The sequence below is a fragment of the Leiobunum rupestre genome, chromosome 2 (assembly GCF_980474605.1).
Source record: "Leiobunum rupestre chromosome 2, qqLeiRupe1.1.hap1, whole genome shotgun sequence".
In the NCBI taxonomy this organism is placed as follows: Eukaryota; Metazoa; Arthropoda; class Arachnida; order Opiliones; family Sclerosomatidae; genus Leiobunum; species Leiobunum rupestre.
The window spans coordinates 46,985,409-47,129,587 of NC_143385.1; the positions used below are offsets into that span (position 1 = coordinate 46,985,409).

At 36.0% G+C, this 144,179-nt stretch overlaps 7 protein-coding genes across 9 annotated transcripts; 5 read left to right on the top strand and 2 right to left on the bottom strand.

Annotated features, from left to right (window-relative positions):
- Positions 1–10,166: 10,166 nt before the first annotated feature.
- LOC149957655 (uncharacterized) lies at positions 10,167–16,361 on the bottom strand. Of its 2 annotated transcripts, XM_090165669.1 has the most exons (4): positions 16,276–16,361; positions 15,913–16,157; positions 15,279–15,850; positions 10,167–14,585 (listed from the first exon to the last, which is right to left on the bottom strand). In XM_090165669.1, the coding sequence occupies exons 3-4, from the start codon at positions 15,813–15,815 to the stop codon at positions 10,188–10,190; spliced, it is 4,935 nt and encodes a 1,644-aa protein (XP_090021795.1). In that variant the 5' UTR covers positions 15,816–15,850; positions 15,913–16,157; positions 16,276–16,361; the 3' UTR covers positions 10,167–10,187. The 2 variants fall into 2 exon arrangements, with proteins under 2 accessions (XP_090021795.1, XP_090021794.1); XM_090165668.1 differs by lacking the exon at positions 16,276–16,361 and having other exon boundaries at positions 15,913–16,185.
- A 1,204-nt stretch (positions 16,362–17,565) lies between these two features.
- LOC149957656 (uncharacterized) lies at positions 17,566–19,650 on the top strand. The gene is made up of 2 exons (XM_090164870.1): positions 17,566–17,668; positions 18,431–19,650. Exon 2 carries the CDS (start codon positions 18,449–18,451, stop codon positions 19,481–19,483), a length of 1,035 nt encoding a protein of 344 aa, XP_090020996.1. The 5' UTR covers positions 17,566–17,668; positions 18,431–18,448; the 3' UTR covers positions 19,484–19,650.
- A 6,230-nt stretch (positions 19,651–25,880) lies between these two features.
- LOC149957657 (uncharacterized) lies at positions 25,881–28,317 on the top strand. The gene is made up of 3 exons (XM_090164871.1): positions 25,881–26,261; positions 26,333–27,541; positions 27,883–28,317. Exons 2-3 carry the CDS (start codon positions 26,449–26,451, stop codon positions 27,969–27,971), a joined length of 1,182 nt encoding a protein of 393 aa, XP_090020997.1. The 5' UTR covers positions 25,881–26,261; positions 26,333–26,448; the 3' UTR covers positions 27,972–28,317.
- Positions 28,318–28,875: 558 nt separating this feature from the next.
- On the top strand, positions 28,876–33,643 carry LOC149957658 (uncharacterized). Its single transcript, XM_090165674.1, has 3 exons — positions 28,876–29,004; positions 31,956–32,839; positions 32,906–33,643. Exons 2-3 carry the CDS (start codon positions 31,958–31,960, stop codon positions 32,915–32,917), a joined length of 894 nt encoding a protein of 297 aa, XP_090021800.1. The 5' UTR covers positions 28,876–29,004; positions 31,956–31,957; the 3' UTR covers positions 32,918–33,643.
- Positions 33,644–45,474: 11,831 nt separating this feature from the next.
- LOC149957659 (uncharacterized) lies at positions 45,475–48,751 on the top strand. The gene is made up of 2 exons (XM_090164873.1): positions 45,475–45,540; positions 46,262–48,751. The coding sequence occupies exon 2, from the start codon at positions 46,290–46,292 to the stop codon at positions 47,709–47,711; it is 1,422 nt and encodes a 473-aa protein (XP_090020999.1). The 5' UTR covers positions 45,475–45,540; positions 46,262–46,289; the 3' UTR covers positions 47,712–48,751.
- Positions 48,752–54,053: 5,302 nt separating this feature from the next.
- Positions 54,054–55,201, top strand: LOC149957660 (uncharacterized). Its single transcript, XM_090164874.1, has 2 exons — positions 54,054–54,242; positions 54,310–55,201. Exon 2 carries the CDS (start codon positions 54,380–54,382, stop codon positions 54,911–54,913), a length of 534 nt encoding a protein of 177 aa, XP_090021000.1. The 5' UTR covers positions 54,054–54,242; positions 54,310–54,379; the 3' UTR covers positions 54,914–55,201.
- A 1,955-nt stretch (positions 55,202–57,156) lies between these two features.
- Positions 57,157–92,785, bottom strand: LOC149957661 (SEC14-like protein 2). Of its 2 annotated transcripts, XM_090165675.1 has the most exons (13): positions 81,311–81,693; positions 80,990–81,249; positions 72,923–73,057; positions 65,857–65,926; positions 65,748–65,791; positions 64,034–64,096; positions 63,395–63,583; positions 61,814–61,892; positions 61,451–61,531; positions 60,219–60,305; positions 60,044–60,153; positions 57,989–58,301; positions 57,157–57,530 (listed from the first exon to the last, which is right to left on the bottom strand). In XM_090165675.1, the coding sequence occupies exons 3-13, from the start codon at positions 73,037–73,039 to the stop codon at positions 57,421–57,423; spliced, it is 1,263 nt and encodes a 420-aa protein (XP_090021801.1). In that variant the 5' UTR covers positions 73,040–73,057; positions 80,990–81,249; positions 81,311–81,693; the 3' UTR covers positions 57,157–57,420. The 2 variants fall into 2 exon arrangements, with proteins under 2 accessions (XP_090021801.1, XP_090021802.1); XM_090165676.1 differs by lacking the exons at positions 80,990–81,249; positions 81,311–81,693 and adding an exon at positions 92,679–92,785.
- Positions 92,786–144,179: the final 51,394 nt, after the last annotated feature.

The window sequence follows — 144,179 nt, forward strand, 5'->3', positions numbered from 1 at the left end:
AACTGATAGATAAAAGGGGACATAAGTTATGTGATAAAAAAGTTTATAATTTCGGGTTTTTTTTCAATACTTCCCCTACAAATGTTGCTCGCTGTGACCATACCCATCATTGACCGGATTTTTTGTAATTGACCAGACGGACGAATTTTTGCGAGTATGTCCACCACTTGTTCTCGAACGGGGACGTGACCAATCTGATTTCCCCCAGCTTGATATCGCCCTTACACTGTTAAAAAAAATTGTTCTAATTTCAACAAATCGCCGTTCAGAAGGTTGTCCCTGTAACAGAACGTCATTTTGTTCTAAAATGAACAAAAAATATTCGTTCGATAAAGAACGATGGTTTATGGTTCAATATTGAACTTAGATGTTCTATATTGAACAAACTTTCTTTGTTCAAATTAGAACGTTTTGTCGTTCGCGGTGGGACGCTTTGTCGTTCGACGTGGATCATTTTCTCGTTCGCCGCGGAACACTTTGTCGTTCGCGTTAGAACGCTTTATTGTTCGACTTGGAATGCTTTATCGTTATCCAATACAAAGAGTACATTAAGTTATCGCTTTCAAAACATAACACATGGCCTACCGAAAAGGAAAACCCGGCCTAAAACTAGATTATTTGAATTTAGTTCCAACCTCAACTACAACCATCTTATTAAGCTTAAAATATCTACCATGAAAGTGATATGCGTAAAATAAATAAAGCCTTTTCATAGCGCAAAAGATATAACATTCTATTCCCAGCCGTAAGGCCGAGAACTAGTAACAGACGATTTTATAATTTATTTCTATGCTGAAAACGTCAAACCACATTGCAGTATATTACGAAATGTTTTCTGTAAATTTTAATTCTGGAACTTGGGCAATTACATTTCCGAACGAATTTCGTCTACCTTGCCAATCGAATAAAAGTATACTTAAAAAAAACGGTGCGTGTCCTATAAATTTGGACCTTTCACAACCCTTTTTCGTTTTCCACTTCGTTAGGACACGGAGGTTATTTATATCGTTATTTGTGTGAAGATTCTTTTCAATAGGTGGGGTAGTTTCTGAGAAACAGCGTTACAGACCCAACGCCATTTGAGTCGCTAGTGAAGGAGCTACGCTCCAACAATGAAATTGAATCTTCAGTAAATTTCCAAACACACTGTACTACAAAAACAACTTCCTTACAACATGTTCTTACTCAACCTGTAAATAAATTACTACGAGTATTAGTTTAATCAACCAGTACACTAACTTAAAACAACATAATAATATAGGAAAAAACTACCTATAACAAAGTGCACTATAAACCACTCATTTATTACTTTATGGATGTTATACTTGTTTGTTACTTTTGGCCATACGAAGTTTTCCGCAAAATAGTGTCACACTTCTTTGTTACTTTTGGTCATACGTTGAAAGTGTCACGCTTGTATGTTAGTACATGTACATGAAACCAATACAAAGAAATCCATATAGGATTGTGTGTAAAACCTGTTCTAAGGGGAACGAATCTATTCTATTGTTTAGTTTACAAGACTTCCTCCAGAGGGCGAAAGAGCATTCGTTCTTATTTGAACGAAATAAAATATCTTGAACACACCGTTCTTTGTTACATACCTTTAGAACGCTATCGTTCATTTCTGAACAGACTGTTCTAAGTTGAACGTCTTCTGAACGAATTTTTTTAACAGTGTATATAAAATGACATCGTACGTCGATATGCTTGGTGCGCTGATGAAATTGGTATTTTTTTTCAGTGTGATAGCGCTGATGTTATCAATCTGCAGAACTGGTACATCTTTGAGTGGTGCGATCTTTTTGAGCCAGATGACTTCTGTGACCGCTTCGCTTGCCATCATATACTCGGACTCAGTAGAAAATAGTGCGACCGATCGCTGTCAAACCACTGACGGATCAACGCACATTGTAATCACTGTATCTTCTTAGTGTATGATTCTTGATTAAAAGAGAGATCCATCGGGATCGTTTGATCTGAGTGGGAAGATAGTTGTCGGCTGTGAGAACAGTGGCTTTGAATTGAACTGGTTCATTACCGCTTCATGGCGCACAGATCCAAGACCGTCATCCACGTACATGGCTATAATTAGCTCACCCGTTTTGTTGAAAAATAGACATGGGTCAGCATCGCTCACCCGCTGCTTCCTCTGTGTCTTCATAGTCCACAGGTACTGCTCATCTGGAGAAACAAGTTCTTTCCGGCTCAAATACGACATTGCGACTGAGGACAAGCTTGTTAGTCTATTGAATCCAAATTCTGAAACCTTGAACGTGTTCGTTGTAACCGACAAAAAACCCTCTTATGCCTTTTGGGTCCCACTTTCATCTTCGTTCGTTGGGTGCCTTTACATAGCAGATGGTGCAAATTATCTTGAAGTCTTGGATTCTCGGTTGTTTACCATGTAACAGTTCATAGGGCGACTGTCCTTCAAAGTGACTAGTGCCAACTTGATTTAAGATGAAGGCTGCCATGTTAACAGCTTCCTCCCATAAGCTCTTGGGTAATTGTTTAGCTTGAAACACCGTTCTCAAAATGTCTAAGGTAGTGCGATTCGTACGCTCAGCACGACCGTTCTGCTGTGGCTACAGTGGCTTGTATGGATTCGAATTTCGGAATTAGCTTCCGATCAGCGACAGAATCTCCGCAATGTCTTTATTTTCGAACTCTCCTCCGCCGTCCGACAGAATAGACTTGATCTGACACCCGCTCTGCTTCTCAATGAAATGAACGACGTCTTCCACGACTTTTCAAACTTGCTATTTTTCGTTCAAGAAGAAAGTCATCCGAAATCTCGCGAAATCGTCAGTGAAGCATACGAAATATTTGGCCCCGTCAAAGGATGGTACTTAAACGTCAGCGTGTATGAGTTCTCCAATTCTGGTCGCTCTCTGGGACCTCGCAATGAATGGGCTCTGTTTTCCCTCGATGCACGCTCCACGGAACTCTTCGCTTGGCTGGAAGGAGACGTTCATTCATCCGAGACCATATTTGACCTGCTGTTTGTTAATATGACAGAACCTTTCCTGCCACAACTGCAGGGTGTCATCTATTGCTCCGTTTATTTCATGAACCCGGACACGGGCATTGAGAGTGTAGAAGACGCCATTGTAATTCGCCAAGAGTTTCACGGATTTTTCTCGAATGAAAAGCATTTGTGGTCCGACATCACCGAAACTAAGACCCCTGTACAGGTTACGCTTCAGCTTCGGATTATATAAGACAACAGTGATTTTAGAGAAGTGAAGTTTTCCAGCTATTATCCAAGTGCCTGAATTTGATCACCATTTGCAAGTGTGATAGGGATCGGCGTTTTAAACGTCTGATACTCTGTGAACCAGGAAAACTTCCACGACATGTGATTGGTAGTTGCCATGTCCACAATTAATTTTTCTGTAGGATCAACGACTGCTTCTCCGACCATTAATTCGGCGGTGCTGACGGACTCTTTCTGATTAGTATCACGTTCTTTCTTTTTTCTGGATCTACACGCGCTTTTATAATGGCCTCTCTTTCCACTGTTGAAACACCGGACGTTCTTCTTAGGATGCTTTTGCTCAGTGAAAGAACTACTATCTTCGATATTACTCTTGTCCGACGTTTTCTGAAAGTAATCGTTTCGGATTGAAGACTTTCTGGATTTAGCGTAGAGAACGTTTTGACCAGTTACGGTTTCTTCTGGTCGCTGGGCTGTCCTCAGGATATGTCTTTTCTCAGCTGCCACTAATGTAGACGTGGGAGTGACGAGCGTACGATCTGCTGCTGGCTTGTTGAACCAGAGTTCACTTTTCGTATCGTACTCTGCATGGAGTCCGTTGAGAATCTTTACCTGGATGCTAGCTTAGTTGAATACATCAATCATTCAGTCTCGTGATGTACTTCGCAATAGGTTCTTCGGGAATCTTCAAGTAGGGTTTAGACCACTCTAACTACAAATTTAGTGCCTCTTGCTCAGTCTTCGGTTCGTACGTATTGTGCAGGCCCAACCAAATATCTCGGAAAATCGCTCGAGTCCACCATCTTAGCGATGATGACCTTGGTAGCTCGATACCCTTTTTTACAAGTGGCCATCTTCTTTGCGTGATCTGATTGTTCTAAAGGGGTTGCTTGCGTAGACTGAGGAACAGTCATGGCTATCTGCCCTTTGAAGACCTAATAAGCCCCAGGCTTATCCATCAACAGGATCTCGACCCCAAACTTCCAATTGCTCCAATTCTTCAATCTTTGCAGTCTCTGGAACCCAGCAATGTCTTGCTCCACCATCATAAACACAAACAAACTGATGATCAGACAGTTACTGACAACTTGACTTCGATGATTACAACGAACCAGAAACCAAAACTACTGGTTGTTGTTAGCCTATCTAAATGAATCCAACTGTGCTCGACAAGTAAAAGCAAATCAAGTTAATTTATTCAATAACAATAAATGGTATTTTTACAATTGATAAAAACTTATATTAGTATTTCCAAGAATCCATTTAGGTACCATAAGAATATGGGAGGACCGCGATTCAATACCCGTCCTCGCAAACTTTGTAGCGAAAGTTCGTCTGCTTCGATATTTGGAGTAACTCACTCCTGCCATCTATGATAAACCCGCGCTACTACACGACCTTGACATATTAATTTTTGAGTAATTGAAAATGGAGCTGACCAAAAAAATAACTACGCGTAGAAATGTTAAAAAGAAAACGAAATCAAAAGCTATTATTGAAGCAAATACTATTTATTAGAGAAAAACTACCTTCGGAATTATTATTTAATAACAAACTAGTATTAAGATCTTTCAACCCATTGTCGTTAATAAAATTATTTACACTAATTTCCGCCCAGGAATAGAGAATAAATCCGATTTAAACCCATTTGGGCAGATATTTGCTTTTTCCGCCATTTTAACGAAATGAAAAAAAATTAAAACGCCAGATTCTAACGCCTGAGTGCGCTGTGTACGTGGTGTGAAAATTGCAGACGAACTTTCGTTACAAAGTTTGCGAGGACGATACCAGAGGCTAAAGCTATGCTCCCATATTCTTATGGTACCTAAATGGATTCTTGGTATTTAATTTACAACTGATAGATAAAAGGGGAGATAAGAAATGTGATAAAAAATATAAGTTTACAATAGCGTTTTTCTCAATACTTTTCAGAGATGCATCTCACGGGAAAACAATCTTTTACAATGGCCATCCTCGTAGAGCTGACAAGCTCCCTAAAGGTGTGGGCTTTGGTCCTCTTAGCAGCCTGCCGTTGAGACCCTGGTGAGACTTGTTCAGAACCCCTAGGTCTCTTGTTTGAAGAATAATTGTTATCCTTTACGGATTCCTTTTCAAACTTCTTTTTTTTCAACGGCGTTCGTTCCGATTATGGTCACGAGCAGCTTTCGACTTGCTGCCTTTAGTCTGAGTTTTGTCACCCTTTCACCCTTGCACTACCTGATGTGTATTGCCGGGGGCAGACCCTAGCAATTTAGGTTGGGTACCAAGCTAAACAGATCCATGACCTGAACTGGTTGAGGGGAGGGTTGCATCCAAAGATGTACCTTTCCCCTGAGTAGAGTCGGGTACTGGTTTTTAGTTGTTGAATACATAAAGATCTCATGATTAAGGATGAAAGTATAACATCACGGTAATAATTAGTGTAGGGAGCTGTTGGCTCGCGTGGCATGCTGGGCTTGCCACCACCCTCCTACGCATTGTAACCCGGTCACCTGAATTAAAGGCTTTAGAAGTCGCTTGATGACTAAGGTGGTGCCTTGGGTATTAGCCTAGCTGATTATTATTATTATTAATCCTCTGTCCGGTTGAAAGGGAGGGGATCGTTAACGATACCGTATTTTCGCTTCATCGGTATCACTCAGTCCTCAGCACGATACCACACACTTTGGCTTAAGGAAGAAGCAGAGCCCTGATTGGCTTGAAGAGGTTCAAGGTTGCAGATTAAGGAAGGGAATAGATGGCCTTATTTGGCTTTAGTCCTCTTAAATATTTTAATGGCTCAATTTCCAAATAAGAGCACCCACATCTCGCCACTTTCCGACTCAAGCTCGCGCAGAAAAATGTTAATTTACGAAGAAAAAGTAGCCGTTTTCTGTCTAATCGTGAGTCCTTGGGTGTAACATATCTTAAAACAGAGTTTCCACGATCTTTTTAAAAGCGGATGTTTCAGTGGGATAATATTTGTTACGAAATACTAATTGCTTTATATTAGTGGCCTACAATAATTTTCACCTAACTCAACCGTTGGAATTTCTGGCTATTTTATTTTATTTTGTTTTTCACACGAAGATCTATTTGGTCCAAGTTTCGCGTCTTTTTGTTTGCTCGGAGATATCGGTACGAGCTATTTGTAAGTTTTTAAATTTCTTCAAATTTGTTTAGGGTTTAGCATTTTTATCCCTTTTCATAATGGACTAATCTACCTATTCGATAATTTTATCAAATCTAATAATATGTTTCACAGATCACTTAATTTAGCAGACTATATTTCTAGCGGAGGTCGAACAATCCTTTGGTAGTGGTCGAAGGTAACAGTGATTTCGAGTATAAATTATGGTTTAACGAATCCACACCTAAAATGGTTTAATTTTGGGCCGTAACATTCATTATTCACAAGTCGACATTTCACGTGTCAACCACACTTATTGAACGGCTTCGAAACAGGGTAAAGTAAACATGGAATTCTGAATGTTTTCTAGACCAAATTTTCACCTTTGCAAGTTTGTAAAAGAACCTAATATTAATGTGATTATATCATTTAACAGGAGCCTTGCCAAAAGTCTCCTTTTGGGGAGGGGGGTAAAATTGACCTTTCGCTAACTCGAGCTGAAAGGTAACTTCTCGGAGTTCAATTCTAAAGGTTGAGGTGCCGGCGGAACCTTGGGGAACTAGAAACTCAAGAGCGGAGCATTTAAGAGCCAGGGACTCAATAGCCTTGAAGCTGGCCGAATATTACCTAACTCTTATTTCCTCTCGTTGTAGTTTAGATTTTGCCAACTTAACTACAATTTTCCAGCTCTTAAAACTTTGGGGAGGTAGGATAGAATAATTAAATTTACATTTCAAGTTGAAATGTAAATTTAATTATTCTGACTTATATTTGCTGCGACGCGCTTTAAAGCTACTGATTGCCGGCTTAGCTTAAACATCAACAATCCTACTTTTGAAGAACTGTTGAAAATCGTAAGCGCTTTACGCCTCAACTTGAAGAGCGTCTTAGAAATTGTAAAGAAATTTGAAACATTCAACGATATCGTTCCGTAAGCGTCGTGTACAAGTTAAGGCGTTGCAGACGTGGTTCGTATGGCAGCTGCCGAAAAGGCCGGGACCTGTTGATATTTTTTTATCAACAAGTAAATAAGCCGCGCGTACAATTGAAAGGAATCTAAAAATATATATATTTTCTAAAAATATTAAAATCGAATTTATAAGTAAAAATTGTAAAAGATAAAAATCGGTATCGCAAAAAACATTATAATTTGTGTATATAAATCGTAGTCCGGTTATGAATATGTATTCTTTTTCTTGAGTTCAGCCATGTAACGTTTTATAATTGTAAATAAATATTTGTTGATTTTATACTCCTGCTGTCGTCCCTTCAAGTGACTAGAATAGTGTATTAATTTAAGTGAGTTAGTTAGCCCACAGTGACCTGTCCTTACGGAGGTGTTTCAGTCCGCCTCTACTACGTTAAACCCTTGCAAGCTCTCCCATCCTACGAGTTTTTATTCGACAGGACCCTTTTAGTAGCCTCGCGCTGTACTTGCTCCAAAATGTCTTTCTTTAATGAGATGAGGACTCTAAAAGCTAGCACAGTAATCCATATGTGGGCGAACGTATGTACGGTAAAGTTTAATAATTACCATAATCCCACACCCGACCTTAGGCCCAAGTCATCTAGCAACTTTGATTGCCTTTAATCCAGGCGGCCCGTTTAAATTTCGTAGGAGGGTGATTGCAAGCCCTTCATGCCACGTGAGCCTACGCTTACTATTACCGTTAACCTCTACAAGTGTTTATTGAAAACCCCTTCAACCAGTGGGGAGAGAACTTGCAAACTCAACGCGGAAGGAGTTGAAATGTACTTGCGACCGGGATTGTTTTTCCAATATGCATTGCAACAGATTTATCAAGATTGAAGCGCATACCATTTTCAGCACCGAGTTTTCGACACTGTTAATCACTCGGTACAGCCCCTGCGTCTGCCATTGTTCTAATGGTTTCCCACAAGTTGTTATCGTCAGTAAAAAGGCTGAGGAATGAATGGAGGATGACCCTTGGGATATCATTCATTAAAATAATTAAATGTAATGGGCCGAGGACTGATCCCTGAGGCATACCACTAGTTAGAGGGATCCATTCTGAGTATGTCTCTGTCTCCTATAGAGAGGAAAGCGGCGATCCAGCCTACAAGTGGAAGAGGGAGAATAAGCGCACGTATTATTGAAATCAGAAGGGAATACGGCACAGTGTTAACGCCTCTTGATTCTTGAACATCAAAATAAATTATATCTTCAGCAGCCCGTTCATCCATAGCTTTAGTTTTTTTTCAAATGTAACAAGTAGATTTCTAAAGCAGGAGCTGCGCATAACAAAGCCATGTTGCTCATCGCCGAAGTAACCTCTTTGCTACAAAATGGAGACAGTTAAATAGTTTGTAAAACTAACTACAGGGTTTTCCGGAAATAGATGTCACCACGCTCTATAGTAAAGTCGTTTTTTAGAAGAATCGGATAGATTCATTGCCATCTCTAATAACAAGGGCCTTATAGGTGGCAATGATAGAGCCCACTGTTGCTTTAAAATCTAGAAGGAATTTTCCAAAATCACTATCGACAAACACTGCTAGGTGAGCTAGAATGGCGGATATAGTGTTGGGCAATGGCGTCGCCCATGTTTTGCCGTTAAACGTTGGTATAATATTATTAGTGCAATACAGTTTCACAAATACCTTAGACAGTAAGAATAATATCGCTACATGTAGTCTCGATAATGCTTAAAAAAGTGAGTTATTTTAAGGGAAGCTTAATTATCTACTCTGTATATTATAATAAATCTAGTGACTGTGTATTTTTTAAACTACCCGGTCCGTGATCATAAATATAATACTATTCGAAAGAGCAAGTATTAGGTGAAGAGTTCCAAAACAAGCGAAGTCGCCATCTGGTGGAGCTCCGACAAACGAATATTGATTGGTTCGAGAATTTGGATAGATTTTAATGGAAAATATATAGTTTTCAGTTTGTTTAATATAGCTATTCTTACACTTACTAAATTAATTAATTAATTTGACTAACGACAGTATGTAAGATATATAAAAGCCAAAGTGTGCCAGAACTTTATATTTTTAACTAGGAGCTTGTTGCGAAGTAACAAGAGAGCGTAGGAGAGGGGGTAAAGAATACGTCATCAACATTATACTTTTTTCGCCAATCCAGCGCTACTAAGTGAGGCGTTTTAGAACGTATCTTTATGTGCGACTTAAGAACAGAGAAGATCGCACCAAGACAATTCCCACAGACCAAATAAAGATAATAAATTTTTGGTTGTACCTAAAGGTTAACCCCCTCAGCTACAGTATCTAGGACGACAGAGACAATATAGGATTGTCACAGATTTTACATTTAAACTTTTTCGGACTTATCCAGATTTTCCCTGACCAATTTACAAGATAAAAACGGTTTGGAGATAGTAATTAAACTATTTTACGTATTATAAGGGCAGATAAAACATCGATAAAATATAAATAATAAAAATTTGGTTACCAGGTATAGAAATATCTAAACAAAACTAAATTTCCTGATTTTTTATTATCTGCCTTTTTTTACTAATTCTTAAAATTTTCCGACTTTGCTCTGACTCTTTTAATAATTCTTAAAATTCCCCGACTTTTCTACTAATACTTTACCCGTTTTTTTACTAGTTCTTAATATTCCCTGCCTTTTTACTAATTCTTAAAATTCCTTGTCTTTTCCCTGGCCTTTTTACTAATTCTTAAAATGTACCTGATTTTTCGACCTATTTTTAAAATCCCTGACTTTTCCAGATTTTAGAGGTACTGTGGAAACGTTGTGATCAGGCCAACGTTGTCCATGGAAAGAAAACATTTTCCACTAAAAAAGCGAAGGAAATCCATATATGAAACAAAAAGAATTTATTCATTTGTTAATTTATCCCAACTTTACAATTAAACCATTTTATTGTAAGGGTTTTTTCGATTGATGGTCATAATGCGAATAACGCCGTACGGTTTATCGCGATCACGTTCGCCGAACTCGATCGGATCCTTAGTGCAGCCGATAATTTGTTGCACTTCCGGCACTGTAATCCAAGGGGCGCCGTTACTGCATCTATTGCATTGAAACTGTTCAAATTGGGGCGCGATAATTTTATTGATTACTAGCGTGTATTTGCACTCGGAGCACTGAAAAACCACAGTACCCGAACCAGGATCTTCATTTTCTGGCAAATCATTGAAGCGCGCTTGATCGTGAGTGTAATTGTCATTCTGATCGTCCTGATCGCTAGTGGAATCGTCTGAATTGCTGAAATCGCCAACGTCCTTCGGGTCAATCGTGCACAGTACAACATCGGCTTGATCGCTGGCGTAAATGGATCGTTCACCCTGATCAAACGAAGAACCTTCTCCGAAATCCAGTCTTCTCCATTTACTGGCGTTAGATTTGCCGTTCGAGTGCACCTTCTCGTGTCTTCGCAAATTGGTGCTCTTATTAGTTCCGTATTCGCAGTAAGAACATTGATAGCGCATATCACCGACATGCGCCATTTTGTGCATTTTCAATTCGTATTTACGTTTCGTAAAGTATTGGCACTGATCGTGATCGCACCTAAAGAGCTTGGTGCCGCTGTCATCGTCTTGATTACTAGCGATATCGCCAACTTCGTCTTGACTAGTATCAACGAGTATCTTCTGCCGTTTGGCTGTACTCGCGTTTAAATTAATTCGTCTCCACTTACTTGGTTCCGATTTACCAGTTACGTGTACTTTCTCGTGTCTTCTCATATTCGTGCTCTTCATGGTACCATAGGCGCAGTACGAACATTGATAGCGCATTGCACCAACATGCGCCATTTTGTGTAACTTTAATTCGTATTTACGTTTCGTGACGTAAGTACATTGGACGTAGTCGCAACTGAAAACCGTTTCGTGATCATTAGCCGAATCCCCGACATTGTCTCGATCATTCGAGCAATCACCGACAGCTTCCGGATCACTAGCGCACTGCGTAGCGTCCGCCTGTTCACTTGACGTATTCTGATCTGTAGGGTTTTCGTTTAAAGTAAAATTCTTCCACCTGGGTTTCCAATTGCTAGAATCTGGTTTGCCAGTTACGTGAGCTGTCTCGTGTTTTTGTAAATCTCCGATCTTCATGGTGCCATAGCTACAATAAGAACATCTATGGAGTGTTACGCCATCGTGAGACATTTTGTGTAACTTTAATTGGTATTTACGTTTAGCGACGTACGTACACTGGTCGTGATCACACGCGAACTCCGTGGTTCCCGACTCTTCCTCGTGATCACTTGGACAGTCATCAACACTGTCTCGATCACTATTGTAAACGGAATTGGCCGTTGGACCACTAGTATTATCAGACGTATTTTGATCGGTGGTTGCGGACGTTTCACCTAACTGCAACCATTTTCTCTTAAGAGGTTCAGCTTTACCCATGGAGTGTACTTTTTCGTGTCTTGTCAAATTTGCTTTCTTCGTGGTTCCGTAGTCACAGTAAGAACATTGATAACGCCTTTCTCCAGCATCACTCGCGTCCGTTTCAGCACTTGCTTTCTTAATATTGTCCCTTATTGGAACTAAATTAACTTTTCTACGTTTTCTAGAATTACGCTTGGAGTGTACTTTCAAGTGTCGCTGCAAATTTGAGTTTCTGGCGCTGGAATACACGCAGTAGGAACATTTAAAGAGTCTCGCTTGATTATAGGCGGTTTTTTTAAATTTAAATCCACGTTTCATTTTCGACTTATCAACGTCACCGCTAGACTGGTTGTCATCGAGGGTGGGTTCTTGAAAATTATCAGTATTTTCATGATCACTATTGTTATAGACAGCGATTGTCTGATCGTTACCGTTATCATCGTTACTTTGATCACTACCGATTTCTTCCTCATCACTGATTATCGAACCCGGAGTGGAAATGGTCTTTTTACGTTTTTTAGCTGTAACAATAGCATTCTGTTTAATCAAATCGGCCTTCCTTTTGATGGTGCATTCACTGCGTTCCGTATTGTCCACGTCATGGTGTTCATTATCACGATCATCAGAGTTATTTTGACCATCTTCGTTAACGCTATCGTTATTAGCACAATCACCATTATCGATATTCTTATCACTGTTCTGGTCACTGATACCTGAAGTATACGCGTAATTCGCCTTTCTACGCCTATTTCCTCCATCACTTGAATGAACTTTCTGATGTCTAATCCAATTTGACTTTCTTGGACTAGAGTATTCGCATTCGGTACATTTGAAAAGCTTTTCACTAGCTGCAATCACCTTTTTAGATTTTAAACCACGATTAGTAGGCGTAGACTTTGTATCCTTTCTGGTTGTATTTACATCACCCTCTTTGGATTGGCCAATAACGTCTTCAGCTATGGCGTCATCTACGTTACTGATGTCGTCATCGGAGTAATTTCCGTGATTGTCGTCGATATCAACAGTGTAGTCCTCATCCTTATCCGCGTCATCATGCGTTGAATCCACATTATGATCGCTCTGATCAATGTTCTGATTATTTACATTCTTACGAGTAGCTCTAACCTTTCTAGGTTTCTTGCCCGAGCTATTAACGTGCACTTTTTGATGTCTGAATAAATTTGCGCTCGATTTCGTACTAAACTTGCAAAAAGTACAGTTGAAAACCTTAACGGTAGTGTTCAACATTTCTTTTATATTCACCGTACAATTTCCTTTAGTACTCAGTTTTTGTTGGGTGGATTTTTTCGACTTAGTGACGTACTTCCTTTTAACAGCGCCTTTCCGCTTCGTGGCAATTTTACGCGGCTTGTGATCCCAAGAGGACTTAGCACCAGTGAAAATCAACTGACGTATTTTGGAGTCACTACTATTATTGGACTTAGCGGAGTGCTCTCCAGTCTGCTCACTGTTTTCGATAGTGTCATTTTGATCGTCGTTGACAGAGTTCTGATTGGACGACGCTTTGCCATTTGAGTGTATTTTTTGATGTCTTATTAAATTGGCGTTCTTTGGAGTACTATAGGCGCATTCGTGGCATTTCAAGAGTTTCGTGCCGTCGTGGATCTTCTTGTGCAATTTCATTTCGTTTATTTTATTAGTCCCAAAATTACAATTATCGTGCTGGCAATTAAATTTCTTAGGATCGAGACTGATATTATCGAGATCGTCGATATCAGCGCCGGTGGCGTTCGGATTAGGCACAGTGTCGACTGTCTCGTTATTGCCAGTCTTGCCATTGAAGTCGCGCTGCTGCATTGGGTGTTTTTTCTGATGTCGTCTGATGTTGTCCTTCCTCGTGCTGATGTACTTGCAATAGGAGCATTTGTAAAGAACAGCCCCGGAATGCGTTAAACCGTGCAACTTTAATTTGTTTATTCGATTGGTGCTGAAATTGCAATTTTCGTAGTTGCAAGCGAATGCCTTTGTACCAGTTTCTTCCTGATCAGTGTCTAGCGCGTGCACAGTCTCGTAATGGACGCCGTTGTCGCTGTCCGCCTGCTGGACACTTTGATCCGTATTATCGTCGTGGAAATTATCTCCGAAATCTTGATTATCGTCGCGATCAGTGTCACGATCCGACGGTTGATCGACGTGGTCGCTGGCATTAGGGTCCTTATCCGGATCGACCGGTTTGTGTTTACTGAATTTTGGATTGTAGTGAACTTTCAAGTGTCTTTGTAAATTTGCATTTCTGCAGCTCGTGTAGTCGCAATATTGGCAAGAGTAAGGTTTCATTCCGGTATGCTTCATGAAGTGCAATTTCAAAGCGTACTTTAGATTGGTAGTGAACCCGCATTGATCGTATTCGCAGGCGAAAGATTTCGTGCTGTTGTGGATAGTTTGGTGCCTGGCGAAATTCGACCGTTTAGTAGAAACGTAAGTGCAACCGCTATGAGTGCACTTGTAAGGCTGTTCCCCGGTGTGCTTAATACGGTGCAGTTTGAACACCGATTTGAACTTAGTTTGGTAGTCGCAATTGGAACACTGATACATTGTCCTGGTGGGCTCCGGATCAGGCGCTGGATGGATCCTCTTATGGCGATTAATCGAAATGTTTTCGGTTGACGTGTAACCGCATTGGGCGCAAAGATAAGGAACCTTTTCACTGTGCAATTTAAGATGTCTTTGCAGGTTACCAATTTTGGTAGCCGAGTATTTGCAATGAGTACAATGAAACGGTCTGACGCCGGCGTGGTGAATTTTGTGACGTCTCAATCCTGATAGTGTGGCGTTGACGTGGCCACATTCGTCGCAGAGAAAGACTTGTTTGCCCAGGTGGGATAACTTGTGCGCTTTCATCTCGTATTTGAACCTCGTCGAGAATTCGCAAGCTTCGCAGTGTAATAGCTACGAAATAAGAAATATTTCAATATAAATAACACCATATTTAGTGATTGCCAAATCAGACGTGGGCATACAGCAGCACGAATATCCCAATCAAGAATGAACCATATGCTTTGTTAGAAATAGAATTATAGATGAAATTAAATTATAAGGGTCGTCTAGCCTTCAATAATGGTAGCAACGAAAGTTTATTTCCAACAGCATTAGGGTAATTTTTTATTTATGGGGCAACCAAGCTCAAGAGACAGGTTAAGAAATCAAGGGCCGGATATTTTGCTAGTTTGAAATTTAACGGGCTGGTTGTTAAATTTTAAAATCTGTTGTAAAGTAGATTTTTAGTCCTGATTTAAAGATCCTAGGACTGATTTTATTTCGGGTTTTAAGATTTTCAAGAGGATTTCAACAATATATAATCTAGGAAGTTTAGTGTGGGTTAAGCCAATGTCTGACCTTCATTGGCGCTAAAGGGAATATAACCTCAGTTATTTGAAATGGAACACAAAAAACTTCATTTTTCTGTCACTCGTGCCACATACTTTTTAAGAGGATTGTATACTTTGAAATAGAATTATGGAATGCTTTTGGTGTAACTATATTTCTTCTATAATTCCGGTCGGGTTAGAAGGCAGAAATTAACTCCACCAAATTTCTCCAAGGTTATGTACCCTTTAAACTAAAATTCAAGAAAATCCCAACCCTTTCTTCAGCATGCACCCTTAGATGTCGCTTCAAATTGCCCATCTGCACAGCCGTGTAGTCGCATTTGGTGCATTTGAAGGCCTTGACACCGGAGTGGAGTACTGAATGTTTCTTCAAGCCCCATTCCCACTTTGACGTGTAGCTGCAAAGTGAACATTTGTAAGGCTTGTTCACTGAATGCGTCCTCTTGTGCTTTTTCAACTGGGCGTTGTGCGTCGCTGCGTAGTCGCAAAGGTCGCATTTCCAAGGCTTAACAGTGGCGTGAACTCGTTGGTGACTTCGAATTAAATGCTTCTTCGCGGCTCTGTACTCGCATTTTTCGCATTTAAATGGTTTTTCGACGTTAACGTCGGTAGATGCCGTTGGTTTAGCAGGAGCGTTGATCTGGCTTGAAGTAGTTGGCGTTTGATAAGGTACTGGTTGTGGTATTAGCGGTGGCATTGGCGGATGTAAGTAGTGGTTCTCTTGGATGTCCGTCTCGACGATGACATCATATAGTAGGTGCGAAAAATAGTCGTTGCCAGGATGATTCATTTTCGAAGTAAATAAAATATTTTTTCAGCGAAAACCTAATCAAACGAGATGAAATTTTATATTTTTATTTACTTAAGAATTTTTTTAAAATACTTACACAAACGCCAATCTGCGCTCAGGGATCAATAGACCATATTAAAAAACAATCACATCTTTCTACATTGGTAAATATAATGCAATTTGTCTAAAAGCCAACGAGGTTTCTTTTCGAGTCCTACTGCATTTTCCAAGTGTGTCTGTTGACTTTTTCCCTTCTGTTCCAAGCACTTGGTGAAATTGCCCAGCTTAGGCTTAACTGCTCAAGTAACTCAGTTTCCAGTGAAAGTTTTCGTAATGCATTGTCTTTTACAAATGCAAATTAATTTAATTATCAATCGTAGAACATAGTTCAACGAAAGATTGATATTTTTAAATATTTAGATAGTTAAAAAACCGTTTAAAATGTAAATTTTCAACCAACCACATATTCTTCTTGACGTTGTCGTGAGTCTGAACGAAATGAGATTCCTCGTTGGTACGTAAAAGCGAACTCGCGAGGATAAAAAGGAAACGGACTATTTGCTGTGAAAACACCAAAACCATTACAAAAATATTAATTTTGATAGGTCATCAGTGTAGTTAAGGTTATTAATTAATATAAAGTTATAACTCTGGTATTACCCACAAAATTTGATCGCTTAAAGTGTAATAAAGGTAATAATATTCCAATCTTGAAGGTGGTTCAAAATCTTGATAGTGACCACAGAATGGGCAAATTCGTGGCTTACCTCGTACATAGAATTTGACAATTGTTTAATGCAGTAGATATCATAAAGAATAGTAAAAAGACCTATAAAAGAGACATGACTAATGAATACCATTTTGTTGCGCTCACCATTCATGATTTATATGAATGTTTTACAAATTTACACAATTTTGTAAATTTACCTGCTATTTTATTACATGGTAGCACCTAGGAACAACAAACACAAGGAGAACGCAGCTAGCCTTTAAACACGCTAACGAAGGGTTGTGTACGAATTTCATTGGACGAGCGTCATGAGCCTTTACGCTGAATGTTTTACGGGCGGGGGTGGGAAGACAATTTCCGAATTTTCCCCTTCCGGCGGCAGCAGGCGCTAAAGCGTCTAGCCTATGAAAAATGCACACAAGAAAATCCACGACTTTTGACGGGTTGCGTTCTCCTTGTGTGGGGTGTTGTGTTTGTTGCTCCTAGGTAGCACCCACCAGGAGTTCGGATAAGTCGGTAAATTTATCTCTCTCCAAAGGAAATCTTGGGGAATTTCTTAAATTTATTTCCACTTCCCAATTATAGTTGAGCATTACTTGCACCTATCACAGATTTTATTAGAAACATATCGATTTTTGTTAACTTAAAAACATTCTTGCTTTTAACGTTTTCAAATAAATTATGTTTCGTACAATTATTGAAGTTAATTTGAATTAGATCGGAAATTAAATAAACAGTTAAAAAAGTATTTAGTTAACTTAATAATATAAAAATATTTAACCAATTTATAATTAATTGTTTAGATTACTAGTTATGTTTCGTCAGGATTTCAACAAAAACCACAAAATTGCGTGTTTCCGTAATTCTATATTTAAAAAGTAGAGTCCTATGGCTTTCTAAAGCATACAATTGTCGCAAAACTGTGCGTCACACGAAAAAAATAGGTTATCTTCCCCTTTTAAACGAAACGAAAACAGTTTTATCGTCTAAATAAGTATGTATAAAAAATTTGTCGCGTATCCTCCTTAATCCCAAAAATTTATTTTGATATTCCGAGAAGACGCAACCACCCGCCAAAACGCTGGTTCCTATATTTCTAAGTTATTTTCAACGGTTTTATTAGGTAATTATTTTATATTTTCAACGTGAATATTATTTCGCTTGCTGGATTTTAACTAATTAGTTAATCGTTCTTAAGTAAAAGGTTATTGAAATATTTATGTAATAATGTGGTACTTTCGTTTCGTGAGTTCATCCTTATCAACTATATGAAACCTTTAAGTGTTCAGACGCAACTAAAGAGTCACGAACGTTATTATAAATCGAATATTTGCCTGCTTATACACTTCAAAACTAACTTTGTAACCATTACATAGATTTTAATCGTATTCCGATAATTCTATAAGACATTTTTAATAAGTATGATATTTCCTATACTTCAGACACAAAATATTTTTAGTGAAAGATAGTTACAAACTCTATCGGGCTTCATCTCGTTTGTGGGTCTGCTCGCTCTCGCGTCTCAGGTAACTTTTGACAGCGCCTAGTAAAATATTTTTATAATATTAAAATAATAATATTATAGAATTATGGTTTCCATATAGAGGTCAGTGATGATGGCACAACCTTCATTAATGGGGAAAAGATTAGGCACACGTGTAATTCTAGTATATAATATCAAAGGGATATTATATTTTAAAAGAAAAACAATCAATTCATACTCAAGGAAGACTTCTACAACTGACTTTTTTTGCCGGTATTCGTGAAGTGATTTCTATAGTCGTTGCCGTAATAGGAAGTTAAATATATTACCCGAAACGGTTTACGACACCTTAATTAAGGGAATATGAAATCAAACTTATTTTCCATTTTATTACCATAACAGCCTGAATGTCATCTAAAGATGCCTAAAGCAAAGACGTCTAGCCCGAAGACATTTAGATGTGGCTCCTGTAATTTCGTTACGAACTTTAGTGGTAATTTGTCCCGTCATAAACTGATTCACTCTGAACAAAAGAGTTATCATTGCGAGTATTGCCCTTACACCTCGATTAGTAATAGCAATTTGATTGTTCACGAACGAAGTCACACTGGTCATAAGCCCTTCCGTTGCAACCTCTGTCATTATGCCACAATCCGAAAGGAAGATCTGACTCGTCACAAATTTACTCACGTTAAAGATAAACCGCTACGTTGTGACCAATGTAATTATTCCACTTGTAGAAATCACGATTTAACTCGTCACAAACTGATTCACAGAGGCGAAAATCCATTTGTATGCGACCAGTGTAGCTATTCCACAATCAGAAAGAAGGATCTCAAACGTCACCAAATTGGTCATAGCTCGGAAAAGTCATATAAATGTGACAAATGCAAATATGCCACAAGTAGGAAAGAACATATGACTCGTCATAAACTACGTCACAGTCGTAGAAAGCCTTATAAATGCGAACATTGTGACTATTCCGCTAGCCGAAAGTCACAGTTGGAAATTCACAAATTGCGACACGGTGATGAAAGCGGTAACGAAGAAGATCCTTGTCATTATGTCACACCTCGTAAATATTTGACTCGCCAAAAACATAGGAATCTGGAATGTCAGTTTTCACCGGAATCCAGAGTGTCTGTGAAAGAAGACCCTTTAATCACCGAAGAAAAAGATGAGACTGCGGCTTTTCTTTTGAAACTGGAAGTTGTAGACAGGCCAATAGAATCGTATCAAAGCGAAAATCCTATCGAATCATTTGTGAAAATAAAAGAGGAAATTCAAGCAGTGGAAAGTGATCTCGAACCAGACACCAAAGAAACATTCCATCTGAAATCACAATCTCATAAAGTAACTTTGGCATCTGAAGATTGGCTATCGAATTGCGAAACCAATGATAATCTGAAAATTGTTTATTCGTCAGATGGTTTTATGAAGCCTGAACTCGATTAAACTTCCACAGATTCAAATGACAGCGGAAATGACGCAAGAACCTACGAAACGAACACCACAATTTCTTGACGAAAACTATTATTACTCCATGACTTGCGAATTAGCAAATTTTTGTTATAACAATTTTTATAATATTGTTATTATTAAGAAGAATACTAACTCTCTGAAATTTTGTTATTTTTATGACTTTTAACAAATATTCACTAAACATTTTATGAACAGTTAGAGCACTTAAGACAATGGTTATTGGTTATGCGTAGTTTTTATATCAATATTCAAATTTACTTTGAAATGTACTTTAACAAACGTATCACAAAGTGGCCTTACATGGATTTTAACTCATTCCTTCCATATTTTTACAATTGCCATGCCCATTTTTATTCAATATTATTTCGGTCATGGAATACGGTAATAAATCAATCTGGAACGCCGCCGTTTCAAATCAACAAGCTTACTTTAAGGGTACGTGGTTGATACAAAGACATTTGGTAAAACATAATTAAAGCGCCACACTGGCATTTGAAAAATATAGAACACAATCCAGTAGTTCCTCCTCTTCATATCAGATCCGGTTAATCATATGGCATTTTTCCAGTCCTATTTCCGGAGCTCTCGCAGGAGACTTGTATAATTCAAACCCCGATGTGGCCCTTTAAAACTACATGCATATGTTAAGTATGCCACTGTACCTTTATTCCATTCAAAAATCTTCACTAACGGTTTGTTTCACCACGAACCAGTAAAAAGGTGGACTACGTTAGATTTTAACCTTTTTATAAGGCGCTTAAATAAAACATCTTCCCAGAAATTGCCAAGAAGTAATATTTCCGACAGCCAGGACTCAAAAGTAACTTTTATATAGTGCTTGTTGAAATATTAGAAAGCTGGAAACGTTTCTCGAACATAATATCGGTTTTTTGCTAAGCTTTAGCATGCCAAAAAAGTTACCTGAATAAAAGGAAACGCTTGTTGCATACCGTACTGCAAAAGTAATACGTTTAGTTCTAAAGGAATTAGTTTTCATCTTTTTCCGAAAGATAATTTTATACGAAATTAATTAACTCTGCCTCCATGAGAAGCCTTAAAGTGTTGGTTGCACGAAATTTTGGCTATGGCTAATTAATGGTTCATTAGAAAGAGCAAACATTTTATAGCAAGTACCGAAAATTTTATCAAAATCGGTTAAGGGGTCTTTGAATTATTATAAAAAGAAGTCGAAATGGTGGAAGTCGAGTTTTTCGGCGAATTTCCAGACTTCTCGGCACCCATGACGTCAGAAAATGCGAAGCGTATCATTGGCTAATTGTCTGTAATACATTTCTTTACATCTGGGATTAAAAGCAGGTTGATTTAACACCCAGGAAAAAGTCCTACGCAGTAGTAATTGAAATAGGCATACACAAGCCTACGTAGTAGAAAACGATATGAAACCGAAGGCTCCTTGTAAATACTTCTTAAAACGCCGCGTAGCGCGCGCGTAAAAAAAATATTTTTTATTTCGATAATAAGCCTAATATTATGATTAAAAACCTCTGGTTTGAAAACTTCTACAAGTAAATAGAATCCCTCCACTTCAGTTCTTTCTATTTTAGAAATAAAACTACATCTTTGCTTTGCCCCAAATTGCTCGTGCTACGGAGGAGAAAAATTCGCCGAAAATTTCAGGATTTTGGGGAGCGAAAAAGGTCAGTTTCGGACTCAAAGTTAATACATTTAGGCTTGGAAATTGGTTTCGACAATGACATTTTTGGAAAGAGAACGTCCTGGGCTTCAAAAGAAGCCCACATTCATTCGTTTTTATTACTATCGATTTTTCGTGCAACCAACACTTTAAAATTGCCCGGTAATATAAAAATATTCCGTATAATTTTAATCATTTATGCCATAAGAGGATGATAATAATAATATTATCTTCTTATATTTAGTTTTAGTAACATTATATATTTTACCTTAAAATATATTATCGAAAATTAACATTAGTCGACGCATTTCTTATCTGACGTAACATTCTCATGAGGGCAAAAACGCGTCTCCAATCGGCTTAAATATGACTTTTTGACTAGCCATTCTAACCGTTTAACCGACCGACCGGAAATAGTTCCTTCCCAGATGAATTTGGAGAGGGGAGTAAAAACAGTATCTTTTATTGAAGCGTCCATTGGCTATTAACATATTTATTTAAGCCAATGGAAAACCTCTTTATTGAGAAGGAATGTTTTGCATCGGAATTTTATAGCGTTTTCCATTTGACTGCTCTCGAGCACTCTAGATCGCTCTGATCAACATGTTCCATTAGCGCGCTCGGATCTGCTGCGATCAAGATTCGCGTGCCCAAAACCGATCTGCCGATTTCGACAGATCAACGGATCAAGATCGAGATCGGAGCAAATTTTCGCGTGTTCCTTTTAGATTTTTTGCCAAAATGGCAGACCAAGACGCGAAAATTTAAATTACTAGCAGACGAAAAACAACAAAGCGCGGGAATATGTTAATGGAATGTTCCTTTTGCGGTTTTACTCTAGTCGATTGGCGCGAGATCAACTACGTCCGAGAAAGATTCAGACCGAATCTTGAGCAATCAAATGGAAAACGCTATTAATCAGCCCAATGTAGCTTTATTGAAATTTATAAACTCGCTCGATTTGTGCGGATGAAGTTAAATAATGAGTAATTTAGAAAAATAAAAGGTTGGGGAAAATGACCAATAAGTAATCGCTTTCCGAAAATGGAACAAGTCGTCGAAGTGGGATATTCCACCAGCGTGATTAAAACCCATATCAAGCCTAGAAGAGTTAGGCCTAGGCTCAAAAGAATCTGCAAAGACTCCAACCTTGTAGATACGCCAGAAAAGCTCAACCTGAATTTCAACTATTTTTTCCAATAAACCTTCTTCTTTTATTTGACAATGCAAATTTATTTTAGAACGTGAGTCTCCGAGAACTTCATTAATTTACAAATTAATTACAGAACTTGACACTATATTGTAGTTCATTTTAGCTCCTAAGCTTTTATCAGACGTAGAGCTAATTGGGCGATGGCATTATCGGCATTTGAGATTCGATGACGTCCAATATTTCGTAGGGTACGGATGACGCAATATCTGTGAAACAAACCGTTAGTGAAGAAATAAAGCTAGTAGCATACTTATGAGTAATTATGTTACATATGCTACAAGTACAAACGTAAAGTTATCTTTCAGTAATCATCTTTCACATAAGTGTGTCTTCTGCGGTTTCTATTTCTGTAATGACCACACTCTTTTGAAAAACATTTGACCAAATTATTAAGCCTAATACGTGTTCTTTGTCTCGTCGTCATAGTGATCGCGTGCAGGGAGCCTTGTGGATTTAGAGATGCGTATAATTATTGCTAGAGCATGGCCGCTAGAGGCGCTTATCTTGATGGTTAGCTTGTCAAATCTTCGTCACTTCAGAGTAATTATCATTAATTATTTTGACAAACTATACAATAAATGACGCTGACGTTAGATAGATTCAGTGCACCTCTACTACAGTATAAAAAGGGCTTTCTAGTTCCACCATAGATAGTATATCACTAAAGGGACGAGAAAAAGAACGTATTTTTAAAGCCACACAACATTAGGTCGGCTGGCAACTCAAAGTGTTCGTACTGGTAATAAACTCCCAACGGAATAATTTACGGCCGTCCTTTACAAAGGGAGATCTCAAAATCATTCGAAGTCCTTGGTGCTTCACGTTTGTTATCCACACGATGTAGTGTGGTTTAAAGTGTTCCAAACATGGTATTTAGTTTCGTGTTACTACAAAAAATTTCGTCCCGCTAAAACTAACTTCGTAATGATCATCAGCTATTTTCCCAAACAAACACATTTTTTTTCCTTCGGACTACGCGATAACGCAAAAAAAAAAGACAAAACAACTTTGGATAGAAAGCAACTAACTTTATTGAGGTACTTCGACCGATATCTTTTCCAGGCAAAAAATTCCTATTAAGAAAGTTTTTTCTCCCTCTGTACACGAGCGCCGGCTCCAAACTAACATTGTAAGTGGCACTGCACCGTTACACTGAAGCTAGTGCCTTTGTTATTATATCACAGCACCACGAGCGGACTTACTTTGAATTAGATCATGCTACATTTTCGCCAGTTTTGTTGCCCTTTAAGCAAAACCCCATTACCTTAAGTATCACTGGATACTGGACCTTGAATAACTCATTTTTCTTCAGAAGTGCCCAAACCTGGAAAAAAGTCCTTTTTGTATTTTCGCCTAGAAAGCCTATCGACTGAAGTAAGTTTATCCTAATAAATTTGAATCCCCATCCAATTTTGATCTATTTTACTATTTAGTGTAGTTTAATGCTGAAACAATAGGTGCTTCAATAAAACATCTTCAAGTAAATCGCCCAGAAGTAATATTTCCGATAGCCAGGACCTGTTACTGTTTATATTCGCGAAAGAAAACTATAACTACGCCTCCTTTGGTTTGCCATTGAAACATAGATAAGTAGCTGCTAAAGCTGACGCTATCCGCAAGAGAAACTAAACTAGGTGGCTTAACGGCGCTAGCTTCTCCGAGGGAGCGTCTGCTACAGACAAATTTAAAAGTCATAAGAACTTTTTTTTCTTAAATACTTATCAAAATATAAACATACGATGCTAAAATTATATTAAAATGCAAGTGTCAATATTTATAAAGTCAAATTTACGAATAACGATGAGTAAAAACTAATAGCGTCTGCTTTAGCCGCTACCTATCTAGGTATAAAACTATCAAAGGCACCGTATCGATAGTTTTCGGTCGCGAATAGATGTTTCTATAAATTAACGTGGCCTTCTTGTTTTAAATTAGCTACTACGTCACTGCTTTAACTTCGGTAATATTAAGAGCGCGCGCTTAAGGCGCGAGAAACCTCGGATTTTCACGTGCGCGTGAAAACCGCGGGTGTCAAACTATTCGAATAAAGCTATGACATCATGACGTAAGAGCTACGTAAAAACACGTTCGGCAAGCGTAGATGAATTTATAGAAAGGCCAATTAGTTTTCCCCAATCGTTATTGGTAAATTTGACTTTTTAAATAATGATACTTGCATTTTAATATAATTTGTACATCGTTTGCCTATATTTTGATAAGTTTATTTATTAAAAGACGTTCTTGTGACTTTTTAATTTGGCTGTTGCAAAAACTTGCAGACTCTAGATCATATGAGCTACCTAGACTCGTTTCGGTCGCAAATAGTGCGTCTTAAAGTAATGAAAAAATTACACTTTTAACCAGGACCGTAGCTAGGGTGATAGGGTATAGGGGCGCCAAATTTGGTCCATATTATTATATTAGTGGGCGCCAAAATTGCAGCTCGCCCCTGGCGCCATTTTCTCTAGCTACGGCCCTGCTTTTAACAGAACGTCATGTTTTTCCTAAGCCTTAATATGTCAAAAAAGCTACCTGGTTAAAAGAAAACACTTGTTATATACCGTATAGGTGAAAACTTTCCATTATTTCAACAAGCACTATGGGCACTATTTAAACAGACACTTGCAGGTCCTGGCTCGCTGAAATAATAATAATCAGCTAATCTAATACCCAAGGCACCACCTTAGACCATCTAGCGACTTATAATAATGCTTTTAAACAGGTAGCCAGGTTACAATACGTAGCAAGCCCTTCATGCCAAGTGAGCCAACAGTCCCTACATTAAAGGGAGTAGAACCCTTCTTGTTTGGTAGGGTGCGCCATAGTTTCTCTCTTTTCTCGCTCATGGCGCTAGTCTAGAACGATAGTATAGAAACACCCAATTCTTCTATTAGAGGAAGCGTGCCCGACCTGAAGAGGTTTTCTCACTTGAAACCTTTATGTTTTCATATTTAGTGTGTAGTTTTTAAATACACCCTTCATTAACATATACACAATGGTATTTGAGCTATAAATTAATTGTTGTCATTATAGTTTAAGTATTTATTAAAATATAATTTCTTAATAATGAGGTACGTGGTTTTAGATTCACGAAAGGCGTTCTAGTAGATATGAGAAATTAAAGCACTACCAAATTGGGGATACTTTTAGTGGGTAATTCCACAAAAACGACTATATTTCACACTACGTATAGAAAAATGAGGGGATGGAATTATGTATCGCCCCAAGTTCCGTAAAAGGTTATACCTCTACAAGTTTTTATGGAAATATTACTACTTGGCAATTTCCTTAAAGACGTTTTATTGAAGCGCCTATTGCCCGCTGATATCAGAGATTATGACCGAGGGGCTGATCACTCCGCGTAATGGGTGTACAGAGCCGTACCTTTGACTGCACTAATGGGATTACGCGTAATCTTTGAAGTCCTTGCCTTTGGCAGTGGTAATCTAAGCGTAATCCGGTGTACAGATTTTCTAAGAGTGGTTAGCCCCTCGATTATGACCCCACAGTATAGTTCTTTGGTTTCGGAAGTTTTGTTTTCTAACTGGCTTTTCAAAATTCTTAGTCAAATTTATTTCAATTGGTTTTAGTATTTCATTCGTTTAATTATTTATATTTATTAAATTATTTTGATATATTTTCGAAATAAGTATTATTAGATTCAGTTTCTAAGATTTTGCACATGACCGACGGACGGACTAGGTGCCCGTTTCTCAACTATGTAGTCGTATGTTTTACGTGGATATATTCATTGGAATTTGGAACGAGGCCTAAATTCAAAGAAGTTATTTAAGACTAGTTATTCTGTAAAAGATATTGTTTGATAACGTTTTGGGATACAAGGAGATGAAATTCAAATTGACATTTTACAACGTGTCTGAAATGTAATATTTTCTTTTAATGTGCGATGTGGGACCTAGCCCAATTTTTAACAAAAAAACATTTCTGTTCTTAGGATTTCACGTATTATGCCGGAAAACGTATTAAGCTGGACACGCGACGAACGAGAGGTCGTTTTATTTCTATCCAATACTGAACTATCCCGCGAAATTTAAATTTATTTTACACAAAATGGCCATGCAAACTTCTTATATTAAAGAAGAAATTAAGAAATCTAACATATTATTCGAAACTAATTCTGCCGCGGTAAGAATTTTCCAATGCGAGCTATGTTCCTACCATACACTTCGAAAGTGTGACTTGAATCGACATATGAACACCACTCATATGGATATTAAATTATTTCAGTGTAACAGTTGTAGCTACAATACGGCAAGAAAGTGCGATTTAATACGTCACCGAAATGTCCACTTGGGCAACAAACCACTGAAATGCGAGATCTGCCACTTTACGACTGCCGATGTAGCTAGTTTAGAAAAACATTCGAAACTTCATACCAAGCCGAAAAAGTTCCGCTGTGATTATCCAGAGTGCGACTATGCTACAGTTTGGAAAAATCAACTGAAACTACACTTGATGAACCATGAAGGTGTTAAACCTTTCAAATGTGATCTATGTAACTATAGTACAGCGAAGAAAGGAGATTTAACTAGGCATCAGAAAATACATTCTGGTGATAAACCTTTTACCTGCGACCAATGCAGTTACTCCAGCTCTCGTAAAAGCAGTTTAATATCACATTTAATGATCCACACTGACCCAGGGCCCTTTTACTGTCCTCAATGTGTTTATTATACTACTTTTAAAAGGAATTTGACGCTCCACTTAAAGAATGAGCACTGCATTGATACCCATTTACAATTAAACCTAGATCAAAACTTCAAATATAAAGAACACTTGAAGCATTTCCACCAAAATGATAAAATACATCAGCCTTGTTATGTCAAACTTGAAAAAATAGCTTTAGAAATTTCCCAGATTGTGCCTTATGATGACGACTCTACCATGATTAACAGTGGTTTCACCACCACGCAACCCATAAAGACAAATGTAAATTTAGTTCAGACAATTGGGTTGATATCCATAAATGCATCCACACTCTTTATAAAACAAGAAGTTGATCCATCCGAACTTATTATTCCTGATATAACTGAAGATTTAAATAATTCGGCAATATCGCAACTTCAAAATGATCACGATGATTCATCAACAAATCTTATAATTCATATAAAGAAAGAGCCTGAAGATAATACTAATATATCACGTAATTGATTTAGTTACACTTGATATATATTTGTTAGCAGTCCATTGCAATTTATAGTGAAGTTTTTCACAAATTATTGCATGGCAGTCCCTAGACAGCAGACATCTTTTATTGACTTCTGTTGAAATCCAACGTTAAGATAGTTCTATCAAAAGTCATAATTTCAACCAGAGATATCAACAGTGGACTGTTGGAATCTCTGTTGGAAATTTTGACTTTTGATGTTACACTTGATATTTATAATGCACGTATGAAAAATATAAGATTATTTATTATAACTAGGATATTTAAATGTTAAATTAAGTTCTTAAATTTTATGTAATTAGGTATTTTAATTTCAGGTAGAACCACCCAGTGTAAGTTTAGTAGGTTAAGGACAAGTGGAGGCCTGGAGCTTTGCATTTCTGACAAATTCCACCAGAGTACCTAAATTAGTGTTTCATAAGAACTAACTGAACATGATTAATTTACAATATAGCGACATTTATAGAGAATGTTTCAAATTTACTATTTTTGGTGAGGGAACGTAAAAATTGCATGTTATATATGAAATATAATTGGAAATTTTCTATAAACTTTTCTCACTTAAATTGGGGTCTTGGTAACCCCTCAATCCCTGAAGAATGAGTTATTTAGAGAGTCCCACCGTGACCCCCAGGCAGCTCTTATTTACAAGTTTGTTTATTTCTGTATTTCTATCCCTGTGAAAAACTCTTTTAGGTCCTCTGCTGGAGTGGGTGGGAAAATATGAAGCGTCACCCACTATCTACTATATTGTCCCCGCTTAATACTAATGGCAATAAATTTTCATTTTGGTATTATGTTGTAGCTTCTTGATTAGCTTAATAACTATCAACTTTGATTTTCGCTACAGACTCGATAAATTGTGGTACAATACCACGTGTAAGTTTAATTCCATAATTTTTGTGAATCTTTTTGGTTTAGTTAATGTGTCTGTTGATCAATGAAAGTCTAGATTGTTATAGGTTCAGAGTGCTCACGTTTAATTCCATAACTTTTGTGAAGATTTTCGGTTCAGACTAAAAAACTTCTGTTACTTTCTTAAAATTAATAACATGTCCTAGACGTATCCCATAAAAGTGTCAGGATATCATCATGCAAGAAATTAGAAGCTCTTGAAAATTTTCAAATTAATTTTTTACTTTCATATCAAAATATATTTCCACTGAAACTGTTGTTTGTAACACAATTTAATTAAGCTACCAAATAATTTCAACTTCATTCTGGAAACCTTGGTAATGGTCTTAGCCATTAGTATTGTTTGGCTGTCGTCATGGTTCCACCGCACTAAATATTACAAATAGAATTGTCTTTTTACCTTAGATCATCAACGAATCCCCGTCTAAGATTCTGCGGAAGTTAATTTTTGCGCTTACGTATTTCAACTTACATAAATATTACTGCTTTTGCATGAACAGTCGCTGGAGTTGATGTTTAAATAAGTAAGCTTAAATTAGCCTATATTTTCTATAATTTTAATTACGGCAAAATATATGAACTTTTGTAGACAAGGCTTATGTTTGCTAAATATTTTATTTACCCAAAAGTTGTAGACGGACACCCGTCTGAAGAAATGTTTCAGACAAGCTTGTAGTCCTTAACATATGTTTCCATAGGCGTGTTAAATACGAAAATTCAACTTTTAAATTCCAAGGCCCAAGCATTCCAAGGAAGCTTCTTTCCCTATTTCCTCCCCCCCCCCCGGTTATTTTGAATCACCAGCCTATACTAGCATTTCCTGTTATGCCCGCGAGTACCGCTAGAGTGCGTCGATGTTTGTTCTTTTTACTTTTTTCCCGGGCCGGACCGTCCCTGTTGTTAATTAGTCCATGGTTAATCAAATGGCTGAAACTCGTCTTTTTAGTTTCCCGTCAAATTTATTTCGACAGGAATAACTGTTTCCCCCCCAATGTCCCTAAGGGTAGTCCTTTCTACTCAAATATACTAACATTTTACAATAAAAATATTAAGTTTATATCAAAATGGATACTTGGGGCATGCTTGGGGAACCCCTGGCACCTTACGCCTTGAAAACAGTGGCTTAGGCATATTTTAATTATCCTTTTTTACCTAGGAAGGTAATTCGCAGTCAATTATTCCTGGTTTTAGTGTACTCACAATATTGTGAGTGCTTTATCGTTTTTACTTACATTTTAGTGCATTTGCGTAAATCGTTTGGTACGGTGATTATGGGTTTATTTTAGCCTTTTCATTTATCATAGAGCCACATAGCGGCTAACCTGAGAAGCTCATGAACTTCTTGATTTTCGTCAGCTAAGCAGACGCTTTGTTTTATAATAGAAAATCGTCTGCTTAGAATAGGTATACTTCTGGCATTGGCCGCTATATGGCTCTAGCTAAACTGCTGAAATGAGTAATTAACTCCTAAACTACTGAATTTTCGTCTCCTAAGCAGAATAAAATCCAGAGTTTATGAGCTTCCTGACTTTTATGTAATCTGAAAAGGATAATTGGTCCCCTTTAGTTACAGCGCCTTATGATAATACCAAACAAATCTACGTCACTATTTAAATTTCTTAATAACTTGTACATTAGTAACATATTCATATTGTTAGCGCCCCTTAATAAGCTTGTTAAAGCGTGGGACAACTTTGGTTAAAGTCTAAGATTCCTTCGATTACGCATTTTTGATTTATTCAACCGATAATTTAGTTCCTTCATACGCCGCAAACGAATTTGGCGTTGTTTTTATTAATAATAATAATCAGCCAGGCACCACCTTAGGCCTAAGTCATCAAGCGACTTTTAAAGCCATTAATTCAGGTGGCCGGGTTAAATAGACGCTTCAATGAAACATCTTAAAGGAAATTGCCAAGAAGTAATATTTCCGAGAGCCAGGACCAGCAAGTTACTGTTTCACTTGTACGGTATGCAACAAGTGTTTACTTTAAACCAGGTAGCTTTGTTTACATGTTAAGGCTTTACAAAAACACGACGTTCGGTTTACAGGTGAAAATTTTCCATTATTTTAACAAGCACTATATAAACAATGACTTGCAGCTCCTGACTCTCGGAAATATCACTTCTTGGCGATTTCCTTGAAGATGTTTTATTGAAGCTCCTATTTCGTAGGAGGGTGGTGGCAAGCCGTTCAAGCCAGGCGAGCCAATAGCTCCCTACACTCACTATTACAAGTTTATGTGGAAAGGGAAAACCGAAGAGTTCGCGGAAAAAAACCCTTTAATCAATGGGGAGATAACTTACAAACTCAACGCAGATGGAGTGGATACGAGTTTTCACCCAGTGCCACAAGCTGGGATCGAACCCGGCTCCACTTGTGCGAGGCGAAAGTGCTAACCACTCTCTGTCGTAATATCAATTTAATATTTTTCGATATAATTAATTGTAAATCAGACATCGAAATATATCCGGCTTCTTCGGTCTAGGTTGAAGAAAGGCCGACTTCTTCTGTTTGAGATTTCAAGCGCCTTTACGATGTCTTAATAAGGTAGAAATGAGTGATTTAAGGTTGACTTTCACTAGGGCATAAAAGCCACGACGGTGAGCGTTGACGCGAAAATTTCCTGTTAGGCCTATACAATTTTTACGTCGACGCTCACTGCCGTGCCTGTGTGTTAGTGTAAGCCAGGAGCAACAAACACAAGGAGAACGCAGCTAGCCTTTAATACGCTAACGAAGGATTGTGTACCAATTTCATTGGACGAGTGTCACGAGCCTTTACGCTGAACGTTTTACGGGCGGGGGGAAGACAATTTCCGAATTTTCCCCTTCCGACGGCAGCAGGCGCTAAAGCGTCTAGCCAATGAAAAACGTACAAAAGAAAATCCATGACTTTTGACGGGTTGCGTTCTGCTTGTGTGGGGTGTTGTGTTTGTTGCTCCTAGGTTAAAGCAACCTTTTTCACTAGGACCAAAACGTCATGACAGCAAAACATTTTTAGCTAATTTTCACTGGCGTACGTCATAATGTTTTTACGGCTTTCAATTGATCAAATGAATTCAAGCCATTCAGACATAAAATATGATGAGAAACAACTTTCTAATTGGAACGAAGTTTCAAATCTAACGATTCTCGAGAGGATTTTTCAATGACCTTGAAGACATGGTTCAAGGTCATCGATGTTATCATTTTTAATTGTCCCCCAACACGTGTTAAGTGTTACAAAAAGTTTAAATTAGTACAGGAAACGGTTTTTGAGATATTAATTTTGACCAGGTTTGGGCTCAGTTTGCCCCACTGTGCGACGCTTGAAAACTGAATAAAGCAAAGTGTTCGAACATCGACTATGAAGATTTTCTCTTTGGTTATCCATACTTAAAGCGCCTTTAGATACATAGTTTAAGGCACCTTATTAATTTCCTACGACCATTTAATCAGGACGCATTTTACAACGACTTTCTTTAAAATTTAGAAATGTCCCAGACTGGTGGCAGTAGTCAAAGCGACGATGGTGATGCGGACGATCCAAACCTCGTGATCCACCCGCAAGTCAAAAGGCGTCGCGGTAGGCCTAAAGACGTCGGGCCATTCCACTGTGACGTATGTGACTACGAAAGCGCCTATAAAAACAACGTCGTCCAACATAAAAAGGCCCAGCATTTGAACGTGCGGCCATTTCAGTGTTGCCAGTGTGACTATACGGCAGCGACTAAACAAACTCTGTTGCGACACCAATTAACGCATTCACCACTCGGGAAGCCTTACAGTTGTCCGAAATGTGACTTTTCCGCCATTTTGAAAACTGATTTAAAGCGCCATCTAATGACGCACGACGGAATCAAACCGTATCGCTGTTCCCAATGCGGATTCAGTACAGCCAGAAAGAATAGTTTAACGATACACGAACGGATGCATACAGGTGAGAAACCGTTCGCTTGTACGTATTGCGAATATAGATGCGCGCAGAAAAACCATTTAACAAAACATTTAAAAGTACACGCCAAAGAATCGCAGTGTAAAATCTGCGGTCACAGAACTAAGTCGAAAATAGCTATGAAAAAACACCGCGAGGAGGTACACTCCGAAGAAAGTTTGCACAAATGCGGTACGTGTCACTACACCACCTCCAACGAACCCGATTTACAACTGCATATTCAGAAGGCTCATTCGATCCGACACCTTCCACCAGATGACGCTACTGCAGTCGAAATGGAAATTGAAGTGTCGCCGACAATAGTGCGTTCCATAGCGTCTGACGATGAAACGGAAGATTCGGAATTAACGGATGCGGCCACTCCTCCAAATCTTTACATTGTGCAAGAAATTGATTCTTCCGAGGTTATTATTCCAGATAAAGTAAATGATTTTGTGTCTGAAAAAAGGGATCAGTTAATTAATAAAAAAATATTCTTTGCGTATTAGGATGCCCATTAAAAAGAAGTTCAAGATCATTTTGAGAGTGACAGTTAAACACAATTGACTGATTTAAATGAAAGGAATCTTGAGTCTGGTTCGTCTTTGCCATTATTGGGGCTAACAGACGAGGTTGACAAAAGACCCAACTTTGGCAACCAGAGAAGAAAGGCAATGTTAAATCCACCCATTATGAGAATCTTCAAATGAATGTCACTTATTAAGGTGGAGGGTATGTGTTTTTCGAGGATATAAGATGAGTAGCGCAAATCCCAGAAGAATACATTGCTACTTTGAAGTTTCAAGTCTTCTTAAATACATGCACAATTGTTTCATAATAAAAGAATATTCTGTTTATAAAATTTTCCTCATTCCCAAAATTTGTTTTTCAATGAAACCTTAATTATATCAGAAATTTATAATAAACCTCCGTAAACGGCTCAAATAGTAGGACTTTTTACTGTGGATTTACGAATTTCATGTTTTTTCACGTGAAAAGTATGTATTTGCTTCTGTTTCTACCACCTAATGCAAAATTAGGAGGATTTTGGTAAACAACCCACTGGTTTAACGTGAAGTCCAAATATGACTGAATGTGAAATGATAATTTGAAATTAATTTACGGCAATTAAACTTACTACACCCAATTTTCAAAACACTTAATACTTCTGTTAAGGGGTTTGTTATAAACTTCTGGTTATATGAGTATTTAAGCTGTCTACGTTTCATTAGATAATATAAGCTTCGTATGGTCAAAATCTTCGGAGTTTAACTTTTACACTTTTAAATATCTTAACATCATTGGTTTTTTTTTGGTTTTGGTTCTTGTGTATAAAGAAAATTATTTGTTCCCAATTGATAATGATATTAAATATTTATTAATACGTTTTCTTAATTAGTTATTGATAACCATTTTGTATAACAAAACTTCCGACTAGTAACATAGCAACATACTTCTTATTTCATACTTCATGTGCAAAGTTCCTAGAAAATAGATGTCTATAAAGTATGAACTTATTTTCCTATTTTGCATTGGAAACGTAAAAGTGTATGTATAATGTATTTACCTCATATTAAGGAAATCAGTTGGGTGAAAATTCAATTCCGCCTATCATCGTCTGTTGTTTTAGAGAGTGGGAGAGGAAGAAATTGTTCAAATGATAGGGGGAAAGGAAATTTCAACCCCTGACTTAGGAAACTGTATTACACCCTTATACTAAAACACGTCTTGCGTGCAGTGTTTCTTTCAGGCATCCCCACCGGAGCTTCCCCTTTTTCCGACGCCAGTCACGCCACTGCCAGGCGTGCAGGGATCGCTACACGCCACTGGATACCGGCACCCCCGAATGTCTGGAATCCCCCCCCCCCCGGAGAACATTTTCTGATAGAAACACTGCTTACGTGTCATAATGTGTCGAGAATTGGATTAAAACATAAAAGTTAGAATAGTCAAATGGTCAAAGTCATTGTGACTGTGGCTCCATCTCTGGATGAAGAAATGGTACCAGCTTTTGGGAGGACTTTAATTTTTCACAATGGGCGTTATACCTATTTCCCTTTGCGGTGGTTTTCGGAAGCTTCCGTGGGGAACACGGTGAGGCTGACGCTATTTTTTCGTTATAAATTATTTATTTCACATGGAGCTAATTTTTTCTGAGTTCCGGTTATTGACAACGCTCGAGGCAGATATTTCGAATCTAAAATACGAGGTTTATATTATCTTTGACTATTTCTAGTTTATTAATTAAATTAAATTAATGTTAAGTTAGGTTAAATTTAAGTTAAGGTTATGTTAAAGTTTGGTAATAATAAAAACACTAAAGCTTTTGATTGAAAAATTACTTTGTGTTGCTAGATGTTTTTTAACCAATTAAAATTGGGAACCATTGCTACGTTTAGTCACACGATGATTTCAACACTTTAGCAATGCAACAAAATGAGCAAATAAATATATTGTCATCAAAACGTTCAAGAGGTTTTCTTTGGAACAATCATTTGCTATAGCTAAACTCAATTCTTACTTGAGAGATACCTACATAAGTTTCAAACTTAAAATTTTCTCAGTTTTCGTTTATAATAAAGTATTATTCTGTTTTCATGTCCAGCCTTAAACGCGTGATAAACATTTTTCGAACAGAATTAAGATTTGTATGTACGGGATTTTATAGTATCACCACAGCTTGGATGAATTAACCCAGTATCGTAGAAATTCCCCTCGCTGGCGGTAAATCGTGTGCTAAATGGTGCTCTATCTTGAAAGATAGGCTAACTGCGCATGCACGAAAAACCAGGCACACTTTTCTTCTACGTAATTTACGCCACCCTTTAATATATCTACTTTCAAACTGGACGTAAGAATTATTTCGAAAAATGAACGCCATGTATGATGTGTTCCTCCTTTCTGAATCTATTTCGTGCCCCGTTTTTCGCGCTTATGCAAATATTGCTTTGCATTTTCTCGCCGTTAGAGCGTCTATAGCACCGGTTTCCGTGTTTTAGCTAAACTGGAATATCCCTATGCGTTAATTAATCCAAGACCACAGTGTATGGTCTTTGTAAAGGTCGCACATTTATCCAGTAAGGGAGTAATTTACCGACGTCAATCTGCCAGAATTCTAAAAGTTGAAAAAGAGAATATTAACGGTGCGGTGGATTACCCGACGAAACAGAATTAACCTATGGTTGTAACTAAGGCGTAAGACATTAGAAACTGCTTTGAAACTTAAATAATATTACGGAAAAATTACCTAACCCACTAAAAACTTTGTTTACTATTTATAATAACCAAAAAAGCCAAAGTTATATAAAAATATGAAGAAAAACATAAATTACTTGAGCCAGTATTTGTCAAGGGCTAGTAGGATATTGAAAGGGGAAGCGAGCGGGGAAGATTTAAATAAAACTATTCTTCATTGCGGTACTTGCCACATGATGAAGGACGTCAGCGTAAAAGCCACTCAATTTTACAAAGAGAAAAGATCCTTTGGACTTTACGCGTTTAGCGTGCTTTTGAATAGCACTAATTTGGATGAATTCGAGGATAGGTTGTATATTTTAGCGGTATTATTTTTATCTGAAAAACGAAACGAATTTTACGAGAATAATCTCAATAAAATTTGCGTATTAGTTAACGTATTAGGGGACGTAAATGGATCTCAAATTCCGGAAAAAGACATTTTAACAGCCGATTATAAAGAGACTGACTTAGGGACAGAGCTTGATTCCGGTGAAGATGTTGAGGGAGAAACTGCAAAACCCCGTTACCCCAAAAACGAAGAGGAATATTGGTTAGCCGGTGGAAAAAACAAAAATTTTAAAATTTTGTGCGACACAATTATCGAGAGAGCTCACGCTGACGTTCAAGAGCATCGCGAAGCTGGAGATACCGTTGATAATACTAGCCACGGGAAAAGATTTTTCGAATATATGCGATAAAATTATTTTCCCACATTTGTTTTATGGAGCAGGGTTTTAACGGGGGATTTAAGTAGACACTTTAAGAGAGAGGTTCTGTCACTATACAATCCAAGGAAGCATTTTAAAAATGGTTTAGTTAATTACATAGACCACGAAGCACCCACACAGGGTCACATAGAGGGTTTCCATAAAGTCTTAAAGGGACACGCTCTTTGCTACAATCGGTTTCGTGTGGACGCGCTTTTAAGCGTATTAAATGGATTTAACAATGATTTATTTCTAGAATTTGTAAAAAATTCAAAAAAAATTATCCCAAATCAAAACAGAAAGAAATCATACCAAGAGTTAGTTGAAAAATTGAAGCATACGCCAGTACAAGAAAAGGGCGGATCTGGGGTATTTGGGAAAAAAATAATGGGATATCAAAATAAGCCGCGAAAACCTTTCGAGGTAATTTTAGATAATGGGATATCAAAATAAGCCGCGAAAACCTTTCGAGGTATTTTAGATAATGGGATATCAAAATAAGCCGCGAAAACCTTTCGAGGTAATTTTAGATAATGGGATATCAAAATAAGCCGCGAAAACCTTTCGAGGTAATTTTAGATAATGGGATATCAAAATAAGCCGCGAAAACCTTTCCAGGTAATTTTAGATAATGGGATATCAAAATAAGCCTCTAAAACCTTTCGAGGTAATTTTAGATAATGGGATATCAAAATAAGCCTCTAAAACCTTTCGAGGTAATTTTAGATAATGGGATATCAAAATAAGCCGCGAAAACCTTTCGAGGTAATTTTAGATAATGGGATATCAAAATAAGCCGCGAAAACCTTTCGAGGTAATTTTAGATAATGGGATATCAAAATAAGCCGCGAAAACCTTTCGAGGTAATTTTAGATAATGGGATATCAAAATAAGCCGCGAAAACCTTTCGAGGTAATTTTGGATAATGGGATATCAAAATAAGCCGCGAAAACCTTTCGAGGTAATTTTAGATAATGGGATATCAAAATAAGCCGCGAAAACCTTTCGAGGTAATTTTAGATAATGGGATATCAAAATAAGCCGCGAAAACCTTTCGAGGTAATTTTAGATAATGGGATATCAAAATAAGCCGCGAAAACCTTTCAAGGTAATTTTAGATAATGGGATATCAAAATAAGCCGCGAAAACCTTTCGAGGTAATTTTAGATAATGGGATATCAAAATAAGCCGCGAAAACCTTTCGAGGTAATTTTAGATAATGGGATATCAAAATAAGCCGCGAAAACCTTTAGAGGTAATTTTGGATAATGGGATATCAAAATAAGCCGCGAAAACCTTTAGAGGTAATTTTGGATAATGGCCCAAAAAAGGGTAGGGAAAGGAAATCTGGATTTAAAAGAAAAAATGACGAGACTCTATTTACTCCTTCCAAAAAATTAGCAACAAATATTTCAGCTAAAACATTAGTTATAGATGAAGTAGTTTCCGTGTCCGAAGATAAAATATTCGAATTACCAAATGTAAATTCCAAAGCTGAATTTGCATCTTCCGAATTGCCAGAGTTAAATTCCAAAGCTGAATTTGCATCTTCCGAATTGCCAGAGTTAAATTCCAAATCTGAATTTGCATCTTCTGAATTGCCAGAGGTAAATTCCGAATCCAATTTTGCCTCTAATGGATCCGAAGAATCGATTTGCGAAGTCGAAGAAGACATTTCTGACAATGGCGAAGAGGAAATCGAAACCTTATGTAGGCACATTTCTTCTGTTAAAAATTTAACGCGTCGGCAAAAGTTACATTTAGGTAAACGAGAATTCAACATCATCTCTAACTCTAACAAGTATTTTAATTTCTCTATGATAGACAGCTATTTTCATCTTCTTGAAAACACTTTTCCCAAAAACCAATATTTAGACACCTCATTCTATAGACGCGTTGCTTTGTTTACCGGTAGAGAAAGAAAAATTGAAGATAGTCAATTAAGGTTTTATATAGATAACTATCGGGATATGAAAATTAAAGATTTAACATTCATACCTATAAATTTAACAAGATGTCACGGACATTTGAGTACACACAATCCCACTGATGTATTAACTTAATAAACCCAAGAGGAATGTTATCGGAAAAGAATTATTCGAGTTACCTGGTTTTGGAAATAAGGTGGCGGAACGCGAACACATTCATTTAAATTAATTTGTATAAAAACCAAGCGTTTCGAGTTAACTGGTCTTGGAAATAAGGTGGCGGAACGCGAACACGTTCATTTAAATTAATTTGTATAAAAACCAAGCGTTTCGAGTTAACTGGTTTTGGAAATAAGGTGGCGAAACGCGAACACGTTAATTTAAATTAATTTTTATAAAAACCAAGTTTTCCGAGTTACCTGGTTTTGGAAATAAGGACGTGAAACGCGAACACGTTCATTTAAATTAATTTGTATAAAAACCAAGCGTTTCGAGTTAACTGGTTTTGGAAATAAGGTGGCGAAACGCGAACACGTTAATTTAAATTAATTTTTATAAAAACCAAGTTTTCCGAGTTACCTGGTTTTGGAAATAAGGTGGCGAAACGCGAACACGATCATTTAAATTAATTTGTATAAAAACCAAGTTTTCCGAGTTACCTGGTTTTGGAAATAAGGACGTGAAACGCGAACACGTTCATTTAAATTAATTTTTATAAAAACCAAGTTTTCCGAGTTACCTGGTTTTGGAAATAAGGACGTGAAACGCGAACACGTTCATTTAAATTAATTTGTATAAAAACCAAGCGTTTCGAGTTAACTGGTTTTGGAAATAAGGACGTGAAACGCGAACACGTTCATTTAAATTAATTTGTATAAAAACCAAGCGTTTCGAGTTAACTGGTTTTGGAAATAAGGTGGCGGAACGCGAACACGTTCATTTAAATTAATTTGTATAAAATCCAAGCGTTTCGAGTTAACTGGTTTTGGAAATAAGGTGGCGAAACGCGAACACGTTAATTTAAATTAATTTTTATAAAAACCAAGTTTTCCGAGTTACCTGGTTTTGGAAATAAGGTGGCGAAACGCGAACACGATCATTTAAATTAATTTGTATAAAAACCAAGCGTTTCGAGTTAACTGGTTTTGGAAATAAGGTGGCGAAACGCGAACACGTTCATTTAAATTAATTTGTATAAAAACCAAGCGTTTCGAGTTAACTGGTTTTGGAAATAAGGTGGCGAAACGCGAACACGTTCATTTAAATTTATTTTTATAAAAACCAAGTTTTTCGAGTTACCTGGTTTTGGAAATAAGGTGGCGAAACGCGAACACGTTCATTTAAATTAATTTTTATAAGAACCACGTTTTTCGAGTTACCTGGTTTTGGAAATAAGGTAGCGAAACGCGAACGAGTTAGATGACACCTGTATCAATTGGCACGAAATTCAAATATGACAATCGACCAAAAACACTAAAGGGGGCAAATGCCCCACTTCTCGGGCTCCGACCCCAAAAATTACGAAAATCCCGTCGAGGCTATAATAGTGCCTACCGATTGAGATATCAATCGCCTTTGTACCACTAACGTACCGCGAGCAATCGTGTGTACGGCAGCTGGTCAAAAAAAATATTTAGTGGCACACTTATGCTTAACTTCTGGGCATAACAAATATTTAGGGTCACACTTATTTTTTACGCGCCTGTTCATACGTTATTGTTATTGCAGGCAGGCTTTCAATGGAATGCGAATATAGCTTCAGCGCGTAAAGAATTCAGGTATGACGCGAAATGGCTAATTAACTCACTTAAAATTAACTTTTTCCAACGCGGCTGCAACCTAAGCTGGAATAGGCCTAGAAGTAACAAAACGTGCGTAAAAAGGGCGTTAAACGTGCGTAAAACGTTGGGGGTCACACTTATTGTTACTTCTGGGAACACGTTGAAAGCTCGGCGCGAACGGCCTTGAAAAATGCGAGAGGGAAACTGGCGTTTAGAACTCTATAGACACGCGGATTTACCATGTCGAGAGTTGCGGGGGTCCGCATACGCTGTCGAAAAAACCTCACTTAGAATTAAAATTAAGCAACGTAATTGCAAATCTAGGGTTAAGGGAAACCACAGCTATTCAAAAATATAACTCTCATGAAAATCGGACTTAAATTAAAGAACGTTATGTAGACTTTTAGGCGAAAATATAAAACCGCGAAAATTGGGGTCCCGTAAATTAACCAGGAAACTATACTTAAATTTAAGATTTACTGATATAACTGAAGTTGTATATCCGCTGAATCCTAACCTTACCAAAAATATTTTTTTTAACGTTATCGGACTTAATTTTAAATAAAATATCAACCACACAAAGCGAAACCACAAAAAATAGTAAATTGGGCATTTGCCCAACTTCTCGGGCTCCGATCCCAAAATTACGAAAATCCCGTCGAGGCTATAATAGTGCCTATCGATTGAGATATCAATCGCCTTTGTACCACTAACGTACAGCGAGCAATCGTGTGTACGGCAGCGGCGGCGGCGGCGGCTACACAGTGCGTGATCTTAATACACACAAATCCCTAAGGATTGTGTGTAAAAAACCATTTCTTTCTGTTTACTGTAAAAATGATCAAAAATGAACTATTTCAAATAAAGGTTTACGATTCATATTATAGCGAGGCCAGGGAGGCAATTCCTTATAAAGGAAAGCATATTCAAGAATTAAATCACCTTATTAGTTTTTTTAATCGAGTAACTAGTTATTTTAGGTTACCAAAATCAAAATGGGTGAATTTGTAACCCAAAACAACAAATACGATTGCGGGCCAGTGATTTGCTTGTATGCCAAGTGGCTAACGGTAAATTTTCCTGCTGATGTTCAAAAGGCTGCGGCTGATATTCAAAATTGTCGCCATAAATATGCATCGGAAATGGCAAATGATAAAATTTATTTAGATTAACATATTTTGGACCAATTTTACAGATTTGGAGGTAAAGAGCTATTTGTATAATGACAGAACCTTTCTAATAAATGGCTTATAGGGTGTAGCTGCATGAAGCAAAACAAATAAGATAGTATATGGTAGAAAATTAGTGGTAAAAGTACGATATATAATCTGAAGATACAGTAGCGACATGCTTCTCTCAAGATATAGGAGCGACATGCTTCTCTCAAGATACAGGAGCGACATGCTTATCTGAAGATACAGGAGCGACATGCTTCTCTCAAGATATAGGAGCGACATGCTTCTCTGAAGATACAGGAGCGACATGCTTCTCTGAAGATACAGGAGCGACATGCTTCTCTGAAGATACAGGAGCGACATGCTTCTCTGAAGATACAGGAGCGACATGCTTCTCTGAAGATACAGGAGCGACATGCTTATCTGAAGATATAGTCACTATAGACGGGTATTAGTGGGGTTGGTGGGGGTATGATATACTATCTTTCTCAAAGGAAATATATCATATCTGTAGAAATTTTTATTAAAAGAAAATTACCATTATTCAAGTTTATTTAACTTGTAACGCCAATATGTAGTTTATATATTTTTCTCAAAATTTCTACAGGCCACAACAAACCAAGCCTTTACGGGGCGTGTGCCATAAGTACCTTTTACATCTCAGTATAATTATAGTACAAACGTGTTTTACTATAATTTAAATTAATATGAAAGCGAAACTAATTGGTTTGAAAACATAGAAGAGTTAAACTTATAGCTAATATGTGTTGTTTTCCTTTCAAAATATAGTCCTAACTAATGCATTGCAAAGATGAAGAAATATATAATTTGGCCAATGAAACGCCGTTATCCCGATATTTTAGGGTTGGTTTGAACCTTTATATTCCTTCTGCTGTAGGAGGTGCATTTCTAAATTTTATAGCAATCGATGGAACACGTATTGAAGTATCATTGACGTTAATTTAAATAAGATTGACCGCGTCATAAATTAATTAATCCAAATTAAAATGTCGGACGCGGTCCGCCTTAAACGCCGTTATCCCGATATTTTAGGGTTGGTTTGAACCTTTATATTCCTTCTGCTGTAGGAGGTGCATTTCTAAATTTAATAGCAATCGATGGAACACTTATTGAAGTATCATTGACGTTAATTTAAATAAGATTGACCGCGTCATAAATTAATTAATCCAAATTAAAATGTCGGACGCGGTCCGCCTTAAACGCCGTTATCCCGATATTTTAGCGTTGGTTTGAACCTTAATATTCCTTCTGCTGTAGGAGGTGCATTTCTAAATTTTATAGCAATCGATGGAACACGTATTGAAGTATCATTTACGTTAATTTAAATAAGATTGACCGCGTCATAAATTAATTAATCCAAATTAAAATGTCGGACGCGGTCCGCCTTAAACGCCGTTATCCCGATATTTTAGGGTTGGTTTGAACCTTTATATTCCTTCTGCTGTAGGAGGTGCATTTCTTAATTTTATAGCAATTGATGGAACACGTATTGAAGTATCATTGATGTTAATTTAAATAAAATTGACCGCGTCATAATTTAATTAATCCAAATTAAAATGTCAGACGTGGCCCGCCTTAAACATTTCGTTTATATAAGAGTTGCATTTTTACATTTGTAAAATTAGACTGACTATCATAATGAATTCTGGTTAATAGATTAAATATGTTTAGTATTTATCTACCTATCTTTAAATTTGGTAAACGGTAATATTCGGTCTGCTATAATCACCCCCACCCAAATTAATTGATCGTTACCCTAATAATATTCAAATAATATTAATTTCAATCACTTTTCCTATTCATATTTGATTAAACACGTATTGTAGTGTCATCGACGTTAATTTTATTAAAATTACAATATTTCAATCACATTTCGTATGTCAAATTTGAGTCAATTAATGTAAACTTCAAAAACCGCGGTCGAAAAATATAAGACACTGGTATCGCCACCTGTTTTAGTTTTTTTTGTAATTTATGTTTTTCTTCATATTTTTATATAACTGTGGCTTTTTTGGTTATTATAAATAGTAAACAAAGTTTTTAGTGGGTTAGGTAATTTTTCCGTAATATTATTTAAGTTTAAAAGCAGTTTCTAATGTCTTACGCCTTAGCTACAACCATAGGTTAATTCTGTTTCGTCGGGTATTCCACCGCACCGTTAATATTCTCTTTTTCAACTTTTAGAATTCTGGCAGAATGGGCAGATTGACGTCGGTGAGTAATTTATCCCTTGACCATTTCAACTTTTGCTTCTGCTGTGATAGTTTCACCGCTGTTTCGTGTAAATTTTGATAAGTGTCCACTGTTCAACAGACTTGAAGGGTTTTCTTGTTATTTAGATATCAAGAAAAGGTGTGTTTTTCACATTGGATTCATTTTAAATACATTTTGAATAGCTTTATGCGTTAAAGGTGGCTGAAAATGAGTTGCGCAATGTCGTGGTAAAGTGGAACTCGTGCTGGTACCAACATTAGGCGATAATTACTCGATTCTCTGGCGCATTTAATTTGACCTCATTCCTCTGATGAATATTTCCAAAAAAAATAATATTTTGCCATAGCTAATCTAATTGGAAGCAGCAGACGAATTTATGAAGCTGACTACATCGCAAACCATTCAGACGTTTTATTTACACCGATTACTCATATTACCGTCTATGAGCAGTAGTAAAATGTGTAACGAATACACCGAAAACTTTACGGTGTAGTGTAGTTAGTGTTAAACTGAGAAGTGAATAATTTGGGAAAGTGTAAATTTTTCTTCCCGGTGTAAGCGAATAATTTTCGCCTATTATATTAACTGTAACTTCTTCAATTCGCAACTGAAACGAGTCTAGACTCTAAACTCTAGTGGCGTAACGGCGCTACCTTCTCTGTGGTAGCTCCTGTGATCTAGCGTCTGCTACAGAAAAATTAAAAAAGTCATCATCACGGTTTTTCTTAAATAAACTTATCAAAATATAAGCAAACGATGCAAAAATTATATTATAATGCAAGTTTTGAAGTTTCATTTTTTATAAAGTCAAATTTATGAATAACGATGAGGAAAAACTGAAAGCGTCTGTTTTAGCCGCTACCTATCTAGGTTTCAATGGGGAACCAAAGGGGGCGTAGCGATCTATATTGTGTTAAAATCTAGCTTAACTGATTATGCCGGCATTGTCGCTACAATGCATCCATTCGCTATTCCGCTGACACAGATATATCTTAAATCTGCACTTTTATTTAATTACTCTAATCTAATTTTATTTTTATTGGAATTATTGAAGGACTGGAAATTATCTCGACACTTACTTTATTTCGTTTTGATTTCGCATTAGGGGTGTGCAAAATATTTGGTCAGACCAAATAATTCGATCGAATACCAAATCGAATATTCGATTCGTCGAATCGAATAGCGCTTGGAAAAGTTCGCGGATAATCGAATTTTTGATCAAATAGTCGAATATTCGAAAAGATAGGGAAAAAGTATTTGGTATTTTCAAATAGTTTGCAAACTGGTCGAATAACCGCGGGTCTTTTTCTAATTTGTTGAAGTTCAAGGCCATCCCAGGAGAGCGTAGTGAAATTTCCGAACTAGTCCTTATTTCTGGCACCTCTCTTTAGGCCGCAGCGCCAAGGACCATATAAAGAGTAGATTGCACGTCCATTATCCATTCCGTTTGTATTAAAACTTCGTAGCGAAAGGCAGAAGCTGTTTATTCTGGCGGTTATTGGCCAGATTACTCGCGTGTTCTCTTTTGTTATGGAATTTCTAGAATAGCAAAGTAAAACTAAAATTGAGTCTAAAACGTAAACCAAGTCCAAAACAAAACTAAAAACCGGGAGGAAAGTTGAAGTAAGTAACTTTATGGATTTTTCTGTTTAGAATTTTTGAGTTAACTAAATTAATAATTATTGATTTAAAATTAATATAAATGCAATTTTTTAATTTGTAACAAAAGATCTGCTCCCTCGCGTTTTACATATATTTAAAAACTTGAAATTTTAATTCAGTGTTTGCAAACTATGAAGTATGTAACATGTCCTTTGATTTTAATTGTAGTTAGTAGTTACTAAAGGTTAAAAGTCAATAGAAGACTTGGTCCTGGAGTGGTACCTAGGGTATTAGCCTAGTTAATTATTATTATTATTTTGCCATGGTACCCAATTAAAATATGTAGGATAATTGATAAGTTGATATGCACTATATTTTTGTAGGTTACGATTAACTCATTTTGATCAAATCGAAAAAGTTGTTCGAAGAAAGATTGAAAATAAAGACATTTTGTACAACAATTAGAATTAATTTGAATGGTAAGTTAGAGTTTACCACAGTGGCGTAATATAAAATTATGGGCCCGCCTGCAGCCTGAGACAATGGACCCCCTTCAGTGTTTTTTATTAAGAGCCTTAGAGAAGGCTAAGTAAAATTAAAAATTTAAAAGACCATCTTTTAGGACGGGCCCGTCATTATGCCACTGATTTACCAAGCTCGTCCAGGGAACTTTGTTCTAGGCTATACTGTATTTGTTTTAATATTTTACTATTTTCAAGTAAAACGAACAGTGATTTCAATTACTTTTTTTGACAAATATGCAAACTATTTGGCTATTTGAAAACCAAATACGTCAAATAATTTGATATTTGGTATTTGATCGGTTAACTGGTCTAAATTTTTGCCCTAAAATATTCGACCAAATTATTTGACGTTATAAATATTCGATTTGGTATTTGCCGTGCTTTGAAAAAATATTTGATATTCGATTCGATCCCCAAAAAATGGTATTTGCACACCTCTATTTCGCATCAATCTTTCAGTAACGGATTTTCTAGAGTTCTACTCATGGAAAATATTTTAGCTTTTAATCTTCCTTTTTTCTGTATGCACGTGACGTCATTAACTCTACAGTAGACGGCGAGTAGTACGTCTTTTCCTTACCCTCTTCTACAGAGCCCAATGCTACACCACCGTCTACCGAGAAAGCACTTATTAATAACGATTGTCACGATTTAACACGAAACTTTTAACTTTTAGGTTTATCGATATATTCCAAATACGCCAAATGGATTTAACCGATGAGGATAAGAAGAAACCACTTGTGTTTTCGATGAAGCTGCCATCACTGAAAGAACTATCGTTAATGAGAATAGCACGCGCCGTCTGGACGTCCATGGAAGTAATTTCTGAATGTTACAGGGTGCAGAATGCTTTTGGAGAGCCGGTAAGAAGACATTGCAAGCCTGTAGAGAAGAAAGCCAGGTCTCAGACATCTCTGCTGCCATTACCTTCGATTTTGACCAAAGAAGTAACCCCGCTAATCTATTATTTCGGAAAAGTGCTCTTCCATTGGATTGAACTATTCGAAATGAGGGCTACGTTTATTAGCACTTTCGCGGAATGGCCTGATAGAGTGCATCTGGACTACATAATCGGTGACAAATTACGTTGGACGGCTTACGGAACATTGGACCATCTAAAAACTGTTCAGTTGTTACTCTACGACGAAACCATTCCCATAAAGAACCGCTTGGAAATGGCCTGCAATTTTTGCGTGGAAGACGAAATTAAGCGTTTATGGAACGAATTAACAGCCGAGGATAGTTTTAAAGACGATGATTTACGTGGTGAAGAACTGCTACATTATTGGTACAGGAAAATACAACGGCAAACTCATAATTCCCCTCCGATACACGAATTATATTACAGTCCTTTCACCGAATTTCAGAATCCATATTTTTGGCCACAACTTAGCGTGACGCAACGCCAGTATTATTTGTCTCATTTTATCGAGATGTTCGACCACTGGCCCATGCCCAATGACAATTTCTTCCTAATCAATAAGATGGATTTCGAACAACAATGTAAAGTTCTGCGTTCCGACGCTTGGGGTTTTTTGCGAAAATTTTTAAACCGACCCTGGCAGCACTTGTTCTTCTCCACCTTCAGCGTGATGAAACAATATTTGAACGCTAACGGTTTTTACGATTTCTTGCGCACGGTCAACCTGAATCAATGCGACGAGAAATTTCGAGATCGGTTCTATGCGGAACTGGGCCCCTTGATGCGTGAACCACTCAACATTCGAAATCCACGCCAACTAACTACCGCCTTGGCGTTTCAAGTCTGGGCGGAAAACGTCGATTTTGTCAAAGAAATAATGCACGGCGAACCGATTTCGCTAAAATTAGAGTTGATCGTGAAAGTGTTTGACAGGCCTCAGAACGAATCTACTGAAAATTTGGACGGGCCCTGCGAGGTTTTAGAAACGACTGAAGATTTGATTAAGGAATGGGTCCCCGCGGGAGAATGGGAGGATTTGAAATGTCGAATTAGGAGAGTTTTGGAGGGAAATGAATTATGGGCGGATTTCGAAACTAGATCGGAGAATTTCTTCGAAACTCTAGATGACTCATTTGGTAACAAAATAGATTGTGGTTTAGATGACCCGCAACCAGTGCAAGTGGCCATTGGCCATTTGATATAGGCTTCGAGCTTAAGAAAAAATACCGCCATCTAACTTAATACCCGTCAACTAAATGTGTGAGGAAATAATAATATATCTAGGCTGTAACTTTCAGCGGTTGTACAGAGATAATTTTGAATGAGCAGACAGCTTTCACACTTTCAGTATGCGGCGATACTTCTGATAAAACTACTCACGAAGCCTAAAGAATATTTCAGAAGTATTCAACGGAATAAAAAATTATAACGTGCTACATGCTAAATGTTAACAGTATTATTAACCAAAAGATTGTGCCATCTAGGAGCAAAAAACACAAGGAGAACGCAACTAGCCTTTAAACACGCTTACGCAGTGTTGTGTACAAATTTCATTGGACGAACCTTAACGCTGAACGTTTTACGGAAAAGGGGAAGATAATTTCCGAATTTTCCCCTTTCGACGGCAGCATCTAACCAATGAAAATGGTACACAAGAAAATCCACGAATTTTGACGGGTTGCGTTCTCCTTGTGTTGGTTGCTATGTTTGTTGCTCCTAGGAGCCATCAACTCAATTTATTTAAAGTTTTGAAATGTAAGATTTTTACTAGTAAGAAACCAACTAACTATTCGCGACCGAAACGAGTCTAGGTGGCGGAGAAGCTAGCGTATATGATCTAGAGTCTGCTACAGTAAATTAAAAAAGCGATAAAAACGTTTTTACCTAATTAAACTGATTAAAATAAAAAAATAATAAAAAATTATATTAAAACTAATAGCGTCTGCTTTAGCCGCTACCTATCTAGGTTTCAATGACGAACCAAAGGGGGCGTAGCGATAGTTTTCGGTCGCGGATAAAGCCAAAATTCCAAATATTTCATAAAACTATATTTACAAATCAACTTACACCGATATCATTTACAATTTTCAAAGGTATTTCATATATCTTTCTAACGCAGCGAATTCTTTTTATGTGACAGATTAATTTTTGTTTCAATTATAACTAACATGTCTCATGATAACTTCTGCTTTAAAAAAATTTAATTTTTAAAATATTTTAATTGTTATAACAGTTTAACAATTTAAAGAGGGTTTTAAGCCCCTGATAGTCATGCAAATGTAATTTACTAAGAATAAAGTGAACAAAAATCTTAACCTAAAATAAATATTTTGACATTACAATTTCAGTTCACCTTTTTTGCCCACGTTTCAGGGCTGGATTTGGGCTGGTATATGAACACATTAGGTAATTATGAAAAAATATCAGGGCCTAGTGTACATGAAAAAATTAGTTAATGTTAAATAGTTAAGTCCGATCAAAGTATTTTTGGCACTCAACGTGATTTTCGCCAATTGCCACTTTTTAATTTAATTGTATCTTTATAGTTTACAAAGCTAAATATGGTCGCAGTTTTAGTCAGACGTTATACGGGATTTACCACGGATTTTCGAAGGGCGCTGCCATTTTATGTCGGCACTCATAGGGCGACTGTGGTGCCATCTGCCACCGGTTGAAGAAACTTTATAAGATCGGTTGCTATTTTTGTTTGGGTCGTTCTTGGAGTAGATAAACTCCAAGGTTCGTTAACGAGTTAGACGTAGGGCTTTTAACACTGTAAATTAATTTACATCGTAATTATCATTAGTATATAACATGATAAATATAAATTCTGGAAGGTATTGTGCAGCTATAGGCTGTGAAAGTTCGGATTTTAAATTGAGATGTTGGAAAAGCTCCGAATTTAATTTTCATCCTGACTGGCAAGGCTTATTTGTAAATAAAAGAGATTGCCCCTGCCTAGTACCTTACAGTTTTCATGGTTTTCCTCGGGAAGAAGCTGATAGACTAAAATGGATCTGTGCCCTACAGAGGAAGGATTTTATTCCAGGGAAAAGAGCTGTGGTAATTATCAAGTTTAGTGTACACTTTGGTTTAATAAGATTTCTAATTACTTAATTTATACTTAGATTTGTTCCCTGCATTTTGTGGAAGGACGGCCAACGAAGAATTACCCATATCCAAGCCAACATCTTGGTCACGGTTATAAGTTTTCACCTGGAAGGCGAATTTTGAAAAGAAAGGCATCTACACCTCTAAATTCATCGGAAATAGAAGCTTAACTTTGCGACGTAGAATCTATCCGGAATTCAGATAGAGATCATACGTATAGTATGAGCAACGAAGAAGAATTGAGTGAAAATTCAAGTTCTGGTAAAGGAAAAAGTTTTCATTTAAATAATGAAATGCAAGTAGACATTGAAACCTGTTTTAACACAAGCACGGACAATGAAATCAGTTTTATCTCAAGCACGGACAATGAAATCAGTTTTTTATCAAGCACAGACATTGGAACTACTTTAAACTCAAGTAGCAATGTGGAAACTAGTGTTCAAGAGATAACCACCGAAACTTGTGAAATTGAAGAAAATTTACTTAACAATTCAACAGAAGCCATAGTTGTATGCGAATGCAAAAAAAGAGGGAAGTACGTAACCATTGGTACACAGTGGGAAGATCCAACTTTGTTCGATCACGGTTATTTCAAAATTAAGCCAAGTAATCATCAAATACGTAAATGCACTCAGAGTACCCAGATTGATATGCACGATTACGAAGCTCGCCTGACTATCAAGGATTGCAAATTTTTCACTGGGCTAGATTTGACTCGTTTTACTTTGTTAGTCGGTGTTTTAACTAACCTAAACTTAAAGCCACCCTGTTCTATGAACATCACTGACCAAATCCTTCTCGTGCTGATGAAACTGAGGCTCAACCTGCTATTTCAGGATTCGGGTAGAAGATTCTATATTTCTGGGTCATTGGCTGGAAGAATATTTAAATTTTGGATAAACATTATGTATGAGAACCTTGCCGATATTGTTTGTTGGTTACCAAGGGAGACTATTAAAAGTACTCTCCCTGCTGCATTTAAAACTAACTACCCGAGGACAACTTGCATCATAGATTGCACAGAAGTGTTCGTGCAAAGGCCCAGAAAACCCAGAGCTCGGGCTTTAACATACAGCAACTATAAAAGCCACAACACATTAAAATTTAGTACTATCATCGCACCTTCAGGCTATATTATGCATGTTTCTCGATGCTATGGGGGTCGTGCAAGCGATAACTTCATTACAAGAGATTCCGGTGTGCTTAGTCTACTTAGGCCTGGTGATGAGGTAATTAAACATTTCATAATACTAATTTTAGTAACTAATTATTCTATTTTTGGGGAAACATAGGTGATGGCTGATCGTGGTTTCACAATTTCAGACGACTTGGACTTCATAAAGGTAAAATTAAACATTCCTGCATTTACTCATAAAAAACAACATTTGGAAGAAGGGGAAGTTACTCGAACAAGAAGAATTGCAACGGTCAGAATAGAAGTAGAAAGAGTAATTGGTAAACTTAAAACCTTCAATATTTGAAAGTCAATCCTACCATTGCATTTCTACAAAAAAGTTGATAAAATTGTAACTGTTTGTGCGGCATTATGCAATTTACAACCAACTATTAGCAAAAAACAAGACATTTAGAATTTTAATTTAAAATTTATTACCTGTATTGTTAAGTCGTCATATTAAATGTTTTAAAATTTGTACTAAATTTATTGACAACATTTTTAACTGTTTAGGAACTTTCAGACACAACAAAATTAATATATTGCGCTATTTAGGAACTTTATTAGGGTGTGTAAATGTAATTTACCTCTAGCTTTTGAGTCAACCAGGTATGGCAACATGTGATTGGTGTAAACTTTGCGCATTTTTTTTAAATGTTCCAACATAAATGCTTCATTGTAGGGGACAATCACTCTGAGATTTTCTGTCATTGTATAAACAAAAAAATTGCATATGGTTCTTTTCGTACAATATAGCTGAATTTGGGCCTGAAGATAGTAACCATTTTTGCCAGTTGGATGTAAAATATATTCGCCATTTACATTTTTCCTTACATCGTATTTATTACCCTCAATTAATTTTCCCAATTCATTAGTCATAGGGCATTTAATTTCAATTAATTCGTCAGTTCCGATATAACCATCAGGGCTGGCGGACAGCCATGGGTCCTCCTTAGAAATTATTGTTCCAGCAAGACCAACTCTAACTCCATAAATATCTTGATAAATATTTCTAGCAAGAGGTTCTAGATCAGACCCATGCCTCGTTGCTTTATTTCCTTTAAATTTTGAAAAAACATGATTTCTCATAAAATTTTCAGGTGAAGTGGTGTTACGTTTTGGAATATTTTTGGCAGTAGATGCTGTAATACGCACTACACGACAGTCTTTCCATAAGAAACTATCACTCTGAGAAACTGTTTCTTTTTTTTCTACCAAATTAATTTTTTCTTTATCCATTTCAATGAACTTCTTGAAGAAACCTTTACAAGATTCACATTCGAGCGAGTTGGAAGTTATAGATGTATCACAATTGACAGAATGATTTCCATGCTGGATCTCTTGACTAGATTTATTTAAAAAATTGCTATTTTCACTTAAGCCAAGAACCCTAGAGGGTCGTGGGGGAGATGGTGGTAATATCTTTGCGGTTAGTGTGTTACTGATGATAGTTCCTGGCGCAAATACTAATGGTGCTAAAATTGAATTTTTAAATTTCAATTGGAAGCTTTCATGTGTTTCAAAATAAACTGGTATCTTAATAGGTGGAACTGTATCTTTTCTGGTTCAATTTTCCTTATAGTAGTATTATTCCACTCATTGGCAAGGCTAGTGCATGCTGGCCCCTTTCTCTCTTCACTCTTCCAAAATTCAACTTTGAACAAAAGGGCCGCAACGTGACTGCAGACTCTAGCTAGTCCAGCGGTGCAAGTGCAATAGCCAAAAACAATATCTCCATCAATGGTACAAACAAATAAAGCTTGATGATCTTTTTCCGAGAGAGTCTGGGATCTAGCAACTTCTCCGCGACAAGCTACCAAAACATCATCCAATTTTGCGGTATAAATGGTTCCAACCCATCCACTTTCGAAGTAATTGCCTGCTTCCATACTTTTCTGTGCGTCAGCAGCTTGATTATCGCTTGCGATGGAATCTATGAGATAGCTTTTAATTTTTGCTTTCGACACATTTGGCCAGTTAATAGTTTTGTCTTCCCACTCTTTGGCTGGTAATAAACTAGGATTTCGAAACTTCCATTCTCCTAGAAATAATTATAGACTTATAATGGAGTTGTTAGTAAGTTGATTAGCTAAAAGCATAATGGGAAATTCTAAGCCTTGTTGTTCGCTAATCAAAAAATGAAATTTATAAACTTTCTGTTATGATTTATGAAATTTTTAACTTACCGCAAGTTATAACGTCTTTATCCATTGTTTTGTCCACTTGTCCTAATCTCAGTGGCTTTTAACCATTAAGCAAGAAATTAAACTCCTCGATATATCACAGTAAAAACGATTCCCTACGGATGAAACCATTAGAAAACTAAAAATCGTCTGAATTCGTGCCGACAATCAATGTCGCTCTAAGATTTCTGTGACGTCACACCAAAAGGGGTGGGAACCTCGTAAATCGCGTATATACCCAGCTGATACATTTTACAGTAGTAACAATATTATTATGTAACTAACAACTTCATTATTAATTATAATTTTAAATTTTACTTTAAACGTTAGGTAATCGTACTATAATTTATAATCCATTTATAATTTTACAAATTAAAGGACTGCTTGCGAAATCGCCCCACTAGCGACGAAATTCTTTTCAAATCCCCATTCAAAACCAACGTTATGTTATGTTACAGCTTTAAAGCAAGTGTCGGATCGACGTTAAGTAACACTTTTTTTCCACAGATGTCGCTAGCGTCGAAATCAAAACAAGATACTTTATCTAAATTTCGATCCAAAAGACTGGACATAATAGTATCTCTCCCGATGATTGGCTCGTTTGTAAATTGACAAAAACTTAAATTGTAGTAATTTTTAACATTATATTTTATATGGGATATATAATTTAGGTGAAAGTCCACTAAATAGAGCACAAGTTTTATAACTGTTCTCGGACGACGTTATTGTTTCGCTTTTTTGAATTTTAGCTTCCTTTGCCATTAATAGATGGCACCACGCTCCCCAGTAAAGTTGTTTTTTCGAAGAATTTGATAGATTCAAGGTTCCTAGAAAAAAATTCGTTGCTTACTCTAAGAGCAAGGGTCTTATCATAATACACGTGGCAATGATAGAGCCGACAGTTACTCCAAAATTCATCGCTACGTGTCTGTTTGTAAACTGATACGGCTAATTTTAAAGAATTTCGATACATAAGCATCGTCTTTGATATTAACTTTATTCGTCGCGAGTACTGCCTTACCTATGTATTTTGAAATTCCGCTAAATACGATTTTCGAAATATCTAGGTCCATAGTTATTTTTAGAGTCTGTGTACGTCGCCTTGGAAACGGCTTTAGTCTATTGCACTGAGATTCTACAGCCCGTCGGCTGGCGGCCGGAATATTTAGAACTTCTTAGGATTAAAATTTCTTTAGTTTTAACTAAAAATGGCTTAATTTAATACTGAACGAATATTACTAAAACCTAATTTATGAAAACCAGAAAAGCAAGTATCTTTTGGAAGAATTAAACGTTTTTAACCCTAAGCCTAACGTTATAAAACTGTCAAACAGGCCAAGCAGCTGCGGTAGCAGACAAACATCTCTTAACAGTGCTAGATATAATCCTACAGAAAAATAAACCATGTCATCCCAAACAGAAAACGCAATCGAACAATTGCAACATATTCAAAATACCAAAGAACAATCTGTTGATAAAATGAGAATTGAAACTAAGGAAATTCAGGTGCAAAATATGCAACTTCATAACGATATTGAGATGTCTAAACTTAAAATAGACACAATGCTTGAAAAGGCTCGTGGGCTAGAACGAAGGAATTTAGAATTGAATAATAAAGTGAATGAGCTTGTCAGCAATATTCGAGAAGTCAAAAACAGCAGAATTCAAAACCTTACCACATTTGAAACGGAAATGAACAATTTAAAAAGCAGAATGCTAAAATTAGAATTGGATCCTCTGGATTACTCCGGTAGTACAAATTCTAATCTTGGATTAAATGAAAAGGAAACTGAGGGAAATGACATCTCAATGGAAGAAAAAGAGGCTATTTTGGAAATGTTTAAAAGAGAAAGGGCCAATCTTGCTAATATGCTTCAAGCGCTGCAAGAGAAAAAAGAACAACTCGAAGCGGAAGTACAAACACTTACCAGTCAGTAGAGACACTAATGTCACAAGACAATTTTATAAGTCAAGGTCTAGACTGTTAACTCATTACAACTAAACAGCTAGACCATATATTAAAATATTTATTTACTAGCACTAGTCAATATAATCTTAAAATTCCTAATACTTATGTTGTTCCTACGTCTTCACTTCAAAAATACTTAAACTATAACAAACTCATTTATGTTTTTAACATGCAAAAGAAGTTTTTTACCCATTTTCCAAAAGGATGTAAAGATTATGTCCATTTTCATTCCATTTTTTTTGTGTGTATTTAACTGAAATAAAATAAGCAAAGACGCTGTGGTTTTCATTTTGTCTAACCAGAAGTAAATGTACATAAGTTATTCGAATAGGATCAAAAACTGGGATGCATTTTTCTTTTAGAGAGCAAGTTTTAACGAAGCTGACGTCTTTTTTTCAATTAAAATGTAGGAGACGATAGTTGAGTTTTTGTTGCATCTTTCTAGTACCGCGCGAAATTTGAAAACGGGGATTAAAGGAGAATCAGGTAAAGGAAATGCCTAATTTTGGTAACTTTCTTCCTTGTAGTGTAACTAAACAACTACGTAGGCCTACCTTAAATGTATTACTTAACCCGTGTACTCGTTAACATTTTTGGACACCCCGTGGACCTGACCAATTGTGAATCAGTGAATGTCACACATTTATTAGAGGGTAAACATTTGAGTTACTTTTAAAGTCGATAGCTGGCGGTACTCTTGGTAACAAAGAGAGCGAGCCTAAGCTGACGTCATAGGTCACTGAGGTCATGCTCAGGTATGACGTGAAAGTACGATAATCTGCATTTCACCAATCTCCTCATACGTTCGCACATTTTTGAAAGTTAATTATTAAATATTAAAAAGTGAGAGAATGGATAATATAATTAACAACGCTTTAATATCTACAGTTTGTACACTAAATAAGGAAGTGTAGCAATAACAGTAGAGCAGTTTCGTATGTACATACATATCATGAACCCAGAAGGAGTATTTGGTATGCCTTCGTATTATACATGATTAAACAACAGGAATATAGAATATTTAGATTAAAAAGGCTTTTTATCATTTTGTATGGTCCACTCCAACTATTCAATAATTAATATTTATAAGTAACAACATTCAGAAATTATCTGGAAACATTGAATGGGTAATTAGCGACCACGTTACTCTGTTACGAACATTTTTCGATTTAATTTCAGTAAAAAAATATCGTAATTCGGATTTGGTTTTAAATTACGATGTTTTTTGTTCGAAAAATTAATTACTATCGTAACGATATTTTGTTAATGAAAATTTAAAAGTGAAAATATCGTAACTCAAACCTTTTCTATAATATCTATCTTTTAAAATTTTTTAAATGATTGGAAATTGTTCATTACTACTTTCAAACATTTAAAACATTGTGGGTGCTCCTGTTTGTAAAAAGGCTTCAAAACTTCAATGTTTATTTTTTCTAAACTTGATTTTTTAAGATACAACGTTTTAAAACTCAGGTGGTACAGTCCTACTCTCGGTTATCACACCTGGAAAAGTTTCGCCTGAATAAAGTAGTAAAATATTTTTCACAAATCAGTAACGCAACAATATAATGATTTGCAAAGTAACGAATATATATTTAAACAAAATTGATGGTTAATTATTTTTATGAATTATTGACTTTAGAAATTTCTAGCAGTAAATATAGTTTGAAATGGTCCAGAATAGTAGAGTACGTAAACATATTGCATTCTCGAATTTAATGTCTAATTATTTTTATCATATCTAAATGGGTATATAGGAAAAAGCTTTCGCCACTATTGACGTGACCGATTTAGACGTCCTCTAAGCAAAGGACGCGTTTTTATTCCACTTGTATTCTTGACGAAGCGTTTTTATTCCACTTGTAGTCTTGACGACGCGTTTTTGTTCCACTTGTAGTCTTGACGACGCGTTTTTATTCCACTGGTTGTCGTGACTACGCGTTTTTATTTCACTGGTTGTCTTGACTACGCGTTTATATTCCACTCTAGCTCGGTCACGCTCGATCACGGCATTAACGGCGAAAGTTTACATTTCAATTTTATGATTATCACGTGTGAAACCATTGGTTCTTAATAATCTAAATAATTTCTCAAAGTGTACGATGCTTAGATAATGTTTTTCCGACCACGATGAACTTCGAGTTTGCAATATATCATGTTTGAAAGAAGTCAAAGAACCATTTCTTACAGGAAAATCACAAGAACTTGAAAATAGATTACACTGCCAATAACCATTGAGGCTTTTATTTGAGCAGAGTCTATGGTGGGGTTTTGGTTATTCCTTTAAACCCCAAAACCCTCAACTCCAGAAACCCTTGCCAAAATTTGTAAAAGGCCCCCAGTGAGTCACAATCTTCGGAAGCGAATTTGAAAGGAAGAGCAATGGCGATAATAATAATAATAATAATATTAATAATAATAATAATACTTGGATGAGTATGCTAGGAATAAACACATTTAACGAATATTTTCACTATCAGTTTTCTATCACACTGTTTTTCTCTGAATCTGGTGCAATCACATTGATTTCGTAATGGATTTGCTTGCCGCGATACCAGCTAAATCTGTTGTCGAACACAATAGTATCTGAAAAAAGTTGATTAGAAAAATGTCAGAATTAAATAATATTAGCAAGGGGTCATCCGGACAGTATACATAGGAGATTCTCTGGGTACTAAATTTAAAGTTTGAATTTGGTTAAAGTATATCCAGATGGAGTAACTATGTACGTTGATAGAGCACGGCATCAATGGTTATCTTTGAAATTAAAATTTTTAACATCCGTGGATTATTTAAACACGGGGACATACAGTACCTCTTAAAAATATGTTTTTTTTTTTTGCTGTGGAGGTCTGCTCGCAATACCACTAAAACAGTATGATTTCTCTTTATTGGAGTGGTTTTCCGCCATGCGTGTTTGACCATTTCTGTGGTTCACTGATTGTAACCGATTAAGGGATGATAATAGATGTTTACGGGGTTTTATTTCTGTGGGATATTCCTGTGTCTAGTAGGAATTAAGAATTAAAATCTGAGGTTCTTACATGTCCCAGCTTCGTCGCAGATCATGTCTCCATCTTCCGGAACCATGTAACACTCGACGCGCTCAACTGGTATAACTTTCTGCGATGACTCGATGATTTTCCCATTATTGGGCTTAAAGTTGATACCGAAGCCAATGTCGTGACTGTCTGTTTGGAAAATCCAGTTCAGGGTCGAACCGGGCTGGTCGACAATAACGTCCACGTTGCACGTCGCTCCCCGCTCGATCGTCGCTGTCTTGATGCGCGCGTCGTCCGAAACCCTCGATGCCAGAGTTAAGTAGTAGGACTGGGGAATCGGGCCACCCATTGGTATCTGCAATATTAGTATTAGTTAAACCCAGCACCTGCCCTAGGGCGGTGCGAACGGTGCGACCGCACCGGGCGCCGTCATAGGTGGGGCGCCGAAACGGGATCGGGACGACGGGACCAATAAATTTGCCCGCAAGACGGCGCCACAATGAGATCTCGCACCACCAGAAAAACTTGCTGGGGCCGCTACTGGTTAAACCGTGTATTAAGATGTATTAAGAAAATTCAAAGGCGTCGCCAGTTTGTTCTGCTCTTAGTATGCTCTTTAAGTATATAAGTAGTTTATTAAATTTCACATAAGTGTGTTGCATTGTACCAAGTGTCATTTCTAGAATGACCAAACATTTTTCGTCACTAGACCAAATGCATTATTTTGCCTCGTGGTGGCATTTGTGGGGGGGGGGGGCGATTTGTTATTAAAAAATGGCGGTAAAGAGCCGACGAACTCAGGTACCGTCCAGGGTATCCAAAGCTCTTGCTACGCCACGGCAACAAGCATTATAATTGCGTTTTAAGCCTCTTTTTTCCTAGCTAGGAACGTAGATCTTTTTGCGCATGATGCCATTTTTGTGTCTAACCATAAGCCTATCATAAGGTGCCCATAAGTAAAGGTCCTATATAGGGGCCCATGTTAACGGCGTTGTCCTGGATAGAAGAAAATTAACGTACGACGATAGGGATGTAGGGACATTTTCGTTTTAAAAATTTCGACATCTAAAATATTCTCTTACTTGGTAAAGCATCACGCTCGGGTTGATAAATGCCACACAAAACACGTCTAAATCTCAAATTTGGAAAATAAATACCTTCAGAAACAAGTTCTCTTATTTCTGATGAATCATTTTGCAACGATAAGTGTTAATTTTAAGATTGAAAGTGATAAAATTGTGGATAAGCTTTGCTACGGTGCTAAAAACTGGTGGCCAGGGCCGTGCTCAGAGGTCTCGCGGCCCCGGGCGAAATGCATGGGCGAAACTGAGTGTAGCGGCCCTCCGGTATATACATCCCTATGATATCCTTTTAGCGGCCCTGGGCGACCGCCCGGCTCGCCCCTCCTAAGCACGGCCTGGTGGCGGCTTGTGGCACTGGGTGAAAAATAGGAACCAATCCTTCTGCGTTGAGTTTTCAAGTTCTCCCCCACTGGTTTAAGGGGTTTTCCCCCGAGCTCTTCGGTTTCCCTTTCCATAAAAGCTTGTTGAGGTTAACGGTAATAGTTAGAGTAGGGAGCTGTTGGCTCGCGTGGCTTGGAGGGCTTGCCACCACCCTCCTGCGCATTGTAACCAGGCCACTTGAATTAAAGGCTTCAAAAGTAGCTCGATGACTTAGGCCTAAGCTGGTGCCTTGAGTATTAGCCTAGCTGATTTTTTATCCCTCGTGGTTCTAAGTTTGTGCGCGAAATTGATTTGGAGAAATGCCTAGTTGAGAACATAACCACTAGGAGGTGCAGGTTTTGAATACCTACCTCTTAATAACGGGTATGTGATCGTCAAAAATTTGACCTTTGCTTATAGGGACCTTATGATAGGCTTATGGTCTAACTGATACACTTCTGGAATATCCTTATAGACTTATGTTATATAGCTTTTAGGCGGTTAGAGTAAATATTAGACGGGTTAAGCTAGCACCAGGAAACGTGTAGGTTGAAATTGTAGTAGGTACGTACGTCTACACTCAGCTACAATTTCCCGTTTTCAAAGGGCTGGCTTAACCAGTCTATAAGCTCAGTTTAAAAATGAGAAGAATTACGTGTGTGGAGCAATAAGGGTTTCCATCAACTTCGTCCACCAGATTGCCTCCCCAATGCTTCGGTAGTTGATTCGGGTCGATGGTCTTCACTACCGCTTCCTTCCAGCCATCTAGATTTACAATATAATAAAACTTAAGTAAAATATTTAATTTTTAATTTTGGCAATCAACCCACCTCGCCCAAATATCTGAATTTTGTTTTTGGTGTCTTCGCTGATGAAGGGTTTGACCAGGTTATAAAATATGGAAAATATCTTGGGTGCTATTCGCGATAAAATAATACAAAAGTTTCAACCATTAAAAGTTATATCAGGAGACATGACTAGGAGTTCATAGCCGGGCGCTTTTCCCAACGCGCACTGTGAACGAAAAACGTGTCTTTCCCTTCTCAAACTTTTACCCCCCCCCCCAAACCGTGGTATCTCCAGTCTCGGAGACGGACCCGAGATGAAATATTTTAGTGACGCTCTCTAGCGAGGATTGTGGGAACTACCGCTTAAGAAAAAACCAGTTCTGAAGGTGAGCCCGCGAGAAGGGGTTTTTTCTACCAGAGGGCGCAATGTTGAGACATGGACTAACAAAACGTTTTGTTAGTCCATGGTTGAGAGTAGAGTATCTCACGCCATGGAAGAGAAAATAAAGAACGGCTGAGAGAAAATTCGAGGGGTGGGTTGAAAGCGGGGGTTATTGGGAAAAACGGGTTTTTGTGTTCACGACGCCGTGGTCCATTCACCGCGGCAAACGCTGTCAACTCCTAGTCATGCCTCCTGGTTATATACGTTAATTTAAAGGAAAAGTTCAGGATGAAAAACATTTTTCGCCATTAGAAAGATCAAGAACGTATTTATTTATTTATAATTAGGGAGATCGACTCTGTGGAGTAGTTTTTTTAGCGCTAACAGTAAGCTCCTTTCCACTAAAAACATCTCTTGGGTTCACTAGAAATTGAAGCATACGACGGTGTTGTTTTTCCTTCCCCCAACCCTGAGTGCCGAGGAAAAATTGAACCATGATACCCGAGTATCGTCTCAAAATAAGTTGTTCCCCCTAAATATAATTAAATACATTATTGGATCTAGAAAAATAAACTTGCAATTTGAATTTGGTTTCTAACTCAGATTACAAAGAGTTATGATAATTTATATTTTCACTAGGCTCACCCACTGAGCAAGTTTTTCAAGGCTCAGCCGCCAACTTCGCGGAATTCCTAGCAAGTTGACAGTTGATTTGCAGGTGAATCTAGCCCGTAGGGGCCTTAAAGAAAATATAAATTACGGTAAGTCTTTCAATTCCAATTTATTTTATTAATTTTTTTATTTTTTTGGTCTTTCTAGTGGCGAAATGTTTTCTCAGTCTCAACTTTTAATTAAATTTAACATTTTTTAATAACGTAGTTATTTAACTAACCGTTGACGCCGTATGCTCTGTATAAGGATTCTGGATAACTTCCCTCGAAAATTTTCAAAAGTTGTGTAATGACGTCGAAAGCTAGAAAAAAACTTTTTTTTTAGAAAAGCCAGAAAAAACTCTTATTTTTAGAAAAAGCCAGAAACAATTTTATTTTTAGAAAAAGCCAGAAAAACATTATTTTTAGAAAAGTCCGAAAAAACTTTATTTATAGAAAAGCCAGAAATAATTTTATTTTTAGAAAAAGCTTGAAACAATTTTATTTTTAGAAAAGCCAGAAAAAAATTATTTTTAGAAAAGCCAGAAAAACATTATTTTTAGAAAAGTCCGAAAAAACTTTATTTCTAGAAAAAACAAACAGACCTGGTTTCCAGACGAATTCTTTAAATCTGAAGTTGTCCAAATCGAATATGCACGTCAGGTTCTGAACTACTTTGCCATACTAAAATAACGATGAAAACCAATTAGCTATACGAACCTGGTTACCTAATCCTAATAAAATTTAACCATGTAAACTACAACAAACTGATAGGTGAATGAAGTTACTTCTAAGTCGGTATCTGAGTATAAAAGTCAAGCAAGTCGACATACGTGACTTTTAAAATAATTTGAATTATGAACACTTGAGTATTTTTTACATTAAGCTTTAACGTTACTTTAATCATAATTTCAGTAGATTGCTATTATTCTACTATTATTGCAAATATTATAGATTTTCTTTTTAAAATGGGGTTTTCTTGACTTTAGCCTATAGATGAAGCAACTCTACCAGAGTCAAAACATACTAAAACACAGACTAAAATGACAGCCGCTAGAAATTCGTTGACAAAATAAGCTAAAATAAATGGACCTGAATTATATATCTACAATAAGAAATAGGGCCGAAAGTTAATATTATTTAAGTAAGTTACGTTTGTAGCTTTAAGTTAAGTTAAGATTGTAGCTTGAGAAACTTGTTGTGTCTTGGATGAAGCCGACACTAATGCCGTGAAAAACAAATATGGCCGCGCCGATGAAAAGTTAAAAAAATACACCCTAGTGTCACGGTCTGAAAATCAGGAGTTGTTGAACATTCGCCAAATTCAAGTACACTATTCAATAAAGATTGCAGAAATGTGGAGAACAACGAGAAACTGCCAAAATTTTGATGAAAATCGTTTCCAAAATCTCCAAATCCTCATAAAAAAACGGAAATCAACATGAAAATTTTACTGTAAAATTTGAAAGTCAGTTTCGTCTCATTTCGAAATTGAGATTCAAATTTGCGGACTCACTCATTAATCAGGCCAACACAGATGAATGTTTTTCTATGTTTCTAGATATTCTTTTTAGGCAAATTGTGGCACTAGAGCAGGGACGCGTAAATGGTATATCTTTAGTACATGGCGATGTCAACCTTGAAAATGACCATCAAGACCTTCAAAATATTTATCTAAAAAATATACTGAAACAACTTTAACAAACATGGTGATCTCGACCTTGAAAATGGTCATCTCGACCTTCAAAATGTTAATCTTGAAAATATACTGAAACAACTTTAACAAACATGGCGATCAAGACCATGAAAATGACCATCAAGACCTTCAAAATATTTATCTCAAAATATACTGAAACAACTTTAACAAACATGGTGATCTCGACCTTGAAAATGGTCATCTAGACCTTCAAAATGTTAATCTGGAAAATATACTGAAACAACTTTAACAAACATGGTGATCTCGACCTTGAAATGGTCGTCTAGACCTTCAAAATGTTAATCTTGAAAATATACTGAAACAACTTTAAGAAACATGGTGATCTCGACCTTGAAAATGGTCATCTAGACCTTCAAAATGTTAATCTTGAAAATATTCAAAAACATAACATCTATAAACGTAGCGATCTCGACCTTGAAAATGGCGATCTCTAAAGGCGCGAAGAATTAATGAAGTGAAAACAGCCAACCTGTTCCGTGAGGTGCCACTGGGCTCTTTCGTTGAGTTCTAAGGTGTAGACGAAGTACTTGATGATGTCCGATATTTTGGCCGCCTTGGCTAGTCCACGGACGTCTTGGTTTCCGACGGGGAAGATCCAAACTGGGTTTCCGATTCTGTCCTTGCCAAACAATCCCTGGGCCGTGTACTTTCGTTGTGCCTAATATCGAGATAATTCGGATAAACTGATATTTATCGATAAACTCAAGAGTGTATCGTAATATAATATAACGTAATTTAATATAATATATCGTAATTTAATATAATATAAGTCACGTAATTTAATATAACGTAATATCGTAACGTAACGTAATTTAATATAACGTAATATCGTAACGTCACCTAATTTAATATAACGTAATATCGTAACGTCACCTAATTTAATATAACGTAATATCGTAACGTAATTTAATATAACATAATATCGTAACGTCATTTAATTTAATATAACGTAATATCGTAACGTCATTTAATTTAATATAACGTAATATCGTAACGTCACCTAATTTAATATAACGTAATATCGTAACTCAGCTGATAGTGACACTGAGACACTTACGTGAAGGATAATTATAAATGTAAGTAAATACTTATAAGTCTCGGAGCTTACTTCGGAAGGCTCGAACTCTTCGTGAATGTGGTCAGTTCGGAACTCTTCCCTCCATTTCAAATTCTGACGAAAATAATTTGGTAAAATTATTTATACATTATTAACGGGAATATGAACTAGGTATTTCGAGGGTAGCTAGTTTGCAAGTTATATCCCCACTAGTTAAAGGGGGTTCCCCCACTTCTTCAGTTTCCCCCTTCCATAAAAACTTGCAGAGGATAACGGTAATAGTGAGTGTGGCACGCAGGGGTTGCCACGTCCCTCTTACGAGCTAGCCCGGCCACCTGAATTACTGGCATTAAAAGTCGCTTGATGACTTAGGCCTAAGGTGGTGCCTTGGGTATTAGCCTAGCTTATTATTATTAACTCCAAATGGACGTCTGCTATACCCAAAATCCAAGTTACCCGAGACTACAAAAGGTGGGTTGCAATTGGCCTTTGGAGTTTAAATGCTGGTTGTTTTTCAGCCCAAGTAGACGATCAATCAGAAAGTGTTTGTGTGGGCCCCTAAGTGGCTCTATGTAAGCTGAAAAGACTAATTACCACTAATTAAAATCACCCCCTGAACTTCATTATCTGATCAGCAGATGCCGTTGTTTCATCGGTGCTCTACTAAACAAGAGCACACACAGCAACGAACTGACAACGTACGAACTTTGCACACTCAAGCACGCAAAGAAAAATCGACATGCTAATCATGGTTTTCCGTTCAATCAATCATTCGTCTTTATTTACATGTTTTTTCAAACAAGATCGCCATGTTATTTTTAATATAGGAGCGGGTATTTTTACTAATGATGATCGTCGAAATAGTCACTTATTAAAAGAATAAATTTTTTAAAGTCTCTTAAAGTTCGTTGGCATTATTACGGTCGATCCATGTATATTTAACCTAGCTCTAAATTTAGTATTTCCAAGAGATAATTTTATCTAGCTGATTATATTTCCGTCGGATGTCAAAATAGCCCTGCTGATTTCGAGTATTGTGGTGTCTGGGGAATACATAGTTGGCACCGAAACTGGGAGGGGGGTCAAAAACTCAAAACATTTCGCCGATAGCTACTATAAATAGGTATCCATTTTGTTGGTTATCTCATTGAAGCGACAAAACTGACGAAAATTAGATTTATATGCTTTAAAGTTTTTAAAATAATATCGTTATGGGCCTTAAGCAAAACCAGATAAGATTTTAAACCCGGGTTATTTAAATAAATAACAAATGACGACAGGAATATCTACGAAAAGTTTATCTTATTAGGCCTTTGTGGTGATCCCTTTTACAATTACCTTCGGTATCGAATAAAATGACAATATTCGGTCTGTCTTTCTAATTGAACTAATCGAACAATTTTTAACAAGGCAGGTAACCATTTTTAACGTGAAACTAAATTCTTAATCATTTTAAAATAATTAAAATCCGCAAACAGACGATTGAAACTGTTAACCATCGCATAATAGTTAGAAATCTACACCAGCAAAATGGCGCTATTGTACGGTTCATTTTTGCTCAAATTACAAATATTACATATTTATTCTTGGTGCATATATCTATACTTGGAACTGCGTTATTGATGACGTAGGGATGCAAACTATGTATTAAAAGTTATTTTCTATATTTTTTATAAATCGAGAAGTTTGTACGCTTCACGGTTGGAAAACAGAGCTGGGCCAGGCGGTTATTTCGAATTTAGGGTACCTTTGCTCTAATACTCACCGCTCTCAACATATTTTCCGCCGCTGAGAGATCAAATTTTCTTGCTAAAACAAAAATGAAATTTTAAGAATTTATGTTTCTTGAAAGCTGACTAAACGAAGAACGTTACCTCTGAGCCATTTCAGTAAATAGTAGTCGTTGTGGTTGGGCTTCAGCACATCAGATACGCGCGCTCTTAACTGGAACGAAAATTCAAAATGCTATTTATTAAAAATGTAATGTAACTTTACTTAAAGGGGAATTGTCACCAAAACCAAAATTTACGAGGTTTTTTTACAGAATGATAGAAAATATATTAATGTTTTTGTCTCTGAAATTTTATAGTTATTGGAAAAGTATTTAAAATGTTACGCTACTTTTTCCGCAACCTACATCAAACGGCTCCAAAAATTTCAGAAATCACGGTTGAACCTACGTGCAGCGCCAAAAGAATGAAGGGGAAAAAATTTGAGAAAGGGCAGCGTGTAAGGCATTGTAAAAACACGATAAACTACAATCTACGAATATAACTCGGTTAAAAAACCAAGGAGAATGTCGTAGCAGACTACAGTTCCGACTGAAAAACGAGATGGCGCTGCGGGTAGGTTCAACCAAGCGGTTTGAGATTCTCGAGTCGGGGGGGGGGGGGATAAAACACGAAATTTGTTTACTAATAACAAATCAAATACTGGAAATATTAACATGAAATTTTTTGTATAACCATTTTCGGACGTCCTCTATCCATTTAAATGGTTTTAAACCAATTTTAGGGTGGTGACAATTCCCCTTTAAAAGGAGTGTGAACTTGATCAAAAATCGTCTGCTATTACGTTATGTTTTAACGTAACTAGCGCCAATAATATCTGCGAAACCTGGTGGCAGAAATGCCAAATTCGTTGGAAGCTCATACTTTCTTTTATTTAATGTATGTATTTATGTATTAATCATGGTCTAGTTTACCCTCGGACAGAGAGGGGGAGGGTAAAATGTAACTTCAATTGCGTCGGAACCAATGAGCTACTTGGAATGCTTATCGCGGCAGAGTTTCGTCTCGATGTGGCTGACGGTTTTTTTGACGTCACTATGTTAACTTAACAAACAACAACGTGAGAGTGGAGTGCGCGCAGAGGGGATTTTTTTTCTCTCGTAGGCGGGGCCAAAGCCGTCAGAGTGATCTTATCATACGCGATACGGCAGGATAAGCATTTCAAGTAGAGGAATGGATTCCTGAATAATAAAATAAAATATACATAAAAATAATATAATAAGAAATGCATAAAGTAATATAACTAAGAATCACAAAAATTATATAATAAAAATACATAAAATTAATATAATTATAATTATGGAACAGTGAAACTAAAATTTTAGGGAAAGGTTTAACATTAGATAATAATAATAATCAGCTAGGTTAATACCCTTGGCACCACCTTAGGCCCAAGTCATCAAGCGACTTTTAAAGCCATTATTTCACGTGGTCGGGTTACAATGCGTAAGAGGGTGGTGGAAAGACCTTCATGCCACGCGAGCCAACAGCTCCCTACATTAACCTTAGCACGTTTTTATGGAAGGGGAAATTTCCGTCTGCTACGTCGTCGGTTAAACCAAATTCGGCGTTTTAGCAGAGTAAGCAGACAGAAGGAACACTATAGTAGGATATCCTTCAATTTAATTTTTTATCAAGACCTAACATTTTTGGAATTTAATTCAGCCTATTTAGCATTTAAATCCGAATGCAAATTGAATTAGCGGATGTCGTAGCATCTATTTGACAAATGGGCCACTTGTTCTCTATTTCGCCACCTCATGTCGCCACTGTCAGCTAAACCCAAGCCACTCAGCATTGGAGACATGGATCCTTCAAAACAGAGTTGTAAATTTCTGCTCATAGCCTCGTAGTATTGTCACGGTTTATATATTTACACAGGTTAGACTACTTCGGCTCAGAGATAGACGCTTATGAGCTACTCCCGCGTTTAGATAATTTGGAAAAATCTACTTCGCGCCTACAGCGCCGGCTTGTGTAAAGTTTCTGAACTATAATCAACTATTGTTAAAATAATATTTATATTTAAAAATGGAGCGCCACCTATATTTTAAATTTAAATGAATCGTAGGTAATTAATAAATTTTAAAATACATATTATAAAATTATAAATACGGTAGCTCATTTTATAATTAAAATTTATAAAAATTTAATTTATAATAAATTAATTAGTACTGTTTATGTACATTAGAGGGCGTACTAGTAGTATAGTAGAAAACAGGGTTGCCTGTCAGAAGAACTTAAGAGGCTCAAAACGCTACACGTATGAAGGTACAAGTAGTCTAACCTGTGGAAATATATAAACCGTAGTATTGTGAAAATATTTATATTTCAAACATCATAAATTACAACTATTATCGTTTAAGACTTAAGACGATAAAAAAACGCTAAACTGCATTCTTTAATCTAATTTCTAAGAAATAACAAATCAAGCTAACGACCTTAATCCCTTCAAGCTAACAACCTTAATCCTTAGATCGTAATATTAAATGGTAAACTTCTTTCACTTTTAAAACTTAACGCGTTTCACCATAGCAAAAAGCGTGTTCGGATTACAAAATTGAATTTGAAGCGACGTAACCTTATTAGAAGAACTTGACCTAGAAAAAAGGCCAGTCTTTATTTTCCATATGATTTAATAGACGTTTCGATAAAACTAGCTCAGTTAAATGTGACTAACTTCAATTTGTAATTTATTCTTTCGCGTTTATCTAACCTTCAACAGGACTCGAATTTTTCCAGCGAAACCCGACGCGACCTCGCTTGGCCATTAAATAAACCAAATTATTTTTCAAAACCACTTGTTTTTCTTCATAAATATTTATTACCTATAATCTTCCGTAATTATTAATATTTTCCTTTATATTCGAAAACTTCCCTTTTATAAATTGCTATAAATCGACTATAAATTTCCTATTTTTTCCTTTAATATGTTAAAGGCTTTCTTAAGGTCATAAATATTAAACTCTTTAGAGTAATTTGATAATGAAGTATTTTAAAAGAAGTGCTTCATTTTCCTGTGGTCACCCTCAAAGACGTTAGCTTTTTTTTCAGTTTTACCTTAATACGATTAAAGTCGCAATTAATAAAGGTATTATTATTAAAGCAACAGTCGGCTCTATCATTGCCACCTGTAGTATGATAAGGCCCTTGTTATTAGAGATGGCAATGAATCTATCCGATTATTCGAATAAACGACTTTACTGGAGATCGTGGTGCCATCTATTAGTGGCACTGCGAGATAAAATTCAAATTACCGAAACAATACCGTCGTCAGAAAACCATTGCACTGTACTTAGTGGACTTTAACCTAAGATATATTGTTAAAAATTACTATAATTGAAGTTATTGTCAAATTTACAAACGAGCCAGTCAACGCGAGGGATTATTTTATGTCCCGCCTTTTGGGTCAAAATTTGGCTTAAGCATCTTGTTTTGATTTCGACGCTAGCGACATCTGTTGAAAAAAGAGCCACTTAACGTCGAGCCGACACCGGCTTTAGATCATTGCATTAATAACATCATAATAACTTCTTTTTAATAGTTCACGCGAAAAATATAACATAAATACATGAGAGCTTGATCTACACTTACTACACTACACTTTAAACTCTGGGTAGAGTTTCGGTGTATTTGGGACATTTGGTGTTTAACATTTTCTCGGAATTTTCGCCTCATTTTGTCGAATCCAAAATTATAACTATTCTAGAATAAAAACCTTTAAAAAGTAATATATGTTTCAATTTTTTATTTTTCCGATTTGCGGAAACTTTTCCGCATTTAACTTTTCCGGTAAATTAACAACTCTAGTCTGAATTGTAGTCTGCTATATAAATTTTTTACGTAGTCGTATAACGTCGAAAACATAGTGATATTACGTAGCAAAAATACTAGTATTACGTAGCAAAAATACTGGTATTACGTATCAAAAATACTGATATTACGTAGCAAAATACTGGTATTACGTATCAAAAATACTGATATTACATAGCAAAATACTGGTATTACGTAGCAAAAATTCTGGTATTACGTAGCAAAAATACTGGTATTACGTAGCAAATAAATCCCAATAAACAGAGCATACTATTGAAAGGTTGTAACCGTAATGGTAAACGATGTAAAAGTTACGCGTGAAAGTATGCCAACATAAACTTATAATATTCTAATTAGGTAGGCTAATGCAACTAAATAACACTTCAACGAATTATTCGTCAGGGCATTTAGGTTGAACTTTGAGCTTAAAAACTATCTTTAAAGATCATTATTGTAAATGCCCCGAATAAAAAATAAATTTCCGCTTAATGTTTTTTGGTCTGTGAAAGTGGACTTGTTTATTCAATATATGACGTTTCGAAGTTTTCATTTCTTCTTACGTAAAACCAATTATGTATATTATATTTCATTTCCTCATGTTGTTATCTGGGATAGACTCGCATTTCTATTAGAATGCGAAGCGCAGAGTTGTACGACCCTCGGGCGTAGTTGAAGCGTTGTTAGAATTGACCTTGACCACTTTTTTGTACGATTTAGACACCGTGTCGAACCTCCGGTGTAATAAAACCCCTTTTACCTGGTTTATGACTATTATTTTGGAATGATGGCGTCTGTTGCCATGAGATGCGGGTCGCCAGTATACAAGGATATACTTAAAGGTAGCATGAATTACACCAAAAAACGGTCTGCTAACGACTGGCTTTTAACGTTACTAGCGCCAACCCTAACTACGTTCTGTTCGACCTTGGTTACAGAAATGTGAACTACACGTTCACGTTTACTAACCATCACCACAAAGATATTTTGACTTTAAAGATTAAACTTAGTAGAAATATCTAAACGTCACCATAATGATAAAAAGTCGTGGTAGAGCGTAGCAAAGATATTGGTAAAAGGTAGCAAAAATAGTTTTAAAAGGTATTAAAATTGTGGTGAAACGTCATGACCATAATGTTAAAACATCGTAACTATAGGGTTAAAACAATAGTATACTGGTAAAACGTCGGATACCATAATGATAAAACATCGTAACTATAGGGTTTAAACAATAGTATACTGGTTAAACGTCGTTACCATAATGATAAAACATCGTAACTAATGGGTTAAAACAATAGTATACTGGTAAAACGTCGTTACCATAATGATAAAACATCGTAACTATAGGGTTAAAACAATAGTATACTGGTAAAACGTCGGATACCATAATGATAAAACATCGTAACTATAGGGTTAAAACAATAGTATACTGGTTAAACGTCGTTACCATAATGATAAAACATCGTAACTAATGGGTTAAAACAATAGTATACTGGTTAAACGTCGTTACCATAATGATAAAACATCGTAACTATAGGGTTAAAACAATAGTATACCTGTTAAACGTCGTAACTATAGGGTTAAAACAATAGTATACCTTTTAAACGTCGTAACTATAGGGTTAAAACAATAGTATACTGGTTAAACGTCGTTACCATAATGATAAAACATCGTAACTAAAGGGTTAAAACAATAGTATACTGGTTAAACGTTGTTACCATAATGATAAAACATCGTAACTATAGGGTTAAAACAATAGTATACTTGTTAAACGTCGTAACTATAGGGTTAAAACAATAGTATACTGGTAAAACGTCGGATACCATAATGATAAAACATCGTAACTATAGGGTTAAAACAATAGTATACTGGTTAAACGTCGTTACCATAATGATAAAACATCGTAACTAATGGGTTAAAACAATAGTATACTGGTAAAACGTCGTTACCATAATGATAAAACATCGTAACTATAGGGTTAAAACAATAGTATACCTGTTAAACGTCGTAACTATATGGTTAAAACAATAGTATACTTGTTAAACGTCGTAACTATAGGGTTAAAACAATAGTATACTGTTTAAACGTCATTACCATAATGATAAAACATAGTAACTATAGGGTTAAAACAATAGTATACTGGTAAAACGTCTTTACCATAATATTAAAACAATAGTATATTGGTAAAACGTCTTTACCATAATATTAAAACAATAGTATATTGGTAAAACGTCTTTACCATAATATTAAAACAATAGTATATTGGTAAAACGTCTTTACCATAAAATTAAAACAATAGTATACGGGTAAAACGTCTTTACCATAATGCTAAAACAATAGTATACTGGTAAAACGTCTTTACCATAAAATTAAAACAATAGTATACTGGTAAAACGTCTTTACCATAATGCTAAAACAATGGTATACTGGTAAAACGTCTTTACCATAATATTAAAACAATAGTATAGTGGTAAAACGTCTTTACCATAATATTAAAACAATAGTATATTGGTAAAACGTCTTTACCATAATATTAAAACAATAGTATAGTGGTAAAACGTCTTTACCATAATATTAAAACAATAGTATATTGGTAAAACGTCTTTACCATAATATTAAAACAATAGTATATTGGTAAAACGTCTTTACCATAAAATTAAAACAATAGTATACTGGTAAAACGTCTTTACCATAATGCTAAAACAATGGTATACTGGTAAAACGTCTTTACCATAATATTAAAACAATAGTATACTGGTAAAACGTCTTTACCATAATATTAAAACAATAGTATATTGGTAAAACGTCTTTACCATAATATTAAAACAATAGTATATTGGTAAAACGTCTAGTATATTGGTAAAACGTCTTTACCATAAAATTAAAACAATAGTATACTGGTAAAACGTCTTTACCATAATGCTAAAACAATGGTATACTGGTAAAACGTCTTTACCATAATATTAAAACAATAGTATACTGGTAAAACGTCTTTACCATAATGTTAAAACAATGGTATACTGGTAAAACGTCTTTACCATAATGTTAAAACAATGGTATACTGGTAAAACGTCGTAGCCATAATGCTAAAACAATACTATACTGTTAAAACGACGTAAACATAGTGTTAAAACAACTGATAAAACGTCGTAACCATAGTGGTAGAACGTAGCAAATAATTCCAAATACCGGTAAAACGAGCATACTATTGAAAGATCGCAACCATAACGGTGAACGACCTAAAGGTAAAAACATGAACGTATGCCAACATAAACTTTTAAAAGTTAACAAATAACTCAATTCAAGACTAAATTTAAGATAAAACCATGGTGACGTATACCTCTTTGATTTTTCTTTTTTCTTTGGGCGTCAAAGCGTCAACGTATTGCTGCTGCAACTCCAAGACCACTTTGGACGGCTTCAATTTCCAGAGCTCTTGCCAATTGTAATTAGCCATTGCAATAACTCGAAAAATCTGAAACAGAGCAACGAAAACCAACTTTTACAATCCGTACACAAGATCTGTTTTGTTGTGTGCTTAGCTAGTTTCCGTTAAAAACGAAAACGCTTCGGTCAGTGAACGGCTTTATCGTGAAAGAAGATGAAATATTATGGGACCCCGATATCAACACATTTTATCGAAGTCGGAAACTCTCAAAACCCGCGTGAGCTTAGTACAAAAATATGGTGATTCGAAAATGATTGTTTTTGGGAAAGCTCTTTTGACGAAGTTTAGTCGGGAATTTTGTGGGTTGGACTTCTAGTATTGTACAAGGGTTGTTTACGAAGGTATTTAAGTGTTGCCAAATTTTGTAACTATATGTGCAGTTTGTGCACGCATAAAGCTAAATATTAAAATTGTTGAAAATGTTAATTTTTTGGAAAACTTTCTCACTTAAGGCTCTTGTTGATTTGAGAAATCATTGAGTAAGGTTTATTTGGCGGTTTGTACTAAATGGATAAATCAGGGATATTTAAACTAAAATGTTTACGCTCAACTTTCCATATTCATTTAAAGTTACGATAATTTTGTACCGTAACTTTTATATTTCCCAATTTACACTATCACTAGGACGGTTATTGACTTATTTTCTTCAATCCTAGCATCAATTTTAATACTTGAGACATTAGATAAGGATTTATATAAAGCTACAAGTACATATCATTCGAAATGTCGGATGTTATCGCAAAATAATCAAGATCCTCGTGTTATACTTAACCCTCGGATCGAAAGCTTAACTAGTAAAAAATTAAACGATTTGCCACCGTATCGTTTTTATTATAAATGAATAAATTATAAATTAAACATTATTAATGATAAAATATAATATCAACTTTCCTTATATGAATATTTAGATAACGTGGATTATTTAGTCCGATTAGCCTTTTCATATTACATGGAGCCACGTGACGCCAAATAACGAAATTTTCGTCGGCAATATATGAAGTTCTCACGTTGGCCACTACATGACTTTATACAAACCGCTACCTGAGAGCAAAAGTCAAGTAAGTCGAGATACGTGACTCTTGAAAGAAATTCAAAATAAGAATCCTTGAGTGTTTTTAAATTAAGGTAACTCAGTACAAAATTTATATATTTTCAGTCTATTTTTATCAATTTTAATTATTAGATTAGTAGGGGTGTGCAAAATATTTGGTTGGTCCAAATACTTCTATCGAATACCAAATCGAATATTCGATTCGTCGAATCGAATAGCACTTGGGAAAGTTCGCGAATATTCGTTTTTCTTGATCAAATAGTCGAATATTCGAAAAGATAGGAAACAAATATTTGGTATTTTCAAATAGTTTGCAAACTGGTCGAATAACCGCGGGACTTTTTCTAATTTGTTGAGTTTCAACGCCATCAGAGGAAAACTAGTGTTTTAAAATTATTATAAATTAAATTAAATATAATTTTTTATTTGTAATAAAAGTTCTGCTCCTTTACATATGTTTAAAAACTCGAGATTTTAATGAAGTGTTTGCAAAGCATGAAAAATATAGCAGATCCTTTGATTTTAATTGTAGTCAGTAGTTACTGACCTGGGGTAGTTAAACTTTAAAAATGTGTATTTTAAATTTTGTTTGTAAAAGTTTTCTTTGAAAAAGTTTAGTACTATAGTTTAAATTTATTAAATAAAATAAAATATAAATTATACATTTGGTTTAGTATTTTACTATTGCAAGTAAAATGAACAGTGATTTCAATTACTTTTTTATTTTTTTGACAAATATGCAAACTATTTGGTTATTTCAAAACCAAATACGTCAAATTATTTGGTATTCGAAATACTATTTGGTATTTGATCAGTTAACTGCCTTAAAATTTTGCTCTAAAAATATTTGACCAAATTATTTGACGTTATAAATATTCGATTTGGTATTTGACGTGCCTTGAAAAAAATATTTGATATTCGATTCGATCCCCAAAATATTAGATTAGCATTGTTATTACGCTAGATTTCGAACTTAAAACTGGTTTTTCTCAAATAGGGGTTTTTAGACTTGCTTGACTCTTGCTCTAAGGTAGCGAAACTGAAAATGCTAATTTAATTCAAAACAGTTATCTCAATGAGGAATATTTTTACCCGGACTATGCTGACGATGGCGCTACACAACATTTTAGGGGCTTTCTCAATTTTATTTAATAACGGCGCGCGACGCACGCTCGGTGGCACGTTTTAATTGTGAAGCGCCATCTTCCGCATAGTCCTAGTAAATATCTTCCTAATTATTGTTTCTACCAATCCCACTCTACTCAAAATGCTTCTTTTCGTTCAGAACGAAATTAAATAGATGTATGATCACCCTTTTATTGGATCACGAATTATTAATCTCTGGTTTTTAAACGATTTGAATGAAACGATATCGGTGGAGGGGAATTCGACTGGGAGGATTACTTACCTTTGACATTCTACATTCTTGAATTTAAATTTTTTTAGATATTTTTCCTGGGTCATTATCACATTAAGAAAATTGCATAGTAATTATATGGTAATAGCACCATCGTCACACCCGTGTTACTCAACATATTTAAAAATAACTAATTAATTTTTAAATTCATTTTATCGAAATAAGTTTTTTTATTCAAAGAACGCCAAAATTATCATAATGAATATATTCCCTCCTTTATTATATTATGCATTTTTTTCATTAAATAAATTACTGAGAACCTATGAGTCGTCCTGTCAGGCCCGCCTGTATGATCCTCTCAGAAGTAAACTATACTTTTCTGTCCGCTAGTACGATCCCCTCAGACGTAAAAACTCCTTTTCTGTCCGTTAGTATTATCCCCTCAGACGTAAACACTCCTTTTCTGCCAGCTAGTATGATACCCTCAGATGCAGAAACTCTTTTTCTGTCCGTTCGTATGATCCTCTCAGAAGTAAACTATCCTTTTCTGTCGGCTAGTACGATCCCCTCAGACGTAAAAACTCCTTTTCTGTCCGTTAGTATTATCCCCTCAGATGTAAAAACTCCTTTTCTGTCCGCTAGTATGATCCCCTTAGATGTAAACACATTTTCTGCCAACTAGTATGATCCCCTCAGACGTAAACACTCCATTTCTGCCAACTAGTACGAGGGGTCGGACACTTGCCATTATTTTGTACGGGATTTCGGGATTTCGTAGAGATTTTAACGATTTTAACAGTACTTTTTGAAGTGATTTTGGGATTTCAATGTTAATTTACCATAGCGAGAGTTAAAAGATTTTGCGATTTTAGACAAAGTGCACGGGATTTTGGTAAATGTCCGACCCCTCGAGTTAGTATGATCCCCTCAGACGTAAACCTTTCGTAAAGCGTGTTAGCCGAAAAGGTTTCGATTTAGTTTCGCTAAATCAAACTATTTTCTTGTACTGGTGGAGTGAATTACACCGTGAGCTACTCGTCAAGGTCAGAGTATTGGTACACCACTTTCTACTACTCCTCAAAAGTCAACAATTAGGTACATGACAATAGTGCGTACGTGGGTTGTGGGGTCCCGCGAATTGGTCAGAAATATAACTTAAAATTAACATTTCTTAATACTAAAGACGTTCGCCTCATTATGTAAGGAAAGTTAATGTTAATTACATTTATTCCCGTTTTGAAAAATTTATCTAAAAATATTATCTCGAATACCAAATTACAAAAACGTTGCTGGAACGTGACCGATAGTATTAATTTATGCAACCTTGAACCATTTTCCTCGTTTGATTTAATAGCAGTTTCGAAATATCCTACAAACAAGATGTCGCGGACATTTAAGTACACACCATCCCCCCGATGTATTAATAACATATTAATTATTAAATTTAAATCATCTTGTACATTAAGTTAATAAACCCAAGAGGAATTTTATCGAAAATTAATTTTTCGAGTTTTCTGGTTTGTAAATAAGGTAGCGAAACGCGGACGTGTTAGACGGCGCCTCTATCAATTGGTACGAAATCCAATTGTGGGGTCCCGCACCTTGGCCAGAAATCTTACTTAAAATTAAAATTTCTAAATGCAACCGAAATCGTAGTTCAGAAATGATTAGTACTAACTAAAAATATAATATTCAACCAAGTCGCTCTTAATTTAAAAAAAAATTGTAACTTTTAAGGCAAAAATCGCCAAAAACCACTAAAATGGGAAAATTATTAATTTCTTGTTCTCCGATTGTAAAAATTTATTATGGGCTATCAAGGACATGCCATATGCTTTCGATTGACAAATCACCGACCCTAATATAGCTCATTGTTGGTTAGGTTACTTTAGGTTAGGTTAGGTTAGGTTCACGTTAATGTTACTATTTTATTATATTAACAATATTTTTTAAAAAAACAACCAATTCCTAATGTTCGAAAAAACGAACAAACGATTATTCGAACAAATGAAATTCGCCAGTAAAGTTAACATAAATTGAACGACTAAATCACCAACAAAAGTTGTGATAAATTTTTCGGGCAAATGAAATACGTTTTCGGACATACGATCCTGTTTTCCGGCATTCGGACAAATGATCATTCGGACATTTGTACCACCGTTCGGACGAATGAAATTCGAACAAATGTACCCAAATCACAAATATATTTGGCAATATTTTAATGGTACAATGATTAGTAATTCGCTATTAAGTTAAGTATTTAATGTTATTTTAAAAAACTCTAAGATCCATTTGGTCCGAGATTCACGTCTTTATGTTGGTACGAGTTATTTGTCAGTTTTTCAATTCCTTAAAATTTGTTTAGGGTTTAGCTTTTTTATCTCTTTTCATTATGGACTTTATACCTTTAATAATCAGATAGGCTAATACCCAAGGCACCACCTTAGGCCTAAGTCATCGAGCGACTTTTAAAGCCATTAGCTCAGGTGGCCGGGTAGGAGGGTGGTGGCAAGCCCTTCGTTCCACACGAGCCACACTATTACAGTTAACCTCTACGAGTGTTTATGGACAGGAGAAACTGAAGAACTTGGTGGAAAACCCCTCTATCCAACAGGGAGATAATTCTCAAACGCTACAAAGGAGTAGTTTTCACCCAGTGCCGCAAGTTTGGATCGAACCAGGTACCTCTTGCTGTGTGCTAATCACTCCGCCACCCCACTTTAGTCGTAATAAAGGGCTATTACACAGGTATTTGAAATATCTGTGTTAAAATTAAAATACTCAGGCTAATCACATTCTGGCATTATTACAGTCTTATTTCCGGTGCTTACGCTGGAATCTAGTGAAATCGAACCACTGATGTGACCATTTCAAGGACATTCTCGTTCTTAAGCTATAGAAAAATATCTTTAACAAATAAGAGTTAGAAATACTGGAGCTGGTTAATAATAAATAATAATAATCAGCTAGGCTAATACCCAAGGCATCACCTTAGGTCTAAATTAATTTAAACGAATTGTGGCTTCTGTAATTAACTGTAATTTGAGTTAATAAAAAAGTACAATCTTTCTTACCTAAAACTAAACACCATTTTCCTTCTTGCAAATATTAAGTTTTAGTTTCTTTGAAAGTCAGGGTTGATAACCAAAACCCCTAAGGTGTCTTTCCAAAAACCAAAACCCCTAAGGTGTCTTTTCAAAAACCAAAACCCCTAAGGTGTCTTTTCAAAAACCAAAACCCCTAAGGTGTCTTTCCAAAAACCAAAACTCCAAGGTTTAAAGAAATAATACTTAAATTAACGCTTTTTTTATCCATGGTTTAAATCCCGCCACTGTTAACGCTTTAAAGGTCAGCTTTATCATTAGTAAACGACTATTTTTACACCGACTAACTCTATAAAATTAATTGTCTTTTTTTAGCTTCACTCATTAATACATTAGCACATTGAAACAACGATAATTTTCAGAATATATCAGAACGAAAAAAATATTCGAAAACATTTTTCCTCATAGGAATGGACATAAAATCGGCAAGTGACTACTTAAATGGACAGCAAAAAATACATTATTTTTGACCTTGAATAAAAATAAATTTTTACCCTTGAAGGAAAAAGAAATTGGTAATAAAGAGGCTATAAACCTCGCCTAAGAGTTTAAAATTTAACTACTAGATATCAAAAACACGTACGGGAAACTTGTAAAAGTGTAGACGTATTCTTTAAAATCTACACTCCTATAAATTTACTGGAAATTAAGTTCTTTCCAGGGCCGGCTCAAGTAATTTTTTTCACCCGGGCGAGGGGTATTTTTTGCGCCCCTGTTATTTTGAAACTAAATTAAAGTACCCCCCCCCCCGTAAAAAACATTACCATGTCCGTGTTATAAATTCACGGTTTTCATAACAATAAATAATCCCTTTAGTCACTTTCTAAATACTTTGTGTAAACATATTTAATACCTTCTTTATGGTACATGGTCGTTTTACATGGAGCTTGAAACACTAAGGTGTCAAGACTAATATACCTTAAGTACATTAATTATAATGTCCATACTGAATTTATCAGTGCCAAAAAACACTTCCAATTCAGCGACCGTGTCGGCCTGACTGTCCCGACGGTCTCCACGGACTCTCCTCTACGCCAACATGGAATCGCTCTGCATTAAAATCCCAGCCTTCCGAGGTTACCTCTCAACTCTCCGCCCTGCAATTGTCGTGTTAACTGAGACAAAACTGGACTCCTCGATAAATTCCTCGGAAATATTTGGCTCGGACTTTGCCGTATACCGTCACGACCGAAATCGACACGATGGTGGTGTCCTGATCGCGGTCGCCAATAGCATAAAATCTTATCCAGTGCGCTCCTAGGATACCGTTGAGACGGTTGTAGTGCGAGTTACTATGTGCTCCAAATGTCTGAGGGTCGCTTGCGTTTATCGTCCCCCCTCGTCCAATAAGTCGTATTCTGCCCGGGTCAACACCTTACTTGAAAAGCTATCCCAGTGTGTCTCTGATATCCTAGTAGTTGCCGATTTCAACTATAAATCAATAGAGTGGGATCTGTTACAAACCCCTTTAACTCTCGATTCGAAGTTCTTGGGCACTGTACTCTCGTGCAACTACACGCAGCACGTTCTAAGTGCTACCAGAACTACGTCTTCCTGTGAAAGCATTCTCAACTTAGCGCTTTAGTCTTCCCCAGGAGTTGTTGGCGACGTGATACACCGCCTAGGTCTCGGGGACCACGACTTCCTTCAATTCACTCTGCCAGCTCTCCCCTCACCAATTAGACTGCCCCCGCACCTCCTAGCGATCGGCAAAGCGGATACTGAAGCTATCTCCGCTGAACACTAGTTACTTTGCATCCCAAACCAGGATGTGTGACCAGTGGGACACTTTTAAGGCTACCCTCTCTGAGGCGGTCTTACGTCACACCCCTCACGCAACATCTCATCCAGATTCGGTATCCCCCCTCCCCACGGTCTCCCCCCCCACCTATGGAAGATATCACAATCTCAAGCACGGGAATCCTAAAGCTATTTCAGCAGCTAAATCCCCATAAAGCACCAGGGCCCGATGGACTTCACCCGGAAATCCTGAAACGTTGCGCGGGACCGCTGGCCTCTCCGGTGGAGGACATGATTGCTTGCTTTCTCGCCACAGCCACACTCCCCCAGGACTGAAAGCGTGCCAATGTAACGCCGATTCCAAAGGGAGTGCCCCCAGATGATCCTGAGTAATACAGACAAATCTCCCGGTTGGCCCAACTCCTAAAGGTTGCTGAGCACATTGTCACCTCCTCCGTCACCACCCACTTGGAGCTCCATAATGCCATTACTCCAGCCCAGCACGGCTTCCGCCGCGGTTACAGTACCGAAACCCAGCTCCACTCCAGCGTGGACGCTTGGTGCACTGGTCTGGAGACCACCCCCCAAGTGGATGTGGTCTTCCTAGATTCAGAAAGGCATTTGACACGGTGCCTCATCAGCGTCTTCTTTCGAAACTACATAGCTACGGCGTACGCGGCCCCACTCTACGGTGGCTAGCCTCCTACCTGGAGGGGCGTGAGTTCCGTGTAGTCCTTCGTGGTGCCGAGTCAGATTGGTATCCCGTCACTTCAGGCGTACCACAGGGCTCAGTACTTGGCCCCCTTCTCTTCACAATTTATGTCAATGACGTAGGCTCTGGTGTATTCTCTCGTTTGTCCATTTGCGCCAACGACGTCACCCTGTCTCGAGCAATTTGCTGCCCTTGCGATCACGCCACCCTGCAGCTGGACCTTGACTGGAGCTGCCACTGGAAGCTGAAACTAAACTAAAAATGCAAAGTGCTAAGCCTTCACCGCCTAGGGTTTAAACCCACTTCCTTCGGGTACCAAGTTGAAGGCACGGCCTTCGATCACGTTCAAGAGTTCAAGTATCTCAGTGTTACTTTAACTGCCACGCTCACTTGGGATGTCCACGTTTCTGTGACTGTCTCTAGGGCCCACCGAGCTCTCGGCTTCCTCAGCCGAACCCTCCACGGCTGCTCCTTTCCCACGAAAGCATCGGCCATATAAAAACCTACGTCACTCTGATTTTGGAGTACTGCTCACACACCGCGGCGGAAACCCACAAACTCGAAATGGTTCAACGAAAGGCCGTCCGTTTTGCCACATCGGTCGCGTACTCGTGGGACATCAGTATCTCACAAGTACTTAAGAATGTTAAGTGGCCCACTCTCACGTCGCGTCGCCGCATCAAACGTCTTGTGGCGATAAATTCCATTATCCATAAGGCGAATGGGGCTTTTTCACCAATCGCGCATACAATATCATCGTGGATGCGTTCCCCCCGCGGTTTGAAAACGGCCAATCCTATTTTATCCCCTATCTGAAAACTAAGCTTCGGAAGCACGCATTTGTTCCCTCCTTCATCAAGGACTGGAACTTTCTCCCGGACCACCTGAAGTCCCTGCCAAACCGCGTAAACTCCACACGTGAAATATCTAGGTCAGCTCTAAGCTGACCTTCTCTTTTACTCTGACGTGATGAGCATCGCCTTTTGTCGGAATTAAAATACTTTAGAACTTTAGAACTTTAATATATGTGAAATAAAAGAATTAAGTTTACGAAGAACCCGTGAGTTAAAGATAACAATAATGTATATTTTTATTTTTAACTCACAGTTTGTTCTTAGTAAACTTAATTATTTTATTCCTTACATTAATTGCTTTAACAACTTAATTAAAACACTATTTTGCGGATTTTTTTAAAGCTGTCGCTTTGCTTTTCTGCTTCAACGGCTTCTCTTAATTTCCTTTTTTTTATAAAAAGAACCAGAATGCTTCTTTTTCTCGGACATCTTAATTCAATTCAACGTGACTCTAATTCATTTTTATCTAACTAAAACTATTAAACTAAAACTAATAAATGGCTTTCTGCGCGTGCTCGTAAAATAGAAGAGACTAACTGTAACCACGGACACACAACAGATTAAATCGTACCGATAGACTGCTTTGGAACTAGCCATCTAAAACGGTTTAAATGCATTTTAGAAGATTGAATGCCGGTTCATAAGAGCCTATAAAACAAATATAATTCTTGAAGATGGCCTGCTGGTTTATTTATCATTAAGCTGGATAAACGCAATTCGGAAAATTTTCCGGAAACGTTTCTGGAAAATTTTCCGCATTTTATTTTTCCGGAAAATTAACATCCCTAGAAAAAACGTTCATCGACGATGTTGGGCATTTCCGTTGGGAAAGCGATTTGTATTTCTAATTAGCTAAAGATTTTTCGAATTATGTTATGCTTTCTTTAAAACTTTTATAAACAAATCCAATTCTTGGTAAACCAAAAAGGCGCGCAATTCAATTTCGGCGCCCTCTCAAACCGGCGCCCCGGGCAGTTGCCCGGGTTGCCCGGCCCTTCAGCCACCCCTGGTTCTTTCCGTCAGACAAATATATCGTGCATTCTGAAATAATAATGGTTTATAATAAATTATTAATTAAAGGAATATTTAAGTAAATATTTTTCCATTTTGAATCCTAAGAGCTTTTTTCTCGTCAAATTTATCTTATTTTGAAATGGAATTTTGTCGTTCTGTCCAAAGTTAGTTAGTTAATCTTAACTTGTAATTCACTTGAAGGCCTATCGGTTGAAGTACCGAGTCTCGCTTTAATTTAATAAATAATAATTTTTACCTCTTCGACCGTGTCCAAAGGGTTCCAATATTGCCTCCTCCTTTGGCTTTGGACATTTTTGGCGCTGTTTAGTGGTTTGTTGGGTATCTTCCCATTGCGCCGAATCCCATTCGACCGAATTCCGCCAATGTTTTCGATGAAATTAGCCCAAAGGCGGGTTTTGTATTTTTCTAATCGACCGACGCAATATTCACAATTGAGCGACCGCAAAAAAAAAAGTTTTTCTTTCTACTCCTTTTGATTTTTTATGGAAGCGTTTTAATAAATTTTTAAGTCGGTTAGGTTACGTTAGGTTAGGTTAGGTAACACTGCATGCTGTTCCGACAGATGCTGAAACGGATAAAACCGAATCCTAAACCCGGAGAAGTGCGGGTTTAGGATTCGGTTGGATGGGACAATCCCATTAGACCGAATCCTAAATCCGCCAAAGTGCGGCTTTTTCGGTCGAATGGGATTGGGTTCGGTCGAATGGGATTCGGCGCAATGGAACAGATTCGTTTGTTGCGGAGATATTCCCTAAAATAGTTTTTGAGTCTGTCTTACAGAACGCGTTGAAGGTTATATTTCATTTTAAAATGTCGGAATCTCTTAACAAAACATGGAGCATGGATATTTGAAAGTGTCATGGAAGGGAGTAAGTTGTCCGACAGAGGATCAACGAAATGCATGCTTTTGCCGTTAGGAGCGCTATTGGTAATTTCCTAAGATGAAACGTCTGTAGGATCCAGCGCTTCCCCTTGGACATTATCATTTCTCGCTTTGTCGGTTCTAATAAATCCCTTTTTATCCCTTTCACAATTTGTTTTAACTAAAACAATAAGATTTGTAATAATAATAATAATAATAATTTATTGATGACATTATTTGTTACATTTTTTTAATCTATATATCTTCATCTCCCCCGATTCCACATAAGCTCTAGCTCGTGCGTGGAGGGGGACTACAATTCTTTATCAATTTATAACCATTTGAGACAATATAGTAAATGAGACGGTCATATTAATTTTATAAACCATTCTAAAAATAAAAAATAAAAATAAGACAGCCCAATGAAACTTTTTTCGTGATTATATGTATCATTATACAATCAAAAGAAAATAGAAAATACTATAAATATGTTAAGACTTCCTAAAAATTCAAAAATTTATATAAATTATAAGTTCGATATCCTATTTTTAAATAAATTTAAATTGTTACAGTCCTTACTTTCATTATCTAGGATGTTATAAAGTTTGGGACCGTAATACGGTGGGGTTTTTTGTCCAATCGCTTTAGTGTGCTTGGCAATAACTAAGTTCCCACATGAAACGTTCCGTGTATTATATGGATTAGCGTATCTTAGATGACATCGATTTTTAAATGTATGTATTAATATATTTTTTGCATATAGTTGCCTAATAGAGAACGCCTGAAAGTTATTATATAAATTTAATCGGGATTCATAATTATTTCGTTTCAAACATATTTTACTTAATACTTCGGCCTTATATAAAAAAACACATTCTTAGAAATATTTTAAAATCTATGACACACTTCCGAATCCCAGTTAATTTCATTCGTGGATTCCAATAATAGTAGAGGCGTGGAATTTGAAGTACTAGACCAAAATATTTATGGCGAAAATTGGGAAAATTCCCAAAATCCTTAATTTTTTAAAGATCCCTTAATTTTCCCTTTTTCCCTCTCTTCCAAAATAAAATCCCTTTTAGATCGGAAAATCCCTAAAAAGGGATAAAATCCCTCAAAGTGGAAGCACTGGTAGGATTCTCTATTCCTACTACCAAGAATATATATTCATTTATATCTAAAATGTATTTGTACTTATGGAGAATGTTGAGATGAATTTCAGCTTTGCCCTCAATCGTCCTCATGCTCTCAGAGTAAGCTCCTCCCCCTAACCAAATTAAAGCATCCCGGTCATTGGTTCCCTAAAACTAACGCCTTCTGACGCGGCTGAAGTATACACAGGTGACGGTTTTACTCCCCCCCTCAATAGGCGATAGCGTAAATTGTTTTGGTCTTAGCTAACTTGTTAAAATGGTCCCGGAAATTTGTCATAGTACTGCCAACTTCAATAAGGCGCTTCCTCGATCGCGGTTGGCGTGGTCAAAACATAGGGGCTGCGTCACTAAGCTTAGGTTAAAAACGTGTTTTCACAATTATAGTCAGAGACTTAACATCGCTATCACAATAATAATACTAATGTCCGAGTCGTCGTTAAATTAAGTTTAACAAATTATTATTTTTTTCAACTAAAAAGGTATAAATATTTAAAAACATAGTAGACTTAAGCTTTTAAAGATTTATTTAATGAAGCTGGAATAGCCACTGAATAGCTTCTCTCTTTTCTCGCTCATGGCGCTAGTCTAGAATGATAGTCGAAACACCCAATTCTTCTATATTAATTTGGAACATTCAATATGTAATTTAATTAACTTTCATTAACTATATAAGTATCGTATAGGATTTATGTACGTATTCGTTTTCGACTTAGCCTTGTCCAAATTATTTCTGTAAAAACATTGATTTTGAAAATAAACACACAATTATTATTAGTAACTCCTACAAGTTTCCCGTCTATTCGGTGATTTCAGTCTCACGCGCTTTTTTACATAAAGAAAAAAAAACCCGCACCAAATGGCGGCCATAGCCAAAGTTACGAAATTAAATTACTCTATAACATTACGGGCTAACGTATGTATTTATTTTCTGTTGGATACGTCGATAACCGGAAGAAAATATCTGGAAAGTGACCTCTTTAGTGGTGTCTTAACTTCACGATTTCTCAAGAAAGAGATTCAGATGGAATAGCCTCGATTAAAAAACACCCCTCAATTACATATCGCATCGAAACTTGTTGGATTACTTTGTCACATTTAGAGACGATTCTAGTTTTTATGTTTAGAAATTTTCAATTCATTTCACTCTTACAGTTGAAATATTTTTTTAACCAATTGTCCACACGATATTTTATAGGGAAGTTACGCTTGCTTGAAAACCGAATTTGTATCGGTCTCATTCGCAATTTTTTACGACAGTCGAAAAATTTAACACAGATTATATATAGAAAACGTAGTGATTTAGTAAATCATATTAACACAATGTCTACAATATCGATTCAAAATACGAAATGACAATTTTGTCAACTCGGAACGTTACCATGTTTTTGAATTCGTCACTATGGCTTTAAATATGGTATTTAAGGATGAAAAAGTCATAAGTAACTTTAAATCAAATGTCTTTAAACATTCCCCCCCCTAAATACACGAATGTTTATCATGTAATCCCAAGAATCTATAATAAATAATAATAATAATAATCAGCTAGGCTAATACCCAAGGCGCCAACCTTAGGCCCAAGTCATCAAGTGACTTTTAAAGCCATTAAAGGCCGACTACATAGTTATTCGGTTTACTCTGTCTTTCACTGGAAGCTGGCTCGCTGCAAGATACATATGCTATGCAAGCAGCCAACTACCAGTGAGAAACAGAGTAAACCGAATAAATATGTAGTCGGCCTTTAATTCAGGTGGCCGGGTTACAATGCGTAGGAGGGTGGTGGCGAGCCCTTCACGCCACGCGAGCCAACAGCTCCCTACGCTCGCTATTAACGTTAACCTCAACAAGTTTTTATGGAAGGGGAAACCGAAGAGCTCGGGGGAAAACCCCTTAAGCGTACGTAGAATCTGTAACCAAAGATAAGTAACGTGTTAACGTTTTGTCAGCGGACCAAATTGGATCAAATTGGCTTTCACACAGAAGTAAATTAATAATAAGAATAAGTATGACACTAGCTTTCTATTCTCGTGACGCTAATGTTTTTAATGTTTCGATAACGACCACATAATTCATTAAGTGGTTAAGGAATCAACATAATAATTATCCATCAGTACAAGGACAGTAGATACAGGGACGAGAAAGCAGTAAAAAAATTCGATTTTAAACGTCTTCATTTTCACGGGGAGTTAGATGTAAACCATGGACAGTATTATTGTAGTTAGATGTAAACCATGGACAGTATTATTGTAGTTAGTTTTTACCATTTTGATGTTAAATTAAAAATAATACTACAAGCGTAAATAAAAAAATGCCCATTTGTTTTGAAAACTTAAGCCTCGTCAAGAACCGCTAAAATTAGGTGACCGCCATTATTTTTGCTTACAACTAACTCTCCTTGCGTTTAGGTCGTTTTAGGTGATATATTCCAACAGAGGCCGCCAATACACTTTCTCGTCCCTGTATCTACTGTCCTTGATCAGTATAAAAAAATTAATTCTTAACTCCACTAAGGTAAATATCGGATATTAGGTTGAATGAACATTTTAAAGTTGCTACATTTTGGTGCGGAGTTATCGGTAGCGTATTTGTAAAGGGTATTGCGCCCTAGGCGTGGTGTCTCTAGTATAAGCATACAATAAAGTAACATTTCCGAAATTTGGTATTTATGGAATGGAATAAAAATTGAGAGATGTTCGGCATTGTTTGGCAGTCACGCTTAAATGATTTTTATCGCGTAACCAAATGTTGCTTTATTGAACGCTCGGAAATGCGCTATTTGTGTTTTGGGACTGTTGCCATATTATTTTTTTATCGTTGAAAGTATCGATTAATGTCAAAATTGTAAAAACTTAGTAGTTGAACCGGAAGTATTTCTTTGTCACTTAAGGTTCGCTTAAATATTTGAATGATTTAAATAAGACATTAAAGATCGTCCAACATTCGAAAATTTTGCGCACGGGATTTTGAATCTCAAAGAGATTTCAGAAATCAGAAACTGATTTTGAGATTTCAGAGCGCGATTTTGTTGATTATTTCCTGTTTTTTTCTAGGCTGATTTCGCTATTTTCGAACTGATTTTCGTCCAAATTTCTGGATTTTCAAGTTGATCTCAAAATAATCTTAAACGTTAAAATTATTAACCATGGCAAAAATGATAAAATTAGTCTTTTATTACTAATTGGATCTAGATATTTTTAAAATCATTTTGGTCTAGAGTTAACGGGATTTGTACGAATGTATTTTTAAAATACGTTTCAGAAGAATAAATATATAATTTATTTATATTATTACTCTAAAACTATTACTTCGAGAAAATAGGTTTTTTATATAAGTTTATTACACGATGTAATTTTTACATTTGATATTTGGTGAGTATTGTATTCGAAGGTTTATTTAATATTTAAATGGATATTTAAATATTTAACTTTGACATCTAAAATCAGTGGGGTATTTGGGGTAACATTTAATTTAACTGTACTTTAATCGCGTATTTTTTATTGAGAACATTTCATGGTCTTATAGTGTTTATTTATTTTCATGTTGCAACAAAATTGTCTGGTCTTTGTAATAATTTATAATCGTTTAAATTTAATAACTTTGTGACATAATTTCAATAGAATTGAATTAGATAAGTGGAATAGGCGACATTACCCGACTTTTTTAATAAATTAATATTGTACTTTTCAATGGGAGCAAAGCACGTATTCACGAGATATTTAGACAAGATGGACGCCATAGCTCTAAGCAAAGGCCAAGGGGACATGCTAGCCTTCCCCTAAAGCAATGACGACGTTACGTGAATTGTCACCACATCGTAGATGTGTACACATGGTAAGGCAGAGTGGGCTTTAGCTGACTTAGCTTTCAAATTACTTCTAGGGTAGACAAATGGATTATAATGGGTCCCAGAATACCAGCCTAAAGCTTGTACTTGTTAAAATCCTCGTGCCGCCACTAGCATCAAGGCTTTAAAAGCTCTTATTACGTAAAACGTGTATATTATTTACATAATTTAAAAACATTTATATCCGATCAGAAGAAACATATTTTACCCATTCTAATATCAAAAGTTAGTTCGCAATCAAGGTTCGGCACAGAGCCCCCTAGTGTCTAAATATGCCCAAGGCAAAATATATTACTACACAGAACGATAGTATCCTACTTAGTTAGTTCGGTTGCAAATTCAAGTCGAAAAAAGGTTCGGTAAGAAAATTAGCCAAAAAATCAATATGAAGTGTCATACTTATTCTTATTATATTACTTATGTCCGATGTAATATTTTTAATAAATTAATAAATCGTGTATTACGCCACGCGCACTATTTTGTCTCCAGAAAAATTAAAATAAAATCAGCGGTAGCTTGCAAAGGTACATGTTTTAAGAGAATAACATTATGAGGGAGATGGCTACTTCTCCGGTATGCTATATACTTCTGGTAATAGTTGTTTACCGTGGTACGCGAAGATACTGAGGAATGGGGGATAAGACGGGTATAGGAAAGTGTGGCGTTCTAAGGTCAGCAGGGGTACAGACATAACAGAGACTTTGGGACAGCCCCATAAACAGGGCACCTCCCGCATTCCACGGGCAGGAACCACAAATATCCGCTCCCATCCTGAAGGAAAAGACCGTCCTTTGTAATCAGTTCGAAACAACCTAACTGCCCGGGAGCGAAACGAAACGGTGCAAAATAAAACCATCTGGTCTAGTTATTGTTAGCAGAAGTATATAACATTTTCATACGAGATAAGTATCCATCACAAATTGTATGGGTGAAATATGTCGTAATATAACCTATCTCATACGAGATAAGTAATTGTACGGGTGAAATACGTCATATAGGCAGTTTCTAATGCTATTACGTAGGGAAAATACGGTTTTTATATAAGTACATATATAGAAATCTTAAAAATCAAAGATTATTATCCTAATCAAATAATCATTGGGAATCAAAAGAAATCTTAGGGAATCAAAAGAAATTTTTGGGAATCAAAAGAAATCTTCGGGAATCAAAAGAAATCTTCGGGAATCCAAAGATATCTTCGGGAATCAAAAGAAATCTTCGGGAATCAAAAGAAATCTTTGAGAATCCAAAGAAATCTTTGGGAATCCAAAGAAATCTTCGGGAATCAAGAGAAATCTTTGGGAATCAAAAGAAATCTTCGGGAATCAAAAGAAATCTCTGGGAATCCAAAGAAATCTTTGGAAATCCAAAGAAATCTTTGGGAATCCAAAGAAATCTTCGGGAATCCAAAGAAATCTTCGGGAATCCAAACAAATTTTTTGGGAATAAAAAAAATCTTTGGGAATCAAAAGAAATCTTCGGGAATCAAAAGAAATATTCGGGAATCAAAAGAAATCTTTGGGAATCCAAAGAAATCTTTGGGGATCCAAAGAAATCTTTGGGAATCCAAAGAAATCTTCGGGAACCCAAAGAAATTTTTGGGAATCAAAAGAAATTTTTGGGAATCAAAAGAAATCTTTGGGAATCAAAAGAAATCTTTGGGAATCCAAAGAAATCTTTTAGAATCCAAAGAAATCTTTGGGAATCAAAAGAAATATTCGGGAATCAAAAGAAATCTTTGGGAATCAAAAGAAATCTTCGGGAATCAAAAGAAATCTTCGGGAATACAAAGAAATCTTCGGGAATCCAAACAAATTTTTTGGGAATAAAAAAAATCTTTGGGAATCAAAAGAAATCTTCGGGAATCAAAATAAATATTCGGGAATCAAACGAAATCTTTGGGAATCCAAAGAAATCTTTGGGGATCCAAAGAAATCTTTGGGAATCCAAAGAAATCTTCGGGAACCCAAAGAAATTTTTGGGAATCAAAAGAAATTTTTGGGAATCAAAAGAAATCTTTGGGAATCAAAAGAAATCTTTGGGAATCCAAAGAAATCTTTTAGAATCCAAAGAAATCTTTGGGAATCAAAAGAAATATTCGGGAATCAAAAGAAATCTTCGGGAATCAAAAGAAATCTTCGGGAATCAAAAGAAATCTTTGGGAATCAAAAAAAATCTTTGGGAATCAAAAGAAATCTTCGGGAATCAAAAGAAATCTTTGGGAATCCAAAGAAATCTTCGGGAATCAAAAGAAATCTTTGGGAATCAAAAAAAAATTTGGGAATCAAAAAAAATCTTTGGGAATCAAAAGAAATCTTCGGGAATCAAAAGAAATATTCGGGAATCAAAAGAAATCTTTGGGAATCCAAAGAAATCTTCGGGAATCCAAAGAAATCTTCGGGAATCCAAAGAAATTTTTGGGAATCAAAAGAAATCTTTGGGAATCCAAAGAAATCTTTTAGAATCCAAAGAAATCTTTGGGAATCAAAAGAAATATTCGGGAATCAAAAGAAATCTTCGGGAATCAAAAGAAATCTTTGGGAATCAAAAAAAAGCTTTGGGAATCAAAAGAAATCTTCGGGAATCAAAAGAAATCTTTGGGAATAAAAAAAAAGCTTTGGGAATCAAAAGAAATCTTCGGGAATCCAAAGAAATCTTTGCGAATCCAAAGAAATCTTTGGGAATCCAAAGAAATCTTCGGGAATCCAAAGAAATCTTCGGGAATCCAAAGAAATTTTTGGGAATCAAAAGAAATCTTTGGGAATCCAAAGAAATCTTTGGGAATCAAAAGAAATATTCGGGAATCAAAAGAAATCTTTGGGAATCAAAAGAAATTTTTGGGAATCAAAAGAAATTTTTGGGAATCAAAAGAAATCTTTGGGATTCAAAATAAATCTTTGGGAATCAGTAAAAACTCTTGGAGATCATTGCTTAAATAAATAAATCTTCAAAATACAAGATTATTTTCTAAATCATAAAATTACTAGGAAGCGAAAGAAATCTTTTCGGCAATAAAAAATTAGGTATACAATTTTTACTTAAATGATTGACTTTTTCAAATTTTACTTAGAAAATCGAAGTAATACAAAAGGTACATTTAAAACCGCGATGCGTTGTGCACTGTATAATTATATAATTCGCGTCGATCTTGGGAAGATACTTGTTTCATTTTATGGCAAAGATGGGTACCCACTCGTATATTATACACTTCTGTTGTTAGTTTTAGATTTGAATTTAAAATTAATAGATTAATTAATTTATTTATTTTCCGTTAAGTTAACGTACAAAAATTATCTGGGTTAAAACATCGGTAAAATCGGATATGGGCTGAAAAATCTGTCACAATTTCTTGAGGTTTTAAATTTTAGGAAAACTGTGATATTTCTGGAAATATCAGTAAAATCGTGGTATTTCTGGAAATGTCAGTAAAATTGTGATATTTCTGGAAATGTCAGTAAAATCTTGATATTTCTGGAAAAGTCAGTAAAATTATGATATTTCTGGAAATATTGTTAAAATTGTAATGTTTCTTGAAATATCGATAAAATTGTAATATTTCTTGAAATATCGATAAAATTTTAATATTTCTTGAAATATCGATAAAATTTTAATATTTCTTGAAATATCGATAAAATTGTAATATGGGTTGAATATGTATTGTCGATTAAAAAATCGGATAAGATTGATTGGCTCAAAAAGAAATCGATTACCGAGAAGTAAAAATTCTGTAATTTAAAAAAAAAATTGTGAAATTAGAATTATTGGCAAAGATCAGCCCATTACACAAAAGTACGATAAATTTAGAATGACGAGATAATTATTCTCGGGTGACGAAATTCGACCCAAAACTAATAAAATTATCGTAAAAAATTCGATCAAAATGAAACGCGGCCCAATTTCTCTACCCTGAGAAAAGAAATGGAACTATATCAACTCACTTAATTGGATTGGAGCTAACGGAATCGAATTATCCGCTATAACGATGTTTTCGCAGCGCCGACAATGATACGGGTCACAGTTCCAGCGAGCCAACGACCAATGCACACGCGTCCGCGTCTCACGAAAGCAGCGGCACTCTGGTTACGATCCGGACGACTCCAACCCTTTTTCCCACACGACCCGCCGCCAGCCAATAAAACCAGAAAAACACCAATAAATACTTCGAACGTAATCACGCGAGCAGGAAAATCTCTACTCGTTTTGACGGTCGCCCAAACACCTCTTCTTTTCTCGCCCGTTTAAAACACGGAAAACACCGTTTTCAAAAAATCGCCCAGTCATTGAAGGCGCTACGCTCGTGACGTGGTCGTCGCTATAGCGGAAGCCTAGTGTCACGCACCCTTTACCCCCTCGTACGCCCTGGGTTAGAGCATTGCCCACCATCTTGTTTAAAGATAGCAAGTAGGAAGCAACGTTTTTTTAGTCGGATTGGGTAAGGCAATTGAAAGCCTGGGGGCCTTTGGGCACTCCCCAGCAGGGCCTAAAACAGTGGGCAGCTCTGGCAGTTAAACTCAGATTTGCAGTTCTATAATCGGATTTGGGCAGTGCTATTTATTGTGAATTTATCGCAAAAATGTATGAAAACTGTAAAATACCTGATTACCTCATGAGAGATGTTGACGGGTCTTTCCGGTACATATCGACAAACGCAGCCAATTTTGCTGATCTAAGTTACTTATTTGCAGCTCTTTTTTCTCTCATAATTTTGTTAAAATATTCGTCTGCTACAAATTTTGAATTTTAACTGCTTTTATAGCTCATTGAAATTATGTTTCGGGCAGTTCTAAAAAATCCTTATTTCAGCTCCTGTTGGTGACTTAAGGTAACAGAATCGGATTTGGGCAGTGCTATTTATTGTGAATTTATCGCAAAAGAGTATGAAAAATTTAAAATAGCTGATTACCTCATGGGTGATGTCGAGGGGTCTTTCCGGTACATATCGACAAACGCAGTCAATTTTGCTGAACAAAGTTACTTATTTCTAGCCTTTTTTCTCTCAGAATTTTGTTCAAATATTCGTCTGCTACAAATTCTGAATATCAATTGCTTTTGTAGCTCATTGAAATTATGGCCGGGAGTAGTGGCGTACTCCTGTAATCCCAAGCGTCTGGGAGGCAGAATTTGTGGATGGCCGTGTGAGGACGACCACTAATCCCCCAACGGGTGGTTTTCATACTTCCGCCACGGGTGTCCCAACCCTATCCCCATATATCCCCCCGTTGGCGTGGCCGTAACACATATCTCGCACCTGATTAATCAAATGGACGAGCGGACTGAATTGTCCCACCCGTCACAATCGCTCATAACGAGCTTCTAAAGGAAAAAAAATTATGGTTTGGGGGCTTAGTTTGTATATTTTGTTTTGGGTGGTTCTAAAAAATCCTTATTTTAGGCACTGGTCCCTAGAGCTCTTGCAGTGGAAACCTTTTTTGTTGGGGTTTGAAATTTAAAAATGGTTTGAAATAAATATTTCTTTGACTTTTGGAACGTTTCAAGATGCATGTTTGGTGAAAAATTAGGTTTACACTCCTACAAGTTTCCACTACACGTTTTCGACTAATGGCTAAGCCCGCCTAATTTACGCAAAAATTAAATGTAGTTTAGTAAATTTCAAGTATAATTTTATTCGAAACTTAAGTCGATGTGCAGATCACCACCCGAAGAGTTATCGTTTCTCGCATAGCGTTAGTATGTTCGTCATTTAACTAATTAATAAACAGGCAAATGAAACCCACACCTATGCTGTAGAACGGTCGTAGTTGGCTAGGACCAAGTGGAGCCCCAAATGGGAATTACATAAGCTACCTCCATCAGTTACTACGACTCTGAAAAATATAACTTAAGGATTTCGATATAACTATTACAATTATATAGTAGACAATATTGGAATAAATGCAGTAAATAAATACTTTCGATTACATTCACAACTTCTTAAAGACTATCTGGCTTCTTCCCAATTCAAACCTAAGTTTACCTAACCACCTCTTTATTCCCCACCCTGAAACAGTGTGGGAAATAAGCTTTTTAAAAGTACTGGTCAATATGACCACAATACCCCTTACTTAATTAATAATTTACTGGTCATGACCACTCATTTCTACCCCACTTATCTCCCTCTTTTATTTTACTTTTGAAAGTGAATTGTTAATAGCGATTAGGAACTATAATGATATTTATTTATCACAAACCAACGAGCTTTGATATTTATCACATTTCTTAAGGAACTTTAAAAAATATTTCATCATCTTCTTGTTCTTGGAATAAAAACAGTTTTACTCCTTTCTGACTTTCTTTTTGTTTCTAAAAGCCATAAAGGAATTTCAGGATCGGCATCAATGTCTTCTATGCTTATGTTTCTTAAACATATTATTAATGATTGATATAGATGTTTCGCATTTAGCTCGACGAATCTGACTGATTGTAGCGGAAGAACTTCAAATTGCATTACTGCCAGATGCCAGGAAATACGTTCGATTTAGGAGTAGTGAAAACTCGGAACAACTCCTTCCGCGTTGAGTTTGCAAGTTCTCTCCCCATTGTTTTAAGGGGTTTCCCCTTCCATAAAAACTTGTTGAGGTTAACGGTAATAGTTAGTGTAGGGAGCTGTTGGCTCGATCGCGTGTCATGCAGGGCTTGCCACCACCCTCCTACGCATTGTAACCCGGCCACCTGAATTAAGGGCTTCTAAAGTCGCTTGACGACTTATTCCTAGGGTGGTGGAACTCTGGATATACTGGTAAATATGCCGATATGAGTACAACCAGGGTGCCCTATATGTGAGCAGTCCACTGTGATTTATAGTTAAATTCTTCACCAGTTATTGCATGGCGGTCGCTATACAGCAGACCACTTTCACGGTCGGGCGTCCGTTCAAATCCAACGTTAAAATAATTATTAAACACTGAATCAAAAATGACTACTATGTTCAGCTGCCATGCTGGATTGCAAGTTCTAAAATCTCCAGACTTCATGGCTGGCTCTAGATGCTAGGCTACTTTTAACTCAGCTCAGTTTATTTACACACTCATACGGAATAAATTTTACTTGAAAGGAAATATCCTAGTTTAAAAATTTATATATATTTATATTATTTAGTATACTTAAAAATTTTAAACGGTTATTTTATTACAAAAATTTTAGAGTTTCAAGTGAGTTGAGCTTAACCAAAATTAGCCAGCCCATCCCTTATGACCATTTTGTAACCAAGATTCAAGTTGCAATCCATCATGGCAGTTGAACAATAAGCTTTTAATAACCTGTTTAATATCAAACTTAAGTGGCCATTATATTTACGATTACTTTTATTTTAACTTCAAATTGTAACCTCTAAGCAACTTTCAAGTCCCCAGAAATGAATCTCCCCATATGAGACTAAAATGAAGTCTTAAATGACTCTTATTTTAATCTAAAATTGTAACCCATAATCAACTCTCATTTAAGCCTTTTTCAAGTCCTCAAAATTGAGTATCCCAATATGAGACTAAAGTGAAGTTTAAATAACCCTTATTCTAATCAAATATTGTAACCCATAATCAACTCTCATTTAAGCCTTTTTCAAGTCCCCAAAATTGAGTCTCCCAATATGAGACTAAAGTGAAGTCTTAAATAACCCTTATTCTAATCTAATATCGTAACCTCTAAGCAACTCTCAATTAAGTCTCTTTCAAGTCCTTAAAAATGGGTCTCCCCATATGAGACTAAAGTGAAGTCTTAAATAACTCTTATTCTAATCTAATATTGTAACCCACAATCAACTCTCAATTAAGCTTCTCTCAAGTCTCCAGAATTGGGTCTTCCAAAATGAGACTATAATGAGTTTCATCTAAATATATATTAATAAAACTCTTTTAGTGAGACTAAAATAGATTTTATTTAGGACCCAAAATTCGGGTCTCAGTTTTTTATGCTTACATAATACTTAAAAATCCTTGATCCTTCATTGAGACTAATTAGCGACTAAAGTAAGACTCACATTTTGGTAAGGGTGATAAAATCGCCAAAATCTCTACGAAATCCCGTAATCCCGTACAAAATAATGGCAAGTGTCGGACCCCTCGGTGGTGGCTAACCCTTCATGCTCCATGTTTTGTTAAGACATTTTGAAGATAACATCCGCAACAGTAGCGGCGCTAAGAGTGGGCTGAGGTGGGCTTTAGCCCCCCTGCATTTCTGAGAGGGGCCACATTTTTATTAAAAGGGCCATATATTTATAATTAAGAGGCCACATATTTGAATTTATGAATCTTCTTAATCTCTAGAAATTTGTTTTATTGCTAAGAAACGTTTTACTGGAAAAAAATCTTTCAAAATAATTCGTTTACTCAAGAAGAGAGTAGACCATAAACAGATATAGAGGAAGGGAGCCGAAATTGAGAGAAAGTTGAATGGACGATAGAAACAAAAAAGGGGCTTAAGGGAATTTAGGGAAATACCCCGGGCATACACGTGTCCCCTCCAGGTCGGATACAAGGTTAGTAGGGGGTCCAGTAAAAGGGACAAGAGCCGCAACAGTAAAACGACCTTGCTCTTCTCACTTCCTGGAAAATTTATAAGGGGTCACTAAAGTTGTAAGGGCCACCAAATTCTTAGGGGCCACAAAATAATTAGCCCACTTGTGAAAACACCTTAGCGCCGCTACTGATCCGCAACAACCCACTAAGCAGCGCCAAAAACGTCCAAAGCCAAAGGAGGAGGGGGACAATATTGGAACCCTTTGGACAGAACGACATAACAGCTTAAATTCCTTTGAAAAATAAGATAAATAATCCAAAAGTTAATCTACAATATCTGAATAAAATATTAAGTTTATACTCTAAAAAATTTAAAAACAACACCATCGCTCTTCGGACTATATTATTCACGTCTCGAAAAGAAGTTGGCCCGTTAGAATTAATGTTTTATGCGCTTCCATAGGACCTTCCACTCTATGCGAGTGGGTTACTCTATGCCCCAGACAGAGTAAAAGTTCTTCTAGTTACTTATTTTAAATGTGAATTCCAAAATGAAACTTAGCAGGTTATTGCATTGAAACAGGCCGGTGAAAGTTGTTTTTCCTCCAAAATGACAGGGCCTAGAGACCTATCCGCGAAAGTGTTCCCTTGGAATGCCCCCCCCCCCCCCCTCTATTAACTTGGTAATCGGTTTTCGAGTTTCCAATTTTTTCCCCATTTTCGATCCTCGCTCTGCATACGAAATGCCTAACGTCAAAAACATTTTTAACAGAAGTATATAAATTCATCTCGTAAAGTACCCAACTCCATATACATCTAAAGTTTAAACAGAGTACTTTCAACTTTGATAGCTCATCTTAATAGTTTTTAATTATTATTATTGTTATGAGATGGGTTATAGAGAAAGCTACGTATCCAATACACGCGTTTTCTAGTGAAAACTGGGAACAACTCCTGGTCGGTTGAGTTTTCAAATTCTCTCTCCTTTGGTTAAATGGGTTTTTGCCAGAGCTCTTCGGTTTCCCCTTTCCTTAAAAACTTGCTGAGGTTAACGGTAATAGTAAGGTTAGGGAGCCGTTGGCTCGCGTTGCACGAATGGCTTACCACCATCCTCCTACGCATTGCAACCCGGCCACCGGTAATTGGCTTTACAATTCAATAGTGGACTTAGGACTTAGCTGATTATTATTATTATTATTATTATTATACGTTTTCACCCCCCTTGGTTCATTTCAGAGGGTTTTGAAACCCCAAACCCCCCTTAAATACGACCTTGCCTGACGGAAGAAAAAGTAGTTCATGTAAAAGATTCCCACGCAACTTAAATTTCACGTATTTCATCGTTTCGATGTTAAATTTGAACGAAAATGCGGTGTATACATCCGCGTTACCGTGAGAAATTCAGTTCAGTTTCAGTTTAAGTTTATTGGTAATTTTAGTAATATAAATACAAAGTTTTTAGAGGGCCAAGTCAAAGGCGACTTAATTATAGCCCAGTGTTGTGACCTAGATGAACACTTCAGTCACCAGATAAAGTATTATATACTTCTGATTATATGTAATGAAAATACTTGGCAAATCTTTTTAACTCTGGATAGATTGGAATTACGATAATTACGCCCGTTTTTTGCATGACATAGCGTTTAATTTATGGGTTTGATTGGAAAATTGGATTTATTGAAGGACAACGGATAAATGACAAAATGGAATTTGCATGTTGTAACCACAACATTGTATTACGAAAGGGAAATATTCGAGGAAGCCCTGTCCAATAATTCCAATTCGACCTCCATAACTAATATTCATTGAAAGCAGCGCGCTAGTTACTGCTGCCAAGAATATATTAATTGCTACTTAGGGAAATTGACTATGATGAGAAGATTTTTAGCGTTGATCCCAATTTCAGCTATTTTATTTTAATCAGAATATCTGCACATGTCCCAAGAAATGTCTTTAGTGATTATAGTGTTTGCTAACTAGTATCAATCACGTAATTTCGGTTTATAGTCCAGAGTAAATGTAAACTGAGCTGCGATACGGCCCCTGTAATGTGTCAGTCTTAAATGGAATATAACCTGTTTCGAATTTCAAATACCCATTTCACACTGTGACCAATTTGCACTCCGGTATAGTACGATAAAACCAAAGATGTTTTTAATTATAGTAAGGGAAGATGACTATACAGGGTGTTTCAAAAGGTTATGCAAAAATTTTAAGGAGTTGTAGCAGGTGAGTTGATAAGTATGCCTATTTTTTCCCATTTTCCTACGATGAGTTAAAAGAGCACCAGAGAGCTTCAAAGTGTGGCCTACTAGCCCCTGAAAGTAGGCTGCAACAAGCGCAAAATCAAGCGGTGGGGGGGGGGGGGGGGGGGGCTTACGGTTAAAAAGGACAAGTTTATCTCTTGACATTTATGTTTGTGTTGATTGTACATAGTCAGTATATTGGTTAATTTAATTGCATTGTTTTATTTTTGGCGCATTTTATAATTGTATTTTTAAAGTGCTATCGCATTTCGTTTTTATGTAATGGTTTCCTCACTGTTATAAAAGGGATTTTTATTGCAAAGTGAAAATAAATATTCATTCATTCATTAAGGTTTGGGTTCGTGTGATAGGTAAAAAAGGACTTTGTAAACCAATCGAGGTAACCAGTGTAAAAAAGTAAACTTAAATGGTATTTAAAGTCCCTGCTGCTTGGTTTTGCGCTTGTTGCAGCATACTTCCAGGGGCTAGTAGGCCACACTTTGAAGCTCTGGCGCTCTTTTAATAATAATTAGTTGTTGTTAAAACTACCAATGGAATAATTACTTGTTGTTAAAACTACCAACGGAATAATTAGTTGTTGTTAAAACTACCAGTGGGATAATTACTTGTTGTTAAAACTACCAGTGGGATAATTACTTGTTGTTAAAACTACCAGTGGGATAATTACTTGTTGTTAACACTACCAGTGGGATAATTACTTGTTGTTAAAACTATAGTTACCAACGGAATAATTAGTTGTTGTTAAAACTACCAATGGAATAATTACTTGTTGTTAAAACTACAGTTACCAACGGAATAATTAGTTGTTGTTAAAACTATCAATGGAATAATTACTTGTTGTTAAAACTACCAATGGAATAATTACTTGTTGTTAAAACTACCAACGGAATAATTAGTTGTTGTTAAAACTACCAATGGAATAATTACTTGTTGTTAAAACTACCAACAGAATAATTTTTTGTTGTTAAAACTACCAACGGAATAATTAGTTGTTGTTAAAACTACCAATGGAATAATTACTTGTTGTTAAAACTATAGTTACCAACGGAATAATTAGTTGTTGTTAAAACTACCAATGGAATAATTACTTGTTGTTAAAACTACAGTTACCAACGGAATAATTAGTTGTTGTTAAAACTATCAATGGAATAATTACTTGTTGTTAAAACTACCAATGGAATAATTACTTGTTGTTAAAACTACCAACGGAATAATTAGTTGTTGTTAAAACTACCAATGGAATAATTACTTGTTGTTAAAACTACCAACAGAATAATTTTTTGTTGTTAAAACTACCAACGGAATAATTAGTTGTTGTTAAAACTACCAATGGAATAATTACTTGTTGTTAAAACTACCAATGGAATAATTACTTGTTGTTAAAACTATAGTTACCAATGGAATAATTACTTGTTGTTAAAACTACCAATGGAATAATTACTTGTTGTTAAAACTACCAATGGAATAATTACTTGTTGTTAAAACTACCAATGGAATAATTACTTGTTGTTAAATCTACCAATGGAATAATTACTTGTTGTTAAAACTACCAATGGAATAATTACTTGTTGTTAAAACTACCAATGGAATAATTACTTGTTGTTAAAACTATAGTTACCAACGGAATAATTAGTTGTTGTTAAAACTACCAACAGAATAATTTTTTGTTGTAAAAACTACCAATGGAATAATTACTTGATTAAAAAACTACCAATGGAATCAATACTTGTTGTCAAGACTATCAATGGAATAAAAACTTTATATTATAGACAACCAATGATATAAATTCTGGTTATCAAGACTAACAATAGAATAAAAACTTTATATTATAGACAACCAATGAAATAAATACTATAAATATTAAACACTTCCATAAATATCCATATCAAAATAATCATTTCAAGAGTTTTAAAATAGACACCCGTACGGACAAAATTATGAGAAATGTTATTGGGGTGAGCTTTCAAACCGAAGGTCTTCCTATTAAATTGAATTAATACTGGTTGTCAAGAATATTAATGGAATAAATACTTTTCGTCAAGAATACCAATATATTAATCAGGCATATTCTGCTTAGAGGACATTTATCTCGGTCACGCCACTAGCGTTGAAATATTTTTCTTAGACCCGCATTTACCGTCACTACACACGCCTAGAAGTAACTATGGAGGAACTATCGAGGGGCAGGTCACTTCCATTTTGGGTGCGTCTTAATCATAGTAAAATGATTAAATCAGGGTAATCAAGATTAAAATATCTAATCAAGATTAAAAAATCTAAACGAGATTTAATCATTATAATCATGATCTAATCATTTTAATCAAGATTTAATCATTTAAACGAGATTTAATCATTCTAATCATGATCTAATCTTTTTAATTAGATTTAATCATTTTAATCACGATTTAATCAATATAATCGGTCGAATCGAGAATTTCATTAAAATCAAAACTAAAGTACGATTTAATCATACGAATCACGATATAATTTTTTAATCACGATATAATTTTTTAATCAGGATTTAATCATTCTAATCATGATTAAACGTGATTTAATCAACTTAATCGTGATTAACTTGAATTTAATCAAAATAATCACGATTAAATCGGATTTAATCTTTTGAGGGGTGCGTCGTTAATCAAGGAAGTGACCTGCCCCTCGGGAACTATGAAAATTTGAAATGCTGCCACCATGAAGTAATTCTTCTCAAACTCTACGAATTGACTAATGGCCACTATTGCCATCAATTTTCACTACTTTTCGTTGTACGATAAAGACTCACGTATTGAAATTTAACGACAAAAGAAACGATTTGACCTCAAATGACGATCCCGCAACTGATAAAGTCCAACACGTTAAAATCAGTGGTTCACCCTCAAAAAATATACTTTGTACATTTTTTTTAAATAACTAACCTCGTACTAATAATAAAAGGTTTATAACTTTTATATTAAATAGTCCATGGACTGAGCAATCTTTTAATAAAATCTTAATGTGGAAGGCCTACCAGAAAATCTTCTATTTCAACAGCTAAATTGCTTTGTAGTAAAATGGGAAACCAGTACAAATTACCGAGGCCTGTGTAACCTCTAAAGCCCGGTTAATTCAATAAACGTTTAGTTGTCTCTAATAATAATGGTTCGCTTATGGTCGAAATTGGTGTTCCATCGGAGTTCATGAATGACCCTTTAACCAGAAAAGTAAAGATCCAGGGGCTTGGGTCCTTAACTCAATTAACGTATAGTTGTCTCTCGTAATAATGGTTCTCTTAGGGCCGGAATTATTGTTCTATCGGGGACCCCGACTAACTCTTAACCCAGGAAAGACCAGACCCGGGGGCTTTGGGCCCTCAACTCAATTAACGTATAAAAATCCCCGTTAGGCCTAATACGATATTTTGGCGTCGACATTAAAAAATCCCCGTTAGGCCTAATACGATATTTTGGCGTCGACATTAAAAAATCCCCGTTAGGCATAATACGATATTTTGGCGTCGACATAAAAAAATCCCCGTTAGGCCTAATACGATATTTTGGCGTCGACATTAAAAAATCCCCGTTATGCATAATACGATATTTTGGCGTCGACATTAAAAAATCCCCGTTAGGCCTAATACGATATTTTGGCGTCGACATTAAAAAATCCCCGTTAGGCCTAATAAGATATTTTGGCGTCGACGTTAAAAAATCCCGGTTAGGCCTAATAAGATATATTGGCGTCGACGTTAAAAAATCCCGGTTAGGCCTAATAAGATATTTTGGTGTCGACGTTAAAAAATCCCGGTTAGGCCTAATACGATATTTTGGCGTCGACATTAAAAAATCCCCGTTAGGCCTAATAAGATATTTTGGCGTCGACATTAAAAAATTCCGGTTAGGCCTAATAAGATATATTGGCGTCGACGTTAAAAAATCCCCGTTAGGCCTAATACGATATTTTGGCGTCGACATTAAAAAATCCCCGTTAGGCCTAATAAGATATTTTGGCGTCGACGTTAAAAAATCCCGGTTAGGCCTAATAAGATATATTGGCGTCGACGTTAAAAAATCCCGGTTAGGCCTAATAAGATATTTTGGTGTCGACGTTAAAAAATCCCGGTTAGGCCTAATACGATATTTTGGCGTCGACATTAAAAAATCCCCGTTAGGCCTAATAAGATATTTTGGCGTCGACATTAAAAAATCCCGGTTAGGCCTAATAAGATATATTGGCGTCGACGTTAAAAAATCCCGGTTAGGCCTAATAAGATATTTTGGTGTCGACGTTAAAAAATCCCGGTTAGGCCTAATAAGATATATTGGCGTCGACGTAAAAAAATCCCGGTTAGGCCTAATAAGATATTTTGGGGTCGACGTTAAAAAATCTCGGTTAGGCCTAATAAGATATTTTGGCGTCGACGTAAAAAATCCCCGTTAGGCCTAATAAGATATTTTGGGGTCGACGTTAAAAAATCTCGGTTAGGCCTAATAAGATATATTGGCGTCGACGTTAAAAAATCCCGGTTAGGCCTAATAAGATATTTTGGCGTCGACATTAAAAAATCCCCGTTAGGCCTAATACGATATTTTGGCGTCGACATTAAAAAATCCCCGTTAGGCCTAATAAGATATTTTGGTGTCGACGTTAAAAAATCCCGGTTAGGCCTAATAAGATATATTGGCGTCGACGTTAAAAAATCCCCGTTAGGCCTAATAAGATATTTTGGCGTCGACATTAAAAAATCCCGGTTAGGCCTAATAAGATATATTGGCGTCGACGTTAAAAAATCCCGGTTAGGCCTAATAAGATATTTTGGTGTCGACGTTAAAAAATCCCGGTTAGGCCTAATAAGATATATTGGCGTCGACGTAAAAAAATCCCGGTTAGGCCTAATAAGATATTTTGGGGTCGACGTTAAAAAATCTCGGTTAGGCCTAATAAGATATTTTGGCGTCGACGTAAAAAATCCCCGTTAGGCCTAATAAGATATTTTGGGGTCGACGTTAAAAAATCTCGGTTAGGCCTAATAAGATATATTGGCGTCGACGTTAAAAAATCCCGGTTAGGCCTAATAAGATATTTTGGCGTCGACATTAAAAAATCCCCGTTAGGCCTAATACGATATTTTGGCGTCGACATTAAAAAATCCCCGTTAGGCCTAATAAGATATTTTGGTGTCGACGTTAAAAAATCCCGGTTAGGCCTAATAAGATATATTGGCGTCGACGTTAAAAAATCCCGGTTAGGCCTAATAAGATATTTTGGTGTCGACGTTAAAAAATCCCGGTTAGGCCTAATAAGATATATTGGCGTCGACGTAAAAAAATCCCGGTTAGGCCTAATAAGATATTTTGGCGTCGACGTAAAAAAATCCCGGTTAGGCCTAATAAGATATTTTGGCGTCGACGTTAAAAAATCTCGGTTAGGCCTAATAAGATATTTTGGGGTCGACGTTAAAAAATCTCGGTTAGGCCTAATAAGATATTTTGGCGTCGACGTAAAAAATCCCCGTTAGGCCTAATAAGATATTTTGGGGTCGACGTTAAAAAATCTCGGTTAGGCCTAATAAGATATTTTGGCGTCGACGTAAAAAATCCCCGTTAGGCCTAATAAGATATTTTGGCGGCAACGTTAAAAAATCTCGGTTAGGCCTAATAAGATATTTTGGCGTCGACGTAAAAAATCCCGGTTAGGCCTAGTGAAATATTTTTGGCGCCGACGTTAAATAATCCCGGTTAGGCCTAATAAGATATTTTGGCGTCGACGTAAAAAATCCCCGTTAGGCCTAATAAGATATTTTGGAGTCGACGTAAAAAATCCCGGTTAGGCCTAGTGAAATATTTTTGGCGCCGACGTTAAATAATCTCGGTTAGGCCTAATAAGATATTTTGGCGTCGACGTAAAAAATCCCCGTTAGGCCTAATAAGATATTTTGGCGGCGACGTTAAAAAATCTCGGTTAGGTCTAATAAGATATTTTGGCGTCGACGTAAAAAATCCCCGTTAGGCCTAATAAGATATTTTGGGGTCGACGTTAAAAAATCCCGGTTAGGCCTAATAAGATATTTTTGCGTTGACGTAAAAAATCCCCGTTAGGCCTAATAAGATATTTTGGCGTCGACGTAAAAAAATCCCAGTTAGACCTAATAAGATATTTTGGCGTCGACGTTAAAAAATCTCGGTTAGGCCTAATAAGATATTTTGGCATCGACGTAAAAAAATCCAGGTTAAGCCTAATAAGATATTTTGGCGTCGACGTTAAAAAATCTCGGTTAGGCCTAATAAGATATATTGGCGTCGACGTTAAAAAATCCCGGTTAGGCCTAGTAAAATATTTGGGCGTCGACGTTAAAAAATCCCGGTTAGGCATAATAAGATATTTTGGGGTCGACGTTAAAAAATCTCGGTTAGGCCTAATAAGATATTTTGGCGTCGACGTAAAAAATCCCGGTTAGGCTTAGTGAAATATTTTTGGGGCCGACGTTAAATAATCCCGGTTAGGCCTAATAAGATATTTTGGGGCCGACGTTAAATAATCCCGGTTAGGCCTAATAAGATATTTTGGCGTCGACGTTAAAAAATCTCGGTTAGGCCTAATAAGATATTTTGGCGTCGACGTAAAAAATCCCGGTTAGGCTTAGTGAAATATTTTTGGGGCCGACGTTAAATAATCCCGGTTAGGCCTAATAAGATATTTTGGCGTCGACGTAAAAAATCCCCGTTAGGCCTAATAAGATATTTTGGCGCCGACGTTAAATAATCCCGGTTAGGCCTAATAAGATATTTTGGCATCGACGTAAAAAATCCCCGTTAGGCCTAATAAGATATTTTGGCGTCGACGTAAAAAATCCCGGTTAGGCCTAGTGACATATTTTTGGCGCCGACTTTAAATAATCTCGGTTAGGCCTAATAAGATATTTTGGCGTCGACGTAAAAAATCCCCGTTAGGCCTAATAAGATATTTTGGCGGCAACGTTAAAAAATCCCGGTTAGGCCTAATAAGATATTTTGGGGTCGACGTTAAAAAATCCCGGTTAGGCCTAATAAGATATTTTTGCGTCGACGTAAAAAATCCCCGTTAGGCCTAATACGATATTTTGGCGTCGACGTAAAAAATCCCCGTTAGGCCTAATAAGATATTTTGGCGGCGACGTTAAAAAATCTCGGTTAGGTCTAATAAGATATTTTGGCGTCGACGTAAAAAATCCCCGTTAGGCCTAATAAGATATTTTGGGGTCGACGTTAAAAAATCCCGGTTAGGCCTAATAAGATATTTTTGCGTTGACGTAAAAAATCCCCGTTAGGCCTAATACGATATTTTGGCGTCGACGTAAAAAATCCCCGTTAGGCCTAATAAGATATTTTGGCGTCGACATAAAAAAATCCCCGTTAGGCCTAATACGATATTTTGGCGTCGACATTAAAAAATCCCCGTTAGGCATAATATGATATTTTGGCGTCGACATTAAAAAATCCCCGTTAGGCCTAATAAGATATTTTGGCGTCGACGTTAAAAAATCCCGGTTAGGCCTAATAAGATATTTTGGTGTCGACGTTAAAAAATCCCGGTTAGGCCTAATAAGATATTTTGGCGTCGACGTAAAAAAATCCCGGTTAGGCCTAATAAGATATTTTGGCGTCGACGTTAAAAAATCTCGGTTAGGCCTAATAAGATATTTTGGCATCGACGTAAAAAAATCCAGGTTAAGCCTAATAAGATATTTTGGCGTCGACGTTAAAAAATCTCGGTTAGGCCTAATAAGATATATTGGCGTCGACGTTAAAAAATCCCGGTTAGGCCTAGTAAAATATTTGGGCGTCGACGTTAAAAAATCCCGGTTAGGCCTAATAAGATATTTTGGGGTCGACGTTAAAAAATCTCGGTTAGGCCTAATAAGATATTTTGGCGTCGACGTAAAAAATCCCCGTTAGGCCTAATAAAATATTTGGGCGTCGACGTTAAAAAATCCCGGTTAGGCCTAATAAGATATTTTGGGGTCGACGTTAAAAAATCTCGGTTAGGCCTAATAAGATATTTTTGCGTCGACGTAAAAAATCCCCGTTAGGCCTAATACGATATTTTGGCGTCGGCGTAAAAAATCCCCGTTAGGCCTAATAAGATATTTTGGCGGCGACGTTAAAACATCTCGGTTAGGTCTAATAAGATATTTTGGCGTCGACGTAAAAAATCCCCGTTAGACCTAATAAGATATTAGGGCGTCGACGTTAAAAAATCCCGGTTAGGCCTAATAAGATATTTTGGGGTCGACGTTAAAAAATCTCGGTTAGGCCTAATAAGATATTTTGGCGTCGACGTAAAAAATCCCGGTTAGGCCTAGTGACATATTTTTGGCGCCGACGTTAAATAATCTCGGTTAGGCCTAATAAGATATTTTGGCGTCGACGTAAAAAATCCCCGTTAGGCCTAATAAGATATTTTGGCGGCAACGTTAAAAAATCCCGGTTAGGCCTAATAAGATATTTTGGGGTCGACGTTAAAAAATCCCGGTTAGGCCTAATAAGATATTTTTGCGTCGACGTAAAAAATCCCCGTTAGGCCTAATACGATATTTTGGCGTCGACGTAAAAAATCCCCGTTAGGCCTAATAAGATATTTTGGGGTCGACGTTAAAAAATCCCGGTTAGGCCTAATAAGATATTTTTGCGTCGACGTAAAAAATCCCCGTTAGGCCTAATACGATATTTTGGCGTCGACGTTAAAAAATCTCGGTTAGGCCTAATAAGATATTTTTGCGTCGACGTAAAAAATCCCCGTTAGGCCTAATACGATATTTTGGCGTCGGCGTAAAAAATCCCCGTTAGGCCTAATAAGATATTTTGGCGGCGACGTTAAAACATCTCGGTTAGGTCTAATAAGATATTTTGGCGTCGACGTAAAAAATCCCCGTTAGACCTAATAAGATATTAGGGCGTCGACGTAAAAAATCCCGGTTAGGCCTAATAAGATATTTTGGGGTCGACGTTAAAAAATCCCGGTTAGGCCTAATAAGATATTTTTGCGTCGACGTAAAAAATCCCCGTTAGGCCTAATACGATATTTTGGCGTCGACGTTAAAAAATCTCGGTTAGGCCTAATAAGATATTTTTGCGTCGACGTAAAAAATCCCCGTTAGGCCTAATACGATATTTTGGCGTCGGCGTAAAAAATCCCCGTTAGGCCTAATAAGATATTTTGGCGGCGACGTTAAAACATCTCGGTTAGGTCTAATAAGATATTTTGGCGTCGACGTAAAAAATCCCCGTTAGACCTAATAAGATATTTTGGGGTCGACGTTAAAAAATCTCGGTTAGGCCTAATAAGATATTTTGGCGTCGACGTAAAAAATCCCGGTTAGGCCTAGTGACATATTTTTGGCGCCGACGTTAAATAATCTCGGTTAGGCCTAATAAGATATTTTGGCGTCGACGTAAAAAATCCCCGTTAGGCCTAATAAGATATTTTGGCGGCAACGTTAAAAAATCCCGGTTAGGCCTAATAAGATATTTTGGGGTCGACGTAAAAAATCCCCGTTAGGCCTAATACGATATTTTGGCGTCGACGTAAAAAATCCACGTTAGGCCTAATAAGATATTTTGGCGGCGACGTTAAAAAATCTCGGTTAGGTCTAATAAGATATTTTGGCATCGACGTAAAAAATCCAGGTTAAGCCTAATAAGATATATTGGCGTCGACGTTAAAAAATCCCGGTTAGGCCTAGTAAAATATTTGGGCGTCGACGTTAAAAAATCCCGGTTAGGCCTAATAAGATATTTTGGGGTCGACGTTAAAAAATCTCGGTTAGGCCTAATAAGATATTTTGGCGTCGACGTAAAAAATCCCCGTTAGGCCTAATAAGATATTTTGGCATCGACGTAAAAAATCCAGGTTAAGCCTAATAAGATATTTTGGCGTCGACGTTAAAAAATCTCGGTTAGGCCTAATAAGATATATTGGCGTCGACGTTAAAAAATCCCGGTTAGGCCTAGTAAAATATTTGGGCGTCGACGTTAAAAAATCCCGGTTAGGCCTAATAAGATATTTTGGGGTCGACGTTAAAAAATCTCGGTTAGGCCTAATAAGATATTTTTGCGTCGACGTAAAAAATCACCGTTAGGCCTAATACGATATTGTGGCGTCGGCGTAAAAAATCCCCGTTAGGCCTAATAAGATATTTTGGCGGCGACGTTAAAACATCTCGGTTAGGTCTAATAAGATATTTTGGCGTCGACGTAAAAAATCCCCGTTAGACCTAATAAGATATTAGGGCGTCGACGTTAAAAAATCCCGGTTAGGCCTAATAAGATATTTTGGGGTCGACGTTAAAAAATCTCGGTTAGGCCTAATAAGATATTTTGGCGTCGACGTAAAAAATCCCGGTTAGGCCTAGTGACATATTTTTGGCGCCGACGTTAAATAATCTCGGTTAGGCCTAATAAGATATTTTGGCGTCGACGTAAAAAATCCCCGTTAGGCCTAATAAGATATTTTGGCGGCAACGTTAAAAAATCCCGGTTAGGCCTAATAAGATATTTTTGCGTCGACGTAAAAAATCCCCGTTAGGCCTAATACGATATTTTGGCGTCGACGTAAAAAATCCCCGTTAGGCCTAATAAGATATTTTGGCGGCGACGTTAAAAAATCTCGGTTAGGTCTAATAAGATATTTTGGCGTCGACGTAAAAAATCCCCGTTAGGCCTAATAAGATATTTTGGGGTCGACGTTAAAAAATCCCGGTTAGGCCTAATAAGATATTTTTGCGTTGACGTAAAAAATCCCCGTTAGGCCTAATACGATATTTTGGCGTCGACGTAAAAAATCCCCGTTAGGCCTAATAAGATATTTTGGGGTCGACATAAAAAAATCCCCGTTAGGCCTAATACGATATTTTGGCGTCGACATTAAAAAATCCCCGTTAGGCATAATATGATATTTTGGCGTCGACATTAAAAAATCCCCGTTAGGCCTAATACGATATTTTGGCGTCGACATTAAAAAATCCCCGTTAGGCCTAATAAGATATTTTGGCGTCGACGTTAAAAAATCCCGGTTAGGCCTAATAAGATATTTTGGTGTCGACGTTAAAAAATCCCGGTTAGGCCTAATAAGATATTTTGGCGTCGACGTTAAAAAATCCCGGTTAGGCCTAATAAGATATTTTGGCGTCGACGTTAAAAAATCTCGGTTAGGCCTAATGAGATATTTTGGCATCGACGTAAAAAAATCCAGGTTAAGCCTAATAAGATATTTTGGCGTCGACGTTAAAAAATCTCGGTTAGACCTAATAAGATATATTGGCGTCGACGTTAAAAAATCCCGGTTAGGCCTAGTAAAATATTTGGGCGTCGACGTTAAAAAATCCCGGTTAGGCCTAATAAGATATTTTGGGGTCGACGTTAAAAAATCTCGGTTAGGCCTAATAAGATATTTTGGCGTCGACGTAAAAAATCCCCGTTAGGCCTAATAAGATATTTTGGCATCGACGTAAAAAATCCAGGTTAAGCCTAATAAGATATTTTGGCGTCGACGTTAAAAAATCTCGGTTAGGCCTAATAAGATATATTGGCGTCGACGTTAAAAAATCCCGGTTAGGCCTAGTAAAATATTTGGGCGTCGACGTTAAAAAATCCCGGTTAGGCCTAATAAGATATTTTGGGGTCGACGTTAAAAAATCTCGGTTAGGCCTAATAAGATATTTTTGCGTCGACGTAAAAAATCCCCGTTAGGCCTAATACGATATTTTGGCGTCGGCGTAAAAAATCCCCGTTAGGCCTAATAAGATATTTTGGCGGCGACGTTAAAACATCTCGGTTAGGTCTAATAAGATATTTTGGCGTCGACGTAAAAAATCCCCGTTAGACCTAATAAGATATTAGGGCGTCGACGTTAAAAAATCCCGGTTAGGCCTAATAAGATATTTTGGGGTCGACGTTAAAAAATCTCGGTTAGGCCTAATAAGATATTTTTGCGTCGACGTAAAAAATCCCCGTTAGGCCTAATACGATAATTTGGCGTCGGCGTAAAAAATCCCCGTTAGGCCTAATAAGATATTTTGGCGGCGACGTTAAAACATCTCGGTTAGGTCTAATAAGATATTTTGGCGTCGACGTAAAAAATCCCCGTTAGACCTAATAAGATATTAGGGCGTCGACGTTAAAAAATCCCGGTTAGGCCTAATAAGATATTTTGGGGTCGACGTTAAAAAATCTCGGTTAGGCCTAATAAGATATTTTGGCGTCGACGTAAAAAATCCCGGTTACGCCTAGTGAAATATTTTTGGGGCCGACGTTAAATAATCCCGGTTAGGCCTAATAAGATATTTTGGCGTCGACGTTAAAAAATCCCGGTTAGGCCTAGTAAATTATTTTGGCGTCGACGTTAAAAAATCCCGGTTAGGCCTAATAAGATATTTTGGGGTCGACGTTAAAAAATCCCGGTTAGGCCTAATAAGATATTTTTGCGTCGACGTAAAAAATCCCCGTTAGGCCTAATACGATATTTTGGCGTCGACGTAAAAAATCCCCGTTAGGCCTAATAAGATATTTTGGCGGCGACGTTAAAACATCTCGGTTAGGTCTAATAAGATATTTTGGCGTCGACGTAAAAAATCCCCGTTAGACCTAATAAGATATTTTGGCGGCGACGTTAAAAAATCTCGGTTAGGCCTAATAAGACATTTTGGCGTCGACGTAAAAAATCCCCGATAGGCCTAATAAAATGTTTTGGCGTCGACGTTAAAAATCCCGGTTAGGCCTAGTGAAATATTTTGGCGCCGACGTTAAATAATCCCGGTTAGGCCTAATAAGATATTTTGGCGTCGACGTTAAAAAATCCCGGTTAGGCCTAATAAGATATTTAGGCGGCGACGTTAAAAAATCTCGGTTAGGCCTAATAAGATATTTTGGCGTCGACGTAAAATATCCCCGTTAGGCCTAATAAGATATTTTGGCGTCGACGTAAAAAATCCCCGTTAGGCCTAATAAGATATTTTCGAGTCTACGCTCAACACCGTGTCTTCTTGGCCCTAGTGAAAACCAGACTTTACTTAAAACATTTCCGCCATAAATTGCTAATCGAAGCGGCTTTAGGCAATGGAGGGTTACCGTATTTTATAGACGACAGGATATTAAAGAAACTTAAATGTCGCCGTGGAACAGGAAAGGGGTGTAGACAATCTCCGTCGGCAAATTCCGCGTTAAAGACTTTTTCTCCACTTTTATATTGCATGTGATATATTAAAGATAAAAAAACATAATTAGAGTACGAAGAGCGATCAAAAATTAAATAAACAGAACTAAAACAATCCTGTTCTTAAATTCGTCTGTTCTATCGGCTCAATTAACCATTTTATAGATCTACTCTATTAAACAATTTATAAATGTGCTCTTGTAACCAATTAATAAATGTGCTCTAGTAAACAATTTATAAATCTTTATTGCCCAATTTATAAAACTTAATCTACTAATTTATAAATCTTAATTAACAAATTTATAATCCTTCTCTATTAACCAATTTATAATTATTCTCTATAAGCCAATTTATAATTCTTCTCTATAAACCAATTTATTCATCTCTATAAACCAATTTACCTAATTTTTCAATTTAAAATTGAATTAACCATTTAATAAATCGGCACTATTTCCCATTTAATAAAATTGCTCTAATAAACAATTAAAATTCTGCCGTAATAAACAATTATAAGTCTGCTCTATTCGAGAGGCAGATCACTCCCATGATTAAATCTGCGCTCTTGGCCGATTAAATTCAATTAAATTATAATTAAAATGGTTAAATGGATTAAATCGCGATTAAATCTAGTTAGTGATTAAGTTGATTAAATCACGATTAAAAAGATTAAATAACGATTAAGCCGATTAAATCGTGATTAAAAAGATTAAATCTTGATTAAGCTGATTAAATTACGTTTTGAAAGTAATAGTGCTCTGAAAAATCACATAGATCTCTTATTGCATCAATACATTAATATATTGCATTAAATAGCTACTGTACCTTATATTGACACTAAGCTGTCATAATAAATATTACTATTTTCAGAACAATTACATTTTTCGCTGTTCCAGTAGGCATATTATCTTTAGATTTAAATGCTAAAAATTATAAACTTAATTAAATAAAGTTAGTTTGTTTAATTTTATCGATGCAATATGCAAAATTTGTTATTATCCATGGTTAATATTTTAATTATGGTAATTTATAATAGGAGAATTACGCATGGTGGCATTTAAAAAAATTAAAAACCTTTATTAAGGTTGTTTTAAAATCACATTCATTGCTCGGTTCAGTTGCACATGCGCAGCATTTACAAGTGGTTTCCATTTTTAATTGTTTATTTTTCCATTTTAAATTAAAAAAAATTAAAAATGGAAAAATAAACAATTAAAAAAAGGAAACCACTTGTAAATTCTGCGCATGTGCAACTGAACCGAGCAATGAATGTAAAATTCAAATATCGATCAGTTGATAAAGAGCCTCGAGCTCGAAAGGTCAGGCTATGATTTTAAAACAACCTTCATAAAGGTTTTTAATTTTTTTAAATGCCACCATGTGTAATTATTCTATTTTAAATTACCATAATTTATCGATGTAAGATTAGATGCCGAAGTAAAAAATGTTATGATTAAAAACTGATCATGATTAACTAGATTTAATCATGATTAAGTCGATTAAATCGTGATTAAAAAGATTGGATCTTGATTTGGTTGATTAAATTGTGATTAATAAGATTAGATCATGATTTAGTCGATTAAATCGTGATTAAAAAAATTAGATCGTGATTAAAAAAATTATATCGTGATTTAGTCTATTAAATCGGGATTAAAAAATTAGAACATGATTTGGTCGTTTAAATCGTGATTAAAAAGATTAGATCGTGATTTGGTCAATTAAATCGTGATCAAAAGATTAGATCATGATTTGGTCGATTAAATCGTGATTAAAAAGATTAGATCATGATTTGGTCGATTAAATCGTGATTAAAAGATTAGATCATGCTTTGGTCGATTAAATCGTGATTAAAAAGATTAGATCATGATTTGGTCGATTAAATCGTGATTAAAAGATTAGATCATGCTTTGGTCGATTAAATCGTGATTAAAAAGATTGGATCTTGATTTGGTTGATTAAATTGTGATTAATAAGATTAGATCATGATTTAGTCGATTAAATCGTGATTAAAAAAATTAGATCGTGATTAAAAAAATTATATCGTGATTTAGTCTATTAAATCGTGATTAAAAAATTAGAACATTATTTGGTCGTTTAAATCGTGATTAAAAAGATTAGATCGTGATTTGGTCGATTAAATCGTGATCAAAAGATTAGATCATGATTTGGTCGATTAAATCGTGATTAAAAAGATTAGATCATGATTTGGTCGATTAAATCGTGATTAAAAAGATTAGATCATGATTTGGTCGATTAAATCGTGATTAAAAGATTAGATCATGGTTTGGTCGATTAAATCGTGATTAAAAAGATTGGATCTTGATTTGGTTGATTAAATTGTGATTAATAAGATTAGATCATGATTTGGTCGATTAAATCGTGATTAAAAAGATTAGATCATGATTTGGTCGATTAAATCGTGATTAAAAGATTAGATCATGGTTTGGTCGATTAAATCGTGATTAAAAAGATTGGATCTTGATTTGGTTGATTAAATTGTGATTAATAAGATTAGATCATGATTTAGTCGATTAAATCATGATTAAAAAAATTAGATCGTGATTAAAAAAATTATATCGTGATTTAGTCTATTAAATCGTGATTAAAAAATTAGAACATGATTTGGTCGATTAAATCATGATTAAAAAAATTAGATCGTGATTAAAAAAATTATATCGTGATTTAGTCTATTAAATCGTGATTAAAAAATTAGAACATGATTTGGTCGTTTAAATCGTGATTAAAAAGATTAGATCGTGATTTGGTCGATTAAATCGTGATCAAAAGATTAGATCGTGATTTGGTCGATTAAATCGTGATCAAAAGATTAGATCGTGATTTGGTCGATTAAATCGTGATCAAAAGATTAGATCATGATTTGGTCGATTAAATCGTGATTAAAAAGATTAGATCATGATTTGGTCGATTAAATCGTGATTAAAAGATTAGATCATGATTTGGTCGATTAAATCGTGATTAAAAGATTAGATCATGCTTTAGTCGATTAAATCGTGATTAAAAAGATTAGATCATGATTTGGTCGATTAAATCGTGATTAAAAAGATTAGATCATGATTTGGTCGATTAAATCGTGATTAAAAGATTAGATCATGATTTGGTCGATTAAATCGTGATTAAAAGATTAGATCATGCTTTGGTCGATTAAATCGTGATTAAAAAGATTGGATCTTGATTTGGTTGATTAAATTGTGATTAATAAGATTAGATCATGATTTAGTCGATTAAATCATGATTAAAAAAATTAGATCGTGATTAAAAAAATTATATCGTGATTTAGTCTATTAAATCGTGATTAAAAAATTAGAACATGATTTGGTCGTTTAAATCGTGATTAAAAAGATTAGATCGTGATTTGGTCGATTAAATCGTGATCAAAAGATTAGATCGTGATTTGGTCGATTAAATCGTGATCAAAAGATTAGATCATGATTTGGTCGATTAAATCGTGATTAAAAAGATTAGATCATGATTTGGTCGATTAAATCGTGATTAAAAGATTAGATCATGATTTGGTCGATTAAATCGTGATTAAAAGATTAGATCATGCTTTAGTCGATTAAATCGTGATTAAAAAGATTAGATCATGATTTGGTCGATTAAATCGTGATTAAAAAGATTAGATCATGATTTGGTCGATTAAATCGTGATAAAAAAGATTAGATCATGATTTGGTCGATTAAATCGTGATTAAAAGATTAGATCATGATTAAAAGATTAGATCATGATTTGGTCGATTAAATCGTGATTAAAAGATTAGATCATGCTTTGGTCGATTAAATCGTGATTAAAAAGATTGGATCTTGATTTGGTTGATTAAATTGTGATTAATAAGATTAGATCATGATTTAGTCGATTAAATCGTGATTAAAAAGATTAGATCGTGATTTGGTCGATTAAATCGTGATCAAAAGATTAGATCATGATTTGGTCGATTAAATCGTGATTAAAAAATTAGAACATGATTTGGTCGTTTAAATCGTGATTAAAAAGATTAGATCGTGATTTGGTCGATTAAATCGTGATTAAAAAGATTAGATCATGATTTGGTCTATTAAATCGTGATTAAAAGATTAGATCATGCTTTGGTCGATTAAATCGTGATTAAAAAGATTGGATCTTGATTTGGTTGATTAAATCGTGATTAAAAAGATTGGATCTTGATTTGGTTGATTAAATTGTGATTAATAAGATTAGATCATGATTTAGTCGATTAAATCGTGATTAAAAAAATTAGATCGTGATTAAAAAAATTATATCGTGATTTAGTCTATTAAATCGTGATTAAAAAATTAGAACATGATTTGGTCGTTTAAATCGTGATCAAAAGATTAGATCGTGATTTGGTCGATTAAATCGTGATCAAAAGATTACATCATGATTTGGTCGATTAAATCGTGATTAAAAAGATTAGATCATGATTTGGTCGATTAAATCGTGATTAAAAGATTAGATCATGCTTTGGTCGATTAAATCGTGATTAAAAAGATTAGATTATGATTTGGTCGATTAAATCGTGATTAAAAAGATTAGATCATGATTTGGTCGATTAAATCTTGATTAAATCCAGATAAAAAAATTAATCACTATTAACTCGATTTAATACAATTAATCGGATTTAATTTAAATCTGCGTTCAAAAGAGGAGTGAACTGCCTCTCGGCTCTATTAACCAATTTATGAATCTTTGAAGTTCACCTAAATGTAAAAATTATATATTATAGTTATATTCCACACAAAAGGTAAATGTTTAGTGTGGAATAAACCGTATAGCTGTGACAAGTGTGACGTAATGCCGAAAGACTACCATTACGAAGTTTTCCAAAACCACGTCAAACAAAAAATTGCACGTTACAAATGCTCTCAATTATATTTTTCAGGGTTTCCTCTCGTACTTCTGCGATACTTCTACCTGACCGCAAATATTCGGTAACACTAAAATTTTAACAACTTAGGTAGAAATTTATAAAAAAAATTAGTCTTTATGAATCAAGTATCTCATCATAGTAATTTTGACAAATTAAATTAATAAATATTCCATAATAGTAAAGACTAAAAATTAAAAAACAACACTAAATTTAAAAATTAAAAAAGATTGAAAAGTATTATAGCTCCAACTACAATGAGTTGTAGGGGGTGAGTTGAGAAGTATGCCTGTTTTTCCCCATTTTCCTACGCTGAGTTAAAAGAGCGCCAGAGAGATTCAAAGTGTGGCCTACCAGCCCCTGGAAGTAGGCTGCAACGAGCGCAAATCCAAGCAGCAGGGACTTTAAATACGGTTTAAGTTTACTTTTTTACGCTATAGTTACCTCGATTTGTTTACAAAGTCCTTTTTTACCTATCACTCGAACCCAAACCTTAATGTTCGCATTTCCCTGCTGCTTGGTTTTGCGCTCGTTGCAGCCTACTTCCAAGGGCTAGTAGGCTGTAGGCCACACTTTGATGCTCTCTGGCGCTCTTTTCCCTCATCGTAGGAAAATGGGGAAAAAACAGGCATACTATGTTCAAGACAAAAGATGTTCAGGTTTAGTTAGTAACTTAGTCCTAATTTTTTAAGGGTTCTATAGCTAAAATCACATACTTAAAGATTATAAACAATTGTAACACTGAACAACAAAGAAAATGTTTCGGGCTCAAAATTAGCTGATTTTAATGAATTTTTGTCTGCTGAACACGAATATGACAATAAAAAATAATGATTAGCTCTAGTTTTTGAGATCCAGTCATAGTGACTGTTCAAGTCATTATATAATGACTTGATAAAAAATTTGCATTGCCATATTCGTTTTTCTTGACCCAAAAATAGTCAGAAATAGTTCAATTGGGTTAGGAAACATTCAAAAATATTGTTTTTGTTGTTCAGATAATTTTAAACTATTGAATCTTCTTAAACACTTACATCTTTTAAGCTATTTGAAGGATTTCTAATGGAAAATTTTCTTTTCCCAGTTCATATTTTACTATCTCGAGTGCCGCAACATCTGTCATCGAGAGTTATTAAACATCTAGAGCATCTACAGGAAATTCATTACTGCTAATTCTTTTTAACTTTCACTTCCTTCTAAAAATAAATGCAACTTCAAAAAGGTTACAGGCAAGCTCATATATCAGAAGTATCCACCTAAGCCATTCAATGAAACCTGTACCTTCGCAGGCTTGACGTGGACTCCCAGGGTTGGCGAAAACCCGGCTAAAACAGGTGGAAAAACTCTTTTCATGTTAAATTAATCATTGATATATCTATTAAGTTACAAATTTGGTCATTGCAAATAGGAGAGATGAAAAAAAGGCCAGAAGAAGAGTGGATCAAGAATAGAAGAATATACTGCTTTTATTTATTTTTTTTTTCCACTAGAGGTGGAAAAAACCATGGACGTACTATTTTCCACGCGGTTTTTAACAGGAAAACAAAAGATGGAAAAAACCGCGGAAAAATCTAGTTTTTTCCACCCTTGGAAAAAATTTTGCCAACCCTGTGTACACCGCATCAGGGGCTTCAGGGCTCAACATTTACCAAGTCTGTTATTTCACTTAAAGGCTCATAATGTAACAATTAAGAAATCAATATACTATTTTTCAACCCAAATGTTTCTGGGATTAAACATTAAGGATCCTACTTCTTCTAATCATGGACAGTAAATTAAGAGGACAGTTTTTCACGTGATCTTTAAATTTCAAAATGGCAATCTAACGCGGTTGATATTGTTACGTAATTTTTTGCGCTTTATATTTTAGTAATTTTTAATTTTGGTATTTTAATTCAATAAAAACTATCAACTGATATTTAGTATATCATATTTAATCTATAAAAACGTGAAAAAAATACCTTTTGGTGTAAAAATGTACTTCGTGTTTATCATTTTTACTTTTTTCGAACAGTATCGTCCACTCTTAGCGATACTTGTTTTTTTCAAATAACCTTGGACGACTGCCTTGGTGTGATTGGTTTACGGGGGCTAAAAACCAGGCTTTTTGCCGATCCTCTAAAATCTACTATCCATGATCTAATCGTCTATAGTCTAAATAGTTTTATCCATTCACTGGTACGTTCAGAAAACAATCATCATTTTTCTAAGAAAATCTAACCATCATTGATCAGAGAATTACTGTACGATTTTTTTGTAGTCGGTTTCTCAGTGTAGTGTTGTCTCTTACAAAATCGGAAAATTTAAATATATATTTTTTACTAATTAAATGATTAATAACGATATTTTCATGAAACGGTATTAAACTGAAAATCAACAAAATTTTGCATAATGTAAAATAATTACGGGTATCTCATTTTCAAATAATATTAAGCCTACACTCTTAAAAAAAGGGTTTATTTTCAAACCTTTAAGGGTTTTTTCTTGTCCCATATTTAACACCTTAACAGGTTTATAAAGGATGTTATTCTACACCTTAAAAGCAGTTTTCCTGCTAGGGTGTTTATTTCCACTGTTTCGGGGTGCTTATGTCCTCCGTTTTGGTTCCTTTGTTAACAGTTTGTGGTATAAAACTATTCCATTCATGGTTATTATCTACTCCCTCTAGCTAGGGTACAAGATTACTCCTTTTAGGGTACCAAACGACTCCCTTCAGGGTGTTACACTACTCCCTTTAAGGTTCTAAACTACTGCCTTAAGGGTGCTACAATACTCCCTTTAATGTGTTAATATACTCCTTTTAGGGTACTAAACTACTGCCTCAAGGGTGCTACAATACTCCCTTTAATGTGTTAATATACTCCTTTTAGGGTACTAAACTACTGCCTTAAGGGAGCTACCCCCTTACCAGGTGTTAAATCACTCAATTTACACCCTTTCAAGTTTTTAATTTGGGACAATTAAAATTCCTTTAGGGCGTTTAAATTAACATGAAGAGTGTTTTTTTACAGATATTACACCCTTAATATATCATTAAAAAACCCTTTTTTTTTAAGAGTTTAAATGTTAATCCATCCAAGAAAATGTCACAGTCACACCGACTACGATATTACACTAAATATACCTACGCATTGTAATTTTTACAGTTTATATCATCAAGAGTAATACTAGATGAGGTAAAGATATTCAGCCATGAAACAAAGATACTTGTTTCACTAGTTTCTGATGGCACTTAAAGGGCCAGAGAATCGTTTGAATTTTGATGGTGGTGGAAAGATAATCACGTGTTTCGGGAAGCCCGAGGCACGTGCCGGAAGGGGAAGAGCTAGCTGAAATTTTACAAACGATTTTGTGGCCCTTTCAAAAATTAAACCTCTTTGACGTAACCGACAACTCTTTTCGGTTCTTGTCCAAGGTCAGATATGACATTCGGGCAATTGATAGACATTTTGTATGAGGAATAGAGAATAAGAATTTTCCGTCTATTTTTCAAATGCCAATTGTTTATGATTATTATAGCAAGATTTCAAGGAAAACCTTTGATGTACGTTTTATTAGATTTAATCGCGAAATTTTCCTTATTACCATTAACTAGCCAATGAGACAGTTTGAATCAATTACGTCAAAGATCATCAGCACAAATTACAATCTCAATGCCAAAACAAGCTACTTCAAATTTTTTTAGAGGGCGTATTAGAGAGGTTAAGGATTCCGACGTTGTGAACGGGTACGTCTGGGTTACGCCAAAAATATCGAGATCCCGTGAAGATAAAGACCCTAAGATTGCGCTAAGAACAGCAAGATTACTTGAAGATTACGATTTGAAAGTCGATATTACGCAAAGAATACGCCTAGGACCCAAATAATACACTTAGTACGTCAAAATTACGATGAGTTCGTCAGAATCACGCGAAGATAGCTAACTAGTAAGAGTGCGGCGAGATAACGCGTAGAATACGCTTAGTAAGCCAAGACTTCGCAAAGATAACATTAATAATAATCAGCTAGGCTACGCGAAGCACCACCTTAGGCCTAAGTCATCAAGCGACTTTTAAAGCCATTAATTAAGGTGACCGGGTTACAATGCGTAGGAGGGTGGTGGCGAGCCAACAGCTCCCTACACTAACTATTAACGTTAACCTCAACAAGTTTTTATGGAAGGGGGAACCGAATAACTCGGGGAAAACCCCCTGGAACCAGTGGGGAGTGAACTTGCAAACTTAACGTAGAAGGAGTTGTTCCAAGGTTTCCCTCAGTGCCACAAGCTGTGATTGACAGTGGCGTAAATAGCGCCCCCGCAGACCCCGCGGCGCGGGGGGGGGCGAGAACTAGGGGGCCCCCAAACGTTTATGATTAAAATCTGTGCTATTTAAAAGAGCCGCAAGTCGTTTTTCGCGGGGGGCCTCGGAGTTCCTAGTTACGCCACTGGTGATTGATCACGGCCCCTTTAATTGATGCGATGCGAAAGTGCTAACCACTCAACCACCCCACTACGAATAGGACGACGAGATTCCAAAAAGATTTCCCGAAGATTACTATGATTAAGTCAATTACACGAAGAGGACCTCTAGGACACCAAAAATAACTTGAATACGCACGATTTTACTTAGTACGCCAGGATTACGCGAAGATAACGCTTAATATGCTAAGATTAGGATTACTACGCCACGATTACGCTTAGTACGCGAAGATTAGGCCAAGATTACGATTAGATTAAGCTTACAAGTTAGTACGCCACGATTACGATACGGTTATGCTTACAAGTTAGTACGCCACGATTACGATACGGTTATGCTTAGTACGCCGAGATTACGCAAAGATTACACTTAGTACGCCAAGATTACGTAAAGATTACACTTAGTACGCCACGATTACGATACGGTTATGCTTAGTACGCCGAGATTACGCAAATATTGCACTTAGTACGCCAAGATTACGCAAAGATTACACTTAGTACGCCAAGATTACGTAAAGATTACACTTAGTACGCCACGATTACGATACGGTTATGCTTAGTACGCCGAGATTACGCAAATATTGCACTTAGTACGCCAAGATTACGCAAAGATTACACTTAGTACGCCAAGATTACGTAAAGATTACACTTAGTACGCCAAGATTACGTAAAGATTACACTTAGTACGCCAAGATTACGCAAATATTACACTTAGTACGCCAAGATTACGCAAATATTACACTTAGTACGCCAAGATTACACTTAGTACGCCGAGATTACGCAAATATTAGACTTAGTACACCAAGATTACGCAAACATTACACTTAGTACGCCACGATTACGCAAAGATTACACTTAGTACGCCGAGATTACGCAAATTCTAGACTTAGTACACCAAGATTACGCAAAGATTACACTTAGCACGCCAAGATTACACTTAGTACGCCGAGATTACGCAAATATTAGACTTAGTACGCCACGATTACGCAAAGATTACACTTAGTACGCCACGATTACGCAAAGATTACGCTTAGTACCCATATAAACCAATGAAACGGAGTGAATCAATGACGTCAGCGATAGTCACTACAAATTACAATAATAATGCATACGTAAAAAGGTTGAAGCATCTGACGTTATGAACGGGTACGTCTAAAATCCCGTGTAAAAATAACGTTAACTTTTGGGAAAATAATGATACGTTATTGAATTTGTATACGTGAAATTGACTATTATAAACAATTACTTTCGAATTTGAGAGCAAAACGCCAACACTAATTAACCTGACAAGTGACGAGTTTCCTGCTCCGAAACTTCCGGTTACTCAATCACTCTCTATCACACTTATCTCCATAATGTTACTTATGATAGAAGTGAACTTTCGACCCAGTGATCATTATCAAAACTGATTTCCAATGGATCGAAAATATCATTTTCATATTTATAGTTGGTTTTAAACTGGTTAGTATACGTTATTACGTAAGTAACATAACAAAAATAAGTACGACATTTTATACTGTTTTAATTCTAATTTTCTTTTAAGATTTTTTTCAACACTGACACTTTTACCCGGCTCCGACTTTGACTCGCAACCGAACTAAGTAGTAAATTATCGTCCTTGGTTGTAGTATAGTTCAGTTTGAGCATATTTAGACCGATTTAGACACTAGGGGACTCTGTGAGACTGTGATGTTAATGGCGTACCGGCGGTTTGTGACGCCCCGTTAAAGTTTTATAAAAATTGTTAATAAAATAAATTAGGAATAAATATTCATTTACCCAAAAGTGACATAATTACCAAAAGTGTGACAATCCCTACACTTTCGTATGCTAAAGGTTTAATGAATGCTCGAATCGAGATCGACCACATAAAACACCATTTACTGTCGTCTTTCTGGATCTTTTATTAGTCTATGGTATTGTATCGTAGGTAGATGGCGTTAGCATCTCCACAGAACGGCGAAAAGTCACACCAACTTTGACCAGTGCTACTTAGTTCCTCCGTTCCTCACTATGAGACGTTATTTGTTGGGTTTAACTTCCTTCCCCCCCCCCAAGGCATACTTCCCCTTCTCCCCTCCCAACTTGTATTTCGCTCGTAACATTCATTAGGAAATAGGTCCGATTGTCACACTTTTGGTAATTATGTCACTTTTGATTTACCCCATACATATTACGTCGTTGATTCTGTTCTACCAAGAATGTATTTATTTATGCTCAGGGAAAATGAACATGTCGAGACTATCGACGGACACGTTGAGGCCCTAACCCCATCAAGCTAAGGGGAGGGGGGAAAGGAGGAGGTGTTATTGTTTGCGTCCTCGCAACAGCGTTAATCGCGTCGAAAAACGTAATTTTTAAGAACCAATGAGATTGCAGTATTACCTGATTTTATTAAAGCGGAGGAGCATACCGGGGGGCCCCAACGGGTGGAATTGGAGAAACGCTGAAAATAATCTCGAGATATTCATTCTCCCTGAGTATAAATAAATAAATACATTCTTGGTTCTACTGATAATTATATACTGATTAATTTCCCAATGAAACCCAGATGAGTTCGTCAATGTTCTGTCATTAAGAACGTTAAAAACTAAATTGTACGTGCGCATTAATCTGAAACGGCTAAAGGACACCCCGGAACATATGAATATAAGTAACGTATACAGGTTGTTTCAAAAGGTTATAGCAAAATGTTTAAGGAGCCTATTTCCAGGGGCTAGTACGCCACACTTTGAAGCTCTCTGGCGCTCTTTTAACTCATCGTAGGAAAATGGGGAAAAAACAGTCATACTTCTCAACTCACCCCCTACACAGTGGCGTAGACAGGGGGGGCACAGGGGGCACATACCCCCCCGAAACGTATGGTCGTACGTACAAATAGTTATATTTTTTTTACTTTTTTTCCAATGGTGTGCCCCCCCCGAAACAAAATCCTGGCTACGCTACTGCCCCTACAACTCCTTAAAATGGTTGCATAACCTGTTGAAACAGCCGGTATATTTGGAATAATTTTGGGCCCTTTGGCGCCCCTCCGGAAGTTATATTTGCTATTTGTCATACTTATTGTTTCTAACCTTTTAAACACACTTAAAGGTGTACGCTCACACTTAAATGTGTACGCTCATACTTAAAGGTGTACGCTCACACTTAAAGGTGTACGCTCACACTTAAAGGTGTACGCTCACACTTAAAGGTGTACGCTCACACTTAAAGGTGTACGCTCACACTTAAAGGTGTACGCTCACACTTAAAGGTGTACGCTCACACTTCAAGGTGTACGCTCACACTTCAAGGTGTACGCTCACACTTCAAGGTGTACGCTCACACTTCAAGGTGTACGCTCACACTTCAAGGTGTACGCTCACACTTAAAGGTGTACCCTAGTAGCACAAAACCACTGGCCCGACTATGTTGGAAAAACAGTTGGCCGACACAGTCGGGAAACCAGTGATTTTAGCGTCAAAATGTCGAACCTGGCCGACTGCCGGTAAAACAGTTGGGTAAATGATGTTGGCCAATTATAGGATAAATAGTCGAAATGCAGTCGGTTTTCCGTTGGAGATGACTAAAAACGACTGTTTTTTAGGATTTATCAAACAGTTGGCCAACTTATGGTTATTAGTTGGGATACCATCGATTTGAATATTTGCCCAACATGAATATTTTAAATTAACATGATATATGCTTAACAATAATAATTTAAACAAATTGATATTTAAAAACGAGTTTTATTTTATTAAATACAATTTAATTAGTTCATCAAATGCATTTGATTATTTGTTACTTTTTTCTCGGCCTCTTTCTCTATCTTTTGCATATTTCACTAAATTTTGAATTTTATTTATTTAAAATTTTTTCATCTGCTCGATAATTTCTTGGACAGCGCCTGAAAACAGAAATTATATAATAAATTAATAATTACTTTATTTCTTACCAACAAACACATCATTTAACTTGAGACTTTTTAATGAGTATTTTTTATTTTTACCTAGCCAACAAAATTTCAATACAAGGCGGTGGGGCTATCACATTGTGTAATATTTTGATCTACTTAAAAGAAAGTTATATTAACAAGTTAATAATTTGATATTATCATTTTTTAAATTACCTTCCATGTCTGAAGAATCTCCAACATTAGAGTTATCAATTATGTTAGTTCGAACTGCAGTTTTTGTGTGTGGACTCCACAGCGGAGTGATATTGTTTGAATGACTGACGCAAACTATTTTCTATGGTCATGTGAAAATGTTGATCTAAAAAAAATTGGAATTATAACAATTGAACAAATTTAGCAATACCTCTTTAAAAGTGTTCTCAAAAACGTGATCTGGAAATTTTTGGTTTCAATACATGTATGAGCTTCTATATTCTTTACTCCTTCGGGGACTGAATGATCACAACCATTTTGATCTACAAAATAAAAGAGTATTATGAAATTACCAAAACTTAAGTCTATGTTTATCAAAATAAATTTTAATTTTACTTTCTGGGTTCAAAACTAGAGAGCAGTAAACTGGAATTGAAAAGTAAAAAACCTTAATTTAGAGACAAAAGATTGAGTATAATTTTAGCTAAATAAATCAGAAATAAATTAAATGTAATAATTAAAATAAATGCAATAATTGTTTTTGTCCAAAGTGACAAAGCCTTAGCCAAATCAGCCACTTAGCTAATATAAAACCAATATTAAATAACATTGAATATTTTCAAATCTTAAATGATATAAATATTTGTTTACCTTTAATTTTGTTTTTTTCCTTTTACATTTAATCTTAAAATGAATAAAATAAGTTGAAAATGCAAACCACGAGCTTGTAGTTAGGCTTAATTTGAAAAATACTAAACCTACTATTTTAAATTTAAAAAACGACGCGTTAAGAGACATCTGTTAAATGACTGAATATATATAGCTATCATGAAGCTACTATTTTAGTAAATTTCAAATAAATATTTTCTTTACTTAATTAATTTATTAAAATTAAATATGATGTGAATTTTTGTTCATAAATAGTAACGAGCTATCACTTAAATTTGAAGTAAGTTAAAAAAAATTGGAATTGCTGTAGGCCATGTGTTGGCCAACTACAAAACGTCGACGTCATAAAGATAATTATTTTAACCATGAATCTATTTAACCCATGAATATTCAACTGGAATACCCTAGGTCACCTCTGGCGACGCGTGGGGCGGAGCCAATTTATAGTGACGGAGTCGAAGTAGAACTCAGCTGTGTCAGCTGTTATTTATAAGCAGTCGAAGCGTTAGTTCCTAAAATGACGCGTTATGGTTATGTTTCCTTTTTGCAGTACTTATCATTAATCTATTTAAATAAATAGATCTATTTCATATTATTATTAGAATAGATTTTATTAGAATAAAATGATAACAGAGCATTTATTATTTAATAATAATATGGCAAAAATTGACTCAGGTTTTCTTCCAAAGTTTCACCGAGGCTTAGCTTTTCAGAGATAGTTTGTAAGTTTAAATTGTTATAAATCTCACAGACACTCGATAGCGTAAGATTGCTTTCAAAATATCGGAGTAACATTCCTTTTTAATTAAATTTTTATACTAGAAAGAATTATAACTGTAAAGCTTATTTTGAACAAAATAACGTGAACCGTATCTGAGAAGTCATTTCGCGGCTATTCTGCTCTCCGAGCTCTCGTAAACTATCTGGCGCTAAAATGACATCATTTCCTAATTCGTTCTTATTGGCTTAAAGAGTAAATCACTCGTATGGCGCGAAAATAGGCTCCGCCCCACGTTCCCTCAGAGTATACCGTGGCTAATGATAGAGTTGGATATTCATGGGTTAAATAGATTCATGTTTTAACCTCATAATCATATTTATACTACAAAAATCTCAACGCGTTGAGATCTTCCTCTCTCACTTCAATCTGAAGAAACGCTTTGGCAATGGCGCCGGTAAAAGCGACTTTCCGTTCACGAATTCGTATGCGGATGTCATCTAAATTAGGGTTTAAAATCGTTGCAATTTCAAGACAGCCGTTCAGGGAGGAAGCTTCAGACGCGTGCGAGTTTTACTTGATTACAGCCCGAACCACAGATTTCGGGGGCTTCGAAGATTCGATTACCACGTTTTTTCTCTCCTTCTTTTCATTGTCTCCAGTTTTGCCCAACCAAAACTGCTCAAGTTCAGATATTTTTATCTGACGACTTTAGTCCAAATTTCCTCGAGACACTCTACTTTACGAATGTACCGTGGCTTCCATTGGCAGACTACTAGCACTTTATCTCCTGCACAGAAAAAAAAGGTGTTTAGGTTTGAAACATCTAAACATGTTTGAAATCTAAACATAGGTAAGAGTTGGTGTTGTTTCCTTAAACACATCTGTTTAAATAAAACGAGTTTCTCAAACAATCTTCCAAGATCTTTCTGGTAGTGTTCCAAACCGGAACAGCTGGTAAGAGGTCATGTTTAGAAATTAAACGTCGTGTTTTTAAACATAATGCTAAACACTGATGTTTAATAAGTGTATATTGCGTTACGAGTTGAATATATGGTGAGTGAGGGTAAGAATGGACATGGCGAAGTTTGGACACTTTTGAAAAATATTTATTTGAAAATTTATTCTTTGATGCCAAAGCGCAAAATTGGTCTCATTTTGAAGCCTTAAACATACCCTAAAACATGCAATTTATTACTAAATATTTACACCGCGACAATTTATACAGCAAGTCTTGAAATAAAACCACTAAAATTATCGAAAAAAATGTCTTGAAATTTCATTGGAAATTTCGATTTGTGGCTTAGGAAATAAGATATAGCATGCAAACATGAAATGGTGAGATAAAAATAAATTGTTTAAGTATTATTTTAACCAATTTCGCGTTTTTCTAGTACACGAAATTTATAATTTAATGAAGGTTTTGCCTTTTTATAAGCATTTAAATTAACTAGTGCAAAGTTTAAGATTGGACAGCCTACCTTGTGATCAATCACATGTCGATTGTATTCAATTTTAAACGAGGTAGGATTTAGTTTAAGGTCTTTGCTTGAAAGGAAACTTTAAAAACAAGTTTTCATATTCAAATTTCCCGGGAAAGCAGACGGCGGACTGCGTACGGCTGTGAGTTTGGAGCTCAACGAAACACGTAGCTAGTTCCCTCTATGAGGCTGCCTCGCTTACATTGTTAGTGAAGGAGAGTCGAGGGGTCCGACACTCTTTCAAATTTCGTACACGCCAGTAATATGAAAATTTCCAAATTTCAAATTACTTATTAAATTTTAGAAAATCTACAAATTTCTCAAATGTTTTGGCAAATTTTAAATTTTTTATCGATTCCGACAAATTTCTCAAATTTAATAAATCTTATGAAATTTGATGGTTTTCCGCAAATTTTTATGAAATCTTGCAAAAATTTGTAAATTTGAATTGAAATTTTTGCAAATCTTGAGAAAATTAATAAATTTCTACGTGAAATTTAAGAAATCTTAAAAATTTACAAATTTACAAAAAAAAACCCCGAAGGAGAAATTTCCAAAGATACTGAAATGTATAATATGTAATATATTAATATCTTTATATAGTAATATTACAATATCTACCCTATTAAAATATTTGTTTCCATATTATTTATTTGCCTTAAATTACTTCTTAAAACAAATTTACCGTATAATTAGGCTTCATCTTAAAAAAATCTTTTTTCAAAATTTTCCACTAAGTTATGTTTTTTTAAAATGTCCAATGATAGACGAAATTGTTCACAAATATACCTTATTGTCCATAGTTTTCCTAATAGTGTCCAAAGTTAGCGAATTGGCGTCTAATTTTAAACCTTATTGTCTTTAGCTAGTGTGGTAGCTACAGTTACATTTTCTGCAACCTCTGACGTTTACTCTGCAATCTCTAGCTTTATGATTTTCTCTCAAGCATACGAAACAGCGTTTCTTACGAATTAGTAAGTTCTTCTTTTCTCTTCTCGCCGTCTGTTGCAGTGTGGTTAGTTTGTTCACAATAGAGACATGGTATAATTCCAATTCCCATAGTTATTAACTATTAACTAATAGTTAAGGCTGCAGCGCTACAAGGGTGGCGATTGTATCTGTTTTCCTGGCGAAAACTGCGATAATGCAAAAGTTGTGAATGCGTAGGTTGCAAATGAGAAGATTTTTCGGCTGTAGCTGTTTTCCCCAAAACTAGGGCTCGATCTCTACTTGCGATTTCCTTTTGAAGAAACTTGGGTAATTCTTAAATTTTCAACTGTTCATCTGAATACTATCTACTGAAGGCTAGCTCGATGTCTTCAGGTAGTTGTTGCCTAAAATGCTTCCGTAAGACTGATCCATTACACCCAGAGACTCGAGACTTCTTACTTGCGAGTATCGTACAGTTTTCGTTAGATCTTCTTCCAACTGGGAGGTTTTGAAGGGTGTTCATGCCATCCCTAATAATGATGTCTTTGCGTCCAAATCTCTCTCGTAGTACGGCGATTGCGTTGTGATAGTTCTCTTCAGATACCGATAAATCTTCAACGGCTCGTAGTCCCTCCAAATACGATAGTAAGTAACTATACTTATTGGTCTTCGACAAAACCTCGGAGTTATGAATGAGGTTTTCAAAGTGGCGCCAGAATAAATAAAAAAATATTTTGTAATTAGTGTGACTGACGAAGACCGCGAGGACGGTCGAAAGCTTGCCACGGCTTTTTGGTTTTATAATAAAAAGTTTTTACCCATGAGACCCTTTCGTAACTGTTTTCTTTTTTAGAATAATTGCCATTGACAGACAGATTGTCTCGTTGAAACGACGAATTTCCAGCTCCGGTAGTTTAACAGTTGGTACGATTGGTGCGCAGTTTCTGTTCCCGGGGTTATCATCATCTGAGTCGCTGCTATTGGATCTTCCGAACGACGTGCTACACGGGTTTCCCTTCTTAGTCTGTTCACTAAACTTCTCGCTCGTATAGTTATAACTTCCAATTCATCGATGTACTCTTGGGACGTGGTGAGGTCTGCTTCCAAATTGGCTTCGGATTCAAATAATTTCATTAGTTCCATTTCGTAGCCTTGTAACATTTCCAACTTCTGATCCAACACCTTGACGTATCCTTCGATTTGGTGGATATCGGGTGTCGTCTCCATCCAACTCCCTTTCCAGGAGGCTCTTGATCTTTGTTGCAGCTCTCGTAACTGTTGCGAAGCTTCAATGACGGATGCTTGAGCTTCTGTATGTTTCGGAATTCAGGGGTTAATCCGAAGTTTCGGCACCAAAACAATGTGAAATCAAGAATAAGCGGGTACTGAAATATCTAAAGGTCCGTTTAAAAATACAAAAGATAAAATAAAGAATCCGGATTATAACAGAAGACAAAAAAAACGACAACAGTTCGGTATAAAAACGAAAAAGCAACTGACTTTATTTAAAGTCCAAGCGATTATGCTTAGGCGTTAATAATTTAGAAAGTACTTTTGCTATACGACAAAGCCACTCTGGTGGATTTGTCGTAACACTCTTAGGCTTTTAAAATTCAGTTGAATTTGAACCATGTCTTCAAGGTCATTCAAAATGTATCTCGAAAACCGTTAGGTGTTGGAAGGTCGGTTACAATTCGAAAAGTGTACACCATCGCATTTTAGATCCTAATTAATGCCCATCGACCTAATTTGGGCTTAATTTAAATAAATTTTTATGTTGATAATTTATCATTGATTATATTTTTATCACCTTCTTATTGTTTTTCGTGTTTATATTTTTGTCTTCCTATTGGCCAATTTACATCGGCTCAGAGCCACTTTGACATAAAAGGCGATGGTGCACACCTTTCTAATTGACACCGAATCTCTAAGCCCAACGGTTCTCGAGATAGATTTTGAATGACCTTGAGGACATTAGCTCTCGATCGTTTCTTAGTGGACACCCCGTAAATCCCTATACAGTAAATTCAAAGCAGTGGTGAGGTGTACAGTGCGCCTCCCCTGTTTCGTGATTTTCCCCTCACACTTTTCTCACTCCACTCCCTAATCAAAAATTCAACTCGCACTTTTTCGTCTCTGGCTGAGGGAGCTCGCGGGAAAGTAGTGAGCGTAGTCACAGTGGCGGATACAGAAAAAACACCCCCCACATGTATCCGCCACTGACGTTGTCAACGTCAACTCTTTCACTCTTATCGATTTCCAAGACTTTTAAAAGATGGCGAGGAATTTAAATTTAATTTAATGACTTTACTGGAGAGCGTGGTGCCATCTATAAACGGCCAAGGAAGCTAAAATATACGTTTTGGATCGCATTCAAGTTTCCGGCCAAGAACAAAAGTGAAAGCAGTGACCTTGACTAATCTCAATCGGCGAGAGCGAGTGACGAATAACGAGAATGGGAAAGTGTGAAGATTTTAATTTAGTTCAACTCTCTCTCTTACGATGAGTACGTCGATATTACCTGAATAATATACAAAGAAAGCCAAAAATATGCGTAGTTCGCTACGATTTCGCGTAGTACGACACGATTTCACTAACATTACGATAGATGAGTACGCCAAGCATACGAGAAGGCTACGACGAGTACGTCGAGATTACGCGAAGAATACGCTTAGAAAATCAAGATTACGCGTGAAGCTTGTTTTCCACTGGCGCGCGCAACGACGCGTTTCTTAGCTTTGAAACGTTCAAACGTTTTTACGCGCGTAAAGAAAATAACATTATGACGCGCGCTAGTGGAAAACAAGCTTTATACGCCAAGATTTATCTAAGATTACGAGATATATGGAATTTTCGTTCAAGGAATGTGTAATTTGCCTGTAATTTCAAATGGTCTGACATGGGAAGGGACTGTGTTCGTAGGTGGACGTTTCTGAAAGCGGGTATCGTTTTCCCGAAATGACCTAGCAAATAAGAAAATTATCTGTGAGTGGGGAAAACACAGTGAGAAATCACGTAATGTTTTTCGAAAATAATAAACCGGTAGCAAAATATTTACGAGTGACCATCCCCTTCATGGCTTTTGGCTAGTTTTATTACTAAAGTATTCAGCCCAACACTGGGCTTCGTTTAGAGAGCAAAGCTCCACCCACACGAGGTTTGTACTTCCACACTCGGAGGGCTCGAAACCATTTCACTCACCCTCTTTCCCCATATGATTATCGCAATTACTATATAGATGTACTCGGAGCAATGTGGATGAAGCTTGAAGTAAATATTCACAGTATACCAGTGTCCCTTATTAGTCTCGACTGATCAAACATTTACTAAAATGAATAATTAAACGTAACTAGACGACTATGGTATTTTTGTCAATCAACTTTTCTAACAATTTCTAACCCTCCAACTACTATAAGCAATGTAGCTATCTTGTTTTAATGTCCAAGGCCAACTTCGACTACATTTTGAAAATGTCAAATTTGTATTGCTCAGCAAAAAGAATTTGACATTATAAAAAATTCTAAGAAACCACGGAAGTATTGATAAATATCAGAAATATTTAAGAATTATAGGAAAAGTTGAGAATTTTTATAAATATAGGAAAACTGTGAGAAATTTCGGAAACATATGTAAATGTTTGAGAAATATTTGAAAATATAGAGGAAAGTTTGGGAAATGTTGAAAGAAATCTCAGGAAAGATCAGGAAAAGTTTGAATAAATCTCGGAAAAGATTGATAAATGTAGGAACAAATCTCACGGAAGATTGGGAAGGTTTGAAGAAATCTCGGGAAAGATTGGGAAAGGTTTGAAGGAGTCTCTGGAATGATTGGGAAAGGTTTGAAGGAGTCTCGGGAAAGATTGGGAAAGGTTTGAAGGAGTCTCGGGAAAGATTGGGAAAGGTTTGAAGGAGTCTCGAGAAAGATTGGGAAAGGTTTGAAGGAGTCTCGGGAAAGATTGGGAAAGGTTTGAAGGAGTCTCGGGAAAGATTGGGAAAGGTTTGAAGGAGTCTCGGGAAAGATTGGGAAAGGTTTGAAGGAGTCTCGGGAAATAATGGAGAATGTTTTAAGAAATCTTGGGAAATATTGGGAAATGTTCGAAATCTCCGGAGAATAGTGTCGACACCTTCGTGTGCTCTTCGATAAAAGTGAACGCATCCGGGTTTGACATACGTTAATAAATAATTATAGTAGTCAATTAAAACCTGGCTTCAATTTATAAAGTGCAAAGGGACGTACGCGTACGACTAACCATTAGTCACGTGACCCAGTTAAAATCGCCGCGTGGCAGCGACAGCTTACTCCGAAATAAAGGTACTGTCTACATTTGATTCGTTTTAAAGATTAAAACTGTAGAAATGGCGATATTTTATTGGTCGGAATTCCCAGTGGACCGTTCAAATCGCGCAATCGCCACTTGATAGCGTATACGATAACAAAGCAATAGTTAACAATAGAATCAAACTGCATGTTACGTAAGAGTAATAGCCCTTCATACTATGCCATTGCGTACCTGTTGGTTAACGAGCTTTTCAAATCCAGTTGTCGAGCGTCGTTTAAGTCTTCGCGTTCGATTCTAACTGCGCAAACACATTACGCTACCAGAAACGGCAACAGCAACAGCAACATGATGATTTCCGTGAAGATCCTATGTGCCGTGTTCATGGTCGCAGTTCTAGTTTCGTTGGTAAACGCCGATGATCCACCCGCGGAAAACACGGATGAAGAAGTCCCAAAAAGTAAAACATTGTAGAAAGTGACGAATAATGAGATATAATATTTTAGAAAACAGAAACTGAGTGATTTTCAAACAGATTTCACTATTTTCAAATTGAACAAACCCGTAATTTAAGTTCCACGGGCCCGCGTACGAAATGAGTTTTGAGGCTCCTTATTACGAGCAGTGTTGGATAGTATTTTAAATACTTTTCAGTATTTTGTATTTTATTATAAATACTTTTTCAGTATTTTGTATTTTATTTTAAATACTTTTTCAGTATTTTGAATTTTATTTTAAATACTTTTTCAGTATTTTGAATTTTATTTTAAATACTTTTTCAGTAAAATTGTATTTTATTTTAAATACTTTTTCAGTAAAATTGTATTTTATTTTAAATACTTTTTCAGTATTTTGAATTTTATTTTAAATACTTTTTCAGTAAAATTGTATTTTATTTTAAATACTTTTTCAGTAAAATTGTATTTTATTTTAAATACTTTTTCAGTAAAATTGTATTTTATTTTAAATACTTTTTCAGTAAAATTGTATTTTATTTTAAATACTTTTTCAGTATTTTGAATTTTATTTTAAATACTTTTTCAGTAAAATTGTATTTTATTTTAAATACTTTTTCAGTAAAATTGTATTTTATTTTAAATACTTTTTCAGTAAAATTGTATTTTATTTTAAATACTTTTTCAGTAAAATTGTATTTTATTTTAAATACTTTTAATGAAATCTATTTAGTATTTCATTTTAAATGATCTTAAAGAAATGTATTTAGTATTTTATTTTAAATACTTTTTTCTGGTATTTTGAACAAAATACAGAATATTATTAGTGAAAATACTTTATCCACCAAATAGTATCCTTACAATTAAATTGTCCGCGACAAAACACCATCAAGCCGCGAGCGGAAGAAATACGCGTAATTCATATTCACCCACAAAATCGTGAAAAATTCCGCTTATCGGCCGTGGTGGCGTTGGAATAGCAAGGACTCTAGTCTTACAATCTGCCTTTTAGATCACGCGTAAAAGCGTTATATTCTCGATCTTTCGGACAGTCTGGCATTTTTTCCGCTTTCAAGAAATTACAGTATTTTGAGTATTTAGTATTTTAAAATACTAAAATAAAGTATTTTATTTTAAATACTTTATCGTAGGATTATTTGGTATTTTATTTTAAATACTTTATCGTAGGAGTATTTAGTATTTTATTTTAAATACTTTATCGTAGGAGTATTTAGTATTTTATTTTAAATACTTTATCGTAGGAGTATTTAGTATTTTATTTTAAATACTTTATCGTAGGAGTATTTAGTATTTTATTTTAAATACTTATCGTAGGAGTATTTAGTATTTTATTTTAAATACTTTATCGTAGGAGTATTTAGTATTTTATTTTAAATACTTTATCGTAGGAGTATTTAGTATTTTATTTTAAATACTTTATCGTAGGAGTATTTAGTATTTTATTTTAAATACTTTATCGTAGGAGTATTTAGTATTTTATTTGAAATACTTAATCGTAGGAGTATTTTTTTTTAAATACCGAAAGTGAAGTATTTTAGACAACACTGATTACGAGGACCTTTTTTGTCTGGGAATCTTTTGAGGGATGGCTCTTACTATACGCTGTTATTTTCGTGAAACTGATTTCTAAAATAGTGTTCTGGTTCTGTAGCGTGTGGCTGCGAACACAAATGCGTCTGGGGCCCGTGCGGCGAGAAGGACTGCTTAATTGGAAAATGCCAGTTAGGTCTGTTCTGCGTACCCAACCTCGTGGAGGTAATCAAACTCTCTTTGAAAAGCGTTCCAGTTATTGGACCGTTCCTTCCGTAATCAATTAAAATAATTTGTACATAAAGATAAATAAATTTCCGTTTATTTTATTTCGATTTTATTCTTGTTTATAGGTAGGTTTGATGTCTTTGGAGGCTGAGTTGAGTGTGGCGTTGAACACAAGTTAGAGAGACTGAATTTTTATTGCGGCTTTTTACATTCCCCAGTTCCCGAACGACTAAATTATTTTATATTTCAAAGCCTTCTTAAATTTTCAAAAACGCGCGTGATATAGCTCGTGAAACAAAAGTCCGAGCTTTTAAAAGTATACATAGCAGGATATTACAGTAGGTAGTAAATTTTCTTTAAATTTACCTACAACAAGAAATGTATGAAATGGCCAGCCCGAAGGTGGGTTAATTAGCCTTTTCAGTTTACATAGAGCCACGTAGTGGCAAATGAGAGAAGCTCATGAAATGCCGGATTTTCGTCTGCTAAGCAGACGATTTTTCCATAAAGCGTCTGCTTAGCAGAAGAAAATCCAGCAGTTTATGAGCTTCTTGCATTTGCCACTACGTGGCTCTATGTAAACTGAAAAGGCTAATTGTGCATAGCTAAGGTGACCTACGTTAATAGATTTTTTTTTCCAAAATACAGCAGTTTTATAAATGGAATTTTAACGCAACATTGTGATATAGCTATTTCATTTAATACAAAAGTTTCGTTCCGACAAATGAGTATGATTTCGCTCTCCTATTGAAACCTTCGCCTATTCATACTGAAGCGCCTAACTACTCAAGACTTGTACAAATAAATAAATTTGTCTTTTTTATGTACCGGAAACCGTTAGGGTCATAAATTTAAATGATACATCAATTGGTAGCCTTCTAAGTCATTGTATTTATGGTTATCTGGCATTTTTAAGTTCGCTACGAATATGACTTTCCAGCTTACGGAATAAAATGATTGTCCCTCATAGTCCAAGAGCCCATGACCCAATATCGCTGAATTAACCTTCAAATCTGAACCAAGGGGCGTATAAGATTAAAAAAATAATTTCAAGCCCCTCCCAAATTTACATGTATAAAACAAAATTACTTTTTTAGTCTTATACGCCGTTTGGTTCAGATTTGAAGGTTAATTTAGCGATATTTGGTAAGAGCACGTTGAGACCAATCGAATGATACCAATATCAGGTCATATCAATTTTCAAGGTCACCGGAAGTGACGTCACGTGGCTCGTATTTCCGCATTGCCCCCCCCCTGCCCCTCCCGGTTCCTACGCCCTTGGTATAACTCTACCAACTTGGACCGCTGTTCGCGGCTTTAACGAGGCATACTTAATTACTGAAGTACGTTGAGATAATAATTTTAATATCGCCTGCTTTTAAATACTTGAAAGGAGAACTAAATTTAAACAAAGTGTAAATGCAAAAAAAAAGCTTTGGGAAATTCAGTTGGCATACATTAGACATTTTTTTAGACTACTTAGAACCTCCTTTTTTAAATTTTGTAACACTTTCGGATTTTTTTTCTCAAAATTAATTACCAATAAAAAAATGTTTAAAAAACGTTAATTTTTAACAGTCATAGAAACATTGCAATTTAGTTTTCTTTTTAAATTAGTTGTGAAGAGGCTTGACCACCTACTACCAACTTGTTATTTTTCATGACCTAATACATCAGTGACAAATTGAACTATTCAGACCAAACCGATTTCATTTACGGTTTTCAACTCAGCTCTTAACTTGTTCGTTGACAGTTTTCGTCTACCACCTATCGTTCAAAATATAAAAATTCCAAAACGGTGAAAAATGTCACGATTTTGCTTAACTTTACAAATAACAACGACCTTCCCCGATAGTGTACATCCTAAAAATTTCACATTTATAGGTAATATAGTTTTTGATCAAAATGCCTGGCGCGATCAAATTGAAACTGAATAGAAATAATTTATGCGTTTTCAATACAGTTGTATGGGTTTCAGTTTAAAGGCAGTATTTACAATTTCTATGACATCATTTATATCTATAACAAATGCCTACATTTTGACCGTATTAGATAAATGATTTTCATAATTCGACTCATAGGGAGCCAATATTTTTTTTCGTAGGGGAAAACCATTGATTAAATAAGAAGAATTTGTTCGCACAAGAATACATTTCGGAAGGATCACGGGCCTCTGGCTCCAAATAAAAGCAATTTTGACCGTAAACAAATTTCTAGAGCGATTATTGGTGGCATTTTTAATTTCATCTGAAAATCTCAGCATTTCGTCAAATAGTGCTTTTCTAGCCCGGATGCTTTTCTCTAGTTTAAGACTTTAACCATTTATTATGTAGAGATAATTAATTATGATTTCTTCTTACTTGTATTGGTCACTACGTACGTTTTGTCCACATTTCTTAGAATATTATTTAAGGTTCACCAATTCTGAAGATTCACTATATCTTAGTGTAACTTTTGGCAGTAGTTTAATTTAGATTTTATTTATAAATAATAATAATAATAATAAGAATAATAATAAGAATAATTAGCTAGGCTAGTTCTTAAGCCACAACCTTAAGGCCGAAGTCATCGAGCGACTTTTAATGCCCTTAAACAGGTGACCGGGTTACAATGCGTAGGAGTGTGGCGGCAAGCTCTTTATACCACGCGAGCCAACAGCTCCCTACACTACTTGTTATCGTCGGCGAATAAGTAGATTTTAAAGTTTAGAATTTTCGAGGATAACCTAAACTAATCAAATACCTATATCCAGTGTCAATTACAAGTTCGTTCTTTATTATCTCATTTATAACATAATTATAAGAATTCTAGAGGTAAGATAATAAATAAGTAGGTTTAATAAAAAAAAATTAGGTTTATAATTGAGTATTTGGGACGTTATTTAGGGGTGGGGTCTTTCTTGTTGCAACTCCTTGTTACGAGGGGAATGGGTGTCGAAAAAGCCTATTTTTGCGTTAAGTAATTTGTAAAAAGCGCCTTCTAAGTAATTCGAAAACAAAATAGTTTTACTCTTTATTTTTGTCAGTTTTTTTACAATTTGGTAATAGAAAAATGTATGGAAAAGGGTTGGATTTCCCCCCTTTGAAGCGGTTTTTTCGATTTCATTTTTTCACTCAGAAGCCTTTGGGTTATACTTTGAAACAACTTTGTCTATGCTAACCGAAAAATGTATTGAAAAATGCTCGTTTTCCACCTTGAAGTGGATTTTCTGATAAAACCAACAGAGGTACAGAGGTAAACTATTCTATTTTATTTTGAGTGTATGGTACCTTATTCAGCTAGAATGATAATTTAGCTTCCCCACCCAGTAAGATATTTAGGGGTATTGTCCCCGCGCCTGGTTCCGGTATTTCTGATGCCAGTGGCGAAACCCACAGTCGTTCATCACAAATATTCGCGAAGAAATCAACTTTTCATAAATCCCGTGGCTTGACCATGCCAGCGACTCTTTCAAACATTTCACTCAATAGTTTTCAAACAGTTACGTGTTTTTTTTTTTCAGGCGACGATAAATTAAACAACGCGATAATTATATTTAAAGCATCGTTCTATAGACGCATTCACATATTGCCTACAGGGAAATATTCAAATAGGGGCGAAATCCACCCGAGGTACCTTCCTATTTAATAATGTTTGAGGTAGATGGCGACGCTATAAAGTTTATGAAAAATAAACTTTTTAAAAAAGTTATTAATTTATAACTAAATTATAGTACTTTAAATTCTTATTAAAAATATATAATTTTTGTAATTTAAATTAACAATTAATTTTAACAGAAGTTAAAACTCTCCGCCATAGATGGCACTATAATACGGTTTTAAACTATCCAATCATGGAAGATAATTTTGTATTTTAAATCTCGACAAAACCGTTCTCCCCTAAAAACTGAAAACTTTCAACGAATCGTTGAAAATCAAAATAATGACGACATGCTGCTATCAGAGCGCCATCTACTAACAAATAACGCCCTCACCACGTTACCTCGAATTAATATTACCTCTTTAAAGTCGTCTTTGCCCCTTAAAAATTGTAAATCGATCTATTGTATTTATGTGTAACGTGAAAAGGAGAATAACGAACCACGCAAAGCCACGTTGCCCGCCAAACAAATTCACGATCATAAATAAATACGCAAAGTCAGTATCTCTCTTGACAAGAGATTGATTCGTAGAAGTTTTTGTATTCGAACCTCGCACTCAACACACTTGTTGCAGATTGACGAAAAACAACCACAAACATTACTTTCATAAAGATGTTTAACGTCACGTTGATGGTCGCTGTTGTGTGGCATATTGCTCGCTGATTTTGTTAGTAGACGCTGGTGACAAACGGACGAACGACAATTCAACGGGAAGTGAGTATTGGTGTGGAATTATTTTGAAGGTGGCCCAAGCTTAAAACGTTTACCGAATACTTTCGTAAAGCTGTACCAAGAATGCATTTAATTATACTTAAGGATAATAACTATATTGAGACGATCTGTAGCGTTGCTCCTCATGCTCGAAAACTAAGCTCCTTCCCCCTTAAAAATCAAATCAGATCGGCATCTCATTTTTCCCTAGAAACTGTGGAGTGCCATGTGGGTTTTCATGTTAGTCAGGAGTGTATTCCGCTTATGAAGTTCATCAAGACGCGTTACCAATCCCATAGTGGCGGATGTATCAGTTCCAATGATTGGAATTGTGTCCAGTGTGTTGATATAGAATGTGCAGTTCTGAGTGCCTGTGAGGGAATGCAAAAAGGTCAACCTTACCCAACATTGGGACATTTTCACCAGAGTAGACCATGGCACGGAAGATGGGGGGTTTCATAGTTTATGATAGTATAACGCTGGAAGGACATTTACCTGGGAACCAATGTCAATTTAAATCGAAATTTTTAGGTTTAGATTCTTATTGGAGTAATCCAATCACCTGTAGAGGTCGTTGACTGTAATTAAGGTAAGCAATATGGAAATGATCCATATACGTCATGAGACACATAATAAGTCAATTCTTGTGCCAGTAAGTCAGTATGCTGATACATGTAGTTGTTGAAGGATTGGTGGATAATTGGTGATGACATTAAATGTGCAGAAGAGTCCTCATTATAGTAATAGTCAAGTGGGTGTTGGGTATAAACGTGGTCTTCATAGGAGTAGTCTGTGGGGTACGCATATTCACCATGTTCTTCAGGTGCAGTGGCGGCGCCAGGATATTACTATGGGTAGGCTACTTAATTCTTTAATTTGGGGAGCCCCCCTTTACATACACTAACTAAACTAAACTGTGACAAAACCGGTTTATTTTTAATAATTTACAAAAGAAATGTACATGACTGTTTAAATGTACTCGGAAGTTATTTTTTTTAGTCGATGAGCATAACAATGTACATATGGGCATCATCCTCCAACAGCATTCTCCATTTTCACTTACAATTGTTGCAAAAACACTTGCCAGTTGCCACGCTTTATTTTATCTTTATTTTGGAAATAGGCGATATTATAAAGTCAGATATGCTTGCTCAACTTGTTAAAATGGGATAACGAAATAGTACAGTTAAAGCCTACGGATGAATTCATAGCCTCTTTGGTGAGATATGAGTTTCATGAAATTTGAATGAGCGACAAGCCTTCGCAAAGTGATTGCGTCCACCACATTTATCACATATCTTGTTGCGCGCAGGGCGGGTTCGGAAGGGATGAGAGGCTAAACAGCGGTTACATACGGAGTTGGCTGTAGAAGAGTTATATCCACGTGGAAATGGTGCGCTTCGGTTGTGTGGTGTGGGTATGATATTACGGTGCTGGGTCAGTGGGGTGTGGAAGAATGACCACGCCATATTTGGTTTCGGGGGGTTATCCCACGACGTAAAGAGCGCATGGCATCGACGGATATTGGCGTAGTAGAAGGTGGCGTAGGAGAAGAGAATAATCCACTCAGCTCGACAGATGGAGATGGCCTGCGTGAGGGTGAGATTTTGTTTAGAAAAAAGTTTCCTACGAAGCTCCGTCTTTTTTATACCCACATGTACCATATAGTGTATATCAAGAAATCTCGAAGAGCACCCGGATCACAGTTATCAGCTTTAATACGTAACTCAGTAGCAAATGCATCAAATGTCTGACCTGGTTTCTGTTTCGTAGTCAGTGTGAAAACTTTGACTGGCTGTTTAAATATTTTATCTTATTTTGGTGTTAAGTGTATATTATTTGGAAAAGTGTAACAATTTGTATTTAAATTTAAATGTTTGTAAAATTTGTATTTTTTGGGGAAATGTTAACGGTTTTATTTTATTTACTGTATTGTATTATGGACGCCAAAAAGGCGAGGCGAGGAAAAGTTCGCTCGCATTTGAACAATACCCAATTCGCTCGCGAAAACTATAGTGTCGCCACCTATCCACACTCCGCGGTACTATGTAGTGGTGATCAGAAAAAAACACTACGGCGTGTTAATGCATTAGGTGAAGAAGAATATCATAGTTTTAATGGTAAGATAATTAGTTTTTTGTTGATAAGTAGTATTAAATGTCAAGTTTATAACTTTAACTAAACCTTTTCGTAACGTCGATAAACTGTCATTAGGTTTTGAACTCATCTTGGACTGTGTAAAGTTGAATATATAAGAGTGTGCCTTGGCATATAGCAAAGATGGAAGTGGAACCATTGGAATCTCCAATAGGTATGCTATTATTTAATTATTATTATTTTATCCTATATTAATTCTATTTTCATTATAAAAGTAAATCTCACCATGTTTGAAATTTTGAAATATATTGGAGACAAGCCAAGAGCGTTAGAAGAAGGGGAACGAATGTTCAGGGAAAGCCCAAAAGGATCTTTAAAATTTTATTTCTCTAAGGAAGAAGAGGGCGTAATTTTAATTGAAGGCTTTGTGATTCAGTCCAGCTCACCAAGTGGGGAACCACATTCTTTAAAACTACAATTTAAACTGGATTAAAATGAAAAACACTTCATTAAAAGTGTCAACTGTTCGTGTAAGAGCGGGTAAATGATTTCATTTGTATATTTAAATTATATTTGAATAATAACGTTTAATTATTTTTCCAAGGAACTCTGGATTTTGTAAACATTCCGTAGCAGGTTTATTTTACGTAAATCGCTATGGAAAGTTAGGTCAGCTCTCTAATGATGTATCATGTACATCAAAGCCTCAAAAATGGGGTAAAATGAAGGCAAATGTCCAAGCCCACTACCACGCAAAAAAATCCAAGATCTAGATTGCGTGAGAAAAGTTGTCAAACCCATTTTTGACACGAGCAGTTTAAAAAAATTGTGAGGAACGGATTTTATCGAGCCTGCCTTACGAACCAATGTGTGCCAGGCATTTACCCCAAGTCTTAAAGAGTTTGTTAAATGGAATGTCAAACCAAAAAAAGCCTTAGATGTTACAAGTGCCGTATCTAGTATTCCAGCTGCAAATGAAGAAATTATTTACAATCCTAGTAAACGCCGACAAATTGACCCTGCTGATTTGGACCAAATCATTTTTATCGATAATATTTTGAGAGAAACCCTTAATGTTCCAACGCACTACGAGAACAATTTTACTCGTAACATGTCAACTGAAGAAATGCAGTTCTACGATGATTTTGTTCAAGTTGATTTTGAAAAAGCAAAAACGCTCGCTCAATTAGACCAAAAAACAGATGAGTGGAAACTGGAAAGAAAAGTGAGATTAACAGGAACCACTTTCAAAAAAGTTCTGTCATCCACAAACAAAGCAAACACAGCTTCCAAGCTTTTAGAAAATCATTTGTCTGGCAAAGAATTAAAAGTGGCTTCTGTAGTCTATGGTAACAAAATGGAGAAAGTAGCCCGAGCCAA

Excerpts from the sequence above, each read along its gene's own strand:
- LOC149957658 (XM_090165674.1), top strand. The coding sequence starts at position 31,958 with ATGTCCCAGACTGGTGGCAGTAGTCAAAGCGACGATGGTGATGCGGAC.
- LOC149957661 (XM_090165676.1), bottom strand. The coding sequence starts at position 73,039 with ATGGCTAATTACAATTGGCAAGAGCTCTGGAAATTGAAGCCGTCCAAA. Across the intron at positions 60,154-60,218 it reads AATTCAGATATTTGGGCGAG|ATGGCTGGAAGGAAGCGGTA; the intron begins GTGGGTTGATTG and ends TTGTAAATCTAG. Across the intron at positions 58,302-60,043 it reads ACCCTTATTGCTCCACACAC|ATACCAATGGGTGGCCCGAT; the intron begins GTAATTCTTCTC and ends CTAATATTGCAG.
- LOC149957657 (XM_090164871.1), top strand. The coding sequence starts at position 26,449 with ATGGCCATGCAAACTTCTTATATTAAAGAAGAAATTAAGAAATCTAAC. Across the intron at positions 27,542-27,882 it reads AGATAATACTAATATATCAC|GTAGAACCACCCAGTGTAAG; the intron begins GTAATTGATTTA and ends TTTTAATTTCAG.
- LOC149957656 (XM_090164870.1), top strand. The coding sequence starts at position 18,449 with ATGCCTAAAGCAAAGACGTCTAGCCCGAAGACATTTAGATGTGGCTCC.
- LOC149957655 (XM_090165669.1), bottom strand. The coding sequence starts at position 15,815 with ATGAATCATCCTGGCAACGACTATTTTTCGCACCTACTATATGATGTC. Across the intron at positions 14,586-15,278 it reads GGGTGCATGCTGAAGAAAGG|CTATTACACTGCGAAGCTTG; the intron begins GTTGGGATTTTC and ends CTTATTTCGTAG.
- LOC149957659 (XM_090164873.1), top strand. The coding sequence starts at position 46,290 with ATGGATTTAACCGATGAGGATAAGAAGAAACCACTTGTGTTTTCGATG.
- LOC149957660 (XM_090164874.1), top strand. The coding sequence starts at position 54,380 with ATGTCATCCCAAACAGAAAACGCAATCGAACAATTGCAACATATTCAA.